Raw genomic sequence first — 144,179 nt, forward strand, 5'->3', positions numbered from 1 at the left:
AGATTTAACACAGAATCATTATTAATTTATAAACTATATAGAGCTTGTGGTTTTTTTTAGCATTCCAGTCATTGTAACTATTGTTTTTGGCAACTGGTGGCAACATCTGCATCTCTTAAGAGCAATACACGTGGTATCCACATTTGGTGGGTTTCTAATACACATATACTCCTTATTGTAATCTGTGAACTCCATTACATTGATCTGTTAAGAAAACAGGGATGTAGAATATAGTGCTTGGTATTTGAAACTACACTTCAATTCTTCAATCCCTGATTACCTAGATAAACCCCTTTGTGTAAATTGTCTGAGCTAATTCCTGGAACGTGATGTCATATGCGAGTGCTCTGCCTCAGAAGGACTTGCAGGACAATAAATGGGGGGTCTGTGGCGGACAACACACTGACCCTGAGAATATAAATGGGCTGATTAAAAGGGAGATCTGGGCAACACAGGCTCTCCCAGACCAACCACTCTAGGACAGAATAGGCTACTACCCACTCTTTTAATATTCTATTCCAGTGGTTCTTAACCTGGGTTCGATCGAACACCAGGGGTTCGGTGAGTCAGTCTTGTGGGTTCGGCGGAGGTCAAGACACACACCCGACAATGACATGAGAGTGGCACTTGCCAAGGTAAAGCCGCGCATTTCTGAACTGGTCTCTGAAAGGCAACAGCAGAAGTCGCACTGATTTGCAGTAAATATTCATTATTATGGTTTTGTTTTTGTGTGAAAATCATGTTTTAATATTTTAATGGTTTTGTTCTTTGTTCTTAATGGTTTTGTTCTTTAATGGTTTTGTTCATTTTGTGCACCTATGTATAAAAATATACCTATGTATAAATATATACCTAAATATATACCTATGTTTTGAATTTGAATAAATCATATTTTATTTTTCAAATTAAGAAGGGTTCAGTGAATGCGCATATGAAACTGGTGGGGGTCAGTACCTCCAACAAGGTTAAGAACCACTGTTCTATTCTATAGTAATTGGATCATATATTATCATATAGTTATATAATAAAATGTTCTTTGATGAACAATATATATACACAGATCATCTATAACATTATGACCACCTGCCTATTATTGTGTAGGTCACAACAGCCCTGACCTGTAGAGGCATGGACTCCACTAGACCTCTGAAGGTGTGCCGTGGTATCCGGCACCAAGACCTTAGCATCAGATTCTTTAAGTCCTGTAAGCTGCGAGGTGAGGCCATGGATGCATCCTGGTGCCATGTATTCTCCAGGTAAGCAACGCACCCAGCCATCCACGTAATTTAAAAGAACCAGGACCAGGCCACATCCTTTCATTGCTCCGTGGTCCAGTTCTTATCCTCACATGCCCATTGTAGGTGCTTTTGGCAGCAGACAGAAGTCAGCATGGGCACCCTGACTGCAATGCACTGTGTGTTCTGACACCTTTCTATCAGAACCCACATCAACTTTTTCATCAATTTGAGCTACAGTAGCTTGTCTGTTGGATTTGACCACAGGGGCCAGCCCTCGCCCCCATGTGCCTCATTGAGCCTTGGCTATCCACGACCCTGTCGACGGTTCACCACTTTTCCTTCCTTGGACCACTTTTAATAGGTACTGACCACTGCAGACCGGGAACATCCCATAAGAGCTGCAGTTTTGGAGACGCTCTGACCCAGTCGTCTAACCATCACAATTTGGCCCTTGTGAAAGTTGCTCAGATCCTTACGCTTGCCCATTTTCCCTGCTTCTAACACATCAACTTTGAGGAAAAAATGTTCACTTACTGCCTAATATATCCTTCCCACTGACAGGTGCCACGATAACAAGATTATCAGTGTTATTCACTTCACCTGTCAGTGGTCATGATGTTATGGCTGATCGGTATATATATGTGTGTGTGTGTGATATATAAAAAAAGAAGTCTCTAATAAATAAATTAAAAAAGGAGATTTGTGAAATTTCATACAAATACAACAGTCAAGGGTCGTCCTGAGGTAGATGATACGTTAAAGATTATGCAGTCTTGAGCCAGTATTAAACACACACACTGTTAAGTAGACTCCTTTGAGTAAGTTACTCTCCATGTTTTCACAGTGAAAGAGCCAATATAATTTAATGAATGGGTTATAGCTTGGCAAAAATATCTCAATATTTTAGGTTTCTGGTCAGGATTCAAGTTATGCCTAATAAACGTTTACGCTTAACTTGATGTTAACCCTTAAGTGAAGGAATTCAGCCAGCAAACCAGAGGTCTAATATTGGGTCACAGGAAGGGCACATTACACTACAAGGTAGCACTTATTTTAAATTGAGGGATAATTGTTTTCTCCAAGAAACTTGAAAAGGTTAGAGGTCTATATATTGATTGTATGATCCTTTCAAATTCTGGAGTATTCTGTAACACTAGTCTTTTCACCCATTACCCAAATGCTTTTTTTTACCCCCATCAAGCCCCCTCGCCATTGGTTTGAGGTCTATGTCACCATCAAACAGGCTCAAGGTCTTCATTGATCAGTCCATGAGCAAGATACCTGGCTTAAAACATGATATATCTACATACTTTGGGTTATCCTATATATATCCTGTGTGATATTCAGTTTTTAACTGCCAGACGTTTGCTACATGGTTGATTAATGTTTTTGGGTTTAAGGGGCAAGTAGTGGAAAGAATGGAAGAAAAATGGGGTGCTATTTATAAGATGGAACAGAACAAGAAGGATATGGAAGGCAAAAGAAGAGGGCTAGAGATATATAGCAATAATTGAACTAGTGTGGGATATAAATAAATGGTTGTTGGATGTGAGAATTCAAAGAAGAAGGAAAGGATGAGAAGGTATTAAGAGACTAGAAGGAGGAAAGTAGAGTGGAGTAAAAGAGACAGGATAAATGAAAGGAGGTGGGATTGTGATGTGAGTGAAAAAAGGAAAAAAAGGAAGAACAAAAAAGGAATAACTAATAAACACAAGAACACAATAAAAAATATAGCAAAAAGGGAGATACATGCTTAAAACCCTGTCCTAGATATGAATTGAAAAATAATAAGGTAGCATCTGTCAAAAATAGCATAGGGTGTAGTAAAGAAATAGATGATGAAAGATGATGGCTAAACCTAAGAACATACTCTGGATCTAGTGGTAACATTATGGAACACTTTATTGCACCATTAGTGACTATGTTTCTGTATGACAACGCCTCTGACAAACTAATAATTGAGCGTTGGTTAGAACGTTTCATTTGTCTGTGGTGTTCAGACTGAGATATTTCCCTTATTCGAGATTTTATTTAGTTTTAATGAGAGCTTCTTTCTAATTGACTTGATGATTTCTGTTTAATTAGCACATTTTGCAGGGTAGATCACAACATAATAAGCTAAGGTAATCAGACAAGCATTCTGCAATAAAATATTACAGCTTTTGTGGGGGATAATCAGAGTGGACAGTCTTTCTGCTAGTCTGTGGCTGTTCACAGTTGGAAACCTTCTACCCAACTCTGTCTTGTGCCCAAAAGTTTCCAGGCAGGCAGTCCCATAGACATAGCTCTTACAGTCATATCAATTAGCCTTAATGAGCTTTAAGCCAGCCTAACTAATAAATGACGACGCTGAAGCCAATTTCTCTTTCTTTTTACAAGATTCCGGCATAGTATATCTTGCCCTGCATAGTCTAGTAACAGTGGGAAAAAAGTTTTTCTTTTATGCAGAATTTTGCCAATCGTATATTGAAGTATTTCTACTAAAGAAGAGTTTATTGGTGCTACTAATATAAAAAATATAATAAATATAAAAATTAAACCGTATTTCCTTTGACTTTTACTAGATTTGGCAGTTGAATATTTTTCGTGATTTAGGATTACCTCTTTTTTTTGCTTTAGATCCTAAATTATAAATCTAGACCACAATAATATTTTGTTTTCCAAAATGGATTTATTTTCAGATTTATAAAAATATCAGGTTTATTCTCTAGTTTTCATCTCAATAAGATGTGATTTCATAAGAGTAGCCCGTGGAGTGAGTGCGAAGACAGACTACAGGAGGAAGTAAAAGTATTAGCTGTAATAGGAGACAAAATCCTGCTTTGTAAAGTTTGCTTTTGAAAGTGGTTGACAGTTTATATTTTTGCCTTGAACAGATGTTTTAATGAGATAAACACTTGAGTTGTATATACAGATAGTTTTTTTTTACACTTTATGTCACCAGGGTATTAAACACCAGAGTGTTTAGTGTGGCCACATAATTGTTTTTTTTTTTTTTTTTTAGGAAAAGTATGTATTTCATTTTAAACCATATTCATACACAATATTTATTAGCACAAGCATATATAAAACATCCCAGAAATATAAGTTAATTTTTATACTTTATATATAAATATATAAATATATATGCTTTGATTGGGGACACCAAAGTTCTTTTTAATCTTTTATTTGTGATGGCAGGGGTACAAAACATGTTTTTCATTATTCTTTTTATCTGTTTCCCCCCTTTTTTACACTACTCATGGTGTGAAATTTCTAGAGATCCTCTTTATAGATCTGTATTTTCAGTAGAGGGTATATTGGGACCAATAAATGCATTCATCTTTTTTTTTAAAATAAATATTTGATTTTAAATGGTGCATTTTTATTGTATTCATTTTTTGGATAAGGGAGTATCTTTACCCCCTCCCCCTCTCACTCTGATCTATTCATGTGATGATCACTGGAAGCAGGGGTTTGCAGTCTTGCTTTCCTGATTTCAGTAATTGTGATCAGAGACCGAGAGGGTGATCAGAGACCACAGCCGGTTTTGCAGAAAGCATGTAGGTTTTCTGTCACTGGCCGATACCTCCTACATGGTCCATGGCAGAAAGATCGACGGAGATCTCCCTGCTGATGTAAAATAGCAAGGATGTAATATTAAGTCCTTGTAGTCACTGCTTAGTATGTAATAGTATAGTATGTCCTAAGGAATACTAACCAGTTAATGATACCCTAACAGGTTTACAATTTCAATAGGAAATCATAAACCAGCCTATTCTGGTGTTTCAGTGATTAAAAGGACTGCCCCAAACAGCTTCACCAAACTGAATGTATATTAAAGTACCTAGTCAATACTTTTAGTAATAACAATAATTCATTCGTAAAAAGTAATATTTGTGAAAATATTGCAGCGGTAGAACTGCTCATGAATGAGCAGTTGAATGAATGTGATTCTCGCTAGTTATGGCTACTCGGCAGGGAAGTGCTCCCATTAATTTCAGTGGGAAATTTCCAAATGTGCATCTGCATAGTCTGATTAAAATCTAATTAAAAAAATGCAACTATAAGGTGACATTCAGCTATCATATGCATTAAAGTGCATACAAAGGGCTAGAGGAAAGTAGAATAACCTTATTTTAAGAATATTGTCACTATAGAAAATAGCAAAATTAGTATTTATGACAAATAATAATGTATCGGTTTGTCTTAGTCTATCAATTCTTGTTTTGTCAGACCCTCTTTGTTTAAGGATAAACTTAAACCTTAAATATATCCTACTGGCAGTGAATATTTTTCCATGCCCCTTATGATATGATAAATAATATCTGTACTATATTTTTTTAAATAATTTGACATCATTCCTATGTATTCGCCGAGTTAAGATATTCTGTTGTTTTACGTTAAAAGGATTAGAATATATAAAAATACATTTGAGCTGTAATTTTTAGGGAATATATTACACATTTTTTCAGAAGAAAACCAGAGATTAACAAACCTGAAATAACTAAAACAAGCAAATAAAATATTACCCAATAATGTCTGAACAAGCTAGGAAATGCTATTATAATAATTCCGGAGAGGCATAAAATATTAAAGAAAATTACAAGTCACGCAGTAGACTTTTTGTGGATTTTTCCATGCATTCCAGGAGTAATATCAATAAAATATAAAAATAGTGATTATTGTTAAATAAAATACAATATACAGAAAACACATGCAGGATAAAAGGAAATTACAAGAAATAGGGCATTTGCTCACCAAAAATTAATTTGCATAAGCCCCACTATTTACAGAATGCAGATCAGCTTATGCAAATTAAGCTGTTTTAAGATGTCTCGTTTGGTCCCAATTTGCTTAATGAGCAAAAGGACATGCAAGTATTTATATGAGCAAATTAGGGAGTACAAATACTTAGCATAAAAAACAGGTTTACAATTAAGCACCAGCGTGCCTCATCGTGGATGTAATACCGCGCCAGCCTAAAGTCTTATTTCATAAACTGGGTCAATTGGCAAACCAGCCCCAATGCAGAAAATTGCCTATTTCAATGCAGAGTTTTAATTAGTGTCCTTAACTGTTTAATCGTATGTGTCTCTGTATTCATTGTTTTCGTCAATGGATTTTCATATTTACTTGAAGTTTTTTTCTTACCGTTCTTGACACGAGTGTCCTAATTTGGTTTTATGGAGGTTAAATCAATAAGACAACTGCTTATTGTTAAAATTGGAAAAAAAACCCATAAAGAAAAGGAATCTTAAAGCTTAAAATGACGGACCCAATATCCACCCTTTAGTAGACGATGGGTAAACAGCCACTGGAAAATAAGTGAAGACTATTTTTTATTTAACTAAAAATGGATGTCAAATGTGATGACTACTTCACCAACGTAGGGTTAAGTGAAATGAAAGTACAGTTGTATCATTTTTATTATTTACAGAATAGAGAAAAAAGTAGGGTAAAATAAGGGCTAGAGTGCTAGTTTTGACACAAGGTCTTTCATATCTTTATTTCATTTGTAGCATTTCTCAAAGAAATATTATAAAGAGGTCTGGAAATAAAAGAGAGATAAAGAAAAGGTGTGTTTCCTTCTGATTTCCATTCTATAGAAATAACGGGGTTAACTGCTCCTTTAAATTTCCATACAATTGACCAAAGAAGCAGAGTAATAGAGGATCGACTCCTTGTCAGTAATTAAGCAATAAGATCATGACAGAGGTGAAGTCATTAGCACCAAACGCATATTTCCTTGTGGGGATAATTGAGGTTCGTCAAGAAGAAAATTGAATCGATCACAATAGTGACCACCGGTCCTCACTGGAGATTACTTACCGACTTGAACGAAAGCTAAGAGAAGCTGTTATAAAGGTGTTTTAACAACTGCTCATATTTACAAAGCGTCTCCATAATTCATGATCAGTAACCATCTGGTGGCTCTTCAAACGCAGCAAAAGTGTGACCCAAGCCTCATGGGAGTAGGGCAGCTAGCGTGTGCCATTAATAGGGGATATGGCTAGAAAATTAGAGCAAAAAGTGATTTTTTATGTTTATGCTCTTTAAGAGATTAATAATCTTTTAGCTGGAGAATCGACGGAAAATCTTCCCCGGGGAAAATAATGAGCAGAGAAACATTTACTGATTAGTTTAATCCCAGATAATCTTATCTGATGAGCAGATATCAAGATATCCTTTAAATGATTTATATTTTAAAGAGAACATGAACGCAATGGTTTGATATTAAGACTGAAAAATTGTTTAAAACTGACTTTGTACAGTTTTGTTGGAAACGTGTTTTGATGTTAGATATGGTAAAAAAAAATGTTTTAATTATTATGATAAAATCATTTTATATGCAATATGCTCAACATGTATATATAATGTCAATATGACATAGCATAAAAAGATACCTATGGATTTTCCCGTATAAAATGATAAAAAATTATTATTTTTTCACAATTTTTACCTAATATTTACTCCGGTTTAATAAATATAATATTTTTTTCATGAAGTTTTTTTTTACAAGAAGCAAAGTGTAGGCTGTTCCGTTGAATGGAGTTTTAGCAGGTGGCTACATAATTAAGCATGTTCAATACTAAATTGGATGATTTCTATAATAAAAGGGAGATTAAACTGATAAAGACAAAATGATTTAATATTGATTTTTACCGCACTGTTCCTTTTAATTGTTTTAATTACCATTGGAGATTGGCCATAAATCTCCTAAATACTGTATTTATTTAATAGCAAAACTTACAGAGGCTTTCTATTATCATTTGTAGGCATCCATACACTCCGATTTCTTGCCGTATATAATAGTAATTACACTTATTGGGCATGTGTCAAATATACAGACATCAAAAAAAAATGTTTATGTTATTTATTATGTAGATGAGCTTAATACTCAGCCTATTGTGTTCCAAAAGATACGTGACTTATAAACTGATTTAAAGCAGATATATGTGCCGTATGACTTGCCCATATGCACTATCCTCTGCAGCTCAGCTTTAAACGTGGTCTGCTGAAATTAAGCTGATTCTGCTGCAACGTCAAAAATTAGGGTTTTATCCACTAATATCTGGTCAGACAGGAAATTTGCTTGTGGGGGGGGGTCAGGGGCACGGATTACCACTTCTAATTACGACAGGAGATTTTCTCTTAGTTGTAGAAGTGAAAGTCTTCTGGTCGACCTCCAGTTTCAACAATATAGAAAAACTAGGAAAATTGACTCAAGAGAAGGAGAAAAGGAACGCAGGAAAGGACTCAATATGCTGAACATTGTTAAATATTAACTGATTTAACCCAGAACTGTTTTTCTTCCACCCGCTAAAATTGCTATGATTTTATAATGCATCAATAATTGAACTATGCATATCCATTTCTATCAACACAGGTTATGCGGCTACCCATTATCTGGATGCGGCTACTTTACCTTCACGCCAAATGACTTGGATGCAGGGTCTACGCAAATCTGAAATGAAATGAGCCAATTTATGTGATCTTTGGGTGCGCTTTATAATTTGTTGATTTTTTTTCTGTATTTGACCTCCGCTTGTCCTTTGACCTAATTTGATCTGAGGCTTCCCTGATCCTTTGGTCTGCTTATACATTCGCATAACCCCTCGTTTCTGGGTTAACTGGTCAAGTAAGTAACCCTGAGAGTTATGAATACGTTGCCTTTTGAGAACTTCAAAACATTATTGAGTACATTTTCACATCAAAAGGTTGAACTCACATAAAAATAACCCAGAAAACACAATACAAATAACAGAAATGGAAATAATATCTGTGCGCACTATAAAAATAGGATAGGCATAGGAAGATTCAAGAAAATATTTAATTTGCATCATCAGTGTACACATATGTATAATCTATACACAAATGTGTGCCATGTTCAGTATAACAGTATTGTGCAATATATTCCCACCTCCTTCTAGATTGTAAGCTCTCGAGCAGAGCCCTCCTCACCTTTTTCCCCCTGTAAATCCGAATTGTTATATGCGGCATCACTGAGTATGTCCTCGTTATCTGCTGAATATATTGACACAAAATACATCAATTAATAATAATCTGTACATACAAAAGCTGTGTCCCCTTTGGTGTCTGCAGACACAGAGTGCTTATTGGCTCAGCAATGGATTACAGATCTGGATCTCACTATGTGCTTCCTTGACAGGACAATTACCGTCGTTTTAAGGACATCAGCTAGGAATAATATTTATATCCACTTAAGAAAGAACAGTAACCTCTTGGTCCGACACTTGGTCGTCTTCCCAGTTACAGAAAGCCACAGCAATGTCCACTTACTACAGCTTAAATTTGGCCCTTTCCTTTTGAAAACGATACCTCCTATTGGTACCTAGGGCAGTAACGTGAATAATTAGATTTCGTTTTTCGTCCTGGGCCAAGAATAAATTGTAATCTCCAAAAGCAAACCATAAACCCAAGCAATTCAAATTACAATTATCCTAAATGAAAGTTATTATTTTGCTAATCCCAGGAACAGCTTGCAAAGAGAGATTTGGGTCTTTCTTTAATAATGTAAAGTTAATACGTAGTCCTCTTGTAATTATCTTTATCAGAAGGCCCTTGTTTAATCTGCATGTTTAGCAGAAAAGGACCAAATCAAAAAGAGATCTGCTTTAAAGCAGTTGATGTAAGCTGTTTGTAAATCGTTTGCATAAACAGATGAAACGGGGAATTGCAATCCAGGTGCAAGAACTGGAATCGCATAAATGGATGCCACTAGGACATGTGTAATGTCATATGACAAGTTATTTCTGTTTCTTTACATAGTGGGAACACATGGCAAAAGAGACGGAGCTTTCTTGCCGTGACGCTAATGATTCCATCGGGGGTGATTTCAGTGCAAGTAAAATGAGCTTAAATCTGCAACAGGTCTTGGATGTAGAGCCAAGATCTTTCATGGTACGGCCAACTCTGATACACTCACTTTTCCCCTTCTTTACATGCCGCTGGATGGACAAACCAGGTAGTCACAATCGTTAAAAACAAGTTTATGGAAGCCCAACTATCTTATAAAAAATTCTATAGACAGAATTCCCTTGGGTTGACTAATAAATTGATCTACCTGGCCACTAAATGCTATTTAAATGTCCTAACCCCTGACATACAGTACACGAAACGTATTCATTTTCTACGCATCTTGCCACAAACGGAAAATGATTATTATTCTTTTTTTGAAATGGTGAATATTTTTTTAATTATTCAGTTTGATAAAAGGTACTGATTTTTATATTATATACGGAAGGGGAAAAGAGACGAAGAAAAGGTAGAATCTGAGAAAGCTCAATGAACTGTTCCCAAATGTTCAAGGACAAAAAATAAAGTAAAAATTTATTTTTGGGGTGAGTGCTTGGAAAAAAACAACCAATTAAAATATAAAAACTACTATTTAAAAGCAATCCATTTCATAAAGTAGGATGATGTATTATTAGATAAACGCTGCGGTATAATATTCCTGTCTGGTGCTGTGAACTGACACCAAAATATGTCATTGATTATTAAATTGACTGTTTTTATATTTTAATCGCCTAGTTTCTTTTACCAGCGCTCACCCTAAATACATTTTTATTTTATATTATATATCTCCATAGGATTTTCTATGGGATATCACTTCACTTTGCAGTTTAATAAAGGGAGATGTTATAAAAATATTGAAATTTCATGTTTATATATTAATAAATATATGAATTACTGCATGGGTTAATGTCATTTTGAAACTACTTGGGCAGAATCAGAATGATAGAGAATGAATCCCCCGTGAGGGGCTGTAAAGGTAGTTAATTCACTCTTACTGGATTCCCTTTCCAAACGGAGCCAGCAAAAGTGACGCTGGGTAATCTTTTCAGAGAGATGTGTGTCTCTGCCAACTGGGATTGCCCACTTTGTGCTCAAAATGCCTGGCTCTGGTTTCACATAGAAAATATGCCTCTTGTGAGCGAACAGTGTATCAGCCTAGTGAGATGCGAATGTTTTTAACCCCTTAAGCTTGCCTAAACACCTCCAAGGCATGTCTCATGAGTAACTCAAATAACCAACTGGGAAAGTATGAGCATTCTTGCCTTGGTCCCTCAAGGTTTAAAAAGGACCATAATGCCCAGGTGTTGGTGAGGCTTTTCACTTATGGTTTCCTTTTTGCTTCACTCGGAAATATCGCTTATTCATTGTTTGTGGTCTCTGCATTGCTGAGTAAAGCAGAGCAGTACGGTTAAAGTATGATGTCATATCTCTCCACTCCTGTCAGCAATACGGAGAATGTAAGCGTGAATGTAAGGAAGGTCAAACCCTCCTTGCCTTATGAGGACAGCCCTAAAATCCTGATTTTAACATTATCATGCATTCCTATTGTGTGGCCCTTTTCTGCCTCAAAGGGAAAAAAATATGTGCTGAATAAATGAATAAATCCCTAGGACATAAGGACAAGGATCACATTTTACTTAAACCTATATCATACTTGCACCTACTAGGCACAACAATACCGAATTATTTAATGGGACAGGAATAGAAATGAAAAGTTCGATAATATAATTATTGTGACAAAAAAATATAGTTTTTCTTCTATGAAACTATTTTTGGGGAAATAGGAAAGTCCAATAAGAGACATGTAATACTTGTTAATATATAGTGCTATATAATCTATTAAAACATAAAAGTGTACATAACGGAGAGTGATGTTTCATATAAACGTCAAGGAATGGAGAGTACTGTAGTAATAATAATAATAATTAATAATATGTGAAGCATTACATTTTTCATTGACAATTAAGGCCTAAAAGAGGCAAAATATTGCTATCTATAAGACACGGATAGACCCATACGAGAAGAGGCGTTATTGTATTTCTTTTTTTTAAATTATGAAACACCAAGTTAGGGAGACAGTTTACAAAAGAGAAATCGCTGTTGGAAAACAAATCAAAGACTGATGACAAAATCCACAGTGAAATAAAATACTTATGAAATATATTTTCAAGTTTTTGTACTTGAAATGATAATTACATAAAAATACATATGTGGTCAAAAACTCTAATACGTTAGATAATAGAGGATCAGTACGAATGTGTTACATTTTGTGAATTTTTTGAGATAGTTATAAGGATGAATAAGTTAACAGTCGATCAGCTGAATAGAAGGAATTATTTGTTACAAAAACGTTTTTCCAGTGGTTAACCTTCCTCTTGCTGGATTGTCATTTATTTGAGCGGCAATGATTTTTAAGCTAACCCCTTTTCTCCTGGTGTTGGTAATATCAGTACCCCCTGTTGGGGTCTAGTAGTTAAGTGTCAGAATCAATCAGGGGGTCATCAAAGGGAGGGGTTTTTAACTCGCTTAGTTAGGTCGCTATGCACCATTCACTATCAAACAAAAGGTCTCCACAGATTTGAAGTTAGGTGAAATCTGTCATCCTAAACAAAAAGCAAGTGACCATAAGGATCAGACTGAGGGAAAGAGAAGGTGGGGTGAGGACAGAGCCAGGGAATTTATCAGATTGAGGGGAGGGGGACTGGTGCCAATTAATCCTTTGGGATTGGGAAGGAGGTGGGATCCCCTTCCTGCGCTGTAAGGGGCATGTCCAGGAGCTGATTGGAGCCAGAGAGCACCATAAAAATCCCACCAGGCACAGACCTACTTCAATCCTTTTTGTGAGTGGTTGAGAAAAGTCTGTGAGTGGTTGCGAAAAGTGAAAATAAACGTAGTTCAAAACATCACTTAGACAACATGACTGGGAGAGATGAGACCTCAGAGGGAAAGGCAAAGGTGAAGATACTGACTCCCAGTGCCGGGAACGAGAAGTCAGGACGCTTCCATGGACCTGCGATGAGATCCAAAGGTTTTGCCATCACTGACCTTCTTGGTCTGGAAGCAGAGTTGCAGCCCCCATCTGTGTCAGTGGCTAGCTGTGAAGGTCCAGGAGGTGGTCTTGGTGGGGTATCCTTGGCGAATGGCTCTCTGCCCCTTGGTTTGGGGTTTCTGTGTGGCTTTGCATCTCAACAGCCCACTGGGACTACCTGTCTCCTCCCAACGCACATCCCTTTTCTCCAGCCAAGATCAGAACACCAGTATCTCCACACCTCAGAGAAGCACAAGGAGAACATATCTGGTAATTTAAGACTTTCCTTATCTTAATATATTTACATCATATTTTATATCTTGATTCTCAAGCAATGAAATGATCTCTGGCCTCCCATTTTGGCTCGGGATGTGTATGTTTGTATTATGTATGTTCACATTAGAAACTGACCTCAAAACCATTTGTTGCATTTGGCTTTTTATTTACACTCATTGTTTAGGACATTACAATGTAATACTGCATGTTTTTCAGATCCATAACCCAGCTTCCTATATGTCCATTATTAGTTTTCTGTTGTTCAGTGCATTAAACCTTATTGCAGATTCAGCATCATAGCAGAATGTTATGTAGTGATGTCAGTAATGTCACTTCTTACATGGGAGGAAGTAAAATAAGTGAAGACAGGTGAATGGAGCAGAGAACTGTCCATTCTGTGGGAATCTGCTGTGGTGCTGAAAACAGGTTATTTCATTGCTATGAAAACCAATGAACTTGTGTCAGAGGTTAACTTGAGACATCCAAGACTCCAGAAACAGTGGCATAACATAGGGTGCCAGCTCATTACTTAGTTGATAAGCCCAAATAATAAGCCCAAAAAATAACTTTTTTTTTTAGTTATAAAGGTTTGTTAATAAACAATTATCAACACATTTTCCCTTAATTATTTGTATTATTTGTAATAATTTGACGACATGCTTAAGCAATGTTACAATAGCATACAGAAAAACACATTTGTGACGGTGTTACATTTATTTTGTGTCTAGATGATGACAGCCTGGTAGGGGATAAAAGCGACCTGAAATCATCTAACTCGCAGACTAAACGAAAGAAAAGGAGACACAGGTAAGATAATTTGGGCTTAATTGTATCCTAGGGCGGATTGTTGTATTGTCGCACCATATTCCGCATGAATAATAGTTGTTTACACCACTGCATGCAAAAAAAAACAATGTTCCATAAAAATGTCATAAAAAAGAAATTTGGGAATGACTTGTTACACTTCCTGTTCTCAGCCGTATACGAAAAATTGATAGATGGCCAATAATTATATTATTCTTTACATATTAAATAATACAACATTCTAAGGTACCTTTTAATGTTAACATGGAAAAGTTGGACAGATAGCTAAGTGGATAATTATAAAAAGGTAGATGCCAATTTTTTTACAGAATTACTGTAGCCCCAAGGATAAGATGACTATGTAGTACAATGGACAATGTATTTTTTTTGTAGTTAATCGATTAAAATAATTAAAAATGCTGGGTTTTGCAGGACTGTATTTACAGCCCATCAACTTGAGGAATTAGAGAAAGCTTTCAACGAAGCTCATTATCCGGATGTATATGCCAGAGAAATGCTTGCCCTAAAGACAGAGCTTCCTGAGGACAGAATACAGGTAAATTACTTTATATTACGAAAATAAAAACTCCAGTATATTTATTAAAACATATGTTTGATATAAACATGCTAGATTTGCAGGCATTGTCTGTTAAAAATAAAAAAAATGCACAATTAAATATTTTGTTTTAATATTAAATATTAGTTAATTATTTTTATGAGATTTTTTTTGTTTTGTTTTGAAAACAAACCAAAAGAATACATTTGTAACAGGTATGGTATAGTGTTATTTTTTAAAAGCAAAATATTTTATCAATCAACTAAGCCTTGCTGTTGGGAAACAAGACATAATATGTTGTGACTACACACACACAAAAAAAATCAGATCACCCTCTTAAATGAAAAGAAGTAAGAGGTTATTCTCAGCTTGTAGCCAAAAAAACGAAACAAATAGTCGTTAAAAAAATATTTGGCAAAACGGAGTATTCTCTGTCCGGTTCATTTGGATTAAGAATAGAAACTGTTATTTGATAACATCAAACATCTTAATTATCCTGTTAATCAGTATGAATATGACATGATCTTTGCTGTTACAATGTTATTTTTAGGCATATTTTAAAATCTTTTTCTTCTAAATATTACAGGTATGGTTCCAAAACAGAAGAGCGAAGTGGAGGAAGCGTGAGAAGTGCTGGGGACGAAGCAGCGTTATGGCAGAATATGGTCTTTATGGTGCAATGGTGAGACATTCAATCCCTCTACCAGAGTCCATCATTAATTCTGCAAAGAATGGACTCGTGGGTTCCTGTGCTCCATGGCTGCTGGGTAAGCATCTCGTATACCATCCACAGCTTAAACTATATTAGATTTATGATTGAATTTGCAGAACCTTGTACCATGTCCACTTGCCCTAGTTACTTACTGTCATCTGTGAACATATACAAACCAGCATGTAATGCACATATATGTACATGTTTGTGTATAAAAAGAGTCATTCAGATTTATTTAATCTTCTTCTCCCCTATGATTACTATTAGTTTACTAAGGAAAAGTAAAATATTTAAACAAAATGCAGCTGAGCTACCGGGCTGGTTAAGGCTCTTAATCGGGGCAGTGCAGATAAATGTGTGATAAATGACAAGGTGTCTGATATTGAAATGATAAATAATTGTATATTACTTATAATGTTTATTCATTTCTTGAATAACATGGAAATCTATAGATCATATATTTATTTTTGTTTCCTTAAATGCCATTTAAAATATAATAATACATAATATATCTATATTTTTTTATATGCAGGGATGCACAAGAAATCTGTGGAAATAACCCGGAAAACCGACATGGACGAGGTGGCAACAGATAGCTTTAGGGGGGATCATCACGGTGAAGTTTTGTTAACCAAATCAACAGAGACACAGAGAAGTACGCAAGAAAAGAGCAACGTGTTGGACACTTCTGAAGAGAGAGCCATTGACCTCTCGAGCACAGCTAAACAAGAGAACCAGTGCAGCATGAGACACATCCCCAGTCGGAATCAATGTGACCTCACTGACAATGAACACTAAACTGGTACTTAAATCAGGCATTCAGTGAACAGGACACGGGAGAGCAAAAAGGGTTGGATAAAGTGGCAGTGCCAGCTTTTGCTGATATTAACTTCTTGTGTGCCAGAAAACTGGCCGGCACTGCTCATCTGTTACTTAAAAGGTTAAATAACAATCACGGATGCACACTATTGCAAACATATTCAACATCTTCTGTTTTATTTACCTTTATTTTTTTTTTTAAAAAAGAGATTTTTATTGAGACGTTTTTAAAGTCAGTATATAAACTATTAATGTTTTATGTAAATAGCGTTTTGTTTAGTTTTTATTAAGTAGCCACAGATAATTACAAGACACTTGGATGTAAATAAATAATTATTGTAAATAAAAAGAAAATAGAAACTTCCAGTCGAGGTATTATCAAATTAAATTTTATTCCTATTAATACAATTGACACTAAAGATATACAATCTGTTAATATATGCATTTAATGGAGAAAAATCACTAAATGGTAACCCAGCGTCTATTCATTATAATGACCATGCATTATTTTATTTCAATCTTCTGTTTGCTTGTTTTTATACTTTCTTTTACTCAGTAATTAGGAGTGACCTGATTTGCCTTTTTACATGGGGTCTAATAAGAATCAGCATAAACATGATCAAAAACACTTTTCTTAAAGCCAGCGTATCCTCTAGACCATTGAAAAAAACATGTTTTCAGTATCTCTGCACATATGCACAGGAAGAACTTTCATTGGCATTGATGTTCAAGAAAATGTGAGATGCTGATCCTCATGTAATCCTCAAATCTCAAGAGGTTCCTTTGAGTGTGAACTTACTTTTTTTTTCTTCTCGTTTAAAAATTGATCCTGTAAACTGTTATTGTTGGTATTCTTGAATGCATTCATACAGTTTTACAACAAAAATATGAATTTCAATTTCTAAATGATATGATAACATTATTTTATGATAAATTAATAAGCATTCCACGTCATCTTGCCGTGTATGGTATGGAAAGGTTCAGAACGAAAGAGAAACCTAAATTGGTTAAGTGGCAGGGCAGGTAGTATTAACCAAATAATACCCATCTCCGATTTGACTACAATCCCAGTAATTCCCTGGTAACGGAGGATGGGATTTATAGTCGGACAATAGCCGGAGGGACAATGCTTGCCACAATGTCACAATCTGGTAAGGTAATAGAATGCCACAAAGCATTGAGGATGCATCATTCGTAAAATACTTATACTCTTAGTATATGTGCCTTTCCCCCTTTCATGATTACAAAATTGTTAACAGGTTTTAATGCCCTACAGGTAGCGTAACCCCTGGCATTCAGAAGGTTAAATGCTGGTGATATTTATATATTTTAATACCATGTCCCTATTTTTTAGTAGTATGATTAATGAGGCTTCATAGGGTGCAACATTGGAGTTCAATATTTTCCATACAGCATCAATAATCAGTTTAATTTCTCCTAATGCTGTCTTAATCCTAATGTTTCTACTTGAGAAATATTACCTAAAAACTCAAGAATATTAGGATAATTTTTTTTCATTTTCAGTATAAAACCATTTTATTATGGGGTCAAATATAATCTATTTTTGGATAATGGCAAAATATGATATATTTCAAGGAAGTGTACCAATGCCAGCACTCTGTAGTTTTAACATACTGAAACAATGCAACCTCCTCAGCAGAAAATGTTTATATTTTATGTGTACAGAATTTTTTACTGAGCTATCTTTACATTTTTTTTGTAGTGTGAACCCCTGCACTATTATACTTCAGGTATATAGCGCACAAGATTAACTGAACTAAAGCACAGAAATAGGACATTTTTTTTTTAAAAAAAATCTATATTTGGTGTATAAGCAGCAGTAAAATGTTTTGTAATTATTTTGATTGTTGTAACGATGTTATATCAGGCTTATTTGCAGCCATTTCATTTCTATGTATTGATGCACTTTGCTAGTCAGGGTTTTTTTCTGAATATTTGTTTGCTATATTTTATTGTATATTTATTATGTATATACTAAATAAAAAAAATCCCTATAAATTCAGGTGTGGAAATATGCCTATTTAAGTGTTGATGAAGTGTACTTCTAGACTACATCCAACGGCTCCAAAGATAATGTTGTACTTTTGTTCCCACTTTGTTTCCAGTTCTAGCACTCGATAATGCTGTCAGACATAGAGAAAACCCTTAATCCACTCAACTTTCTGAGGGTTTTAAAAACATTAAACATTAGTCTTAGTTGTAAAAGTTGTTTTTTAATTTCACCCCACAAAAGTACAGACAGTGGGGTATTAAGGCTTTTGTTGATTAGGCCAGGGGTGATTAGGCTCCCCGATGCTCTGCTAAGCAATTGCCGTATTACAAAGGAGATCTGTGATCTCCCCAACTGGTCCATTATCTCCCCAACTGGTCCACACTATGGAGGAGTGTGTCCAAATGGCATAGGATGCTGCAGTAGGCTCCGTGTCCCACTGGGTAGAAAACCAGCATACAATGTCATATCCTGGTGCTCAGCAGTAAGGACGGTGGCCATGGAGAAGCGTAAGTGTTACGACATTTATAGTGTGCCAGGAACACAAAGATTCTATGGTATTGCTAACTTTTTGTCATCTATGATATCCATGTAGAAAAGTATGACCTATATAAAATCTCTAATCTCAAATAGAATTATGGTTTTTAGATCTCGGTATTACATGTAAAGAGAATGATGCCATTCATTTTTTAAGAATTTATCAATTGTTACACCTAAGGGCATTTTCAGGGACACCATAAAATTCTTGATAATGTCTTGGTTACCTAGGTGTATGTAGCATCAGCTCTCAGTAAATTGTCCATGCATAAATCCAATGTGATAATAGCCCTTATCCACTTAATGTGGGTCATATCCTGTCTGCAGAATATAACTATTGATGTTGTAAAACCCTGAGAGTTCCCAACTATGGTTATAGTAGTCTATGGCAACAACCTATCAGTGCCTGCCTGTTCATCCCATCAAACAAGATGAGAAAGACCAAAGTTTAATTGATTAAATCATTATTTCTGGGAATGCTTCTGGGAATGATGTTTCTAGTGCTGCACTTAGTTTGGATAGCGTAGGGGGAACAGAAGCTTTAATATTCTTAATATTTACCTGTAAACTCTACCAAAGGTCACAGCATTTCTGGAATCCAGCAAGGCCAACTGGACTTAGAAGAGCAGACAAGATTCTAGACGGACAACCCTTTTTACTAAGGGGCTAAACATTGGCGTATTTTTGGAAGTACTTATTTATAGACGAAAAATACAGATTTTTTTTTTCTGTTGATGATTACAAAAGCAAGTGCATTTAAAAATGGCTACAAAAAGAAAAACATAAATATACTGACAATGCAATACATAAACCATGAAACCTTCCCAACAGAATCTTGTGGCCAACTTGTAACTGAATAAAGAACAAAAGAAGTATTAATTGAAATCTGGGTAATTCCCATTTGGAATGAATCCTAAAACAGTTAAACGCATGGCCTGCATATTAATAAGCTTTCCCATCTGCTATTGGATTTATTCTCCGATATAGTCTGGAATTTCTCACTGAAAATGCAATGAAAACTCCATAGAACCATACAGTGTTGGCAAACAATCTATATAAAAATATGGCTGGGCTGATCGCTGGATAAATATGGTTTTCCATGCAAACTGTTGCCAAAGGAACCGTTAACTTGCAAATCCACTATAGTGGTAATCAGAGGAATACTTTTAATTTGATGGCCCAATATGTTTACCGCTTTCAGCTCATGTAATAATAAGAATTTATGACATTTATTTGCTAAAACATAAATCAGCTGTAGTGCACTTGCAAATGTGAGATCCTGATAATTATTATTTGGTGTATTAATATAAGTAATTAACAAATGTAACAATGCAATTTCCTCCAAATTCAATTAAAACATATAATAAATTAATAGCAAGCATTGCTCTCATGTTGCTGTTTAACGACCAAATTGTATGTTTGTAAATGGTGCTGTTATTTTTTTCTCATCATAATTAAATAACATTTAGCTCATCCTGTTAAGAAGCTTTAGAGTGGAAGAATACTTGGACAGGGATCTACAATAGATGGGAAAGGGCTCCATCTGGTGGCAAACTCTATGCATTGCTGTTTCCCTTTTTTGTATGATATTTCAATAGGGCTTCCAGAGAGAATAGCTGAGAAATTGCAAACAAAGTGTGAGAAATCAGCCCAAAATCAACGCAAGCTGAGCAGAAATCGGTTTAATTCAGGATACGTTTTGAAAATGTATTTCAGAGTTGTGGGTAGCCTCTTGTCTTACGACACAACTTTCTTCATATTAAAACTCATTTTAAGAGAGGGGAGGGTCACCCTAGATAATAGCCTCTTAGATTTCCAATGACCTTGCTTAAAAGCGGAATGTCAAGCTTGTGGCTGTAGTTCTCTGTAGCCAGGGTCCATGCTTATGCTTATGGAGCCGGTTGTGTTCCGTTGCTGTATTTAGGAGAGCTAAAACGAGTTCACTTTGCCAATGTAGGCAATCTTTGTTTTTGTTTTCTTCAAGAAGTCGTCAACTTGGTCAAGCAGAGGTTTAGTGAATAGACTGTATGGGCACTGCAGCCTTATGTATGGTAAATCAATTTAAGCCTTGGGCCCTTCGTCTAATAGTAAAGAGAGTCCTGTTTAACATGTGTAATACATTTACATACTCTCATAACGTGATGACGCAATAAGATAGATGGAAGAAGCCACTGACTGGCCTGCTTGAGCTTCTGCACAGAAATCGCTCCCATTGATTTCCCTTTCCTTCTAGTGATTGAAATTATATCACCGCAGTTATTGTACTTCTCCTTTATTATACTGTAAATTGCAAAGCATTAAGTACATCTGTTTAGAAATGCACACATATATAAGTCATTTGCTGAAGGCACCTCTGGATGGGTCCTTAAATGTGTTCGCAGTTTTGTTCACTTATCTCTGAAGATAAAAATGGTTGCAATGTGCTACTAAATGAAGCAGACAGAGGAAGAGAAGTGTTATTTTCATGTGTTTGATTATATTGCTTAGTGAACATTAGCCAGCACTGTGTAGTCTGTTAATTTGCCACTAGGGCTATTGGGCTATATGAAAGGTCCATATGTATAGACAAGCTCACCCATCAAATATAAGGAGTCTAGGTCTGCATTACTCCTTTGCCCCATTTCTATAACTAATACAAAAATCTGTTCTAACACCCAATCACCGTGACACATACAATAACACACAATTGCTCTCACATTATATGCTAACATATACGGTACATACACAAACATATACCTATACCTTCTCTACTGCACCACTAAGCATAGGTTCATCTCTCACACTCTAACACCCACACACCAACACTCAAACACCATTTACATGGGGCATGGCTTGAATAGGATAGTCTCCGGCTCTCTCTGCAGTTGGTTACAGATGGGGCTGGAACACTGGGATATGATGTCATGTTATTGCTCATTGCATCGCAAGGTGGTCTATTGTAAATGCTCGATTAATTTCAATATGCTGGCCAGGAAAGGTCAGAGGAACTCCCTAACTGGACCATGATCTCCACTGCCTCCCAAGTGGGACAATAAAAAGGTCACATATGATGTATGTTACATTGTATAACAGTTTGGAGTGTAGAAGGTTGCCCAAGTCCCAGGTCACCATTAATTTCTGTGTGACCTATATCTTCAAATCAAATTAGAAAATCTATTCTATATCCATATATATGAGGCTTAACTCCAGAATGTGTTATCCGCAAATATCCTAATGGAATCCACAATAACATCCTAAGTGAGGGATAAGCAAAAGTAAGTTTTTGTAATCACTGGAGTGAGAAAATAAACAAATGCCTGCAGCTAATCCTGTGATCATCATGGCTTTTAGTGGTCTAAACTGTTTAACCCAGACTTGAAGAAGGGCTCACTTTAATGGATGTGATCCTTCTCCACATCCCTTGATCTTAATAATGCCTTGAACTATTTTTGTTCCAATCAGCTGCCAGTGAGCAGTGTGTCATAAGCTGCCCTACGCCATGTATTAGGATGCTGCAAAAGTATTTCAATTAAGATTGCGTGTGTTGATTTAATCAGGAAAACTTAAGCTGTCCCATTGTAGCCACCAACTTTGCCAAAATGTGTCTCAAATGAAATGGACCGGTCAGAACAAAACAAGACTCTTCCACCGGGTGCCTACAGAAACACAGTTCAGTAATGTATGTACAGGTAAGTCACAAGAACACTTTTTACACAGCAAAACAATTGTATGCTAGAAACAGGAGCCCCGGAGCCACATAGGAGTAAGGGCAACGTGACTGGCATGGTCAGGGCAAGCTCTACCATCAGATGAAGGAGAAAGGGAAAGTTAAGAGGAGGCACTTGTAGAGGAGAGGTAGGGCAGGGGTGAAGGATATTTAAGGGGAAGGGGTGGTTTGTTCACCTTGGTTTCCTGCACATACACCCTGGTATTCGTTGGATGTATGAGGCTGGGTGATGGTTATTTTATGTTTGGAGGTTAGCCTGTCAGGAGCACTCGTACACCCCTCACATTTTTGTAAATATTTTATTATCTTTTCATGTGACATCACTGAAGAAATTACACTCTGCTACCATGTAAAGTAGTGAATGTACAGCCTGTATAACAGTGTAAATCTGCTGTCCCCTCAAAATAACTCAACACACAGCCATTAATGTCCAAAGTGAGTACACCCCTAAGTGGAAATGTCCAAATTGGGCCCAATTAGCCATTTCCCCTCCCCGGTGTCATGTGCCTCGTTAGTGTTACAAGGTCTCAGGTGTGAATAGGGAGCAGGTGTGTTAAATTTGGTGTTATCGCTCTCACACTCTCTCATACTGGTCACTGGAAGTTCAACATGGCACCTCATGGCAAAGAACTCTCTGAGGATCTGAAAAAAAATGTTGCTCTACATAAAGATGGCCTAGGCTATAAGAAGATTGCCAAGACCCTGAAACTGAGTTGCAGTATGGTGGGCAAGACCATACAGCGGTTTCACAGGACAGGTTCCACTCAGAACAGGCCTTGCCCAAAGAAGTTGAGTGCACGTGCTCAGCGACATATCCAGAGGTTGTCTTTGGAAAATAGACGTATGAGTGCTGCCAGCATTGCAGCAGAGGTTGGAGTGGGTCAGCCTGTCAGTGCTCAGACCATACGCCGCACACTGCATCAAATTGGTCTGCATAGCTGTTGTCCCAGAAGGAAGCCTCTTCTAAAGATGATGCACAAGAAAGCCTGCAGTTTGTTGAAGACAAGCAGACTAAGGACATGGATCACTGGAACCATGTCCTGTGGTCCGATGAGACCAAGATAAACTTATTTGGTTCAGATGGTGTCAAGCGTGTGTGGCGGGAACCAGGTGACGAGTACAAAGACAAGTGTGTCTTGCCTACAGTCAAGCATAGTGGTGAGAGTGTCATGGTCTGGGCCCGCATGAGTGCTGCTGGCACTGGGGAGCTACAGTTCATTGCGCGAACCATGAATGCCAACATGTACTGTGACATACTGAAGCAGAGCATGATAATGACCCCAAACACACCAAGAGGACCACTGCCTTGCTAAAGAAGCTGAGGGTAAAGGTGATGGACTGGCCAAGCATGTCTCTAGACCTAAACCGTATTGAGCATCTGTGGGGCATCCTCAAACGGAAGGTAGGGGAGCGCAAGATCTCTAACATCCACCAGCTCCATGATGTTGTCATGGAGGAGTGGAAGAGGACTCCAGTGGCAACCTGTGAAGCTCTAGTGAGTGCTGGAAAATAATGGTGGCCACACAAAATATTGACACTTTGGGCCCAATTTGGACATTTCCACTTAGGGGTGTACTGACTTTTGTTGCCAAGGTTTAGACATTAATGGCTGTGTGTTGAGTTATTTTGACTACTTTACATTGTAACAGATCACAGATATACAGAATATCTCTATACAGTATATCAAAGGCCAGACGGTTTGGGCCGCTCTGCACCCTTTCATCATGTTGCATGTAACTCTATAGCACTAAAATAGACTAAATAGACTGTGTATATGGGCTGTACGGCAGCCAAGCTGTGCTTAGAAAGCCTGGAGACAGATTATTAGGATGCCTGTTAGGTGCAGTTGTATCCAAATGTATTATATACTATAACAGGTGTTGTACCTGCTTTTACCAAGCACCATTCCTGTTCTTTGTAAGGCCTTGGACTAGGAAAATATTATTTTTGGATCAGCCTTAGATGAGGGTGAAAATATATTCATGTCCTACTAACCAAAAAATAAAAATTAAAGTAATCGATTTTAGAAAGGGTAGGACTAGTAAAGGTAGGCTTCATCATACCACTGTGCAAAATGTTTTTACCGTATTTGCTCGATTCTGCCTCCTGGAATGCCTTATACCTCCCTATATGCTACTCTGCCCCATAATATGCATTTTAACCCCCTAAATGCCAGAATGGGATATAGGGGTATAAGGCATTTCTGGAGGCAGAGTGGCACATAGAGGGTCAAAAGTCATACCATGGGGCACAGTGGCATATAGAGGGTTAAAAGGCATATCATGGGCCACGGTGCCATATTGGTGTGGCAAGCCTGGGGGCAGATGTGCGTAACTGGGGGACAGGTTGGAAAATACAAGGAAAGAAAAACAAAAAAAATATTTTTCTCAATCATAGCTTTTATTAAAATTTTTTTTACATGAATTAACATTTACTGGTAAAACTTTTTTCCTTTAGGGTCGTCTTATATTCAGGCTTTTTCTTTTTTTCCTAAGTTAATATTCAGATTTTGGGGGGTCGTCTTATAATCAGGGTCTTCTTATAATCGAGCAAATACGGTAAATAACTTCAAGAAAAAACAATACCAATCAAAAGTGGTAAAGGTTACACAAAATGTGCAGGTGATTACTGCTAAACAGTAAAGGCCTTTTTTAAAGGAATGGGATTAAAACATTAGGTTTTCTGGATCGAGAAGTATTATACCTTTGGGCCATGAAGTTAATAAATTCAAATAACAAAATCATCATTAATCACCGAATTAGATACTGAGTGGGCATTTTGTGGTGCACATCTATGGATTGTTGATCACAAAACTATATTAAATTTAAAAAAGTATTTTAATGTCTTAAAGCAAAAAGCCTGGCAAGGCTTAAGGAGTCATAAGGTACTGGGAATGACAGGATGGCCACATCGGCTCTTGCTCCCTCAGTAACTCACATATGCACTGGCACACATTTTTACACACACTCTCACATCTGCACAAATTCACACACTCATGCTAACATACACACTCACTCATGTTAAAACATACCCCCTCTCACACACACTTACACATACATCTTCATGCTCACACACACTTACACATACACATTCAGGCTCACACACACATACTCACCTGCTGCTTGCTTATGATGCAGAGTCACATAACATTAAGTGACCCTGCTGCGTTCCTGCCTCCCTGGGCTCCTCCAAAGTTGTTCACAAAGGACTGGTCCAATCTGGAACAATTATAGACCAGTCCAGGGGGCAATTGCCCCCCTGTCCAGCCCACCATTGGCAGACACACTACATTTTTAAGATGGTGTAGTGTGCAGCCGAGCATATCCAGCCGATGTGCAGGACGCTCCAGCTGCAGATGGGGTGAGTGGGAGCTGATGGCCAGCAGCCCAGTTTGGGATAAAAGATGTGGAAATCTGAAATGAAATATTCTATAATTTGTACGGATAAATGACAGGAAAGTATCCCCTCTAGGCCACTACTTCTGAGTAGATCAGTGATAGTCAGAGGTAGGGGAACAGTAAAAAGAATGGCATTTAAAAAAATACCTCCACTGGACTACCAATAAGCTCCCTCCTTAATAGTTTCTGTGTAGTTTTCATCTGATTAAACCTTCAGAAGAAAGAATAAAATGGTAGATCTGCTATGGCATATTTGCTTGGCATACTATCGAGTGCAATTATTGTTTTGTCTGACGGAACAGCATTATTTACAGAAACTATAAAATGAAATCATTTGTTGCGGTCACTGTGAAAAATGGAGATGAAACCAGATGTTGTGTTTACTAATTCAGCATAATGAATGTTCAAAGAAATTTTCGGGGTTTGGAACTCTTATCACCCCACAGCAGCAGGTGTCCAAAGAGCATTGAACCTGGCATGCTTGGTACCTACTACCGGTATTTAAAATATTAATAAATGATTCAGTTATAAACTGTTTCAAAATAAAAGTGGCTGTTCACAGTTATGTTTTATTAACACACATATATTACAATCATTTAATTTGGAGAAATACTAGCTTATTCTTTACAGATTATTCATTTTATGCATATAACCCTGCTGACATGTGAGATATTATGTGAGCCGCATTAGTCATAGTATCTAAAATAGCAGCTGGGCACCCAAGCAAACGGGGACTATTTATAAACCGCAATTCTGGTGGTTGATGAGGGGGTGATCCTGGGCCCACTTTGTCAACAATGTATCTCGTATGTGGTTCACATTGAAACGATTAACTACTTTCACACAATATACAGATACACACAAGATACACAACGTGACACTCAACAAAAACCAAGGAAGTATAAGTTATGGCATTTTGGACCCTTTCTCTGCTTTATTCTGCAGACTAGCCATATTCATTCATTTCTTTTTTCCCTCATTCGATTTTCTCATCCATTGCTTTTTATCTCTAGGTTCATGTCTCTCCTCATGTTCTCCCATTCCATTCTTCCCTCTCATTAAAATCGTTCTTTCCCTTTTAATCGCATTGCATTCATACCTTTATACGTCCTTCATAATTTCTCTTTTGTGGTATTAAATTGACCCTCTTTCTTCTTTTCTTCCTCATTACCTTGACACCTTCATGTGTAGGCTGAGCTTATTGCATTGTGGTCCCTGGCAGGGCATAGACCTTTAACTTCGTGCCATTCCACTGAATGTATCTGGTGTTTTAAGTCCTGCTGTGAATGATAGTAACATTATCTCTGGAATCTGCTTCCACCGAAATCTTCAGCATTCACCCTCCCTCCCAACATTCAAGAACCATCTCAAAACTCACTTTTTCAGAGAAGCTGCACCATCTTAGCTGCTAGAACTTCCCTGTCACTGATACGACCACCACACTACCTCTCACCTTTTTCTGTGCCTTATGTTTGTCAACCCATTACCTCAAGATTGTAAGCTTGCGAGCAGGGCTCTCTCCACCTAATGTATCGGTTTGGCTTAGTCTGTCAATTCTCGTCTTGTCATACCCCTTGAATATTTGTATTGTATTAAGCTCTGTGTACATTTTTGGTGCTATATAAATAAAAGATAATAATAATAATAGCTGCAACGTGTACAATGTCTCAAATGTCAACTACAGTTATTAGCTTGCCCTGATTGTGTGAGCTCTTGTGGATACCACAGCACCTCCAACAGTCATGTCAATTTCCTGAAACTGTTCCTTTCATTTTCTTTCATTTGCCCCTTTCCCCATCGCCCAGCTAAACGCCCTGCAGGAAATGCATTCAGCCAAATGTATCTCCCTGCACATGAAGTAAAGTGTGCATGTGCAAAGTCTTCCCTGCCACTGACTGACAGTTAAAAGCTGCTGGGGCAGGAAATGTTGGTTCCTGGAGGAAGAAGATCCTTCTAATTCCGTGCCAGGTAAGTGCTTCATTTTTTATATTATTTTTCATTTTGGAAGAATGCATATTAGTCCTCACTGAGGGTTAATGTTACTCAGGGTACTTTAGCATGCATTTTTCTATAGTATAGGTGTCAGGGACAAAAGACTGTCCCTTTGGGTCAATGAGTTGCAAATCAGTAGAAACCCTAAGGATAGTGAATAAACCCTAAACTTATTTAAATATACAACTCTGAAAAATTGTGTTTGCAGAATTTTTGAAGCTTTTCATACTTGGCATGGCCCTGATATTCTCATACATTTATTTTAGAATAGAGGTGAAGGGTTAGAAGTTTAAGGTAAACCAACATTTAACAGTACAATTATAACATTTGCTTCCTCACCAAAAATAAACCCAATTTTAAAACTGTCATATGATGTGTTAAAAATCTAAAGTGACGTACATAATATATTTAAAAACTTGACTTCACTCACTCCAGTGGTAAAGGCATACACTGCAAGGGTTAACCAAAATCTTTACATATTATTATTGGGTTTGTTTTGTAATAAATGAATTTGTATACAATAACGCCATCATATTCTGCAGCACTATACAATTAAGAACGGTTTCAAAAGACCCGCTAATGATATTTGCCCTATGGGCCCATGCTATGTCCCTGAATCAGAGCACCTTGAGATTCCGCAGCACTATTACAATAGTGTGAAAATGAACAATAACATTAATATTAACATACAGAAAGTTGGCAATAACATTAACATATGTTAAATCATACTGGTACAGAAGGAGAAGAGGGTCTTCTGATTAAGATGCCATATTTTGATGTTAGTAGATGATGTCCCTGTCCAGCTGAGCCAACAACGTATTCTTGGTGTTAAATAAAATATATTATTAGATTTTTTCCCAGTGTAAAATATTGGCAGGATAGTTAGTGTCATAAGCACTATTTATTGTTAATTCGGAGGTATGGGAACTGTCCCCTATATAAAGAAACATCTGAAGAATGGTATTGCACCAATACAGCTTGGAGACTCCAGCCATGCAGCACCTGCAGGGTATGTCGGTGCTTTTATACAACATAATTATTTCATACAACATAAACGTTTTAGTTATTGTTGCAAAATCAGCAATTGTCACAGGTAAAGCCTGTATATATAAACACACATAATATTTACATTAAATATAGCAGATTACTTTTCCCTATCAGTGTATCCTACACAAAATATTTTTAAAGGGAAATAATGAATTGACTAGCCTAGCTGACAGTGAGAAATGTCCTTCTACCAAGTATAGTTCTCCATGTGTTTCATACAGATAGTCTGCAGGCACTTTCTGCTGCTGTGATGATTTAAGTGAAGCAGATAGAAAGATTAAGAAATGCATATGCAGGGGAATGGGGGTAATGCTGTGGAGTACTGAGCTATCAGGACCCAGGGGGACAGGTCTATGCACCAGATCATGGGGACCTTATCTGCCACAGAAGAATCAGAGGAGGGGACAATACAGGCCAACGTGGTGCTCAATATAAAAAGTTGCTATTACGTTTCCTGAATGTGAAATGAGGAGGAGCAGCAGTAGGGGAGTGTAATTCTAGCAGCTCCCAGCAGAAGACTTGTTGCAGTTGTGGTTATCATCTTCAGCACTTAACTCCTACTAGCCTGCACTTTAAGATACTTCTTGGGCTTCAACAGATCATAGAGGTATAGACCTGAGCACCTTGGAAACCCTGATATCTCTGAAGATGACAGCTACATTTGTAAACAGACTGATCTTGAATCAGGTGCTCAGTAAGCACCATGCTCCTGCAAGGATCTGCCAGTGGAGAAGACTTGGAGCTAGACATTGTGTGTCCTACCAACAACAGAAGGTGCAACCATCTCACCAGGCTGCTGGCTCTCAGTGGGATGTCCATTCTTACATGCCAGAAGCGGCTGCCCTGCCTGCTGTGCAAAGTTACCAAGAACTCATACAGCTGTCGGTGGACGACCCTGAGACTTTTTGGGGTGTGCTGGCCAGAGAAAGGTTGACTTGGGTTAAGCCATACCAGACGGTTAAAGACTGTGACTTCACTCAAGGCCGGGTGAGGTGGTTCCTTGGTGGCCAGTTGAATGTGTCTGGTGAGTGATGTGACGTTCGCAGGTGGATTGCTTACAGTGACATCTGCTTCCCAGGCTTCTGCGTCATCGTTTTAAGCTCAATGTGCTTGATTAGCAGTGCCCATGCATATAGCCCGTATACCGGCACTGTGCTCCCCCGTGTCTCTGCATGGACCTGCATATATATACATTTCATGCAAAATACCCCCAAATACTTCACATTTGTGTCTTGCCTTAATATGGCTCGATCCAAAGCAGTCCTCTCAACACGAGATCAGCATTACCGTTTACCATTCTCTGTAAGTTTAAATGGGAGGGGACATTATTGGATCTGTGCCGGTTATGGAGGGGGGGGATCTAATCCTTATCCGACAACAATACATTTCCAATATGACGGTACATCCGTGCAATAACAGTGCCTTTTTATTATATAGCGCTTTTTTAATATGGTGTCTTAAACCTTGCATGCGTGAACAAACCAGCTGGAGTTCTCATGCATCGTAGCCGTCTTGTTTTAGCGCGTTGGTAGTGAACGAGTTAAAAAAGGCTTCGTTTTTTTTTCTTGGCTCACTTCTGCACTGACGTTTCCAATACATTGAGAAGAATGGGATAGGCCCAAACTGCGCATATGATTGGCTAAGAACTTAGAAGAGGGGGCGTGGTTTGGTGTAAGAAAAAAACCCCTACTCTTGAGAAGCTCTGTTTGTGTCACATGCTGGGTGCTGCCCAACTGGCTTGGGGTGGCTTTTGTGTAGAGAGCTGGCACTCGGCCCTCTGTAAATGTCTACGTCTGAACAAAGTAACTGCTGCTTTAACGGCAGATCATGGAAACGCGTATCGTAATCGGTGTATTATTTCATTCACGGAGGATTTACACATACAATTCTCGCAACTAGAAATAAAGAAAACTAACAGTGCTTGATTTTTTTAAGTCTTGTTTTGCCCTAAAATTCTAATCTAATGACTCTTAAAGGGACACTCCGGTATCCCAGGGCGCCAACTGACAATGGCAGACTGTGCCGGGAGGACGGACCACCGTCGATCAGTGTGTCGGTGCACAGTAAATGCATGGAGGGACTGGCCCAAAGAGTAGAGTGCGGCCACCAGCAAAGCCCTCTCTATCAGGGGTCTCTATGTCCCAGCACGCTGTTTGAGCGCTAGGATATGATGTCATTTCCCAGCTCACAGTCGCAGGCGGTGTGCGAGGACCATGAGGGTGCATCGGAAGGGAGTGTGTAAAATATTTAGAAATAATAGAAACTGCAGCCATATGTACAGGTATATATATATATATATATATATATATATATATATATATATAACAATATAACAATAACTGTTTTTCTGGAGATATATTATCCGGAATGTATATCTGTAGAGAAGGGCTGGTGGCCTTGAGCCCAGGTGGACTAGGCCACCCAGATAGCCCTATGATATGATGACCAAAACCGACACAAAAGGTACACCCTACCTCTCATGTACAACAAACATTTCCCCCAAATGACTTAATAGACCAAATGAAGCACAAAAATGATCCAGTCAGGGGTAAACACTGCCTAAGACACTGTGATGGCTATATGCGATATTAAAAATAAAATACATAGTAGCATTATTCTGGTAGTTGCCCAAATCAGAGTAATAGAGACAAATGCCTCCCGCTGCCAGCTCGCCTTTCGCCTTTATGTAAATGTGTATGCTGAGAACTGTAGCAACTTGTCAGCATTGCCTTAGCACATGGTTTCTGAATACTACATATAGCTGACATGCGGTGATAAATGACCGAAGGAACACGTCAGACTTGAGCCTCAACAAGAACAAACCAGACGGCAACCCGTAGATGAGCCTCAGGCCTTGGCTGCCTACATTACCCAGTTGTGTGTGATTTCACTCCAAATTATATAAGACATCAGATATTCAATATAATTATTGATCTGGTAGTTGCCAAGGCTAGTCCATCCATATGGACAAATTATGTGACTACTTAGGACTTCAAGCTTCTGCAGTCACAATTTTCAAGCCCAGCCTGCTAATTATAAGGAATTCTGATTAACCCAGTTATAGAAGGGTAACCTAAAATCCTCTCTGATTAGCAATTATGTCAACGTTTTGTTTGCAAAGAGCAATTAATTGCTGTTTTGTGGAACATCATTGCATAATCATTGCAATATTTTGACACCTTATTGCATGGCCTGCTCATTATATATAAGATTGGAATACCTCAATAGAACATCAGGACTCCGGTGTAAGATGTTACATGTGATACAATGAGCTTGAAATATTTTTGCCACCGACTTCTTACTGGCAACTAGATTGTGTTTGAATGTTGGATACTTTTGCTTTAACTGGATAGCAGCAGAGATTCCAGACATGTTAGAATCTTTTCTTCTCGCTTGTGTTATGCATGTTACTAAGGGAATGATTTTCCATGCTGCAACTTCTATTATCAACCTTTGGCATAGTTTCCAACACAAAGTCACAGCCTGCGTTTAAAAATAAAGACACATCTAAGGTATACGACAAAATCATTGATAGATAAAAAAAATAATGTATGTCGCCATGAAAAGTACAATTCATAAGTGGTAACTCATGGCTGGATCTAATCTAATAGTGTTGGTGGAGATAATTTATTGGGGCCACAGAAGACATGATTTATTCACTAAAGCAAGCATCTGCAGGAGAGTTTCAACTTTATGCATCATAATGGCCCAACCTCAATGATCCTTTTCAACAAAAAGGATCAGCTGGCTGTATATAAATTATAGTTAATGTCGAGATATGAATAATGCATAGCGCATTTTTGGAAGAGATACTGCACTGTCCATAATGCTTACTGTAGTCAGAGAGGTCAAATTAGCTTCAGTATCTGTTTTAGTGAATACACTCCATTGCAAGTACTTAAGCGGTTGTAGGGGTGCAAACCAATTGGCTCTGGAATATTCCATCAATGCCCAACATATAGTCCGAGCACCCAATGTTTACACTGCCTCTCTCCAACCTATCATACTTCAAATTAAGACCATATAATTGGTTCTTCCATATACCTGTCCACCATTTGACTCTTTTAAGGGTACAATTCCTATGACGCCTTTGATGGCCAGCCAGCCAGCCATCAGGGATCTTGAGAAGAAGAGTTGTCATCTGTTGCATCTGGAGACCAGATATTCTTTAAATTAGAGTATGGGTTATATTCTCTAAATAAAATTGCCCCACTGTCTTAAGACCTCTAAAAACATTGTAACATCCTTTTCTCTCTGGATGGGGATTTTTTGGAATGTTGTTTGTGTCATGGTAAGGACTTTTTTGTGATCATTTAACCTTGTTGTATATACCCTTGCTCTAGAAATAGCATTCAGTTCATGTGAAGACCCATTTGTGTTAAAAGCTCAGGTTCACCTTGAGAGGCACATGACGAATGGTTCATAAAAACAAATGGTTCATAAAACTTTGTTTCTGTAGGATGGAGTTAAACAAAAAAGAAATACACTTAGGACATACCGTATTATGCATTCTTTATTCAACGTTTTTTTATAGCAAAGCTATGAGTGAAATACGGTATAATTTTACATTTAAATGACTTTCTCTGTTTATTGACACTGCCCGTGTTCCTAAAAAAAAAACAGTCATGAAAGTATAATTCTGGCGTACTGTCAATGGCTGTGCTTTTTATTGCGTTCTTACTAACCTGAAATATTTTCATTGTGTTTGGAATCAGTGTGAGAGTTTTGCAAGTAGCCCAATAAAGTAAGTAGTAATCTCTGTTGCCCTGTAGTTGTGAATGAATGATTTTATAGGCAAATATTATGTTGGTTCAGAAAACAAAATAGGCTCTGCTATAGTTTATTGGTGAGGAGGTGGCTGGAAGTCATTGAGGTCCTGAAGGCACCTGATAGGAGAGCATGCATTTTATGGTGAGAAAACAAACCATGAGAATTTCAGTTTTGAAAACACTTAGCCATGCATTAGGAATGACGTGAACAGGGTTTGAATGCAGAGTAGGCAGGGAGGCAGCAAGAAGGAGGCTTTGTTAAAAAGAGGTGGTATGTAGGAACCATTGTTAGGAAGTTGGCAGAATTCCATGCTCCCCCTTCGCATTCCACTGACTTGGACAGAGACTCAGAAACCCCAAATTAGCTGTGACTTCCTATGGTAAAGCTAATAAGTCACAGTGTAGGACTTTGTAAATATAAGTTTTCTTGTAGTTTCATTTTTTAGTTTTGTTTTATTTTAAGCATGTTCATGAAATCAACAAAAGGTGAAGTACACAGAAACATGGATGCAATCTCAGCTTACATGCATAGCATGAGGTACATAGCATTCAGGTGATTAATACACACCTCGTACCCTGAAAGAATGGACCATCAGAACTTAGTATCACATAGTTGATTACTTGCTGACCCAAGTAATTAGTATCAAACACAACTGAAATTGTAAAAGAAAAGAAGAAGTTGGGGTAACTAAAGTTTAAGGAATGAAGAGGACGAGAATGAAAGGGGAAGAACACTGACAGGAGTCATGCTTGCTAGAGATGAAAACAGCTAATGGAAATGTGTTATCTCTAAATGATGAGGACCAGGATTCCCAAATTTGATGAACTGTATCGAGATTGTGCTGTAATCTTCTCCATGACAAAAAAGATTCCAGATGGATGAGTGGATCTTGGCTTTAGATGGGATGTCCCCTCCAGCAGCAAACTAAAACTTGTGTGGTTGCAGGACACACTCAGTGAACTAGTTTGATTTGTGTTTTATTGAGTTTAGGAGGGGTAACATCCATTCTTGTAGTTTTCTTATTGCTCACTGTAGATTTTACCTTGATGCAAGACATAATCATGTTAACCACCATGTCTGGATAACATCTGAGTGCTCATGTCGTGTCCCTCAAAGGGGCAGCTCAAGCTTCCACTCCAGTTAAAGAAGAAGTCTAAGAGTCTTCTGTTACTGATTCTCTGAATAATTAATCTTTCCTTACCGACCAATACTGTTGTGCATCAACTATGTTAAATGGACCAGTTTTGGCCTATTTTGGTGGCAGCTCTCCAGGACTATTGAAAGACAAGGCGATATCTTGAATTGTCTATTAAGGCCAGCCAAGCAAGCAAATTTAATGTCTCATTCTACATTTGAATAACCCATTTGTTCAAGCGATGCCTAGTGCTGTTGTTGCTTTAGGACTGAATTCTTTTCCTGTCTGATCTGAGCGTTTATTCAGATTGATAACAAGGAAACTGATTTCCTCAACTGCAGCATTGTTAAATCTTTTCATAGAGTAATACATGATCAGCAGCATAGTTCATGTTAGCCTCCTTTGCAAATTTATGACACGTTTCTTGTATTTTCTCACGGTGAGAACAGCTTTCCAGTAGAACTGGTGGAGGTTAATACAGTGAGGACATTTAACAAAATAAGGGGACTAGATTGGCTGAATGGCTCATAACTGCTGTCAGATTCTGTTTCTAATCAATGATAGAGTTTCTTTGTCGTTAATCAAAATCATGCTAGCTAGGCAAAGCCACACAAAAATAACCCTTTCTTACGCTCAAGAATACTAAATACTCTAATTATCTCTACAGTGAATTGCCTAGACAAGCATGTACACCAGTGTCCAGAAAGAGTTGCATTGATTTGGGAGAGAGATGAACCTGGGACCCAAGTGAACATTACATACAGGTAGGTCGAAAACTTTTTACATGTGTTATATTACAAATAACCTGACTGACTACAATTTAAAAATTATTATAACAATCTGTTTTCCTTTGCTTATTTTCATAGAACATTTTGTATACTGTTTAAAGATATGTGGGGCATAGGGGTCAGGCGCCCCTGTGCAGCTTGCGGCAGTTATTATATGCTCGTATACAGCAAAGCATTTCTTCCAAGGCTGAATCCTTTATATGATCCATCTTTTGTGCAGATTGACGCACCCTAGCTTGTTTGTTACAAAACTAGCAAGGACCCATTGCAGTGATTGGGCATAGCTGCACATACAGTGTGCTTTTTTAGAATTTCATATCCTCTATCTCCTTTCTGATCCTCAAGCCTCTTCCTGCCCCCTCTGCCCCGCTCCTACCCGTGCCCCTCTGCTGTGATCTGCCCCTTCCTTACTTCTGAAATTGACAGAATACTGGTTGGATCACGAGGAAAATCCATTTCATGTTTACTACAATATATATTTCTGATACCAGCATAGTTGAAAAATAATGCATTAATAAAATCACCAAAAATAAAAATACCATTCCATAATGCACGTATACTCTATTGCATAATAACAAGAGAATTGTAATGATTTCATTATACATTATTTCAAGGTTTCAGCATTTTGAACACATTTGTTACCATTTAGCTGTGAGACTAAATAACAAGGCACATGCATTATCTTCATGCTGTTTGCTACATGTCCTGTGACAAAACCATTCTTAGTCAAGAGAGGTCAAAATAACCTTCAGAACTCAATTGTAATATCAAAAGACACCCAGTATCTAAATGGTTCACATGATCTGACGTGTTTGCAATCATTCACGATTGATAGGGCTGGTTTGGTCTGAAATTCACTATCCTTTATTGGGGAGAATTCTTCTTTAGAAGAATGATTCCCAAAGGGGGGAGTCATATCACGAGACTGTGAATGTGCCCCCTTGATCATGTGCATTTTTTCCTATATGGTATTACTTAGTAAATACTAAAGCATTATCCAACTGCAGGAAAATCAGGCTCCTCTTGTTAATTTGTCAATTAGTCAAAAAGCTGTACTCGACCACATGCGGGAGAGCTTAATCATGGTTCTAGTCTGGTTCTGGATTGGCCTCCATAGCATAATTTATTACACGGTACAATCGGTCTGTACCATGCTTTTCTATAACTCCTTTTATTCTGCATTGTTTGCCTATGATAAGGCATCCAGCGTGATTTTACAAAGTTGTGCACAGAAGCCTCTGACATAGATAAAAACAAGTAATAGCAGAAACCGTACTTAGTATGAAAGGTACGTTGTTCTATCTAACCAAACCTGCATGACCTAGTAATTATTTAGTTCAGAGGCTGTAAGAACACGTTTGTCTTATTGAACTTGTGAAGGACATTGAGGGTTCAACTTCAACAAGGAAGTCAAAATAATTGTTTTTACTGGCACCGCAACTGTATATAAACTGCAAGTGAAAGTTGCATAACTATCAAATAGTTCAGTTTTTATCTGGTAGTTTTGACTGGCATTGGCTTTATTTATATGTCAGTAAAGGTGTCATCTTCTCTTGCTCTTCTAGATGATACTAAGAACTCAGGTGACATCATATTTTTATAAACCATGTTAATGCCTCAGTTTCCCGGAATGATGATTTTACTAATTATATTGCGTTAGAATGAGATCTAAGTAGACAATGAATACTACAGATATTTGGAACAAAGGTCGGTTTGGAATATCACATGATAACCAAACAATAGTTGCTACCTGGTGAGCAAGGAAGTATGTTTTATAAATAACGATATACGTGTCTGTAAGCACAGCCATTAATTCCACACTGTATTCAATAATCAAAATGGTTTTTTATGGGCAGCCCTGGTAGTTTCAGACCAGAAGCCACACGATAACGGTAGTATGGCCGATGGCTGGATATGTGTGGCCGCACGCTATCCAGCTGCTGGCTGCACACTGCAGCACCAGATCTATCGCTGGAACTGTGTGGCGCTGTTGGCCAGTGGCCCACTGGGCATTTGCCTGGTTTGTAAGATGGCCAGTTTGGGCCTGACTATGTGCTTACAGTACACATAAAAAGCACTGTAATGAAATCAAATGGGTTTTGGGTTTTTAAATGTTATGGACCACAAGAAGCCATCTAATGCACCTTCTACTGTGTATTTATAAACACAGAGGTTGACAAATTTGGTTTAAATCTTGAAGCAAGAAAAAATGCACTACGATGTTAACTAACACAAATTCTAACATACTTACACACACAAACTTACATAGTGAGATACACACAAAAATACACACATGTACTAACAAACTCATTAACATACTAACACACGCATGCACACACAGGAAGATACATACATATACACACACACTTTTTTTTGTACCTTTACCTTTGTTGGCTCTGATGGGGACGTCCACTAATGATGACAGGTCTTCAGCACATGGTGCTTGCGTCTGAGTGCAGAAAAATTATATTATATTCCTGCACTCAGACTCAGTCAGCGTGCCAGGACTGAGGGACTGTGGTATAACTGGCCCAAGGGGAGGCATTGGGTCCCCATGTCCTGCAAAACCTTTAGGAGCCAGGAAGTTTTTCCTTGTTGCCATGGTGACCTGGCACTTGGCGTTTATTAAGCCCTGTATTAACAGTAAAGTAATGTTTTGAGGTTACAGGTTTTATTATCATCGTCGATGCCCTTGTTATGTGTATGTTCAAGGAGGTCAAACATGTCTTTCCAGTTCTGGGTGTTGACTAAATAAAAAATGCTAGTCTCCAAAGCAGCTGGCATGATGCAACGTATGGTTTGGCTATAGATATAGCATTCATTGCAACAATACTTCTTATTATATGATTATATTAAATTACTTTGTGACTGTAGATATGCTACTAGATTAATAAAATACCCCTGGCAGTATACTCCCTCCTGAGTACACATTGAAATAATCAATAAAAAAAATCCATTGGCTTTGTTTAAAGACACAGTTATGAAACGGTCACTTAAGCATACAATAAGAAAAAGAAAAAGGGACTGTTGGACAATGACAAAGGTCATTCAGGTGGCAATATCTCCTGAGAGTCCTAGGTTTCATATTGCGGCAAAGTATAGTATACTGTAAATTGTGATCATGTTGCTTATTTTATGCTTTGGCAATATTTTTATTGTTTGGTGAACAAACAGTCTTATTTTTAGTGAAGGTGAGTTTTTTATGCCCTCTATGCTTTTTAGGTTGTGTGCTCCTCGGTTTTTGTGCATTTTTTGTGCTAAACTCCACCATGCATTGTTCCTGGTACACAGCTCGTATTTTTCATATTATATGCGGTACATTCAACCTATTTGTAGCTTTATCAGAGCAAGTCATTTTACCCCTCGTTTCTACATATCTTGTTTAGTCCCAAATGCAGTGTCTAAACCAGTCAAGGGACTGAACATGGAAGCAAGGTTTGTGAAAGTGATTCATGTCTGTGGAGCATGTTACTCAGTTTCCTGACACAGAATCTGTTGGTTTCTAAATGTGATCTCTACATACAATACCTCCATACCTGTGAGGCAGTAGAAGTAAAATAATGACTTCCAAATAGATGATGGTCCTTATCCATTAATTTAACCTTCTTTTATAAAACCTGATACCCTTGGCTTTCCAACCCTGACCCTTAACATATTTTATATAACACAACTTGGGGATTTTTCATAGTTTCTTGTATATTCGTCTTGTCTTCCTCGGCACAAGACAAAATTCTTGGCCTTTTATCTACTACTCCCTCCACCTCTTGTATTTTGTCTTCACATACTATTTAACAATAAATAGTAAAAAAATAAAAAACCTGAAAAACATATGTCTCTGTAGAAATAAAGATATGTCTGTCTTGTAGGCCATTCTAAACCCACATATTTGTAAATTTAAAAATTTCTATAGTAAACTGTTTCAGTTTTCCCCGTAATGGAGAAGTGGCCATTTTCATCTGAATAGTGAGAACAGTGCTTAGCTTAATGTATCACAGGGTATGTGGGGGATAGTAACATGTATAGTAATGTCAGGAGGAATACGTACGTATGGAAAGAAAACATAAGCTGTCAGGGTAAATTAGTCCACACTTCTATGCCGACATTCTCTAAATCAACCACAAACTATGGGTAGTCATGCATGGATAAAATGATTTTGGTCAACCCAACTACTTTAGTGGCAATTATCATAGCAAAGTCATGCAAAATATGGCTTTTTTTAATTTATTGGTATATTATTCACAGGGCCGGCCCTATAATGGGGCAGACTGGGGCAATTTTTTTTTTGAAGCGGAGGAGAGAGAGAGGGGCACCGAGTGGTTTTCGCTTACCCGCTCGGCGCCCCTCTCTCTCTCTCCTCTGCGGCGAGTCTCCCTGTTCGGTCCCGGTGCCGGCTTGTAATGCAGAGCGCCGGAAGTGACGTCAATTTCCGGCGCTCAGCATTACAAGCCGGCACCGTGGCAGAGCAGGGAGACTCGCCGCAGGACTGTTTAAAGGTAAGTACCGGGGGGGGGAATCGTAGATTATGGCGTCGGCGAAGTTTAAAATGCCCCCCCCGACGTCAGGGGGGGGCGGCGTTTTAAACTTCGCCCCAGGCGGCGTTAAGTCTTCGGCCGGCCCTGATTATTCATACTAAATGTTGGACTATACATCTAAAAGTAAGTCCTGTCCTTAAAAAAATGATGTATAATTTGCATGGGGAAATACAGTAAAAATGAAAAAGGGGAATCATAGCTAAACAAACATATCTAGAAAAACACCATGGTTTTGGAGCTCAGTAAAGAAGGGGTTAACTGAGCAAAATAGTACATTAGTTAACGTGGTATGCTAATGACAGGGTCCAAACACAATTCAGTAGCTGGAGATTTGTTTAAATCAGCAGTGTTTCTGACTAGAATTTTTTTGTATAATTTAAAGGGCACCTATTGTGACGTATGACAAGGTATTATGGAGAAATGTCTTCTATTCATTGCATTGATAAATTGCATACATACATGAAGTCTTACGGAATTTTGACTTTTTTTTGTCTATTTTTGCACACTATTAATATACCTGGGAACACTCTGGGTTTCGCCCGGAGACATCGAGGAAAGAGCCTCTTCTCCGGGTCTCCGGGTCACTATAGGCACGCACCATTCACCGACCAATTCACCATTAAAAATAGCATGTGTCCCGCGATAGTCATTGTGTTAATTTTTCTTAGAGCTGTTTTTTGCTGTAGCTTCAGACAATAACCCAAAATCATTAGATCAGAGCAGTCTGTGGGCGAAAGCTGCCCCCCACCCCAGCCACTTGGGGAAACCGAAAGAAGGAAATTGTAGTCGCAGGAGCTGTTCCCTAAACAAAGGATTAATGTTTTCTTTCAGTCTCACGTGCAAGGTTACTGTATTACGATACAATAAGTGTGTATTTGCTTTGTAAATATATGTTGCTACCTTTCAGTGTATGCAAAAATATTGTACATTAATGGTTCTGGTAGATCTAAACATAGTACTGTAAATATGTTAATCATTGGAGATATATAACTAAAAGACAATAATAATAGTCACACCACTCATTGCACACTGCACAATGTTATGCATGGATAAACCTCCATTTTATGGTGGATACAAAGCATTGTCATATGTGGAGCCTCGCTTTAAGCTTTGTGATTCCACGGAAAGATCAAAGATTCGAACATAAGCAAATGTGAAAAACTTGAGGAAATAATGTTGGGATTCTCTAGAATTTTTTTCTAGAAATAATAATCATTATTGTCCTTGTTCATAAAATTTGGTAGACTACATATAAAATATGGAAGGCTGAAGGTCTTGCTACCCCTGATGAGTTAAACTAGCTCCTTACAGAGACTATCACAGGAAGGGGTCAGACATGTGCATGATACCCAATTGAGGATAATTGTGTGTCTATAGGTTTTCTTTATGTTGGTAGTGACTGCATAAACCATATCTTGAATCTTCCCATCTCAGGCTACATGGAGCCATTCCCCTCAGGAGAGTGGCCTAGTGAGGTTCCTAAACATTCTTTGGTGACATTGCACATACACCGCATTCGCATAGGCTGGTCTTTTTACTTGTCTTATCTACACATAGTCTAGCATTGTATTACACATTAACTAAATGAGTACTAAAACCATTGCAGGGTTGGTGAACTTGGAAAACCATTCTGTTAACGCTCATATTGTTTTTTTTTCACTAAACTGTGACTATATAGTCTAATGGCAATAAGGATTTTTTTAATACACCAGTGCGTATGTTTATTTGCTGTTCCGACCAGTAAAATGTAGTACATTGTTAAAGTGACAGATCTTGCTACAGTTGTACACAGTTAAAAAACATTTATCAGGTATGGCCGTCCTACTAGTCAAAGTGTCACTGACATTTTCAGAAATAATTCTATGTAGATAAATACTTTATCAGCCTCTGAGAATGCAGACTACTATACACTATATGGACAGTGCCAAATGCTCACATGCGTGCAACGGAATTGCTGGATTCACACATATGCATGCTACGCTCTAAATTAACCACCTAGACTTTTGGATTGTGTGTGGCCAGTGCATCAAGTAGACAGCCCCACACTAAAGTATTGGATCTGCCACATGAGTGGCACAGTCACGCAACAGGCCACCGGTCATTTGCCTGAACTGTCCAATGCCCAGTGCAGGTCACATTGTAATTCATGATTTCTGCCAGCATTTTAACCAAGATGTAGAGAGCTACTTAGCTAAGCCACTAGATAACATTTGGCCTTAGGCAGCCAAACCCCATACCAACAACCAAAAAAAATGCAATAAAATCTAACAGTCATAAATATGTCACTATTTCGTTACAGAGAGCTCTTAGATACAACGTGCCGAATTGGAAACACGCTGAAGAAATATGGGATTCAAAAAGGAGACAGGGTAGCCATTTACATGCCTGTGTCACCTTTGGCTGTGGCTGCCATGCTGGCTTGTGCCAGAATCGGTGCTGTACATACTGTGGTCTTTGCGGGATTCAGTGCAGAATCATTGGCAGGAAGAATCAATGATGGTGAGTGATCCATAAAATAAAACCTGCTTAAACACTCTGTTGGCTTGTGAAATCAATAGCTAGCTTACTAATGTTTCTATTTTGGTTCATGAATTTGTTGTGTCATCATATGAGCGATAATGCAAGACACAGAATTGCTTCCAGCTAACATCTAACTTATACCTTAATGAATTGAGTGACAGTGTAGTGTGTGTGGGTCATTATCACTGAAAGGGTTAATATGGGCTTCTCATATGGAACTTTTTCCCCTTTCATTCTGCATATCATGCAGTGTCTATTTAGCTTCAGGTCCAGATGTTCCATATACGTTGATGTGAATGAAATGACTGTTCCCCAATAAATACAACGCTATATAATATGTGTAAGATTATAGAAAACAATGAATGTATATGAAAGTACTTTGTAAGTACGATGATGATGTAGTGTCACTTTTATTTTAGTTAACAAAGCAATGTAATGCAAAACACGAAGCTAGCAATGTATTCTTGATCAAAAATAAGAATAAGATACTGCGGCTTTTTATGTATATGTTGAGTAGAGATGTCAAGAATCTCATAGTTACCTGTACTGGATCCATTTGTTGATGATAGGTCAACTCTTAGCCATGAGAACTTCTGTGACAAATGCATAATGGAAAAAAGAACCTTCAGATATACTTGTTAAAATTCCTGCGCTAAACCCCAAATATAGGCCACACCCCCATTTTCAAGACTTAAAGTGTGTGTGGGGGGGGAAGTGCGGCCTATATTCGGGCCAATCCGGCATATAGAATCAACCATTGTTTCTCACCGCTCAGTGTCTGTTGTAGTTTTGACCAGAGAAGTCAGCTCTGCATGATTAAAACTTTTCAACAAAATACTTCTGTAACATTTTTACTAACTGAAAAAAAGAAAAATAGCAATATAAGATATGGACAGATCCACTTTAAAGACAGGTTAGCTAGTTTTCTGTAAAAAAAATCCATAACAACCCTACATTGAAATGTGTGTTACTTTTTTAATTAATTGTTTCAACTTGTATCAAATCGCTTGTTTCAATAGCCAACTGCAAAGCCGTCATTACGTTCAATCAAGGAGTTAGGGGTGGACGTGTTGTAGAACTGAAGAAAACTGTTGATGAAGCCGTCAAGACCTGCCCTTCTGTCAAACATGTCTTTGTAGCTCAGAGGACTGACAACAAAGTCCACATGGGTAATCTTGACATTCCTCTTGAAGAAGTAAGTCAACTAAATGTCTACTTATGCTCTAGCCTATAGTTGCTAAATTAACCACAAACTATTGGTAGTTATGCATGGATATAATGATTTTGGTCAACCCAACTACTTTAGTGGCAATTATAATAGCAAAGTCATACAAAACATGTTTTTTTTTTTTTATTGGTATATTATTCATACTAAATGTTGGACAGCAGTGTGGATGACACAATTTAATCTAGAGAAATGTGTGGATGTATCTGTTCTAACAACAACCTACGCTCAGAAATAAATGCAATTGAAAAACAAACATGAAAAAAAGAAATATATTCAATGTTTCAAATATACCATATCCATTTATTTCCACTCTGAATTTCAAAGCACCTGTCAAAATGCTTAATTATTGTTAATATTAGCATTATTTTTAATTTACTTTTTCTGACAGCCACACTAAAGGCGAATGGATATTAAAGTACTTTGTGATGACTTTAATATTAATTCTTGAAAAACAAAGAAGCACTTACTTTAGGTAGAAACTGCAGCTTTCTTCCTGCCTCTGTGGTCCGACAATCCTTGATACTGATCAGTGGCAAGAAAGAGCTTCCATTTAAATCAATTTGAAGAGCTATCTGCACATGTGCATAGGGGTCTCATTGGAGGGGAGGACAGGACTGGTATTATTAAGTATACCCCTTGTATGTATTTTCATTGTGGTAAATGTTAAGCTTGTTATGTATGTAGCATATACATAGTTATACATTGTAATCTCTTTGTTATCTGATCTGGAATTTACTATATCAGCTGGGTGACTATTATGTGGATAAAACAATAATGACAATTTTACCAAAAAAGGTCAAACGACAATTTACCCTATCCTTCTTTTTCTTGCCTGTGTTATGGCAGGAGATGTCCAAAGCTGATACAGTTTGTGTTCCCGAAACCATGAACAGTGAAGACATGCTTTTTATGTTATACACCTCGGGTAGCACCGGCAAACCAAAGGGCATTGTACATACCCAGGCTGGATACCTACTCTATGCTGCACTGACACACAAGGTATGCACCTTTATGAACTGAAAGATATGTTTTTGTATTTTAAGAGGAACCAGTGGTTGCTGCCATATCCATCATTCCATTGTTCCATGGTGTACGACAGGAATGTTTTAAAATCACTCCTAAAGGCGATACAGAAGAGAATTTAAAACACCAATCCACGTATTTACCTACAGATTCTGTGACTCTACAACGTTAAAGGGACAATGGAAATTAACATTGACATTGAAAGTGACAATATACAGAATTGACAATAACAGGTGTTAAGAACTACTGGTACAGATGGAGAAGAGGGCTCTGCTTTTGTTAGTTTATAACCTATTAGGTGGTTTTACAAACAGGAGAATTAAGATTGTATTCATTGTTATCGCAAGCCTAAACCATGTTATAGCATCCTGTGTAATACATACATATATATATATATATATATATATATATATATATATATATATACATATATAAATATATATCATTAAAAAAATATAGTCCCACCAAGCACTTGTGCACAGTTTCCAGGCTAGACTTTGTCATACCGCTTGTAAACAGATACTTCCTGAGGAAAGAATCAATCTACTTTATGTAAAACAAAAAGAAAATTTCATCATCACATATCTTTTTTTGAGATGCCATTTCCTGTTATCAGCTAAAAATACATATATTTGCTGAAGTTTGTGTAGCTAACATGAGGCTTACAAAACTTATCAATATCCAAAACCTAGGGATTACTGGCTGTTAAATAAGGTCTTTAACCCCACTCCAGCTAGGAGGAAAGCATCGCTTGAAACATTAACAATACATAAAACCTGCAGGATATCGGATGAATAATAATGAGGTATCTGCCAGTGGTTGGTGGGAAAGGCACTGAATAATATGTACAGTTTACCAATGCAATGATACTTCCTGTTCTTCCTCCTGTTAACGGTTTTGAGAAAATATCTTACAGAAAATAGAGCGTTAAACTCCCAATGTATTTACTAACATTATATGAACTCTGCTGAACCATTGAATATCCAGTTTGTGTTATTAAACATTCTATATACCATATCTATATCACTGGCTCTAAGTGATAGTAGACCTGTTTTTATTCTGAAGCTGTAAACTGGTAGCCACAAGGTGTTTCTGTAAATGTTTACTTATGGATCTTGATAGAGGTATTTTCTAGCAAATAAATACATTAATGGCTGTTTATTTTTCCATGATACCTAAAAGGAACGGCATAACTGATGTTAGGTGCCTTATGTATGGACAGCAATTATCTGGAACATTTAGTTTTACTGGGCATTTTTGTCTTATTATTTTTTTTGATTTTCAGAACATATATGCAGTATATTTAAGATCCATAAGACCCATAAGTAAATATTTATGGAAACACTCTGTGGCCTCCAGTTTACAGCTTCAGAATAAAAACAGGTCTGCTAGCCCTTAGAGCCCGTGATACATATACGGTATATATATATATATTTGGTAATGGTGTATGAAAGTAAAGTCCGACACGAGTTAATAAAGGAGATAACAGTTGTATAATTTTTCTATTGATTTGAATCACAGTAAAGTAATGTTTTCAAGACAAGTTTAGAAAAGTCCTGGAGTAGCCAGAACTGGAAATATGGTCAAAGGAAATGTCAAGTTACGCAGTATTCAAATTCATCTAACATTCATAAAAATGCATATTTAAATGAGAGATGAAAGCTTATTTTTAAATGTGCAGTTTTTGTGTTAAAAGTGGTGAAATCGCCATAGCAACCATGAGACTTTCCTACTGATTTCCCTACCTTTAGCACTTTGCAACATAATTGCTTCTTAAAATATTTATATTATGTAGAGTTGTACATTTGCTAAATCTTTATTTAGTTTACCCTCATAGTTTTCTCCTCCCTTTCCCTCTCAGTATGTGTTTGATTATAAACAAGGAGATGTGTTTGGTTGCGTCGCTGATATTGGATGGATAACAGGACACAGCTATGTTGTCTATGGTCCTCTCTGCAATGGAGCTACCACGGTGCTGTTTGAGAGCACTCCAATATATCCGGACCCAGGTCGGTTCAATTAAGACAATCTATATTTACAAAGATATACAGTGTATGAAAAATCTAAATTCCAGGTGTCTCAACAAATGTCACTTCATCATTAAAGGCCTCAAAAATTATTCTTGTTCACTTGTACAATGTAGAAAAATAGTTCCAACTATAATTCCTTATATTCCTTGAATTCATCATGACCCTAGAATCACCGATCTGTTCCTGACCCATAGGTTATATATTATTGACAACTGAAAAACATGTAAATTCTGTACCATTGTTCAGACCCTGATCCTTTTGTTCTGGTTGGTTTGGTATGTAGTGAGATCCCCACCATTAGCTTTGGGTGCTTTGAAAAGCCATATCGTTTTTCTGAAACCTTTTTTAATTCAAAACCATCCTTTACAGTTTCGGCGAGCAAAATAACATCTAGTAATATCTTGTCATTGTCACATTCAAATGCATGAAAACATCTTCCTCAGTGGTTATAATGATTCATCTTGGCTTTTAATGACATCTGCTAGGCCATTGGCTAAATACTGTCTTCTTCTTGTATGGCCCTAAACCTGAATGAAAACCTGAGGTTCTATTCTACTAACAAAACGTCACTGAATAGTATTCGACTGTCTCTTCTAGAATTCTGTGTAGCTCTGCCCAGAACTTATCTTTTGACACATGACAATCCATGGTGATCAAACCATGACATCAAGATGCAGAACCTGGAATGTGATTCCTCAGGTCCAAAAAAATATATAAGCATTAAGATCCTGCACAGTCATCTCTGTACAGATATTACACACAACAAAAACTGGTAGCTCCAATCAAGTGAATCACATAATTACAATTATTTTCACTAATGACCAGATTAAAATGAAAATCATACCTCAGATTTGTGAATTACCAAACTATTGCTAACCCTACTGTTCACTCAACGGGTTAAACTATCACTTTGTTTTTTTTTCATTCTTCCATGATTTATGATGTACCCATGACCATTTATTGTACTGAAATGTTTTCACTCTGGGGCTGAGTGCTTGCAAGGAATGTCTTGCAAAAGTGTTCTTGGGTTTACCAAGGCCGTACCTTGTCGTGTATTGCCGTGACTGAACGTGTCATTGGTCTTTGTGCAGGTCGATATTGGGAGACGGTGGAGAGGTTGAAGATTAGTCAGTTTTATGGAGCACCAACTGCTATACGTCTGTTGCTGAAATATGGAGACGAATGGGTGAAGAAATATGATAGGTCATCTTTGAAAACGTTAGGATCAGGTGTGTGTATACAGGAAGCACTTACTGCCTTCGCGATACTTGATGCAGAAAAATCGTGTGTTTTAAGCGGCTCTATGAAATTGTACTAAGAACATTTTAGAATGGAAGTGCATTTCATCTGAATGGTATGTAGTAAAATATTAACTAGTGGTAAGTTAAACATAAACCATTTTATGATTGTACATGGTTACATACAGTGACACTGTAGCTATTTCCAATATTTTTATATGTATTATTAAGAACATGTTTAGGAATAGTTTAGATTTTTAGTCTAAAGATTTATTAATTTTACCTCTTTCTGATTTATCGCTTAAAGTATAGTTAGGGGATAGCTGGGGCATCTTTCAGCTGTTTGTAACCAGGAATTCTTACTTGTTGTAGCTACTTTGATCACAAGATAAGTAAGATCACAATTATAACAGCTTATATACAGTATATGATCACATATATGTGTGTGTTAGGAGCTTGATCAATTTAAAGGAGGCTGTAATCCTACACATGTATTAGCATAAATCTCACAAATGGATTTATCTTATATTATAAATAAAATATAATAAAAGGGAATTTCCAGTAACCACTGCAGCCCCATCAATGAAGAATGTTTATTAAGGTATTTTGTAAGAACTTTAAAATATATTAGGACTTGTTGGTACTGAGGAAGAACAGGATCGTATACACCACCCCTGGGTTTAAGATAACAGTCATAATGACTTTGTGAGTTATCCCTTATCACTTTATGTAGGTCAACACATAGTGAGAGAAAATTGACAGTTTGCCCAGAAGACTCTTTACTTAGGCTACCATTATAAAACTATTATTTTGCTTATATCTTTGGAAAAGAGAGTATTAAGATAAATGAGATAAATAGTCATCTAAGACGTTTGCTTTGCTAGTTAACAAAGTTTAGCCGTGTGTAGTCTTTATATTATGTGCACCCAATCATATATATAGCATTCCTGTTTCGTGCACATTTGCATAATACCAGGAGGGCGATGATGTGTAAATAACATAACCTGATCAGCCTTGTGACATTGTCACGTGTTTTGGAAAATGTTGCCCTTGAGCATTTTAACACACAATCGCCTCCCTTGAAGCTCGTGGATTACTTTTGTTTAAAATCATGTAATGTACTTTAATGACCTTTAGCTTTTACTTTTACTTTAGTGGGAGAACCAATCAATCATGAAGCCTGGGAGTGGTTCTACAATGTGGTGGGAGAGAAGAAGTGTACCCTTGTTGACACATGGTGGCAAACAGGTAAATAACAGCATCTAGATGAAACCAAGGTTATGTTTGGTTGTAAAAATTCTCCATCTTTAATATTTTCTGTTCTCTTAGTGGCCCCCTAGTAACCACATTCCACTTCGTTGTACTTGCTACTGGCAGCTGCTGTTGATGATGTCCTGGCCTATATTGCACAATTATCTGCCTGTGAGCATGCTTACATTACAGAATGCCTGAAGATGCAGTTGCTAAGATAAACCTGGGCAGGGGGCAATCTGCAAGTAGAATGATAATTACATAAAATTTATTTATATAGCTCCAACAGCTGAAAATGAAAATCAGGAACAATAACAAACTGGTACAAAAGGAGAAGAGGGCCCTGCTCTCACGAGTTTACAATCTAGTTCTGGATCCCTAACACTATGGATTCTGTCCTTGTGTTTACTGCTGAAAGACAAGCCTTTTCCCATTTCATTCGAGCTCCAGGTGACATCTAACCACAATCTCTACATGAGCTTTGTGCTCTTGAGCCCTGCCGGCATGGACAGACTGTGCCAAATGCCTTAGGGTGGCTCATACCACTGGCCGATGGACCACTGCCTTACTCCACTGATCAGTCCTCGGTGCACAGTGACCGAGAGAGATGAGTGTGGTCGTCAACAATGCCCTCACTATCAGGGTTTGTTGAGTCCCATCCCAGCACGCCTGAGTTTGAGTGTCAACATATGACGCCTTTTCCAGGCGCTCAGATGCAGGTCATGTGTGAGGACTGCAGGGGAGCACCAGAAGGGAGCTGTCCCCGGCTATAAGTCAGTGGAGTATCAACCATGCTCAACATGTTTACTTAGAAATTGCCAAAACCCTTTTACTATGAAGTTGTATACTAGTTGTTAACTTACTTGGAAATAAAAATAGATGGACAAAACAACCTTCTGTAAAATGTAGGAACTATCAGTTTAATCACAAAAAGTATCCAACAGGAAAGTCACTTATGCCTGTGTACACAACTTCATTTAGCAATGAGTACATTGAAAGATTCCCTGTTTTCTCAATCCTGACACACCCATAATCAAGGACTATGCAAATTCAGTTTATATTATTGTTTATTGTTTTATATATACATACCTCCCAACATTTCAAAATGTGAAAGAGGGCCGACACTTTTTTTTTTTAAATCTCGCGGAACTCACCAATACAAGCAATTGCACTTTACAATGTCGCGCTTGCATCACCACTTAAAACATGCTTCGTTTTTGTCAGCAGTCATGCATATTAAAAAAAAACAACACATTGAACTGAATTCCCATGAGGCTTAGCCAGACATACTACTTCCATGATGCTGGCTGAGCGTCATGGTAAGTGCAGCAACAGTAAAGCTGCAGATGCTAGCTGTGAACAAAAAATCCCATGATTCTCAGCCAGCCAGGTGTCCACCATAATGCTGGCTGAGCATCATTGGAAGAGTAGTCCACAGCAGCAGAGATTTTTTAAATTGAAAAAAGGCTAATGTTAGCCTCCCTCCCTCCCAGGACCCTTACACACTGCCATAAACACACATATACACATACACTGCCTTTACACACACATTTAGACTGCCCTTACACACACCTGCCCATAAACACACGTATACACATACACTGCCCTTACACACACACATATACATGTACACTGCCCTACACATACATATACACGTACACTGCCCTTACACACACACATATACACGTACACTGCCCTTACACACACCTGCCCATAAACACACGTATACCCATACATTGCCCTTACATACATATATACATGTTCACTGCCCTTACACACACACATACACATACACTGCCCTTACACACACATATACACATATACACGTACACTGCCCTTACACACACATACACGTACACTGCCCTTACACACACACATATACACGTACACTACCCTTACACACATACATGTACACTGCCCTTACACACACACATAGATTTACACTGCCCTTACACACACACACACATACACATACACTGCCCTTATACACACATAGACACATATACACGAACACTGCTCTTACGCACACATACTCGTACACTGCCCTTACACACACACATATACACGTACACTGCCCTTACACACATACATGTACACTGCCCTTACACACACACACATAGATTTACACTGCCCTTACCCACACATACATGTACACTGCCCTTACACACACCTGCCCATAAACACACGTATACACATACACTGCCCTTACACACACACACATATATACACGTTCACTGCCCTTACACACACACATATATACACATACACTGCCCTTACACACACACATACATGTACACTGCCCTTACACACACACACATACACACATACATGTACACTGCCCTTACACACACACACACATACATGTACACTGACCTTACACACACACATACATGTACACTGCCCTTACACACACATATATACACATACATTGCCTTTACACACCAGCTAACAAATACCTATACTGCTCTTACACACACAAGCTTACAAACACATACAGGTCCGTCACTTCAGACCTCGCTTTACTACTCCCTCATCACTACGTGCCGGCTATTGCTGCCAAGCGCAGGGATGACGCTCGGCATTATCTGAAGTGACAGACCTCGCGCTCCCTAATGTTGAAACGACTAGAGGGAGATTGTGATCTCCCAACTAGTCTACAGGCTGCAGCTGCTGATCGGGCATCTGTGCACCCCCCGCAGCTGCACCTGAGGTGAGTATCACTCTTTCCTCACACTTCCTCTGCCCCTGTAAATCGGGACAATTGGGGGGCGTGTATATAACACCATCATATTCCGTAGGGCTGTACAACAGGTAGACAGGACATAACAATTTGACTTACAGAAACAACAGGTGAGGAGGGCCCCGATCAAAGGATTTTATTTATATAGTTAGTATAGTGTCTGTCTTCTCTTAATAAATAAGTTGTATTTGATGTCAAAGTCAGTATTGAAAATTAATATATTATATGTTAATGTGTAAACATGATGATTTTACGTTTATTGGATGTGTCATATATATATTTGGAAGGTAATGCATCTCTAAGAAAATTTCAAATGTATTTAAACAAATGTACACAAGATTTATGGGTCATAAAAAAAAAACAACAAACATAAAATCAAAAGTGTGCTGTCAAAACCCAATGTACTTTGAAAATCAGACAGAACTAGCTCACAGTGTCAGACCCCTCCCACTTGTTTATTTGTCAGTGTGTTGAAGAAAATATAAAAATGTTATTTTATAATGCCTTTAAATAGTACTCTGCATAAATTAAATACATGGCTACTAATATATTCACAAATCATTATAAAATCTATGAACTCTCATGAAAACATATAAAATAAGACTTGCATAGGAAACTAACTCCCTCTTTTTGGGGGAAATAAGTGTAGTAAAAATAATCATCTTGCCAGCTATTTTATTTCTTCCATGAACACCAATCACTGTACCAGAATACTTGCTCTCTTAAATAAACCACTTGATCAGATATTATGGTATGTTTGGAATGGGACAATTGTGAGGCCTAATTTTGACAATTTCACTATCCACAAAACCAGAAATGGTCTAGGATTTAAAAATAATAAAAAAACTTTTTGTCCTATTAAGTCTTTGATATGTGCCATATCCTATCCAGACTCCTATCCTCTCTAGAAGAAGTAATCACCTAAACTTCACCTCCCAAACACCTAATCGCCCTGCTCTATATCTCTTACAACAATGTTCAGAAGCATTTTTGCCATTTTATACTTGAAAATGAAGTTAAAGGAAAAGGCGTATCTTGACCTCTTTATTATCATTAAAGCTGTTACTGTGAAAATCTGATAAAAATAAGAATGAAATGAAAAACAATGCAGCACCATATTTTTTTTCTAAAAGACAGTAAAAGATAATAAACCTCTGAATGTGGTTAACCTCTGTTTTACTGAACCAGTGTTAATTATTACAGCAAGGTCATGAAAGTAACACTTCAAATGCCTTCATCATTCAGAACATTTTGCTGTTGGTGATTTGTAATACAAAATAGAATGTTATTATTATCTGCTATTCTAAATTACTTAATATGAATGAAGTCGTTTCGGCAGACTGGGAATATGTATGTTGTGGTCCAGGTTGTGAAACGGTCAGTTTTAATTAAGGAAGGATAAGCAATACGTATGATCCATAGCTGCATTACAAGGGTCTCATTATACCAATTACAACTGAGGGTCCCATAAGGAGATTTTAAACGATTAAGTTACGGTAATAAGTGAGGTCTCGTTTGGATGTACTTAGTCAAATTAATTTGCAGATGTTTACTTAATATATTTTTTAATTTGTTAAGTGGTGCTTGTGGATGTTGACTGCCATTTACACAGAAGCATTAAACTGGTAGGTAGCTTTCACATTCTTGTGTACTTTATTGTGTTTATTGTGTTGCAAGATACAATAGGAGCTGAGATATATAAACAGTCCTATTAGGTTTGATAATGTGAAAGGTACAAATCTCTCAGTTTATCTCGTACTGACCTCAGCAGAATGAGAATGATTAAAGATCGTGGGTTTCGAGAGCATGATAATCTCAGAACACAGATAATGGTTAGGATATCCTAATGCTGTGTAATAAAAGTAATTTAGTCGGCTAAAGAGCTTTATCCATTCACTTTACTTCTTTAGTGATAAGGCAGAGGATAATCCTTTCTCAAGATAAATGAGTTCACATAATATTGTCATGGTTAATTGTATAAAATGGCTGCTCATAATCTAACATTTGGGGTTTCATTACAAAATGAGCCTAATTAACAGCATCACTGGAACCCCCCCAAAAAAATGAGTAATTCAGGTAAATGATATAATGTATATAACGCTATATAATCTAAGGTCATCTCTAGGCTGTGTACTCAACACCTCGAGCAGCTTGCCCTGTTTTGCCTGAGTACTAACCTTGGGTGATTGCTGTCTTTCGTCTAGTGTAGGCGTTCATTCAAAAATCATAAAACATAATTGTTGGGAGTCACCTATCTTTTGCAGGCCAGCTATAAAAGATTGTCCCTTTGTTTTCCTAAGTGCAGAAAGATACTATCTTACATAACACGGCTTCAAAGGATCACTCAACTTGCGGTGTTTACAATAGCTTGAAATCCTTGTAGAGAGCCTGGTCCCTTTAAGAAGAAATGCTGGCTTGCTTGCACATTCCATGTTTTATGTACAATGCTGCTTCATCAATTGAAGTCTTCACGTCTTTGGCATAAGTTGAACTGTTATGCAAGGGGGGATCAGGTTAAACTACCTGAGCATAAATTGACTTAGAATCTGACAAAACGGAATTTAGATAAAATGATAGGTGATAAAACCAAAATCTCATCAATTTGTCTTGTCACGTGATACTTAGATATTCCATATTATTGCTAACGTATTTGCTAAATGGACAGAACTGTCCAGTTATGATCCTGTGTTCCGTAATGTTCAGCATTTTTCATGACAACTGAACTGTCTTGCAGAAACTGGTGGTATTTGCATATCTCCCCGTCCTTCAGAACAAGATGCTGAGGTTATACCAGCCATGGCTATGAGACCATTCTTTGGAGTCAAACCTGTTCTCCTTAACGAGTCTGTGAGTAAAGTATCTGTCTGGATAAGGACACTGAACAAAGATAAATGAGAAATACACACTTCATATTGGTTTCAGATGCATTCATCTAGAATACAGACCTAGTGACTGTGAATTAGATGCTTGTATCCATATGGTGTACACCGGACTGCAGGTTTGGAGATAGGTTGTACTAACAACATAGACACAATTTGATGACAGATAAAAGCAACTTGGTCCATCCCAATCCTGTTAGGCCACTGACCTTTTTTCATAATAGCCGTATACCTGCCCATGCATGCCTAACTTGTCTCACTGGATTAACCTCTACCATTTTGTTATTACTACTGCAAGAAGACACCTAACTTATGCAGCCTTCACTCATTCACATAATAAAGTCTTATCTCAAATACAGTAGGAAGTTTTGAGATGAAACCTAGTATTTTTTTCATACAAAACCTGGTAGAGGAGTGAGGCTTGATGGGATTTTGTACATGTATTGGGTAAGTGCTAAAAGAGCTTATGCTGTGTTTTTACCTCTAGGGAAAGGTTATACAAGGTGGAGATGTTTCCGGGGCTCTTTGTATTGCGCAGCCATGGCCAGGCATGGCAAGGACGATATACGGAGATCACCAGAGATTTTTTGAGGCTTACTTCAAATCCTACCCAGGTATGGGTTACTTAACAGTTTTTTTTTCTGCAATATTCCAAATAGTTTTAGTGTAAGTAAATCAATTAAAATAATAATGTCTGTTTAGGTTACGTATATGAATATTTTTGATTTATTTAGGTTTGGTTTCAGAGCTTAGTTGTAGATATTGTTTATCAGCGTTGGCTCACCGTGGTGACTGATCTATTAATATTCCATAGTTCTATTATATATATATATATATATATATATATATATAGTCTTTTTTTAAATAGTGGCATGATTTTAAACAGTCTGATATAATGACCAAGTAATAAATATGTATGCACACTCCTCAGCATTCAATGACTTATCTAATGTAGTAATCAATGTTATGTTTACTGCTCCGTAAAATTAAACATGATTGGTGCCCCCAATAAAAATAGTTTTATAAATCTAGATGAGGAAATATGCAATAAACTACTTATAAAGAACATGAACTAGTATATCATCTACAGGAATATATCTTTAATTACACACCTGCCAACTATCCTGTATTTGCAGGGTCAATCCCTAATATGGGTGTCTGAGTCTCCACTCTCCTTTTGGTGTGTAGACTCCAGAGATAGCTGGGAGGAAAATGATTAAAGAGAGATCAGCAGACAGGTCAGAATACCCATCCTCAAATGAGGTCTGGATCACCAATGCAGGAGAAGACTCCTCTTGTGATCACCGCTGACCAGGATGTTCTGTAAGATGTCAGAACCACTCAGACAGCAGCAGAGGCACGGAGATCAGCAATCCGATATGCAGTACCAAATGGCAAAACAGAAGAATGGTCAGATGGTCTGAAGGTCAGAGCAGGCACGTAGACATGCACGGGTTGGGGCAGGTGGCAAGAACTATAGTCCAGGGGCAGTCCAAAGGTCAAAACTTGGAGCTGGCTTAAGACAAAGGGAAAGGAATGCAGTGGTCGTGATAGACTTCCACTGGGGCAATGGAATAACCAAGCACTAATCATTGTGCTTGGTGTCTTATAGCGTCATCCATTAGAACTGGTGCACAATTGAGCGTTCTAGTACGTACTTACATCCTGTATTTACTTGAAAGGACACGCGTGCCCTATACTAGACAAGCAGGCAGACCGCGTGAATGCCGTTAGGAGTCATGTAAGACACATGAAGACTGTGATATACCGTATCTGCATAGAGCAGATGTTGCAGTGTTTACAATTTTGATTGGGTACAATAGGGTATGTGTGGTCCAGTATAGTATCCTCAGTTGATGTACAAGTGGAGTACCTGAAGGATCATTTTAGCTTCAGCATATAATTTTAGAGATATGTTAAATAACAAATGTCAACAGAATTATCTGCACAATTCTTTACACCATCTAGTAACTAAATGTTTCTATATCTCTATATAAAAACATATTCCAAAATAATTACACTGATTAGAAAACAAAAGTCACATGTTATATGTGACTAATTATTTTTTTTCCTTAGTTAAGGCGAGGTGGATGCAGTGGGGTGGGATACATTGCTGATGTAGCATGTCCTGGCATCATTCCTTAGTTTAGTACACTAGATGACAAAAGTGATGTTTACCGATTTAAAAAAACCAAACACTTTATGTGTAAATTCCATTTCTCAGGATCTGATTGCTTTTTCCACACCATTAAGTTCTCTCCGATGTTAAGTTGCTGACTGCTGTTGAGTGGTTGAGACAGTCTTTGTAAAGGTGGTTGTGGAAAGGAGAGGGATTTACATTTATTATTTTGACTCTGGTATTTAAGACACTTATGTCATCTTGCATGACATGGATTGACAAGCAAAAGGTTATTTATGGTAGAGGTTGTGTAGGTGTCTGTTCCTAATAATAAAAAGAGTGATTAGATAAAAAATCTAAATACGAGAATAGATGGCTGCAAAAAGGAAGAGGAGAAGGGAATTAAAAAGGAGAAAGGAGGAAGAGGGGTTCAGAAATGCAGCTATATTACTCTTTAAATTCCTGACTCATGATACCTTGCCAGCTCATTCAAGCACTGGGACCATGCTTTAATACGTCCCCAGTCCTTTTCCTACTTGCAGCTTTGTTCATTGATTCATTCGATTGGAGGGTTCCCGAATATGATTCCTGAAGATGGCACTGGTCCCTAGTGATACATTGAATATAAAAGAAATGTTTATTGGATGTATACTTTCAAATATGATTGAAATGTATCTCTTGTCGATTCCTTTAGGCTATTATTTCACTGGGGATGGAGCTTATAGGTCAAATGAAGGCTATTACCAGATAACAGGCCGAATGGATGATGTTATTAACATTAGCGGACACCGGCTTGGTACAGCAGAGATTGAAGACGCAATGGTAATCGTGTACAGCGTACTTTTTACTGCATTGCAAATATCACATGTAGGAGAATTGCATGCAGCTTATTTGAGAATGATCCTCCTTCATGAAGATTATAGAAAATCCAGCTCTGTTGGAACAAAACAATGATAACCTGATTCTCTTCAGTTCTACAATACATTGCTGTATACAGTATCCATTTCAAGGGCAATCTTTGAATTTGTGCAATGGCCCAACATCAATTTAGAGTGTAGGACAGTCCTAGTAGAGATAGACTAGCTCAAATCACATTAGCCAGTCCTGGGAGACTGCATAGACGTACTACATACTAAATATTGTGCTGTAGAAGAATCCTCCGACCATATTCCACCTGTCACTCCTTGTAGTACACCCATCATCCCGCAGGCTGCTGGGGAATGGCTTCATATCCCGACTAACCTGCACCCGCATTAGACTTTTTTTGGGAATTCCCAGTATCATGGGAGCAGACAGCTGTGAAAATACATTTTCAAAACATTTCATCCGATGATAAAAGTATTTTGTAATATTTTCCACTGAGCTATGAATACATTATGTAATACTTATCAGTACAGAATGTCACCAGTCCAGTTAATAGTCAATAATTAATCAAAAACACAGAACAGATTGGATTCTATATAACAGGAAATATATATAAATGGGCAGACTAGATAGGCCAAGCGGTTCTTATCTCCAGTTCACTTCTATGTTTCTATTGGTTTCACAAAATGGGGTATCTCTGAATATAGATACTGACGATGAATTAATCCACGAGCAAGCAGTTAAAGTGGAACTAATGGGCCTTTTTGGCGGTTTTTAAATTAATGATTCTATTATTGTAAGCACTTCCCTGGTGTTATTTGCTGTTATAGTTGTGCAGACTAAACCCTTTTATGTGCTGTCTTTACCTGGATCATGGACAGCTGGAGGCAGAAGATGCAATACCGAAACCTCTGAAATATATGACCGTATTTGCTCAAATATAAGACAAGGTTTTATAAAAGGCATTTCATGGGGCACAGTGGCATATAGAGGGTTAACGGGGATATCATGGGGCACAGTGGTATTTAGAGGGTTAAAAGGCATATCATGGGGCACAGTGGCATATAGAGGGTTAACAGGCATATCATGGGGCACAGTGGTATTTAGAGGGTTAAAAGGCATATAGGGGGTATAAGGCATTTCTGGGGCAGAGTGGCAAGTCTGGGGGCAGATGTGCATAACTGGGGGGGCAGGTTGGAAAATAAAAGGAAATAAAAACAAAATATTTTTCTCAATCATAGCTTTTATTTTAAAAAAAAATGTTCACATAGTTTACATGAATTAACATTTACTGGTAAAACTTTTTTCCTATAGGGTCATCTTATATTCAGGCTTTTTCTTTTTTTCCTAAATTAATATTCAGATTTGGGGGGGGTCATCTTATGCACTTTAATGCATATGATAGCTGCATGGTCTGTTTACATTTTGTCTGTTTTGCAAATGATTGGGGGAATTCTGCACAATTTTCATATACATTTGCCCCTGTGTGGGTGAAGAATAACAAGAATAAAAAGTTTGTGATGCTGCAAGCAAAATATGGATTATCTTCACTAATGACACACTTGAATAACTATACCGCTTATAAAAATAGGGAATTTATATAAAAGCAAAGTACTAAAAGTATTGAAACATTGTTAAAAACATCTACAAATGTGTATAAAGGTAGATTTTGTACTATTGTTTTGTGATAGCACCACTTAAAAATAAGTGTGTAAATATGTACTGGTAGAAACATAGAATTTGGTAGCAGGGAAAATCATTTGGCCCATGAAATTTGTCAGTTTTTCATGATTCAAGATAGCTGAATGCTTATCCCAAACATGTTTAAATTCCCTCACTAAATTAGCCTCTGCCACCTCTGCATGGAGGCGGTACCATTTATCTACCACACTTAAATGATACATACCTTGTCTTTACAGGATGAGCATCCAGATGTGCCAGAAACTGCTGTCATAGGTTATCCACATGAGATCAAAGGAGAAGGTAAAGTACAATAAATCTTTGTTTCTGCCCATGTATCAGCATATATCAGAGTGTCTGTTCTGAATGAGACTGTGCATATATAACCCATTACTAAACATATTAATATATATATATTATATTTATATATATATTATATTCATATATATATATATATATATATATATATATATATATATATATATATATATATACACACAACTCTAATATGCATAAATATATATCTAAATATATATATCAATTCTTATTGATAATGGGCAAAGTGAAACAGATTCCTTCCAATAATGAATTGTGGCTGTTAATAATTTACCCATGTCAGTCATGCATTGGAACATTATGAAAACACACAGGTCAATTACTTTGACCGCATCATTGCTATTAGCACCGGGCGTATTTCTCCGCAGAGACTTTTCCTCCGGTCCCATTTTATTGGACTCCTTATTAAGAAGTTGCACAGTCACGGTCATAATATAGAGATAACAAAGCGAGTTCATGGAGTTAATCTTGATTTTTGTATTAAAGTGGTGGCACGAGAAAAAATATCATTTTTATATAATCCAAAATAATATAAAAAATGTATAGCTTATTATATTTAAGGCAATGTCGATGCATAATGTAAGTGTGGCAGAATTTTGTGATGTAGCTCGCATTCCCGGTAACGACTTCTCCTAATTTGCATCAGTACAGAAAAATATCTAAAGTAACAGCATCTTAAGGCAGAATTTACATTGTGATTGGATCCCTTATGTGTTCCTTTCATGGGATTTGGATGCATTACATGTGAGATTGTTTTGGATCGTGTGCATTGCGTGTGTTGCTTGTAAAATGTGTTTTATGCTGCTTTATTACATGGCCATATACTTTCTAGCTCTGACGTATACAAAAGTCATAATCAAGGAATTTCATGCAAAGTTTCCTCATCCTTCAAATATTGCGCTCAGTCCTACTGCCAGATAATGAGAGGTATAAGACTCTTCTCCCTACTTCGTTTTATCAGCTGCACCTCTATCAACAGAGAGGCTTTCCGATTGAGTATCTTCCCTGTAGAGTTATTCTAACAAATTGTACCAGCTCGAAATGTGACACAACAGCAAGATTGCTGCTGATTTCCATTGAGCCATAGGTCTGATATTAAAACAAGTTTATTTTTGGGAAAGTTTTGGTCATTCAACTATTCTCGTCATTAATTGATGTTAAAAGTTAAATGACCTCAGAGTCTATCTGAAGAATAGACCACTGAGATTCTCACGTAAGGTCTAAATTGCCTCAATAAAAAGAAGTCTAATTTTTCTCTTGGTTAATACGGCTAAATCCATTTTTCCTTGTTTTGTTGTGGGATTTGTTACCACCAGTTACCACCGACTCTTTTCCAGGGAATTCTTTAGTTAGTTGGTAAAATATTATCTCTTGAAGTCCAGCCATGTTGCAATCCAAATCCATGAATCATCTGTTGAACTTGGCACTCAGCAGAGAGATATCACATTCACCCTTTCCGTCTCATCTCATTCAGTAATTTAATCAGAAAATAAACTAAATGATTTTATAATGCTTTGTGTAGCTGATTCACACAAATGCGGTAAAAAAGGTGGTGTGACTTGGAGGATGAATATTTCTTATTTTGATATGTCCTATATAAACCTTTAAAACTCAGAAATTAGGCAATATTTGCCATTTACCAGGGGTAGTACAGGAATACTTATATTTTTGGTTTTAGACTTTTTTTTTTAAATATGATATATATATATATATATATATATACTTTTTTTATATACTTTTTTTTGTAATAGGAAATATAATTAGCCCGTATTTACAGCTAATGGTCTTAGATAAATCATTAATGGTCCCAACATACTTACCAGCTTTTGGGATCTTAGTACCAGGGGTTACTAAAAGCTATTTGATTTATTCTCTCACTGGTTTGGTCATATTACATTGTCAGCAGCGTGGCATCACACATAAAGTGCCATCTCCTTTCATATAAGAACAGTGCCTACTGATCCTCGTGACAGGTATCAGCGAGGATGCTCTTTATTGATCAGATATTTTTCATTTGCATTTTTAGCTGCATTTGCTTTTGTGGTAGTAAAAGACAACCTGACCATCCCTGAAGAAACAGTTAAAGAAGAGCTAAAAGGCATCGTAGCTACAAAGATTGCAAAGTACGCTGTCCCTGATCATATCCTGGTGAGTTTACATCAATTCGAAATGCTATTCGAATGCTAGCTTGATGTTTCTTTATTAAAATGCCACCCAAGGCTAATAAAAGATATGAGTCCATTAGGGCTGAAACAACGAATCGATAAAATCGATAATAATCGATAACGGAAATCGTTGTCGACGATTTCCGTTATCGATTAATCGAGTGATCGATTCGTTGTTGGAGCACTCGGCTCCTTTTACTTACCTCCGCGAGCGTTCCCCGCTTCTGCTACACGCTCTGCAGTCTCCGCCTTCTTTCAGCTACGTGACGGATGTGACGCATTCCGGAGGTAAGTATTCTTCATGTCTATGTGCGAATCGCTCTGTGCGAGTGGCTCCATTCGCACAGAGCGATTCGCTCTGTGCGAGTGGCTCTGTGCGATTCGCTCTGTGCGAGTGGCTCCATTCGCACAGAGCAATTCGCGGGGGTGGGGGTCCACGGCGGGGTGGGGGTCCACGGCAGGGTGGGGGTCCACGGCGGGGTGGGGTTTCGGGGGATGCAGGGCAGGGTGTGAGTGTGGGTGCAGGGCAGAGTGGGGGTGGGGGGCCAGGGTAGGAGACTGAGTGCAGGGCAGAGTGGGGGTGGGGATGCAGGGCAGGGTGTGAGTGTGGGTGCAGGGCAGAGTGGGGATGGGGGGTGCAGGGCAGAGTGGGGATGGGGGGTGCAGGGCAGAGTGGGGATGGGGGGGCAGGGCAGGAGACTGGGTGCAGGGCAGAGTGGGGGTGGGGATGCAGGGTGTGAGTGTGGGTGCAGGGCAGAGTGGGAGACTGGGTGCAGGGCAGAGTGGGGGTGGGGGGCCAGGGTAGGAGACTGAGTGCAGGGCAGAGTGGGGGTGGGGATGCAGGGCAGGGTGTGAGTGTGGGTGCAGGGCAGAGTGGGGATGGGGGGTGCAGGGCAGAGTGGGGATGGGGGGTGCAGGGCAGAGTGGGGGTGGGGGGGCAGGGCAGGAGACTGGGTGCAGGGCAGAGTGGGGGTGGGGATGCAGGGTGTGAGTGTGGGTGCAGGGCAGAGTGGGAGACTGGGTGCAGGGCAGAGTGGGGGTGGGGATGCAGGGCAGGAGACTGGGTGCAGGGCAGAGTGGGGGGTGGGGATGCAGGGTGTGGGTGCAGGGCAGAGTGGGAGACTGGGTGCAGGGCAGGGTGTGAGTGTGGGTGCAGGGCAGAGTGTGGGGGCAGGGTGTGAGTGTGGGGGCAGGGCAGAATGTGGGGGCAGGGCTGGGTGCATGGCAGAGTTGGAGACTGGGTGCAGGGGCACAGTGCAAAGTGCTGGGTGCAAAGTGCTAGGGCTGGGTGCAAAGTGCCAGGGCTGGGGCAAAGTGCTGGGTGCAAAGTGCTGGGTGCAAAGTGCCAGGGCTGGGGCAAAGTGCTGGGTGCAAAGTGCTGGGTGCAAAGTGCCAGGGCTGGGGCAAAGTGCCAGGGCTGGGGCAAAGTGCTGGGTGCAAAGTGCCAGGGCTGGCTGCAAAGTGCTGGGTGCAAAGTGCCAGGGCTGAACAGTAATAGTCCACCTCTTTCCAGAATGTTTGGGGTTATTTTGTTTCATAAATATTGTGCTTGGGTTCTTGTACTTTGAAAATATTGTTTTTTATTACATCATAACAAAATAAGAATGTTAATGTAAATTTTAAGTTGTTTTTTAACATCCAGTTCATTAAATTATTTTAAATAAACGAAAAATTTGCATATTTTTTTTTTTATCCGATTAATCGATTAATCGAAAAAATAATCGGCCAACTTATCGATTATTAAAATAATCGTTAGTTGCAGCCCTAGAGTCCATAGAGTTCAACCTATCCACGCTATTTACACTATTTTATCCTTATTACACTGATGAAGTCAAATATCCCTATGAAGCGTATTACGAATCTTAACATTTTCTAGCTAATTTCAATTAAAATATGGCATGAAATATGTTTTGTGTCCATATATAAATAGAATATATTACATAGCAGCCGTGCTCTTTATTCACATTATTGCTACATTTGACGTACACTTTGGTTCTTTTTTAGATGGTGAAACGACTTCCTAAAACACGCTCGGGAAAAATTATGAGGCGAGTCCTGAGAAAAATTGCAACTGATCAGACAGACGATCTGGGTGATATAACCACACTGGAGGACCCAAGCATTATAACGGAAATCCTGGAGGCGCACCAGAAGTACAAGACGAATCAACTAACCAAATAGGACGCCAATGTCTTTCATATCTACCAAGAGTTTAAATGGATTAGGTCAGCAAAGGCAATTCTGGTTCTCCAAAGCTACTGAAAGGCACGCTTTTAAAGGGAACATTAGCACCATTTTATATACTGCTATCTATTCTCAGAAATAGCTATATAAACGAGATGCCACGTTGTTTAACATTCTATATTTATGATATTTTTACATCATTTTTCAGGCGCTGTATTATCTTCTCTGCCATACCCTGTACAATTACCCAACTTTGTGTGACTTTACTATTCAATAAATCTTTTAAAGGTTGTGTTAACATCTAACCTTTGGAAAAAAAAGAGACATTGATTTTTCTGATCCAGAGAATCAGAATGTAGTAATTTCAGAGGGAAGTGCCTTACTGCATCCTGTATATAAGCTATATGACCAAAAGTATGTGGACACCTCTCCTAATTATCGAGTTTAGGTATATCACACATCTCTAAAATGAAATATTGGTGGTTATTTATAAAGATTAATCCTGTTAAAAAACAGTATGTGGTCCTTTCTCTATGGCAGCTACTAGAAAGCCTTTTTCCTACTAGAACATCTTTTCCCTTTAAGGATGTTGGACATTGGATATTGGATATTTGCCTCACCAAAAAAGATTGTATATTAAAGTACTTTGTGAGTTAACATACATTCTTTAAAATGTAAAAGAAAATACTCTTGGGGAGAAGCTGCAGCTCGGTGTCTGCTCCTTGTTCCTATGATTCGTGCCACTGATTTACGAAAGCTCTCCCACTTAAATCAAAGGGATCACTTTCCGTGCACGCATGCGGTGGTCCCAATCACTGCCCTCTCAACCCTCGTCGAGTCAGCGCTCAAACTGACTGGTGGTAAGTATATACTGCGGCAGGAGATGTGTTCTGTTGACTAATGGAGGAGTTGGGAAAGAGGCTAATGCAATTGATGGATTATGTAGAAGAGGGCACCATGTAAGGGCCACTGGGGTATCATATGCATTAAGAAGTCATTTTATATTATAAACATATATACACTACTGTTCAAACGTTTGGGGTCACTTTTAGCTGTGTCACATAATTGCACAAGTGTTTTCTAATGACTAGTTAGTCTTTTAAACTTGGATTAGCGAACATAACATGCCTTTTAAACACAGGAGTGACTCCTGCATTTAGTGATTCAGCTATTGTTTCAACTATAGACTGGTTCTGAATCATGACCTATAGGGGATTATCTATAGCATTAAGTTCTGATGCACCGCAACCAATAGAACAATCTGCTTGGTGGGTCATTCCATTGTCTGGTACGATGATAAATCCCTGAAAATGATTCAAATAATTTAATTTGTGCAGAGATTCAAGTTTTTATAAGGAAAGCGACTAATGTAGAAATCTTTTGTACAAACCTGAAATAAAGATTGCTTCCTTGACGCTTCTGTGTGTTTAACTGTTGTTCCCCATTGTTGCAAAGCCAAGAACATGTTGGAGAATACATTTTTTAAAAATAAAATAACATTTGTTTCAAAATGTGTACCAAGATAGATGTAAAAAATAGTCATCTGAAGGGTACACATTGTGACCTTGAAAGGATATGGAGATAAAATCAGGGATATGGACAATACTAATATTACCTTATGATTTGTGTATTGGTTACGTGTGGCAGGGCTTTAAATGTATTCCTTGTCATATAGTCAATGAGAGGTTTGCAGCGAGGCCTATATGAATGATCAATAAGAAAGCTGGAAGCTGTCGTTTGAATGATGGTCTGAGGTGCTCAGATACAAATGAGCTGGCATAACCAAGATAAGAAATGTTTGAATTTAGTTTTTGGGGTTGTGGTAAGTACTTGACATATTTCACTAAGGACTATCATATCGAATAATGTGAGCAGAATCAAAGGGCAGTAGCTCGGATTTAATAATTATACACGGCAGGTGTCTAATAGTGAAATCCAGTTTGCATAAACAAAAGTACACTGACGACTTTCAAAGGCAATACAATATGATAAAATCAGGGTTTTGTATGTTTGGTGTAGACATAAGACATATATACTATGTTATTAACACAAATATTTGAGACAGGGTTGATACAAATTTGAATGCCAACATCTACATAATCTACACTAAAAAAAACACACAAATCGAGGCTTTGCAAAGGTTCCACACGTCCTGGACAGCGCATTTCTCTTCCCTTTTTGCAATTAAAACCTTTTAGAAATTAAAAAACGTCAGTGTTATGACCCAAACCAGGATATAAAGAATGAGTAGGTTTTGTAGATAAATACACACATTTCCTGGATTAGTGTTTTTGTTCTAACATATTCCCAAACTCTCCAGAGACAGAAAAGTAAACTATACTATAAAATAATACTTAGTCTCCTGAGGACACATGAATTCCATGGACTGGTTATGCCTTCAGTAATCCAAACACAATATTCCTTCTTCTATTTAATCAAGCCATTTAACTAACAATACATATTTCAGCATTGTGTTTAGTTGGTGGCTTGGTTAACATGATCTGCACTTCTAATTTTAGATGGCAACAGATGGAACAGAAGCCAAATAAGCAGCAGGACGTGTGATGGAAACTATGAATCTGTAAATTAGGAATGAAGAAACTGCAGATTAGAGGCTGGTCACATTATGGCTTTGCTGCTCCATGTTTCAGTCTCATAAATATAAACATATAAACCATACACTGGAGAATGTGTGTATATTATGGGCTGTCTTTAACACGGGGCAAAAGGGGCAGCTGCCCCGGGGGCCAGGCATTCCTTGGGGCCCGTGGCAGCTGCACCTTGAGCCTGCAAGAACTATGGTCGCAGGGATCTTAACTGCAATTGCTGCTGCACGGCCCACTGTTTTCTATGTGTTACTCATAACTCTGGGTTATGTCACAGCTGCATTCCTGCTTCCCCTGGGCACTAAAAGAGAAGTTGCTGGTACAGTTTTTGAGTAACACCGTGAATAAACCTTTTCATGCACCAAACGTGCATATGCAGGTGTTTGATATAAAAGTCCACCAAAAGGTAGGATGTAGTGAAGTCCAAATGAGTCTTTCAACGCGTTTCGCCTCTTGGGCTTCTTCAGGAAATCAATTGGTGAAATAATCAGCAATATTCAGCAATCCGGATTGCTGAATATTGCTGATTATTTCACCAATTGATTTGAAAGACTCAATTGGACTTCATTACATCCTACCTTTATATCAAACCCCTGCATATGCAGGTTTGGTGCATGAAAAATTGTGAGTGCATTCTTATTGGTACATCTATATTTTACCTAGAGATACTGCACCATTTTTAGTTTGTTTTTTAGATTTATATGAAGAACATTAAAGATTTTACACAGTCCATGCTGATGGGTTCGAATCACCTTCTTTATTTGTGAGTGTAATACAACACTTCATCACTATATTGGATATACCATCTACACTATATTGTGTTGTTTTTTTCTTTTCCTTTATATGTACCTGCGCCCCATACAGTGTTTGAGTGCCACAGAAAAATCTACAGGTGAGGTATGGGGGTGCAGGAGGGAGTATGAATGAGTATGTGTAAATGAGTGTATGAATGAGTATGTGTGAATGCGTGAATGAATGAGTATTTGCAAACAAGTACATATTTATGTATGTATGGATAAGTGTGTGATAGCATGGATGTGGATGTTTAACTGGGGGCAAATATGCCACATGCAGTTTGTTCAGGGTAAATATTGTACAGGTAGGCTGTTTGGGGTCAAAGATGGCACAGACAAGCCGTTTTGGGGGCAAACATTTAATAGACAATTTCACAGTAAAGCTCTTTGGGGACAAAGATGTATCTCTTGCAATGCTGTGTTTCAATGCGTGATTGCATGCTAGGGAGCATGGGGGCAAACAAATGCTTTCCCAGGATGCTATCAATATAGCATCCTGTGTATATTGTGCCAATAGAAAATGACAAGAATATTATACAGAAAGGAGGTAATTACTAAAATGGTGTAAATGTATTAGAAAATAGACAACACCAATTACAAATGGAATCAAGTAATTTATATGGATGTCAAAGCTATTTCACTTTTATACCTTAGGGTTAATTATCCTAACTTTTTGTAAAATATATAGTGTTTATGCATGCAGTGGTGGCTGGCGGGTAATTCCAAGGGGGGTTCACAATATATAAATTTTGAAAATGAAATGTAAATTTACGACGTAATGTACAGGTTAAAATACATTTCCCTAAATTAACCCTAAAGACCTCATCAACCATAACTGCCCCTAAATGAACCCTAAACACCCCATCAACCATATCTGCCCCTAAATTAACCACAAAAATCTTATTAACCATAACTGCGCCTAAATTAACCCTAAAGACCCCATTAACTATAACTGCCCTTAAATTAACCCCACCTCCCTAAATTTCAGCAGCCCAAATATTAATTTTATACTTACTGTTGATGAGTTGCAGAGCAGTGTAGACACTATAAGGAAAGGGGCGTCACTTATTGGGGAGGGTGGGGAGACTCCGGGCTGGGCGGGGAGTGTGTTGGCTGGGAGCAAACGGCTGGGAGCTCCTCCCCCGCTCACACAGCCTTTACTGTGCGAACAGAGATCAAATGGGTGGCTCAGCCAGCGCTTTAGCAAGCGCTGCAGCAATTGAGCCAAATAGGGTCTTTCTTCCTACCGCACGTGCGATAGGCATAGGCAGGCTACATCAGGGGACAGGAGGCTTCATGGTACATAAACCCCAAAGAGCAAAAAGAAAAAAAATAGCAAAATTCATCACAAATCCATTTTAATCTAAATTAGATTAAAATGGATTCCTTATGAAATTTGCTAGTTTATTTTTCCTTTTGTGCTTGGGGGTTCACGTGCGCATGTGCTCCTATGGAGGAGCCTCCACTGCCCCTGACACTTTAAAATGTAAAGACACCCACAAAAAAAATGAATGTTGGCAAGAAAAGATTATTTCTTCCACAAATAAAAATATAAATAAATTAAGTTTAAATAAGTACCATATACTGAACAGATATGGTGGTAATGCATAACCCCATCACTATATACTAAAGCAACTCACACAGAAGACAATTATACATTTAACTATTTATTAATGACTAATTCTAAGGCATCTAAATATCCAATACAATCCACAAGAGATTGTTATTTCACTAGAATTGATGTTATTATTCCCTCTAGCCAGGGGAGCCAAGCTTTGGTTGCGGCAGTCCAAAGAAGAGAAGCCTCTCAGATTCTTCAGGTCTAGTAGTAGTAGGTGGGGTAACTGATTTACGCAAGATGTCATCAGCGAGGTTATTATACAAATGGCAACTTATGGCTCCTTCTGATGGTGGTTGGGAGATTTCCTGCAACGGCTCTGCTTCCTTTACTACGCTCACCATATCTTTCTCTGCATGTTTTACATCATTCCTGTTGATAGCCAGCTCTTTTTGGATGGTAATGAGAGTATTCCAGGTGGTATTCTGCTCTTCTCGTAACTTTTCATATTCTATTACAGCGCTCTGAGCCCTTTCATTAGAGATGTTTAATTCTGATTTTAAATGTTCAATCATCTCCTCAGAGGCCTTGTGATCCGCTTTCAAATCGTTGTAATCTTTGGTTATAGCTAGGCTGTACGAAGCTAGGTCTAAAAATGCTTCCGGTCCTGTCCCCATTTGCGTCACCACCATCTGTACCTCCACTGTCTGCGATTCCAGCAGCGTCTCTATGTTCTTTCCAGATTGAATCTCCTTTCTATATCTCTCAAGCTCCTCCATGTTTGCTTCCAATTCTCTCTGTTGTTCTTCAATGCGCTGCTGTTGTTCCTGCAGTTGGGAAGTCAGTTGGTCGACTTCCCTCTTTAAAGATTCTGGGTCAAGAGCAGGACCATCCTGCTCTCCCACATCAAAATACAACTTTTCGAGAAAACATTTGCTGCTTTTCAGCTCCTTTCTGCACCGTGGGCACGATACTTTGGGGCTAGTGCAGAACCACTGCATGATGCACTTCTGATGGAAAGTGTGCCCGCAACAAATCGCTGCCACATCACAACTGTTATCTAAGTAGTCCATGCAAATACTGCATGTTGCCCAAAGGGGCATGGCTGCAGCTTTCTGTAATCTCTCTCTAGTCACGTTATTCGCCTCTATTCACCTCTGCACTGTGAAGAAAAATGTGCACACGGAACTCTTGGATCCCTGCTATGACTCTCCTCATGTTTCTGATGTCATAGAGCAGCCATGACTGAGAAAGTTTAACCTCTAAACTGCTAGTGAGTGTTCATGTGATTGAGATGGCATTTAAGGATTTAAAAACAGCGTTGGCACCTATGTATTCTCACAACAGTAGAATTCAATTGTCTGGGTTAACCCCGTAATGACCAGGACATTTTTACAATATAGAACCAGAACATTTTGCTGTGTCTTTTGACCATTCCTTCCTTTTTATTTAATGTACACACAGTATATCTATCAAATGTTCATGGAAAACAAGTACATTTCTACCTGTGCTAACAGGATTAGCTCCTGTACCATTGGAACATGGGAGTGATCAATAGCAATTAACAGATGTGGGAAAGGCTGAACTTAATGATGAGTGTCTTTTTCCAGCCTGTGTAACTACATATATGTAACAATGTAACTCTTGGGTTTTTTCATTTTCCCTTTTGAATAATATTTCTCACTGTAGAATGAATATATAATGAATGAATAACCCTTTGCAGATTGATGGGCAGCACCAATGCTTCTCTTAGATCCTGTAAACCCGTTGAGCAGGGCCCTCCTTGCCTGTTGTCTCTGTAAATCAAATTGTTATGTTACATACTACTTGTTGTGTCCTGTCCACCCATTGTACAGCGCTATGGAATTTGATGCGCTATGTTAAACAACAAATAATAATAATAATAATTGCTGATGTCTTTCCTCCTTGGCATTGTGTAAACACCTTAATGCTCCAGACCAGCAAACTGCTAAAACTTCAGCTTTTATAGGGTTGGTCACAATTATTATTATTATTATTATTATTATTATGTCCTCATATGTAAAAGCATAGAATTCAAAGAGGGTGTGCTTTCTTTTACACACAACTGTACATAATAAACCCGGTCATCATCTTCACTATATGGTGCCGGGATATCACACTGTATCCCAATGTTCCATGTCTTAAAGTCATGCTGCGCCTTTTAAGTGCAGTCTGGTTAAATGGGCTGCTTGGCACCTGGGGGGCTGATCACCTAAGTGAGTGATCTATGTCACAGTTGGACAGCAGAAGGACCCCCGCCGGTCCTGCCCCCCTAATCCTAGGCGGTTAAGGCCAGTATACAGCCCCACATAAAAAATAATACTATTGTATACAGACGTGTGGATATTGAAATAGTTGAATCGATAAGGCAATGGTTGAGTGACAAGAAAAAAAGGTTGTAGTTAATGTGTATATTCCGCAGAAGCTTTTTAACATGTTTATCACCGAAATTACAAAAGGTGTTATAGGAAAGCCATGGCATTTTGCAGCTGATTCAAAGGTCTGCAACGGGCTAGTCATTCCTGGGGGGGGGGGGGGCAAGAGAAATAGCATTAGTAGCAGAAAAAGAGAGATGGTTCTGCCTTGTTACAGATATCTGGTCAGACCTCACCTGGAGTACTGGGAGCCTTTACTGTGCGAACAGAGATGAAATGGGTGGCTCAGCTGGCGCTTTAGCAAGAGCAGCAGCAGTTGAGCCAAATAGGGTCTTTTTTCCTATGGCACCTGCGATAGGCATAGGCAGGCTACATCAGGAGGCTTCATGGCACGTAAACCCCAAAGGGCAACTTGATAATACTATCTCTTCAATGGTTGTCAAGAGATGTTTTCTTCTTGAAATGCGGTACCCAGATAGGTAGGCACCCAACAGGTTAACTTCAATCAGCATTTTAGTAGAATGGACCCTAATTATGCAATTAATTGCAAAAAAATAAAACAATATTAATGAATAAAATACAAGGCTTACTTCTGTGAGAAACTGCAATGAGCCCGAAATGAAAATTAGTTACATGGTGAAGATGAGGCTCCTCCTCAGCGTCCTATGTCAGCACTGTCAGCACTACAAGTTTCGCCTGCCCAGAGGCTTCTTCAAGGTGCAGGCGTCAATGACGTTATCAGGGAGCAATAAGTTGCAGATCAGTCTGGGCAAGCAGCGTATAAGCCAGTGAGGTTTCCAATGGGAGCTAGGATTTTGTTTTTTGACTTTTTTTCTGGTATTTGTAAATAAAAATTAGAGTTTGCCAAAAATAGGATGTTCTTGCACCTTATTGCTCTAGAAGAAGTGACTTTATTTACCCTCTGCTAGGGGCTTTTGTCTCACTTGCCTTTGTACTCCTTTCAATTCAAATTTATGTGTTGCTGATTTTTTTAATCCATGACCATAATGTGTTTGCCTCAAACCCTTTGTGATGAATAGTGTACCAGGAATGTCATGAAAGATTAACAAATATATTTTTGGTATTTTTTCACATTTACGCAAACTCTGGATAATTTATATACATGCAAAATCACATTGTTAAAAAAAAATGATATATATATATATATATATATATATTTTAAAAAACCTACTTGTAGCAAAAAATATATATACTCTGTGTGGGTACACTAAATGAGAGCGAAATAACTTGAAGAAAGACATTGCAAAAACACTAAAATCGCTCTTGTCTTATAGTCTTGGTCAACAACTGCAACATGGATTACTGGGCTTGGATTCATACTTTATATAGTGAGAAACCCCCTTTTTCGCCTGTCTAATAAGTCACCTCTTAAAGCGTATTTACCTACAGAAATAAAGCTGAAAAACAACAATATCCTGGAAAACTGTGACTTAAACAAGTGATTAAAACACCCCCCCTAAAAAAACATCTAAAATAAAGACCTAGCTCCCACTTGGAGCCATCTCTAGCTGTACTTTGTTGACCCAGGCTGAGCAGCCTAACTAGCTAAAACCTCCCTGTCAGACCCAACTAAGCCAGGTTCTGGAAAACCTCTCCCAAACAACATGCGCAGGTGTAGTCAGGTAATTCCTCACTGGGCTCAGGGGTCATCTTTCGCTAGCATGGACTTACGACCTGACAAAATAAAGGCAATGCAACATTGACGTGCCCCAGTCTCTAATTGCTAAACCCCAGAGACTCGTGTACAGGATCTCCAGTATGTTGGCCAAATGAGATTCAATGAATTTTCAGGTGGTAAAAAGGAATTATATACAGAGTACCAGTGATGTTACGCCTGGGAAGGAAGTAGAAAACCAGTTAGTATAGTATCTCCATAATCATCATGCGCTCTAATGAAATAGACACCAATGACAGACCACAAATGAGTCATTTGCACATGTGCTCAGTAGGACAGCACTCAGTTACCATCTAGTGGTTAATACTGTACTTGCCCGAATATAGGCCGCACCCCCCCCCACGGCACCAGAAGTTGAATACGCATACTGCGTAGATGTCCCCCGCCGGCCCCCGCAAGACCCCAGGGAGTCTGCACCGGTAAGTCTAGGGGGGGGAACATCTTGGGGGCAGAGTGGCAGCATATCTCGGGGGGGACAGAGTGGCAGCATATCTCGGGGGGGGGGCTGAGTGGCATCTTATCTGGGGTGGGCAGAGTGGCAGCATATCTGGGGGGCAGAATGGCAGCATACCTGGTGTTGGCAGAGTTGCAGTACTAAGATTGTTTTTTTTTTTACTTTTAGGGTGCGGCCTATAATCGAGCCAATATGGTATTTCTAAAGATAGCTTTAAATGTATCTAAAATTATATAGTGATACAAGTATTCTCAGAACAAAAAGACTGCACAGGTGATTATATACAATAAAATGCTTGCTCTGATTCATTGTTCAATTTTACATAGTTTCAAAAGAGTGAGCGCTTAGTAAATTGGAAGCTCATACTTCATTTCCTATAGATATATTGACACAGAAGTGCAGGCACATACGATAGGAATAGGCAGACTACATCAGGGGACAGGAGGCTTCATGGCACGAAAAACCCAAAGTGCAAAAGGAAAAAAAATTAGCAAAATTCATCAAAAATCCATTTATTCTAGATTACATTAAAATGGGTTCCTTATGCATTTTGCTAGTTTTTTTTCCCTTTTGCGCTTGGGGGTTCACGTGCGCATGTGCTCATATGGAGGAGCCTCCACTGCCCCTGAAACTTTAGAATGTAAAGACACCCACAAAAAAAAATAATGTTGGCAAGAATAGATTATTTCTTCCACAAATTTGTAAACTGTATGTGAACTGGAAAAAATAGAAATCTGAAAAAATAAACTATTATATATAAATAAATTACGTTTAAATAAATACCATTTACTGAACAGATATGGTGGTAATGCATAACCCCATCACTATATACTAAAGCAACTCACACAGAAGACAATTATACATTTAACTATTTATTAATTACTAATTCTAAGTCATCTAAATATCCAATACAATCCACAAGAGATTGTTATTTCACTAGAATTGATGTTGTTATTCCCTCTAGCCAGGGGATACAAGCTTTGGTTGCCGCAGTCCAAAGAAGAGAAGCCTCTCAGATTCTTCAGGTCTAGTAGCGGCGTTGGTTGTTGTTGGTGGGGTAACTGTTTTACGCAAGATGTCATCAGGGAGGCAGAGGATGGATCTCTGAAGTCCAGGTGGTGCGAGGTTATTATACAAGCGGCAATTTATGGGTCCTTCTGATGGTGGTGGGGAGATGAATGGTTCCTCCAACGGCTCTGCTTCCTTTACTACGCTCACAATATCTTCCTCTGCATTTTTTACATCATTCCTGTTGACAGCCAGCTCTTTTTGGATAGTAATGAGAGTATTCCAGGTGGTATTCTGCTCTTCTCGTAACTTTTCATATTCTATTACAACGCTCTGAGCCCTTTCATTAGAGATGTTTAATTCTGATGTTAAATGTTCAATCATCTCCTCAGAGGCCTTGTGATCCGCTTTCAAATCGTTGTAATCTTTAGTGATAGCTAGGCTGTAGGAAGCTAGGTCTAAAAATGCTTCCGGTCCTGTCCCCATTTGCGTCACCACCATCTGTACCTCCACTGTCTGCGATTCCAGCAGCGTCTCTATGTTCTTTCCAGATTGAATCTCCTTTCTATATCTCTCAAGCTCCTCCATGTTTGCTTTCAATTCCATCTGCTGTTCTTCAATGCGCTGCTGTTGTTCCTGCAGTTGGGAAGTCAGTTGGTCGACTTCCCTCTTTAAAGATTCTGGATCAAGAGCAGGACCATCCTGCTCTCCCACATCAAAATACAACTTTTCGAGAAAACATTTGCTGCTTCTCAGCTCCTTTCTGCACCGTGGGCACGATACTTTGGGGCTAGTGCAAAACCACTGCATGATGCACTTCTGATGGAAAGTGTGCCCGCAACAAATCGCTGCCACGTCACAACTATTATCTAAGTAGTCCATGCAAATACTGCATGTTGCCCAAAGGGGCATGGCTGCAGCTTTCTGTAATCTCTCTCTAGTCACGTTATTCACCTCTATTCACCTCTACACTGCGAAGAAAAATGTGCACACAGAACTCTTGGATCCCTGCTATGACTCTTCTCATGTTTCTGATGTCATAGAGCAGCCATGACTGAGAAAGTTTAACCTCGAAACTGCTAATCAGTGAGTGTTCATGTGATTGAGATGGCATTTAAGGATTCTGTTTAAAAACATCGTGCAATGATGGATATTATTTTGTATTAAAGTGTGTCTGTTGTTGCAAAAATGACAAAGTGACATTGTTTTGTAGAGCTTCAATTCCCACTTACACATTGTGCTAGCCAATCAGTAAATTAAATATTTACATTAAATATGAAATATTTTTAAAAACAGAGTTGGCATCTATTTATTCTCACATTAGAAGAAGGAATAAATTGGCTGGGTTAACCCCTTAATGACCAGGGCATTTTTACAATATAGAACCAGAGCATTTTGCTGTGTCTTTTGACCATTTCCTTCCTTTGTATTTAGTGTACACACAGTATATCTATCTATCTATCTATCTATCTATCTATCTATCTATCTATCTATCTATCTATCTATCTATCTATCTATCTATCTATCTATCTATCTATCAAATGTTCATGGAAAACAAGTACATTTCTACCTGTGCTAACAGGATTAGCTCCTGTACCATTGGAACACAGGAGTGATCAACAGCAATTAACAGATGTGGGAAAGGCTGAACTTTATGGATGAGTGTCTTTTTTCAGCCTGTGTAACTACATATATGTAACAATGTAACTCTTGGGTTTTTTCATTTTCCCTATTGAATAATATTTCTCACTGTAGAATGAATATATAATGAATGAATAACCCTTTGCAGATTGATGGGCAGCAACAATTGCTTCTCTTAGATCATGTAAACCCGTTGAGCAGGGCCCTCGTTGCCTGTTGTCTCTGTAAGTCAAATTGCCATGTGACATACTACTTGTTGTGTCCTGCCCACCCATTGTACAGCGCTACGGAATTTGATGGCGCTATATAAAACAATAAATAATAATTATAATAATCATTGCTGATGTCTTTCCTGCTTGGCATTGTGTTAACACACACCTGAATGCTCCAGACCAGCAAACTGCTAAGATTTCAGCTTTTATAGGGTTGGTCACAATTATTATTATTATTATTATTATATCCTCATATGTAAAAGCATAGAATTCAAAGAGGGTGTACTTTCTTTTACACACAACTGTACATAATAAACCCAATCATCATCTTCATTATATGGTGCCAGGATATCACATTGAATCCCAATGTTCCATGTCTCAAAGTCATGCAGCGCCTTTTAAGCGCAGTCTCGTTAAATGGGCTGCTTGGCACCTGGGGGGCTGATCACCTAAGTGAGTGATCTATGTTGCAGTTGGACAGCAGAGAGACTACCCGCCGGTCCTTCATGGCACGTAAACCCCAAAGCGCAACTTGATAATACCATCTCTTCAATGGTTGTCAAGAGAGGTTTTCTTCTTGAAATGCGGTACATATATGGGGAAAAATAAACCAATAAAGAATCCAATATGGGAAAGCCAAAAGCTCACTTGGGTGTTTGCCTTAAACCCTTTGTGATGAATAGTGTACCAGGAATGTCATGAAAGATTAACAAATATATTTTTGGTATTTTTTCACATTTACGCAAACTCTGGATAATTTATATACATGCAAAATCACAGTGTTTTAAAAAAACCTCTTAAGGCATGGTTACGTATAGAAATAAAGCTGAAAAACAACAATATCCTGGTAAATGGTGACTTAAACAAGTGATTAAAACACCCCCCCCTAAAAAACATCTAAAATAAAGACCTAGCTCCCACTTGGAGCCATCTCTTTCTGTACTTTGTTGACCCAGGCTGAGCAGCCTAACTAGCTAAAACCTCCCTGTCAGACCCAACTAAGCCAGGTTCTGGAAAACTTCTCCCAAAGAACACGCACAGGTCTAGTCAGGTAATTCCTCATTGAGTTCAGGGGTCATCTTTCGCTAGCATGGACTTACGACCTGACAAAATAAAGGCAATGAAACATTGACGTGCCCCAGTCTCTAATTGCTAAACCCTAGAGACTCGTGTACAGGATCTCCAGTATGTTGGCCAAATGAGATTCAATGAATTTTCAGGAGGTAAAAAAGAACTATATACAGAGTACCAGTGATGTTACGCCTGGGAAGGAAGTAGAAAACCAGTTAGTATAGTATCTCCATAATCATCATGCGCTCTAATGAAATAGACACCAATGACAGACCACAAATGAGTCATTTGCACATGTGCTCAGTAGGACAGCACTCAGGTACCATCTAGTGGTTAATATTTATAAAGATAGCTTTAAATGTATCTAAAATTATATAGTGATACAAGTATTCTCAGAACAAATTTCCTATAGATATATTGACACAGAAGTGCAGGCACACACTCACAAACACAAAACTCTTAAGAAAGGCTTTTCTTTAAAGAGGGTTTATTAAGAGAGAGGAAATTAGATAGCAAGATATATACAGAAGAAGTTACAATTTAATTCAGAAAAAAAAATTAAGACATGGTTGCATTTTAAATTAAAAAAATAGTCCTGGAAATAATCAAACACCAGACCTCCAATGTATTGTGCTGTGAATGTCCCCATTATTGTAGGGCACATATTTTTTTATGTATATGGCTTCTTGTTCTGTACCAGTATGTTAATGCTATTATCAATTTTGTATAACCAATTTTGAAGTTATGGTTATATACCTGGGAACTCTCAAGTTTTGTCCCTGAGCCTATGGGTTTTTTTCCCCCAATCTCAGAGTGAAGGGACACAATCAAGGTCATAAGGTCTGGCTCTGATAATACATGGGGAAGGCTGGCACCTTGCGGTCTGGAGGGCAGGTAAAGCCTGGTAACTAACATACACACGGAGACACTGTCACGCACACTCTTACACATACACAAACGTACAAGTTTATGCTAACACACAAATGTAAACACACTAGCATACACATACTAACACTAACACACACTCGCTCTAATAAAAACACTAAACACTCACTCTGACATACATATACACGCATACTTACATATAGGACTGGTGCAAGGATTTTGGCCACCCTAGGCAAAACATAATTTTGCCGCCCCCTGGCTCCTCCCCCACAAGCCCCTCCCCGTGCCGCGACGCTCCCATAAGGTCCTCCTAACTGGATGACTGGCTTCTAATGAATGACCGCCGCTGTACGTTTGTGTATGTGTGAGAGTGTGTGTAACAGTGTCTCAGTGTGTATGTTAGTTACCAGGCTTTACCTGCCCTCCAGACCGCAAGGTGCCAGCCTTCCCCATGTATTATCAGAGCCAGACCTTATGACCTCGATTGTGTCCCTTCACTCTGAGATTGGGGAAAAATCCTTACACTCAGGGAAAAAATTTAAGTTCCCAGGTATAGGGGAGCCCTAGGCAGGCACCTACTTTGCCTATAGGTGGCACCTGCCCTGCTTACATATTAGCTAACCTTACTCTCCCATTAATTTACTCTATTACTCACTCTCTCCCTCCTTTAGGCCCTTCAGGAGTCCTATTACAGTAAACAGAAATGGATGGCTATAGTGTGCCACCACATATGTGTTTTGGCATATTGGGTCCACATTGGCAACAATGTGTCTTATATATGGTTGGCACTAAAAGATTATGGTGTAAAATTATGTATAGAAGGTGAAATGTTAAGCCATGTTTAACTATGAAAATGAGTAATGTGCAAATTCTTAAATTCGATTTCCATTTAACTACAAAAAAAAAATAGTGGAATTTTCATGCATCGGTCTGGTGCAGGAAAGAGAAATATTCCCCACTCATCGCTAAATTATTCTGATAAATTACCTTTTTACTAGCTACCAAAATATTTTTTCTTAAAAAGAATTGTCACTTTTTTTTCCCCAGTCAATAAATGTACTAATGTTGGCACTCTAATGTTAACCCCTTAAGGACCAGGCTGTTTTTCAATTTTTGTACCCTTTGGGACCGAGGCTGTTTTTACACTTTTGTGTTGCTCGTGTTTAGATGTAATTTTCTCCTCACCCATTTAGTGTACCCACACAAGTTATATATTGTTTTTTTTCATCAGATTATTTTTTTTATTATATTATCTAATTTCCTATATAAAAAAAAATACGCGTGATTAAGGGAATGAATGAGTATTTAAATGTTTGTAAATCAGTGTGTGTGTATGTATGTGATAGCATGGATGTGTAAGGGGGGGAGTAGCATGGCATAGGGCGGCTGTAATCACACTCCTATCATGCCCAGGTTCCAGTGTGTACTGGCTGCCTGGGCATGATAGGAGTGTGAATGCTGTTAGCTATCATATATGTATATATGCCTCCAGAAATGCCTTTTAACCCCTATATGCCAAAGTAGCATATAAGGGTATAAGGCATATACTGGAGCAGAGTGGCATATAGGGGGTTAAAAGGCATTTCATGGAGCACAGCGGCATATAGGAGGGTACAAGGCATTTCTGGAGGCAGAGTGGCATATAGAGGGTTAAAAGGCATATACTGGGGCAGAGTGGCATATAGGGGGTATAAGGCATTACTGTGGGGGCAGGTTGTCAAATAAAAGGAAATAAAACATATTTTTCTCAATCTTTTATTAAATATGAAAATTTTTTTTACATGAATTAATATTTAATAGTAAAACTTTTTTTCCTATAGGGTCGTCTTCAGGCTTTTTCTTTTTTCCCTAAATTAATATTCAGATTTTGGGGGGTCGTTTTATAATCCGGGTTGTCTTATAATCGAGCAAATACGGTATATATACATACAGTCCATACAGTATCTCACAAAAGTGAGTACAACCCTCACAAATATTTTATATCTTTTCATGTGACAACACTGAAGAAATGACACTCTGCTACAATCTAAAGTAGTGAACGTACATCCTGTATAACAGTGTAAATTTGCTGTCCCCTCAAAATAACTCAACACACAGCAATTAACATATTGGCAACAAAAGTGAGTACACCCCTAAGTGGAAATGTCCACATTGGGCCCAAAGTGTCAATATTTTGTGTGGCCACCATTATTTTTCAGCACTGCCTTAACCCTCTTGGGCATGGAGTTCACCAGAGCTTCACAGGTTGCCACTGGATTCCTCTTACACTCCTCCATGACGACATCACGGAGTGGGTGGATGTTAAAGACCTTGCGCTCCCCCACCTCCCGTTTGAGGATGCCCCACAGATGCTCAATACAGTTTAGGCCTGGAGACATGCTTGGCCAGGCCATCACCTTTACCCTCAGCTTTTTTAGCAAGGCAGTGGTCGTCTTGGAGGTGTGTTTGGGGTCATTATGTTGGAATACTGCCCTGCGGCCCAGTCTCCGAAGGGAGGGAATCATGCTCTGCTTCAGTCACAGTACATGTTGGCATTCATGACCATGACACTCACACCACAATGCTTGACCGTAGGCAAGACACACTTGTCTTAGGACTCCTCACCTGGTTGCCGCCACACACGCTTGACACCATCTGAACCAAATTAGTTTATCTTGGTCTCATCGGACCACAGGACATGGTTCCGGTAATCCATGTCCTTAGTCTGCTTGTCTTCAGCAAACTGTTTGCGGGCTTTCTTCTGCATCATCTTTAGAAGAGGCTTCCAGTGATGCAGTGTGCGGCGTATGGTCTGAGCACTGACAGGCTGACCCCCCACCCCATTCAACCTTTGCAGCAATGCTGGCAGCACTCATATGTCTATTTCCTAAAGACAACCTCTGTATATGATGTTGAGAACGTGCACTCAACTTCTTTGGTCGACCATGGCGAGGCCTGTTCTGAGTGGAACCTCTCCTGTGAAACCGCTGTATGGTCTTGCCCACCGTGCTGCAGCTCAGTTTGGTAATCTTCTTACAGCCTAGGCAATCTTTATATAGAGCAACAATTGTTTTTTTCAGATCCTCAGAGAGTTCTTAGCCATGAGGTGCCATGTTGAACTTCCAGTGACCAGTATGAGAGAGTGTGAGAGTGATATCACCAAATTTAACACACCTGCTCCCCATTCACACCTGAGACCTTGTAACACGAATGAGTTGGGCCCAATTTGGACATTTCCTCTTAGGGCCCAGAGCTTGGTTATACTCTAGCTCAGGATAGCCTACATGATACTGAGGTTGGAAGTACGGTAGATAGCATGACAGCTGCCCTTGGTAAGGACTCTTGTGCTTCGATAACATACCTCCTTTCTAAATATAGGAAAGGTCTCTGGGTTAAACTAGGGACCATCCTGACATTGAGTTCTAAGGTGACGGTGATGGTGTTGGGTGGACCCCTAGGCCATAGGGCCCAATGGGCTCTGTCGAATTTAATTTTCAACTTGGCAGTGTGTTGCAGGATCTTTTTGACCCTTAAATAATTTTGACTACCCTGGTTCTCGAAAAGGAGAACAAGAATATTCAGAGAGCATGAGCGAGTAAAACTAATAGGTCAAATACATAATCCAAATCGTGTTTAATGTCATTATTAGCATCCCCTCAACATTTGTTATCTGAATCCATATACTTGCATGGGGGGTGTGTGTGACAATAGGTGGAGAGGAGCAGAGCCACAGGCATGGCCACCAACCCATCTGACCAAAAGTGCAGTCTCGTGGCGTCAGCTGCAGAGTTTCTCGAGGTGGCCACTTGCGAGGTATGTGCTACAACAGAGCACACCTCTATTGATTTTACAGCTACCCTCCATGATTGGGCCGGTCAATTATGCGGGAGGGGGCTAAGGGGGTACTTGGCTTTACTTGACTCCCAAGCCTGAAAGTGCCAGCCACCCCCTAAATGGGGACCTGGCAATCATCCTCTGATGTACCCCCAACCCAGTTCAATTCAACAGGAGTGTCTTGTGTGCCAGAGAAGGTCTCCCTAGTCTCTCTGGTACCTCACAATTACCAACCCCAGAATTGGTGGGCGGTGAGAATAGTGTATTTGAATGCAGGAGATGTGTTTAAAATTGTTTTCCCTCTTATTTTCTTTTTGCAGTGCCAGCAGATTTTCTATTAGCGCGCTTAACGTTGCATGGAATGTTTCAACTCATTTACGTGCACAAAACAAAGGTTCGTGACTTGAAAACCTATTTCACCCAGGGGCCAAAAGTCCAATATTTTTACCACGAAGGGCAACCGTAACCTACGGCAAGCGCTTCTGCCAGCTGCGATGCTTCTATACTTCTATTGGCTGGCCTCACAAGCATCTGCCACCCTATTGGCTACAACTAATGACAGCCAATTCAGTATTAGCCGAATTCATTGACATCTGATTCTTTATTGGCTAATGGAAGATGACGTTGCATTCCGCCCATTGGCTCCGGCTGGCGCTTGTCCTTGGCGTGAGCTACTGTGGCTGAGTAGGAATTAGGTAGCCGATGACCATGGAAGAGGGTGACGGGTTGCGGCAGCGGAGGCCTATACGGCCGCAGATAATCACCGACGAGACTGTGGTTCAGGATACCGGGAGGAGTGGGTGAGGCATTGGCGGCGGCGGGAATGGAGGCACTAACGGGGAGTGCGAGCGTGTGTGTGTAATGAAGCGGGCTGCTGAGCAGTTAGTGAATGGGTTTTCTGTAATGTCAGCTGACCTGGAGGAGCACCTGCCATTCGTCCTGAGAAGTATAACTGTGTAATGTATGGGATGGATCATGACTGCTGATGAAGGTCTATCTTATGGGTGTTGACCCTGATACTGTATTACACGTAGGGGGCTTGTATATATCGCAGGACGTTTGTGTCAGTATAGAAAGGGTTAAGCAGGTTAAACACCCCCCCCAATTTCTCCAGATCCTGTCTACATAAAGCAGGCCTCTGGAGTCAGGTAAAGGATATCCTCTCAAATGATCTGGTTTCACCCAAATATCTGTCAGAATGATTAAAATAATAAAAACACGAGGATAGGTGCGGGATCGCTGACTGCGAAGCATGTATTTATTTTGCAGTGTGATGGACGGTAAAGCATCCTATACAAACCCATTTACAAGCTCTAGTACATGCATGTGCTTCAGCTCCCAACTTCTAGGATGGATCTAGAATTCCTAAATGTGAGCTTCCATTAAAATGTGACGCGCTTTAAAACAGAACAAAAATGCTTTAACCCACGGTTGCGCTTGGCATGTGGAAAGGCAGAGGTTTAACATGTTTCTGTTTATAGAGATGAGTCTTTCCCTCGATGGATGAAGCCGTGCTTTGGTTTATTAACCAAATACATAAATTAAATACAGCAATGAAAGGATTATGCTTAGACCCTTTCCTCCGCTGAGAGACCCTCAGAGTCGTGTAGCGGTGTACATTGCGAGACGTTGCTCACCATACACTGATCCATGACTCACACTGCTAAAAGGGGGTTAACTTTTAAAATTTGGAAGGCTGTTTAATTGCAAGATCTATGTAATTATTATTTTGAAATTAAATGGGTTAAAAAAAAACAGGATTGAGATTCTTGTCGGTCGGGATTGCCAAATCTCACTCCCAACGTACTAGGTTCAAGGACATGTTCAGATCTACCAGAACGCTATTCCTGTTATACTCGTTTACAAGAATAATTTAAAAAAAAAATAGCATATTACACTATTAACCCTTTTGCATCATAATTCTTGGTTGGAATAAAAAAGCATTGCTGCTTAACGCTAATTTAAAATTCAGTTCAGGGGTCTCGCTGTAGATGTGGGAAAACAAAAAGATTAAGAGTTTGTCTTAATTTGTAGCACGATAGACTCGCGTCAGTTTTCACTCTGTGCGTGCCAGACAATAATTTAGGAATCGACTGGAGGCAAATAAGGGAGGAGCTCAAACGTTTTAAACCGATCTGTCAAACTAGTAATTGTTTCACTAGTCATTGGCTTGCTATTGGAACCTGTTCAAATGGACCCTTTTTTGTGCGGGGAGAAGAGCACTGCATCTTCACTGCTGCTGCAGCCAAATTAGAGACGCGGCCCTGTGGATGCCAGGAATAGATGCATCAATGGAGATCAACATAAGACGGCACAAAAGATTACGGTGTATATCTGAGTCACGATTTCATGCATAGTCCCGGAGGAAATTGGCAACTAACAGGAAATGATGAGCAATAGAAAAAGTTTTGCAAGAAAAGGGAGGTTTCTAAAGAGCCCATGTAATTGTATAAGGAATCAAGTATACATACTGTGTGTGTATTTTGAAGTCTCCAGATATTGGACGTTAACCCCTTCACTACAAACCCCGTACATGTACCGGCTCGCGATGCATTGTCATTAATGGGTTTAAGGACAACCGGTTGTCCTTAAGGGGGGTTAATTCAACACGGGAGCACAAAAGGTTATATTTGATAGGCTGAATACTGTGTAGTGTTACGGCCTGCTGATTTCTTCTATTGGCTACAACTAATGACAGCCAATTCAGTATTAGCCGAATTCATTGACATCTGATTCCTTTTTGGCTAATGCAAGGTGACGTTGCATCCAGATGGCCCTTACTCATAATTAGCAACAGCGCAAATTTATATTATGCATAGGCCCATGGTTCTACTATGGAAAAAAAAAAAAAAAGTGATATAATTGTGGAATGATCCAATCAGCCGGAACATTCCACTGGTTACTATGGTGATATTATGTGTTATTTTTATCCGGGTTAATACGTTTTCTCATTGACCCCCATCAGACCAGGTCAATTTTTGACCAACCGCAGAAATTTGGAAGCCTGTGGATTAGTGATGGTCAGTTTTAGGAGTCATGGCTGTCCCCGTCGCAGGGCTTACTAGGCCCTTGGCGTCCATAGCATTGGTGACATGCAGGTTGCTGTGTAGCAAAGTATACTGATTTACCTGTACTTATGTGTTTGCAGCTCATACAGTGGGAAAATCTTCCGTGCCACCTTCACTTGCCTGGCATTGGCTCTGCTAATCCCTTCGCTTGCTGCTGTGTGCTTACTGGAGTCTCCCATAGAGCCACAATATTTAAGGTATGTTGGATTGCTACTCAATGTAATCGTATGTTCTTTGTCGTCTTCTAGCTTCCATTCTATAGGCAGGCAATATACGCATAATTAATACCCAAATATTTGATATAAATGTACTAGTTTCTTGCATGTGTAAAACATTAATAGTATTGTTAAAGGACAGTATAAGACCAGCATAAAAGCAACCTTAATACTGTATGAGGGGTAATAAATAGTGACTGTTTCTCTAAAAGGTTAATATGGTTGAAGAAGAGACTCTCATAGTATCTAAAATGTGCACTTTAATGTGATTCTGTTAGTCAGTTAAGGTGTTATTGTTACCAAGTTTGCTTCTTCTAAAAAGTAACCCATGAAATGACATCTCACATTAAAGAATATGGCATTATTACCATGTTATTTATAGATGAGTGTATAGATTTTACGTCTGTTTCCTGCAGTTTCCAGATACCTCCTCGCATGACAGGTGCTCTTGAGGCAAATCTTAAGTTAAGGCAAGCAGAACGTTTGTTGGAAGGCCAGCTAGTTGGGCCGGAATCCATTGCAAACATTGGAGGTATGTCTACTGTGTTGAGTAATAAATATGCTGTGTTTATGGTTGCATTGCTGTAGAAGGTCACTTGTCTAAACGCAGTTTTTATTTTTGTCAAAGCTCTTTAACAAGCTGTGTGCATGAATATTGGATCTGAAAATGTTTTACAAGATTTTTTAATATTATGGTCATATGACCGCTTCTAGATTTGGCAAAAAAACCCCTCTCAGGCCAGCAGTTCTCTTGACCAATTAATATCCTTGTTAAAATTCCGTCTTTGTGTAAGCCACTGAAACATCATTGTTTAAGTCATACACTATGTATGATATATTCTTACTGTGCGGATATGTCTCTAGGTTAGCATTAAAACTTTTTTTTTCCAAGCAGATCAGGGGGTTATGTTCCTTGAGTGCCCTAAGTAAACCTGGCTTAGCCCATCTAGTGGACATTCTTTACAGCCCATACAATTAAACTGAGGCAAGCCTCATAAATGGCACTTGATCCGAGAGAGTTTGTGTTGTTCAAGTCCAGGTCCACCTGGTGTGAAGCCCAGGGTGTTGATACTTACCTGCCCAAGGTTACACTATATGACCAAAAGTATGTTTAAGAGTACCCAACAGATGTATAGAATCAAGCACATAGCCAGCCATCTCCATAGTCAAACATTAGCGGAAGAATGGCTCGTATTCAAGAGCTCAGTGACGTTAAAAGTGGCACTGTCATAGGATGCCGTTGCCACAAGCGAGGTTGGGAAACTTCTCCTCTACGAGATCTGTTCCGGTCCAATGTAAGTGTTATTGCGAAAGCTTCTAGGAGTAATGACCGCTCAGTCGCGAAGCTGTTTTTGACATACTTGACAGCATGGTGAAATCCTTAATAAACTAACAACTTGAAATGCATTTTGTTTAGATGTCCTTTTCACTGGCACAGCAGATGGGCAGATTCTGAAAATTGAAGATGGAAAAATCCACACAATAGCTAAACTTGGCAGACCTCCTTGTGGTGAGCATATTATGAACAGCCTCCCAGGGCAAAAATGTTATTTTCTAGCAAAATAAAGGCTTGCTCCTCTCCTGGTACCCCCAGACCAGAATATAGTTTTTTTTTTTGAGATTGATTTATGTTAAACCTTGTACACTTCTTTTAAAAAACATGTCCTTGCACAATCACTTGTGTGGACAAGATATTACTCCAGGGGGTACTTTTCCAAAGTATCATCTTACAATGTAATCTGCAGGTAAAGCACTTACTCTGTTAGATAATTGAGCATGGCTGTCTTACAGAGAAATAGCCGATTGTGGTAAAATAAATTACAACAATAAGTTGGCTTGACTTGTCAAGCATCTTTTCCCACCTTGAATTATTTCTTTGCAAATAGAGGCTTAAGGTATATGTGTGGGTCTGGATTTAGGCTGCAACAGCTGACAAGTTCTGACAGTGTGGGAGTCATGTTTCTGATCTTGTAATGAGTTACAAATCACACTGAATCTGTTGTAGGTTTCATTGAAAATCCCGCTCTGTTCATATCAAATGTAGTTTTATTTCTAATCAATTTACTTACATTTTCCATGTATCAGGAACTCGGGAGAATGAGCCTAACTGCGGAAGACCTCTGGGTCTCAGAGTTGGCCCTAATGGGACCCTCTTCATTGCAGATGCTTACCAAGGAATATTTGAAGTCAATCCTGTTACAGGTATGCTATTGAGACAGGCTGGAACTGACAATGTAAAGCAGAGGTGCGCAACATGCAATCCTTTAGCTGTTAGAGGCTGATTGAGCATGGATGGTATAGTTCAGAGAGAGCTGTAGGGCTGCATGATGCTCAGTCCTGCGATAACCAGTACAACAAGGTGGACTATCATGGACTAAAACCAAGCTTTGCTTGTTCAGGTGCCGTAGAACAACTCCTGTCTTCCCAGATACCAGTCCAAGGGAAGAAGATGTCATTTGTAAATGATCTTACTATAACCAGTGATGGTAGAAAGATCTACTTCACAGACTCCAGCAGCAAGTGGCAGAGGCGAGATTACCCATACTTGGTTATGGAAGGCACAGATGATGGACGGCAAGTTGTTGTTTTTTTTATATCTCGTAAACATTCCTTTATTGTGAAGCTAATTCTAACCACACCATTGCTAAAAGGCAAAGGCTTGTGTATACCTTAACTGAAATGTTAATTTAAACATAATCCGCCTTGAGTTATGATTTAACCCCTTCAGGACCGGGATTTTCATACTAACGTGTCGCTAAAGGACCGGAGCCGTTTTTCTGTTTTTGCCATGTCTTTCTTCAACTGTAATTTCTCTCTTATCAATTGGTGCACCCACACAAATCATATATTGTTTTTTTTAGGACAAGTAGGGCTTTCATTTGAAACCATATTAAGCTGGGTAGTACATTGTTTTGTTTGAAATAAACTGGAAAAAGTGGGGTAAAAATGAAAAAAAACGCATTTTTTTACAGTTTTGTATACATACAAATTGTACACACATTGAACCAATGGGAAAAAATTATCCCAAATATATTCATTAAGTTGTCCTGATTTGGAAACCACCCAACATGGCCAGGATTTTCATCTATTTTGACCAGTATAGGGCAAATATTGCAAGGCATGCATCACGTTTTTGAAATGTAATTTTTTTCAAATTTGGCATGGTAGGCTAATAACTGCAATAGTTGTCACAGATACTGATTATCCCCCCAAAATTATATGTTTATGAAAAGTAGATAAGTCAAGGTGTACAACTAGGGTCAATTTGACACTTTTCAAACAGGGATTTTATCGCCAATTGCTGCCAAATTTTGAGGTATTTTTATATTTTTTTGGTTTTTTTGCATATGTTGCAATGTTGCTTTAGATTTTATATTATATTTTGTATAGAATATGTGCAACTGCAGAAAAAAACACCAAATTGTGTTCACCAACATCCCCCGGTTCCAACAAGGCCTCACATGCATGGTTCATGCATTTTTTGAGGAAGCTATGAGGGCAAAACTGGAACATGCGCATTTTCGTTTCACATTTGGAATTTTCAGAAATTGGTTTCCTGGGCCCATATCCCATTTGGGACATTTTGGAAGCCCCCCCGCTGTAAATTACCCCATAAAAGTATATATTTATGAACAGTAGACAAGTCAAGGTGTTCAACTAGGGTAGTTTTGACAGTTTTCAGATAGCCATTTCTTCACTGATGTCTGCCAAACTTCACAGGGAAATGAGTTTACTGCTTTTTTTAATGCATACATTTCAATGTTGCACTGAATTTCTTGCACACCATAAGTGCAACAGTGGAAGAAAACACCACATTTTGTTCACCAAGATCCCCTGATTCCAACAAGACCTCACATGCATGGTTCATGCATTTTTTGAGGAAGCTATGAGGGCAAAACTGGAACATGTGCATTTACATTTTTTTAAATATTTTTTTTTATCAGATTACTTGTAAGTGACAGGTTTAGGCCGCTCAATAATCAGCCACTTAAAATGTCACCGACAAGTGATCAGGTAATAATTTTGATTATTTCATTTATTAATAATTTCATAATTACCCTAGATGACCCCCTCTCTCTTTGTAGAGCAGGGTCATCCGTGGGCTGCCATAATGATCCGATCACTCCTATTGGCCAGGAGCGATCTGATCAGCCCAGCATTTGACCTGGAAGCACACTGGACTTTCAGGTCAGTGCTGTTATTTTTTTTTATTATTATTATTATTATTTTATTAATTTTTTTTAATTTATTTTTTAATTTTTTTTTTTTATTATTATTTTTTTACATTTTTTTAAACTCTTTCAATGCTGATGCTCCATTGAAGCACAGCATTGACTGATATTTAGTCCCCACAAGCTTGTGGGGACTAATATTAACCCCTGCAATGCTGCGATGGGGGTCATACACAATCGCAGCATTGAAGGGGTTAATTGAGGAAGAGGGGGGGTAGGGGTTAACTGAAGAAGGGTGGGGGGGGTCTGGTCTCCACACTCATGTGGAGACCAAAGAACCCTGTCTCCCTGTCCCTGAAGCTGCCTCTGGGACACAATCTCCAATAGACTGGAGATTGTAGGGGAGGAGTCTCTTTGATCAGTCCTACAGGACTGATCAGAGGACTTCTGGGGGGTCGTTTTTGCTGTTGCTGGTCTGCCTGGGCTTCCAGGCAGACCACCAGCAGCAGAGCCCCCTACAAAACGGGAATTAACCCCTTCAATGCCGCGATCGCGGTAATGAAGGGGTTAACGCTGCACTGACGCTCTCATGGAGCGATCAGGCAGCAGGGGGGTGTTGGATCAGGCCCCCACACTTGTGTGGGGACCCATTCAACACCCCCCCCTTCCCTGAAGCTGCCTGTGGCAGCTGAAACCGCGATTGCAGATCTTTCTGCAATCGCTGTTTCTGCCTACAAAATCACTCCGTGGGAGTGATCGTAGGCTTGGGGGCGGGCTTAGACAGGCTGTGCTGTCTGCCCAGGAGTCCTGGGCAGACAGCAGCAGCAGCAGCGCCCCCACGATCACCGCGATTGTGGTGATGTGGGGGCGTTTTTTGGAGGAGTCGTACCTGGTGCGTCCCGGTCTACCGGTGACTGTTAACCAGGAAGTACCAGGTACGTCCCGGTGCTGAAGGGGTTAGGATCTCCGCTTTCCCATTTTTCAGATAAGTTTTGCGTTGGCCAACTGAAAAGTATAGCTAACAAATACAAACTGTCTTCTGTGGTACTAAAGCCAGACACGGGTGCCACTGTGCTGTTTATTTGCATGTGGTGCCGCGTGACGTTAAAGTCATTTTGTTTTCTCTTGATCTACAATTTTGCCTGCAGCTCTGTTTCACCCGTCACATAAGCAATTTAGGTGTCCGATTCAATTTAAGCACTTTACTGGTCTATTGTCAGACATTCTTGTAAGCGCACAATGTGGCTTGTTCGCGTTTATATAACAATAAAGTAAAACATGAAAACACTCAAAATTGATATTTTCATTTTTGGTGACATCTGTAAAGCTTTGTCTATTCATGTTTAAAACGCTGATGGAATTGCCTTAATCCTATAATTATATGTTACATGCAGATTGCTAGAGTATGACACCGTCACAAAAGAAGTGAAAGTTTTGATGGGAGGATTGAGGTTTCCCAATGGAGTTCAGCTTTCGCCAGCAGAAGATTTCTTGCTTGTTGCAGAGACCACAATGGCCAGAATAAGAAGGTATGCCATTATGCTAATGATTCTTCCTGTCACATTCTTTTATGCATGTGAGAATCTGATCAACATAAGACTTTATATTTTATTATGTGCACAGATTTTCTAAATTTAATAAACTTGAAACAGCATAGGTGAACAAGTGTGCTTCATACACTTTTTGTTTTATTTGTATTGCATTTTAATTGTGTGTTTTTTATGATGTCATAAAAAGGCTAAACTTGGCCTGGCTACATTTGAGTCCTACAGTATATATGTAACCCTTACCTACATATCTTACCCTTAGATGTAATACTTACTTTTTGCAATTGCACAACCCTTACACTTAATTTTTTACATAAATCTGGATTGTGATTCACCGTAAACTTAGTTTAGCAAAATTCACCAACTCATCATAGGCTTAAAATTAAACCCAGGCAGGCTATTCAAGTTTCTCCAAACCAATATTGTCAAACCATGTCTTTATGATGGGTAGCATTCTCCTGGCACCCACCAAAGCCAGTTTCACCCATCAAACTACCAGATAGTGAAGCATGAGAGAACACCAGAGAACACATTTCCACTGCTCAGGAGTCCAGTGTCATTTTCTTTTTTTTTTTAGCCAGTGTTTGCATCGCAGAGCTGCTTGGCCATGGAAACTCCGTTTCATTACACTCCCAACGCACAGTGCTTGTGTTGATGTTGTTTTCAGAGACACTTTAGACTGATGCTACAGAGGGCTTTGCGTCACTTCACACCAATGGACTAGGCAGATCTAGCAGAGCAGAAATTCGACAGACTTGTTTAAATTCGCTGATCTCTTCAGTACGACCCATTCTACTGCCAACGTTTGTCTATGGAGATGGCTGCCTATCTATGTACCATATTATTAAGAATATTTGGTGGTTTTTAATATGGTAATGTGTGTTGTATTTCTCATAGTCTTTCTGTGTTTTAAACAGGTATTATGTATCTGGGCTTACAAAAGGTGGAGTAGACATGTTTGTGGAAAACCTGCCTGGCTTTCCAGATAACATACGCCTTAGCAGCTCAGGAGGATACTGGGTTGCCATGTCTGCTGTAAGGCTTAATCCGGGATTCTCCATGATGGATTTCTTAGCGGACAAACCATGGATAAAAAAAATTATATTCAAGGTAGGTGGCTGATAAACATTAGCAGTGGTTCAAATTTAAATGGTGGAAAATCTATTTGGAAGTATGGGTGCAGGTAGCACAAGCAGACTATGTCAAGCTACTGTATGGAAGTAATATAAATTGAATACTATGATGGAATTTGAGCTTTACAGTAAGTAGCACACAATGCCTTGTTTGCTGGTTATGCTGTTAATGTATGTAACATTTACATTTTAATCACTGTCTTTTACTTGCAGCTCTTCAGCCATGATACAGTAATGAAGTTCGTTCCCAGGTACAGTCTGGTTGTAGAGCTCGGTGAGAAAGGTTCCTACAAAAGAAGCTTTCATGATCCCAATGGAGAGGTTGTGACTTACATCAGCGAGGCCCATGAACATGATGGGTATTTATACATGGGATCCTTCCGATCTCCTTTTATTTGTAAACTGAATCTTCAAGAAGTATGAGCTTTCAAAGTTTAGCCAGTAAGCAAATGATGGAAGCAACTGTTGTGCCCCAGTGACCAGTTCTTTCCTGATTAATGGGTGCGTATAGTACACACTTGTTCTGGAATCCCAGTGATTATTAGATTTGTGGATCGTATGTGATATTCTTATGCTAATCCTATAGATGGTTAAAGGTCAAGCAGGACTTTGTCTTGTCAAATGTTGCTTACAACTCTGTCTTCAAAAGGGGATTTAACTATATGTACTCATTTAATTGGAAAAAAAAAATTAATGGACAGGATTTATACAGCAGTGACAAGGGCTGGAATGTCACATACTTATTATTTAACATACCTGGGTCTTCAAGTAGGTCTTCTGTTTGGTCAGGAAGAAAGTGTGCTGGAGGTCAGTCAACTAACACATCTCCTCCCCTTCTATCTCTTGGTCCTGGCTAGTGGCCAGAAGGACAGCTGTAAGGACTTGTCAGTCTGGTTTGGAAAGCAGAGCAGGGATCTGACCAAGCTTATAGTATCTATTCCAAGAAAACTCAAACTATTTTGTAATAACCTAACCTCTTGTCATATACAAGAGATGTTGTGATCTCCCTTTAACTAGCCCATGAAATAACAGCACACTAGGGGGGAGCAGCCTGCTGGACTTGTTGCCCTAGGCCTAGTCAGCCTAGGCCAGAATGCCTCACTGCCTACCTCATGCATATAAGCATGGTCTGTCAGGGACCAGTTCAGTGCTGAAAGATGCAACACCAAGTAGCTTTCCAAGTTTTGTAAGAAGAGGATGCTTTAGCCAAGAACATCTAAGCCTCACAGATGAAATTTAGTATATCGTGCGTCCTCAAGAAACCAAAGTTTCTTCGTAACATTACTGGACTCAAATTACCAATAGCCGGTATATATTTGCCCCAATTTGAAAGATGACATAGTAAATTGACAATTTTTTGCCAAATGTGCGTATTTCTGCTTAAAAAAAAAAGTTGTGCTGTTTTTCCCTTCCTTCCTTGTATATTGTAACAAGTAATGTGTGCTGTGGCTGCCACAGATGTAATGATTTGATAGCATCATATTACTACACAAAGTAGCCATGCATTAATATAAGACTGTTAATTTACTATTATTGCATGATTATTGGCATTATTGAACTCACAATTCAGTGCACTACTTGTGTATGGAATAAACTTTTTTTAAATAAATGTTTGCTATTTATTTATTTTGGATAACCAGAACATTTTTATCCTACATGTTAGGACATACCGTGTTTGTTTTACATTTTCCATTCCGAGAGCCAAGACAGGAAAACCTATGCAGGTTACTACACTTGGAACATTTTAGGATCGTTGTGACAGCTTGGCAATGCCTTAGAGTGTTATGGCTTTTTGGCACACAAACCTAAGTAAAGATTAAATGAAGACAGTTCGCTAGCGCAGAGATCATGCCTTCACCTTAGAAAAAATCCCCACTTTCTGCATGCTTACTTTGTTTATATGACAGAAAGGGAACCCATCCCTGGTGCATCATGTTTGTGCCAACTTATGGTACAGATATCTAGCACCCTTCCAAACCTCTTCCTGGTTATTTGCAACGTTATCTATGCGACAGCTGGTAGCATAGTCAAGTTCTTGAAGGATATCAGCCAAAGGTTGTACTGTATCTTAGGGGGATTCATAGCCTTTGGACACAAGTCATTGTGGGAAGCCATGTAATGTGAATGAATGCTGCCTTTAATTGCACATTTGTTACACCGTAAACAAGACTATGTGAGTGGGTTGAAACATTTAAACACATTGTTTAACCACGCTGGGCTACTTACATTTTCAACTTGTTTTGCAGGAGAAATATGACAAGTTGTCACTTCATAATGTGTACAGTTTGGTAGATGCAGCCCACTGCAATCATGCAATTCAGTGAATAGAACCATAGGCTCTCTAGCACCATTGTGCTGGTTAACTTAACTCTCCCCTAGCATCCATGCAAGGATGATGGGAATTCTAGTTCAACATAGCTATCTTAAAATTGATTACATACAAGACAAATAGCTCTAATGGAGCATGAGTAGGATCTGTAATTATATATAATTAACCCCTTAAGGACAATGGGCGGTCCCTAAACCCCTTGAAAACAATGCATTTTGAGCCCGTACATGTACGGGCTTTGTCTTTAGGGGTTAAGCCGTATTAGCCCAGTAGACACATTTAAAAAAAAAATGATGTTAGTCCAATAAAAAAGGTATCACTGCAATACTGTTTTTTTGACAAAGTATATCTTCTATGAGTAATACAGTTCTGATGGGTGCTGTTTATTAAAAAATAGTTGGGGGTTATAGGAAAGTGGACCCATATTCAAGGGGGGTGTTCCTTGGGACAAAAAATACATACAAAAAGGGGGTGGCTGGGTTATGGCATTACAAAATCAATAGGGGGATGGCTGGGGGGGGTAATATACATGGCAGTGGGGCCATCAGTAGACAAGAGGGTGGTTGGGCATTACATTAGCCAATACAAAAAGGTTGAGGGCATCAATACACAAGGGAGGGGATTGGCTGGGGCATCGCATAAATCAATATACAAGGGTGTGGGGGCATAAATGCACAAAGGGGGGCAATACACAAGGTTGTGGGGGGGCACAATCAATACTAAAGGGGGCAAACATACAAAAAGGGCGGTTAATGACAAAGCAGTGTAGAAAATACATTTTTTATACTTCAGAGCCTGTCCTGGTGTGTGTGTTTGGGTGTCGGTGTGACAGAGCCTGTCCTGGTGTGTGTGTGTGTTTGGGTGTTGATGTGAAAGAGCCTGTCCTGGTGTGTGTGTGTGTGTTTGGGTGTCGGTGTGGCAGAGCCTGTTCTGGTGTGCGTGTGTTTGGGTGTCGGTGTGGCAGAGCCTGTCCTGGTGTGTGTTTGGGTGTCGGTGTGGAAGAGCCTGTCCTGGTGTGTGTGTTTGGGTGTTGGTGTGGCAGAGCCTGTCCTGGTGTGTGTTTGGGTGTCACTGTGGCAGAGCCTGTCCTGGTGTGTGTGTGTTTGGGTGTCACTGTGGCAGAGCTTGTCTTGGTGTGTGTGTGTTAGGGTGTCGGTGTGACAGAGCCTGTCCTGGTGTGTGGGTGTGGCAGAGCCTGTCCTGGTGTGTGTGTTTTTGGTGTGTCAGTATGACAGAGCCTGACCTGATGTGTGTGTTTGGGTGTTGGTGGAGCAGAGCCTGTCCTGGTGTGTGTGTTTGGGTGGCAGAGCCTGTCCTGGTGTGTGTGTGTGTTTGGGTGTGTTTTTTTTTTTAACTTTCAAAGCCTTTATTGAAGTATTTCTTATAAGCGTAATAACAGTAACTGTCTGTAGCCCATCAGGGGTAGCAAGACCTCCATTCTTTCATATATATATATATATATATCTAAACTGCTGAACTGTAGGACCACATATTCGAATTTTCACATATTACATATATTTTATTTATATATTGCCAACAGTTCCACATTCACAGTACTTTATTTAGATCAGAACCATTCATACACAACATAACTGCATAAACTGAAAGATAGCAATATATATTTATAAAGCAAATACACAACCTGGTTGCTTCATAATATAGTAACAATGTACGTGAGACTGAAAAAAGACATCTATCATTTGTTTAGTAAACAGCTCCTGTGACTACAATTTCCTTCTTTCTGTATCTCCAATGATTCTTTATTGCCTCCTCTTTATATTGTTAGAGACACACTGTAAGTAGTCAATTGCTCCAAAGCTTCTAGCCTTAATACCATCTCTCATCATATCTGCCATTTGTGTCTGAGGCTACAGGAACATCTCTTTACTAAATAATTTCGTCTACAATATAATATTTAATTTACTCATTGGCTAGATCAACGTGTAGGTAAAAACTGGTGCTCTAAAAAACATCACCTTGCCATTTCTGAAATAAGAGATGCAATTTAAAGTAAAATTCATTATTATATTTTTTAACCTCCTGGACTCCAGCGATCCAACATCCGCCGCCCCGGTAACACCTTGTACGACACTATTTGCCCCCATAACAACATCCAAGGCAGCTACCAGTTCTGGAGTAGATTAGAGGCTAGCCTGCTTTGGAGTCCAGCGGACCAAGCTTTCTTCTGTTTACAGGCGACAATAACCTTTCAAAACTACATCTCTAATTGAAACACCTGAACCACTCCTATGTTTTAGATAATCAGAATCATACAATTAGTAAGTAAATAAGTATATAAATGTCTTGTAGTCATTAGAACAGTATACTTGTTTGGTTCCAATATGATGGTTGCAGTACAGATACAGGCTGATGTGCGCACAACCACCGTGTAAAAATATTAATTTGGTTGCAGCACACAATAAAAGCAAAATTTTTAAACTTGAATAAGACTTCATGTATGAGTGCAACTTACAGAGGTATATGGTGTACTGTAATTGTTATTATATCATATGAAATTAAATGTTTATTTGTACTTTTTTTTAGAAAATGATCAATTAGCCTTTTAAACCTAAACTTGGATTAGCAAAAACAATGTGCTTTTGGGACACGGGAGTGATGGGAGTGATAAAGAGCCTGTGTGCTCTTATTTAGATATTCCTTTAAAAATATGCTGTTTGCAGCTACAATAACCATTTACAACGTCTACACTGTATTTCTGATCCATTTCATGTTATTTGTTTTTTTTTTCAAAAACAAGAACATTTCTAGGTGACCCCAAACTTTGAAACTGTACTGTATATATGTGTTTACACTAGACACGTGCACGAGGACCAAAACCATTTTTCTTTTAGTTTTTGGGTCACTTGTTTTCTGAAGAATTTCTTTCCCTGGCCTTTTAGTTTGGAAACAAAATTCGTTCTCTCTCTCTCTGAACCCTCTGATGTCTCTTTTTCTCCTTCCTTGCCCCCCCCCCAGTTGTCTCTGTATCCACTCCTCACAGCCTTCTCTGTCTCCCTTGTCCTGTTTGTGGGCTTGCTCTCTCCCCCCAGCCCTATATATGCCCCCACTTGTAGTTAAAAGGCCAATCATTTTGTCTTGTGCCTGAGGAAGAAGAGCAGAGAACCAAACAAGTATAAGGTGAAGTGTATACAACAAACTATGACAAATCTTCAAGTTTATTTGTGTAAAATATGTTAAGGGTCAGGGTCGGAAAGCCAAATTGCCCCGCAGACATAAATCACTTTAAAAAAAACCTTGCTTCCATGTTCAGCCCCTTTGACTGGTTTAGACACTGCATGTGGGACTAAATGAAATATATAATGAAATATATAGAAACAAAGGGTAAAAGGGCAACGCTCTGGTAAAGCAACACACTGTATATAAAGTGACAAATATGAGAGATGTACCAAGAACAATGGATTCGCAGAATGGCGGAGTTTAAATGGAAGTTATTTTTTAAAAGAGGTTTTAACATTAAAAAGTTAAAAATAAGACTGTTTGTTCAAATACAAAACAATAAAAAATATTGCCCAAGCATTAAAACATGGGATTATATTGAGTAAATCACAATATACAGCAGACCTTTGTCATTGTCCAATAGTCCCTCTTTTATTGTATCCTTAGTGACCGTTTCATAGCTGTGTCTTTAAACAAAATGTATGTTTTTGATTATTTTGATGTGTATTTAAGTAAGGAGAATACTACCTGATAAAATAAATAAGTAAATTAATACTTTTTTTGCGTATTTATGTGTATATGTATTTTTAGGCATTTTTAATATCTGTCTACCTATATCCCAGCTTATGATTAAGAAAGTGAAGTATCAGGATGTTACCAAGAAGGCAGTCTACCTTAGAAAATCTTCTGTACAAAATTACCGTATTGGCTTGGATATAGGCCGCCCCCGTATATAGGCCGCACCCTAAAAGTTTGGTGCTTTTTTAAAGAAAAAGTTTTTTTTCTTAAAAAAAAGCACCAAAAAAAACATGCTGCCACTCTGTCCCCCCCACCCCGAGATATGCTGCCACTGTCCTCCCTCCCCGAGATACGCTGCCGCTGTCCTCCCTCCCCGAGATACGCTGCCGCTGTCCTCCCTCCCCGCGATACGCTGCCGCTGTCCTCCCTCCCCGCGATACACTGCCGCTGTCCTCCCTCCCCGAGATACGCTGCCGCTGTCCTCCCTCCCCGAGATACGCTGCCGCTGTCCTCCTCTGCCCCCCCCTCCTCGACTTACCGGAGCAGACTCCCGGGTGTCTTGCGGGGCCGGCGAGGGACATCTACGCAATACGCGTATGCAACTTCCGGTACCGGTACCGGAAGTTGCATGCGCGTATTGCATAGATGTCTCCCGCCGGCCCCGCAAGACACCCGGGAGTCTGCTCCGGTAAGTCGGGGGTGGGCAGAGGTAAAACGCTTAGATAACCTCCCGTGCCGGCACCCCCCCCGTGGGAAGTGCTGGCAGGGGAGGCTGTCTGAGCGTATCGGGGAGAAGGATGCAGGTCCCCTGCACCGCTGCGGGGGATCTGTATCTTAACCCCGCTGCCTGCCCGGCGCCCGGGACTGCATGTCCCGGGCGTCGGGCGCTAGACCCCGAATATAGGCCGCACCCCCACTTTAAAAACTTAAAGTGGGGGAAAAAAGTGCGGCCTATATTCGAGCCAATACGGTATTTTAAGTTATTTTTATCTAGTAGCATATCGACAGTCACAAAGTCATTTCATACAATTAAAGAAGTATTGTTGCAATGAATGCTAGATCTATAGCGAAAGCATACTGTACATTGCATCATGCCAACTGCTTTGGAGAACAGCATTTTTTTTATTCAGTCCAGAACTGGAAAGAGATGTTTGACCTCCTTGAACATACACATAACAAGGGCATCGATGAAATTTGTAAAGTTCAAACATTAGTAATAATAAATACACAGCAGATGGCACGTAATTGGACGTACCCAGAGTATTTGACACCCCAGGTGGAACCTGTATGTGGCAGCCCCCCCTTTAAAATGTGAAGACTCACAAAAATATTAATGTTAGAAAGAATACGTTTAAAAAAAATACAATTATCAACATAAATAAATGAAATAAGTTTAAATAAATAAAATTTAGTGAACAGATTTGGAAAAGCATAACTCCCATCTCTATGCACCGAACCAGACATTGATGGTAGTGCAGCAAAACCCCATCACTAAATGCCAGACACTAAGACTTTGACGTGGTAGGCCTCTGCCCCTAAAACAGCCTGCCTTTGCCTCCTCTGTCCCTTTAACAACCTGCATCTGCCCCCCCCAAACAGCCTGCCTCTGCCACCTCTGTCCCCCTTAACCTGCCTGTGTTGCCTCTGCCCCCACACATAGCCTCACCTGCAGATTTCACTGGACGGGGGACCGACCGAGCACACTGGGCCTGCATCCGCGTACTGTATGAGGAGACCCTCTTTTCCCGCCCAGGGGAAGCAGAAAGCAGTGTGCGAAGTCCACAGCGATAAGCCGTTGGGCCGCAAAGACATCTGCTCGGCGGCCCCCAGCCGACCTTGTACCCTCCTTGATGACTGGCACTTAAGGTGGACCGCCCTCCTCCCCCCTAGGTACACTACTGTCAAGACCCAATTGTTCTCATTATAGTCTTTTTAATTTTTACTGTAAGTACATAGTACATTAGAAAACTCAGGAAGGGAGAACTCTCAAACATTTTGGAATACAATGTGGGATTCATGGTTGTGCTTACAGACACGTATATCTTTATTTATAAAACATACTTTCTTGCTGACCTTGGTTATCATGTGATATTCCGAACCAACCTTAGTTCCAATATCTGTAGTATCGATTGTCTACTTAGATCTCGTTCTAACCCACTATCATTAGTAATATCATCATTCTGGGAAACTGAAGCATTAACATGTTATGGTTGTCATGTCAACTGAGTGCCATGAAGAACATGTTAAAAATGTAAAACTACGGTATTTGATAGTTATGCAATTTTCACTGGTGCTGGAAAAAGCAATTATTTTGACTGTTGTTGAAGCTGAATCCCAAATGTCTTTAAAAAGTTCAAAAAGGTAGATATGTTCTTAAAGCTTCAAAACTAAATAATTACTTTACATGCTAAGCACAGGTCCCGTTATGACATTTTATCTGGGTCAGAGGCTGCTGTGTATATTTTGGTAAAATCTTGCTGAACAACACAGATTAAAAAGAGTTATAGAAAATCACGGCACAGAACTCCTGCACTGTGTAATAAATTCTGCTACACAGCCCTCAATTCTGTTAATGTGCACTTGCCAGGGGCTAATCTAGAACCGAGTAGAACCAAGAGTGAGTTCAAATCCACCTGATCAAGTACAGCTTTTTCATTATGTGAATTAATATGTAATTAGTTTACACTAGAGGATCCTGACTTTTAAGCAGTTGGATAATGCTTTAATATATACTAAGTCTACTATTGTAGAAAAAATGTGGCTATTCAAAGTAGACCAACTACATGTTTAGGGCATATTTACTGTCTTCCCCAGATAAATTTAAGAATTCTCTACAGTAAAGGATAGTGAATGTCAGACCCTACCAGCACCATTGAGTAAGTGCTTGTGAAGTAAATGATAGTATTTCCCACATTTCCAGTCATTTGCACCATTTACATTATTAGTATTATGGTTACATTATTTTACACACTCATACATACACACTCGTTTATTGTCATTTTTATATAGCTCCAGAACTTTCTGCACTGCTTCTTACAGTACAGACATAAAAAACGTATGACAAAACTAAAACTGAGAGACTAAGAAGAACCAATACTTTAGCTTGTAAGCATTTATACACATACAATTATGTCATACATACAGTCATTTTAAAAATAAAGTACACCATCTTTGAATTCTATGGTTTTACATATCAGGACATAATCATATGTTCCTTAGCAGGTCTAAAATGAAATAATACAACTTCATATGAATACCACCACACGGCACGATACAGTGTGACTTGATTTATTTAACAAAAATAAAGCCAAAATGAAGAAGCAATGTGTGAAAAACTAAGTACACCTCATGATTCAAAAGCTTGTAGAACCACCTTAACCAATGAGGTAATCATTCTCTGTATTAGTTTACCAGTCTCTCACGTAGCTGTGGTGGGATTTTGGCCCACTCTATAGTGAATATTTTTACTTTCTATTCTGGAATAAAATTTAAGTGGACGTACACTGCAGATCAGGTGCTGCCGTGTGGGCACCAGCTAGATTTGCCTGGCTGCACAATGTGTGACTATTAAAAAATAAAGTGTGATCATATCTAGCTGTTGGCTAGGATTATATAATTTTCTGGTTTTGGTCAGTACCAAAAGGAAGTACACAACAGGGAACGTTTTCTCTTGTGTTTATTTTAACTTATATTGTCAGGTATTAAAAAATACAATTGTCAAATTACAAATTGGGTAGTAGATTACCAAACACAGAAGGACCATTGCAGTTGATAACTATATACAATGCACATTGGTCCTCTGTAACAAACTGTCTACCAAATTGTAACCAGTCATGTAAAAATATATTATGCTTTTAATTTTTCTTTTTTTAGCAAAACAAATAATGCATAATGCATAGCTCAATCAGTCAGGTGACTTTAAAGAAATCTCACCGATTTAAATATTCTTTAAACAGGGTCACCCAATGCTATTCTTTGAGCAGAACTCTCCTATGATGGTCCTCTCTCAATGAATATATGTAAATATGAATACATGTAATTGAATCTGTTTTGGATTAACTGCTCTCTGTGTACCAAATATGACTAGGGTGCAGCAGGTCCAGGGGCACTGGAGTCCCCTTCTACGAGATCATTGACCTCTTCAACTGGCCTATTTACGATATGAAAGCTCTGCCAGCTTAGTACAGTTTAATACATCACTGGTGTATAGCCACTAACCACTAGGGCAAACTCACCAGACTTTTTCACATGTTGCTTACTATTTGTTTAGTACACAAATAAGCAAAACATTAAATGTACTGGTCAACAACAAGGAAAATGTACATGTATCCTAAAAAAACATGGCCAATGTGGTCACCCTATTAACCACAAAGATCATCCCAGCCATTCCAAATCTTTGGTAATTGAGCTTGCCATGAGATAGATGAGAATCAGCTTCTTGAAATTGTGCATTGATCAAAGGTTTCAATGACACCCCAAGATTGTCTTTGTTGCTGAAGATATTAAATGTAATATAAAGAAGAAATATATTATATATTACATTTTTAAAAAAAATATTTCAATTAATGCAATACATTGTCTTGTTCCATAGTTTTAACGTAATTATGTTCAAGACATATAGTTTATTGACTATTGATAAAATCATCATCATCACAGACCTGACTGTTTATAATATCTCGGTTTGTAATCCTTTCTTACAATCATATTGCTTCTGGTGAGTAGAAGAGATATTCTTTGGTTTCATTTTTGAGCGGCACAACCGGAATGTCTTTGCATTTCAGAACAAGGACAGTGACTTCATGTATCCAAGTGATATTCCAGACTTCAGAATAACAGTCCAACACCTAGAGGCACAAACATAGTTCAATTTTCACTATAGAAAGTAAAAATAGAATTATTCAAATGTATATCTGGGCAAGCTTTAGGGAACGGCTTTCTGTCTAGAGGACACATGCACAAATCGTGAAAGATACTGTATATATAGCATAGGAAAGAAGGTTATGTACAAGCATATCATACACTTAGGCAGCATCAGAGACATACAAATCACTGGCTGATCAACAGAATTCTGGTGGTCAGTGACTGTTTTAATTTCTCAACATGCAGGTCTGACATTGTCGCCTTGCCACATCACAATAATTTTAGTTCTCCAAAATATCATAAAACCCACCAGAATTGATATATAGTAAATTGTTCTACAACACTGACATTTTTAATATTCGGTGGAGCAAACTCTTGAAAAGTTACATCGTCCATCTCACTCGCTTCACTATAATATACTGTATATTTTTTGTCTGCAACTATTAGTGTATCTAAATGGATATTGACTAAACACACCTGCCTTGCCTAACATGGGTAAAGAGAAATACTTGAAGCATGCCATACAGAACCTTTTTGAGAAGATTTTCCTTCTGGAAGTCACATTTATCTGGATTTGTGGTTTGTCTCTTTGTGCAGATCGTTCTTCCTATCTTAGTTTGTAACATGTACTTTATGCCTTTAACAATCTGTGATAAGAGAAGATTAAATACTAAGCATTAGTTGCTATATTCTCATTGATTTATCAATAAACACGATGGGTTGAGGAGATATCCTACCTGTATCATTGCTTTCTTTATCTCAAGTACCTTGAACAAGAACAAGTCATTAGACATGTTATTATAAGCATAAACCGTCACCCGTGCTGCTGCCTTTACGTTTGGATCATTGGTACTGATGTTCTTGGGATATCCAGGGTTATCTGTTGATCTCTTGTAGCCTAGAACTTGAACAGAATATTTATCAAATTTTAGGAGAAAAGTTTAATTTTAAACTAGCACAGAGCCTTACTAGACTCATTTTATCACTTAGGGTATAGGGAGTTGGCAGAGCCCCCTAGAGTAATTTTACTATAATATGTACATACATATACACACACATATTATAGTATATATATATATATATATATATATATATATATATATATATATATATAGTATATGTATGTATATATATACATACACACAGTTATAAACATATAGAGTGCATGCTCAGTAGGATAACTCCATTCCCCTCCCTCGCTAAGATATGGAGTCTTCTGTCTTCTTGATACACTATTTGCATTAAATTTAAAAATGCAATGTAAAAGAAGTCAATGTTTTTAGCTCATTTTGACATGACATATATAGAAAAAAATAAATATTCCAAGTCTGAGAGGAATCTTAAAAGAGATCTTTTCACAGATACTGGAACCATTGGCACAATTATGTAAGAAGTGGCTGTTTGCCAGGATGTCACAATGCTATGAAGTTAACTGAACTGGTGATTACGTACATATCTGACAGCACACATTTCAAAACGCACCAGAGAGATAACACAAGCTTCGCTGCCGTTCAGAAACGTAGCTGACAAAAGTGAAAGATTTGCAGGAGCGGAATGTTTGTAAGTTAAGTTAACAAAATGAATCCAGGATAAGGCCTGGACTGCCCATCTGGCACATTGGGTATATGCATACATCACCCCATACTCACCCTATCTGCTGCTCCGTTGGCTGATTAAGCCCAGCTGCACGCTACTTACATCACCAGGTGGCCACTAACTTTAAGAGTGCCAGGGCCACCTCGCCATCCCCAGTGCCATAATGTTAATGCGCCGACCTTACCCATTGGGTCACGTTGTGAGACCCATTTAAAGTGTGCCACGTGGTAGATATGCAAGAACAAAGATCTCAATCAATGCCACAGTTTGCTAGGCCAGTCAGGGGAGATCAGAGAATGTGCCCAACCGGCCCATGATATCCACTTTGCTCAACATAAGGGCAATGGGGGTGTACGGCAGGATAGTTTCTGAAAACAGGGACTGTCCCACCAAAAATGGCATGAAGAGGAGGTATGGTAAAAATACTCACCCCACCGTGACCCACTTTCATGGACTTTTCATAAGTAGCGATGTAAGTGATGATAAAGACAGAACAAACCAAAGCGATGTTGGTTAGATTGGTTAGGTTTTTACTGAATACGGAAATAAGCTTACTTTAAGTGTATAACCTCACTGCTTCTTAAAATAATTTGGACACAAGCCTTACACAAGCTATTACACTTAAAATAATAGCGAGGAAAGGCAGGCTAAGCCACAAGACAATAAAGTGCAAATTTGTGGTGTGAAGAAGCGGCTGACTCATTTCAGAACAGAAAAATAAAAGCCCTGGTGGTCTCTCTGCCAAATCCCATCTACTACACAGCATAGCCAGTTTCTAAATAGGTTTCTGATGCTGCCTAGCAGCTAAATAACTATTTCAATGACAAGAGAGGGGCTTCTTTGATCCATATTCAATCTGTAACTAGCAGCACTGTAAACAAAGAATGCACATTAAAGTACTTGAAAAGAATATGACTTATCTTTCAGTACAACCTGCTGCTCCCCAACTCATCTGTTGTTTGAGAGACTACCATGCATATGGGGGTCTTGTTGTTACACACTCGCCGAGCCAGCGCTGGAGGGACACTGTGTAAATTAAAGTGCAAATGCTGGCTGGAGTGTCCCTTTAAATACTACCAGTATATCATCTGCAAATATTGTTTGGTACAGCATTCCTTCGATCAGCTGATAACCTAAGTAAAACACAAACTGACAAACTGTCCTTTTTTCAATACAGGAACCTTTTCTTTTCATATTTTCATATTTATTTATTTTTCAATCTATTAAGAAGTTAATGGATTTTGAACACATTCGTGCTACTAGAGAGTAGAGATCTTCAAAATCACCAGCCTGAAAACTTCAGAAATTGCCAAAAAATAAAAAGATTAAGCCATATTTATTAACACATAGGACTAACTTTAATTCACCCCCTCCATTTTCCACATTTATTGGTTGAGGGTTGCTGCTGCTTTTACATTTATATTAAATAAGTAACCATTAGTAAACGCTGTTACAATTTATGTGTTTTACTTGCAATGCCACCTATAGCCACCAGGGGATACAGATTTACTTTAAGGCAGCATTTTTGTGAGGAGTATCCATTTTGGGTTTTCTATGCATTTTGGTTCCTGTGTATGTGTTTTTGGACAATACTGGACAGAGTAGATAGGGAATGTTTTCTACTAAATATGTGTTGTGCTGGTGTATGACTTGGCCATTTAGCTAAATCTGTGCCCTGCGATGAATGCTGCCAACCCATCCCTATGTATGTACAATTGTGTTGCATACCACTGCTCAGGTATATATTCAGTATTTGTGCCTACGTTAATACATTAAGCCAAACATTTATGTGTGACAACACTTGTGCATATGCACAGTAACACGCTGACACTTTAATTACTGCTAGTTGGCATCTTGACATTTAATGGAAGATTTGGGTTGCTCTTTTTTTGACTACAACTCCAGTAGTTGAGATCAAAGTTGAAGCCTAACCATGAACCACAGATTTATATATTTTATATTTCCCTTTTCTTAAAAGTGAATGTTAACACAGAAAAACAGTTTCTCTCTGAACATTTATGTTTCATCAATTTATTATTAATGGCACAGATTGATAAGCATAACATGCTTTGTAAATGAAAATTTAAGTGTCTGATTTGTAAATGAAAATTCAAGTGTCTGCTTTGTCTGCCTGTCCTCAATTTCACTTTTTTACATTTATGCTATTTTTGTGGCAATATAATTTGAAAAGACAATTTCACACGTTCGATGCACTTTATGGGAAATAGCATTTTAAATGGTTTACACTGCACACATACAATACCATAGAACACAAACTGATGAGTTAATTCTGTTTTTCCAGTACAGCAAGATTTTTCTTTCGTATTTTAGAACCATCAACACCTCCTTTCAAATTGTTAAACTGTTACCAGCAATGTGTGAAACCTTTTTTTTCTCTCTTGAAAGAAGACCCCTTACCTCAAAGGAAACCACACGCACTACAAGACCTTTATCTGTAAATAGGACACTGTCACAGAACTTTTTCTTAATAAGTACTTGCCTTTTTACATGTGTACGTTAAGACTGTTTAAGATATATGTAAGAATTTCTGAGGTCCTTTATATATAGGAAATAGATTAAAAAATTTAGTCACATGTCTGAGGTTTTATTCATCTGTGAAGAAAGTGAGAAAGTGGAGGTGACCATTTTTCTTCATAAAGGTCACAGTGGACTACCATGTCCCCAGTCTTTTGAGGCAGCATTCTCCCACGAGGATATACAAACCATTCCTTCATACCCCAGTCTAAAGGAAAGCAGGAATGCTAGATCTTGTTGACCTCCTTGAAGAGGGAACCACTGAAGTCTTCAAGGGCAGGTGGCAGCCAAAAGACCAGTCCACCTTCCCCACCCAGAGAGCTGCACTGTGGCAGTTTCACATGTGCATAAAAACATGGTTTGAGTAAATGACTTGAATGGCGCTTATTTGCTACAAATTCTATGTTTCAAAGGATGTGCAGCACATTCCTTGTAGGAAAGGGGGACATTAAGGGCTTCATGTCGTTTCATAGGGAGTGCAATTGAAGCCATGAAGGAAAGGTGGACATGAGTTGGTGCTCATGGTGGACAATTACTGGGGTCTGTGGTGGACACATACCTTGTGTCTCTCCTTGGCTGGATCGTCTATGATCCGCTAAAAGGGGGGGTCCACTGACATCTTCAAGAACGGGTAGTGGCACTTTGTAGACCTGGATCCGCTGTTTTCAGTGAAGAAAACGAGTGAAAATCCATATCAAGTCATGCTCAAGTGCAGTGAGCATGCAGAGAAAAAAATGATACTGGCCTGGCCACAGCCAATGTTTGATATTATAAAATGTCAACCCTCCACCCACTAAGCAGAGGCTAGGATAGTAAATGGTAAAAATAAAGCATGCATAATGGGTCCTAAAGCGCTGCTTGTTGAGCTTACTGAACTTGAACAGTGGACAGCTTTCCGAACCAGGACAGTGAAGGTGAATTTATGCTATAAAAACCAGGATTCTCTGTTACTCCTGGATGGAGATTTGCACCCCCTTTCCTCCCCCAAAGCTGAAATACAGTCTTCAACAAGGGGTGGCAGTATAAAAAAACAATGCTGCTTGGTAATCTTACCACTAGTCAATCATTACAATTTTACTTGACTGGTTTAAGAACAGTTGGACCACTTCTATGTCAGGAAAGCGCTTTATTTTTTTATTTTTCTTTGTTGGATCACTAGGGGATCTTAAAAGGACAGTATAGTGCCCATTGAACCCCCATCATGCATTTTTCCATGATGGTGGTTCAAGGGCCACTATACTGTCCTTTTAAGACTCCCTAGAGATAGTTTTCCTCCTGAAAAACATTGAACACCAGTATAGCTCCTCCAAACAATTGTTTTAACTAGCATAACCACCTCCAATTCTGTTAAAATAAGTATTTATACTATATATATCATTTCTATACACATATATACGCACATAATACACAAATCTGCATACAACCTCACCTTTTCTGCTACTCAAGCCTGTATAAACAAGCAAAAAGATTACCTGGGGTTCGTTTACTGGATGAACTATGCATACTGCAGGGCCAGCTCAGCTATTTTGCTGGTGAAACATGCCTGCAGTCACCCCTTACAATGCAGAATAAAGTCAGCGAGTTGAAAACTAGCTAGCTCCCTCTTTGGTGAATAAATCCTATAAAAGCCCATCCTCACCTTTTGTTTCTGTAAGTCTAAATTGCCATTGGGATGCACTATGTGTTATGTCCTGTTTACCCATTGTACAGTTCTGTGGACTATGATGAAGCTATATAAATGAATAATAATAATAATAATAATAATAATAATACTTAAAATGTTGTGTGTAAAAGGTAACTAAAAAGCTAGCTCAACCTACCAAATACTAGCATTGTTGTGATTAAATCCTATTAATTGGGCAGCAGGCCCTACCTGTCAGCAAATTAAGCAAATATTTTATTGGACTTACCGCTGGTTGTTTCTGCGATATCATTTTTAACGGAAAAAGTCAAAAACAAAATGATCCCCATCAGATGCATGGCTGCTTGTGATAACAGAGGAAGTGATGAGTGTGATGTCAGATATCACACAGGAAGATTAGCTTTTGGTGAAATCTGGTAATTGGCTAATAAGAGAGAAACTCCCCAGTGCTCTTCCTGCTGGTATTTGTGAAAAAAATGTGAGTGTGAGTTGTTAAGTGCTCTTGCACACTTTTATCTGTTGAAGCTAAAATGTTTTTTTTAAGCTTACTTGCGTTACTCAGTCAGAATCACATTTTATGCTAGTCTGCATTTGTGTTAAGGGACAGGCTATTACCCATTTCTTAATGAGTCCATTTAGATGGACTCCAATAGATTTTACTGCATACAAATCGGTGCATGCATTTTTTAGTAATCACAGTTACAAAATATGTCTGTCTTGTCCTCCTCCTCCTCCTCTGGCTGCCTCCTTGAGAATGGGAAGTGAAAGCATGAAGCATACTTACGTACACTTTCTGTTCTCTAGCACTCCCAATGCAATGAATGGGTGTACACAGTGTACTAAAATGCTGTGTTTGAGCTATATTTTGAACGTGGTAACATCTCTTCATGTTATTATCAATTTTTTATATTGCCAATTTAAATGTGATTGGTAGTTTTGTATTCTGCTCATTTGTACGGTGCTACCCAATCTATTAAAATGTATATTCCCCCAACAGATAACATCCAAGGAAAACGTGCATACTGCATTTTCAAATCATGTTAACGTCTTCAAATTTTACTTTGCCCATTTGTTATCAAAGTGTGCCATATATTTTCTTCACTGTCTTCCTATATCAGACTTGGAAGGAAAGCCTTTGAGCCGCTCTAATACCTAGTCTATTAGCCTGTGCAGCTTCTCTATCCTCTACTGAAATGAATACTGTCACAAACCATAATTTCCAATTTAGTGAAGTAATACAGTCACATCATAGGTCAGATCAACCCATTGCTGAAGCTAATGACCTGCATATTGAACTGTTAATGAAATGCCTGCTGGGCCTCAAGTCTGAAGGCAGTAATTGAGTTACCATATAAATACTTAACTAATAACAGCAGTCAGCTTGTAAAGGTCCCTGGTTGCTAAATGATTGAAATACATATTTCAAACCAAATCTGAGCAACATTGATCTGTTTTAAGAAACTGTATAATTCAACAGTGCTAAAGGCATAAACACCTTGACATGACATCTATCTGACTTACTGAGTTATGAGTTGTCAGGTTTGTTTGCGTGAAGGTGACCACATTCAGCCATTTTTCAAGGACACATGTCCATTTCATATATTCTCCTGCCCTGCATTGTGTGTAATGTATAACTGTAACAAGATGTTCTGTGAGTTTACACATACTGCAGGGCAGCACGTTACATATATTGCATATATAGCCAAATGCTGTCACCCTACTTTGTTTGTATGTGGAATAGAAATACAAGAATGTCACACAGCCATCATCATCCAATTGAGCAACATGAAATCATTTTGTAGCCATCTTATGGCCACAAGTAGTACTGCAGCAACTTGGGTCTCATCAATTTGTGTAATCAAGGGAATATTTTAGTTGCCTAGGGATCTATTTCTTAACATGAAGAATTATGATTAAAACACAGATGATTAATGTTGTTATCTAGACTGTTCACATATAAAATGGCAATGCTGCTTTGCATAATATATTTGAATATTTAGGTAAGTCAATTTACCATTACAAATAACTCCTGGTGGTATCCGTTCTTTATGTCCGACAATTTAGGGTATGAGTTTATTATATCAGCACTAGAGTATTCTTTCAATGCAGGAATTCATTTACACTCAACAGTAATATTACTGCATAATGTAGCAGCATGTTTAAATTATGTCCATGAATTAGCCTAAGCTAGAAGACCCACTCATTTCAGAAAAAAAGGAGGGATTGTTAGTAATTTTTGAGAGGCTGAGCCCAGAGTAAAGCCTGAGGCCAAGTAATACAGCACTGCAAAACACTTGGGTATTTGGTCCAGCCACTGACCTCTGCCATTTACTCCTATCATCTCACAGTCAATCTTGTTCTAGACACTTTTTGTCTGCTTATATCTGTTCCAGACACCTCTTGTCTGCATACCCTTATCTACCAACCTGTTTTGAGCCTTGTAGGCAGATAGCATCCAAATGCAGTGCCATGGGCATATGTAGGGGGGAGGGGCATGTGTCCCCCCTGGAAATGTTCTGACTTAAATTCCACCCATTAATAGAAAAAAAAAGAAAAAACTTCTGAACATGTGTGGTTCTGGATAACATGCACAATGGAGATAAATCTCTTTTAAACTCTCTTGCCTCCAATTTTGAAATTCGGCTGAACACCGGTGAGTAGCAACTGTGCGTGCAAGACATGATGTTGTTGCGCAGATGCACTGCATCACCATGCATGTCCCTCTCCTGGAGACCACCGCGGAGCAGTGCTGGATTCCCGCACAAGGCTAGTCTGGGCAGGAAAAACAAATAAAACCTATCTGTGTAATGCAAAGACAAGGCTCTTACAGCATCAACTGTGAGGATCAATGATTGTGATGATTCCATTCGCTATTGGAATGGGTGGGGCATATACGCCCCATCAATGCTCCACCCTATCTTGCCTATGTCCCATCCCTTGATAGGGTTAGTAGTTTGTCCCCCTAGGAAAAATTTCTGTGGACACCCATATGCAGACCTAAGACTGTAGCAGACAACTGCCTAGAGGCAAGGAGTCCATCTGTCCCACACAGAGTTTAGGAGACTTTAAACGAAGCCTACACAAATACTGAATGTTTCTGTTATTTAATGTGATTAACATACCTGGGAACTTTTGGGCTCCGGCTACCCAGATCCTACCCTTGCAGGACGTGGCCAGGACTACCTGCTGTCGTCACAGGACACCCCCCATCTAAGGGGAAATGGTTGGGGAATGGAACATGTCAGGACCCCGCTCCCGCAACCTGGAAAACCAGAGAAGCTGCACTTCTCCTGGAGGTATGGTGATTAACCCTCCGGGGGAAACCATAAAATGACAGATTGATTTTCTAAATAGGTTAATCAACGATGAACATCATCTTTTAAGTACTGTTCGTCAATAAACCAGCGTCCATACTCAATTTAATACTCATTTTTTCATGATTGTTAGTAAATTATACATCAGAATACATCAAAATAAGAAAACAGGCAATTTTATTATTGCTATGTGGAACAGGATTAAAAAATAAAATCTGTGAAAATCAAATTAGAATATCTATCCATAATGTCCCTTAGTGACAGTGTTGCAGCCAGAACCTTTCACCCTCATTTTTCAGAATAAGATAAATCATTTTCACTTGCCAAAATATCTTCCCCCCACAGAATACCATCTGACTGCTAGAATTAATTTAACTATCCGACATTTAATGGTATGAATAATGCAGAGCTGTAAAATGACACAGTCACAAAAGGAACACCATCCCAGGATACCTTCCAACATGCTACAATGTGAATGTCTCAGCCGCATTATAACCTAATTAAATGAACTAGCTGAGAGAGTATCATAGACCAACAAAATGAAAAACGAGATGATTTTATTCAGCCAAATCAAATAATTACCTATTACGTCCCTTCAACCTGCATCTAGATCATTGATTAAAGAGTTTTTTTTCTGAACCAAGAGTATTATGTTTAAAAAAAGATACCAGCTCATTTAATAGACAATAGGTAGATGATTGAATGGGGGATTTAAAAAAAAAAAAGAAAATGTCTAATCTCATTTCTCTATTCTAGAGCACTAGAGTACAAGGCAGAGGAGAAGCTGGAGGAGACAGCCAGCAGACAATATGGAGGGAGAATGGGACAATAGTTAAAATAAAGTGTAGAGTGGGCAAGGTGCACATCTTTTATTAATCTCAATGTTTTGAGGTGTATTATTGCCGAGTCATTGGAAATCATAAATAAGAATGATAATAGTTGTTGTATGGAGCTGGGTTTTATACTTTTCTGTATATACAGAAAAATATTTTTTTCTGTAGGGTAGTCTTATATTCAGGCTTTTTCTTTTTTTCCTAAATTAATATTAAAATTTTGGGGGGTTGTCTTATAATCTATATTAATTCACATATATATATATGATTATTTTTCGCTATTCAATTACTTAAGTGTATTGAAAATACATAATATCTACCAATCAGATCAATTTTCCTCTAGTTGACAGCTGTTTGCCTTTTTATACAGTGTTCATCTAATCTAATCTACTTCCCTTTGAACAATAAAGTGCAGGTTTCTTATTTAACCTACAGTAGGAGTTTGGCTTGGTTTATTATAGCATCTGGATTTTAATAAACTGCAAGTAGTTCGAGAAGCTGTGCTTGTTTTAGTAGTTTTTACTAAGATACATGAAGCCTAATGAAGGTATTTCTAAAAATATCCTCATCTTTATGTCTTTATGTCAAAATTAAATGTAAATCACTAGCACAAAAAGAGAAGAATAGGGAATATGAAATTTGCATTATATTTCATTTTTACAAAAGCTGGAAGACATCAGCGAAATCGCTGAGATTTTGGAGGACGTTCACCTTGGGGCATAATCGCAGCAAGTCCTGATGGGCGAAAAAAACTGAACACTTCTCATGGCTTTTCTTCCCTATCACACTCACTATAATAGAGAATATCCAACTCCCAAAGGTCTTTGGTATCCTTCCTGTACCTATATTTTTCCCCTCTCCTTTTCTTCCTCCTTATCTGATGCTTCCTTAGGTGAAGGAGAAGTCTGTCGTCTGAGTCGCTTCCCGATCCAACAACTGGCCCACCCTCGTGCCTTCTCCTGCCGAGCTGTGTTTGTGCTTCCATGCTGTCCTCTTCGGCAGGCAGCACACCTGCTTCCTGCCTCTTCACACACCTTAGTGCGACCTTCCGCTGAGGCCTGATCAGCGTGAGTGGGCTGCAAAGCTCAGCCGTCTTTGAAGGGCCACGTGATATCTCCCTGTTTCTCCGGCACCATCAAGGCTTCAATCCTAAGAAGGTGCCTCCCAGGTAGGTTGACCACATGTCCCGGATTGCCCGGGACAGTACTGCAATGGGACTTTAAGTCCCGGGTCCCAGGTAGCCTCAATCCGGGACAATGCATTGTCAGGGGGGCAGATTGAAACGCTGTATTTTTTTCTTGTGGAGTTGAAGGAGCACTGATTGGCATGGAGAAGAGAAAGGGGCACCAAGTATTGGCTCGACGCCCCCTCACTCTCCTCCATGAGGCATTTAGCTCGGTCGTGGTGCTGGCATTTCATGCTGAGCACCGGAATATGACTTCTGCAAGGTAAGTGAAATACAAAGGGGGGAGAGGGTAGATAGTGAGCAGGAGAGGAGAGGGGGTAGATGGTAAGAAAGGGGGTAGTAAGAATATTCAAATAAATAAAGAGTGAAAATGAGTGAGAATTAATTAATGTGTGGATGAATTGTCTAAATGAGTGAGAGTACGAATTAATGTGTGGATGAGTGAGAGAATTAATGAATTTGTGAGAATGCATTAATGAATATGTGTAAATGATTTGTGTAAAATATTCCCTCTATACCCTCAATGCTGAGTTTACATGTGATTTCCAGTTGATCTATACCTGCAATGCTATATGTCCATACATTATTATTGTATACCTGCAAATACAGGATTTGTATGTCTGATTCTGTTTATTTGATCTGTACCTTCAGTGCTGAGTTCACACGTGAATTTAAATTGATCTATACGTGCAAAGCTGGGTTTGTGTGGTAATGTGTCTATGTGTGTGTGTGTGTTAGTGAGTGTAAGTGCCAGTGTCTGGGTGTGTTAAATGTCTAGTTGTGTTTGGTATTGTGAGTGTTGTACATGAGTGTGTATTACTGTTGAGGATCAGTGTTTGTGTGTTTTAGTGTAAGTGTTTGGACATTTGTGGATCTGGGTGTGCCTGCAAGTGTGAGTGCCCCTCCCGAGGCCAGGATCTGGATTCGCTCCTGGTGGGACCTCATTTTATAGTTTTATTAAATTCCTGTCTTGAGTGCTCATGTTCACTGTCATAAAACTACCTTACTTTTAACCATGTGATAAAGTCTCATATCATGTTATTACATTTCAGCTGCATACAAATCTGAAAAGGTCAACTTCCAAATGAATGGGTATTCTGGTCAGTGAAATTGTCAAAACCAATGACCAAGTGCCATTTATTTTAGATCATTATGCGTACTATTCTAAGGACGAAGGCTATTCTAAGAAATATAGAAGATTATATTGTTTAAAGCTCAAATGGCTCTCCACAGCTCATTATGTGAAATACAAAATAAATAAAGTATTAAGCTGTTATTGTACATGCTGTGTTCATTATGGTTAATTGAAGTGTAGAATTTGTAACAGATGATTTTAGACATTAAGATCAAACTGAGGGGAAAAACACCAATCTAATTTGATTTCAGAATAGCAAAATGTCACAGAATGTAACCTTCTAAAAGAGAAACGACACTGAACCAAATATTAAAAAATGTAAACATTTGTCTGTGAGTCCAGTGATTAAGTCTGAGCCATTCTATTGTTTACCATAGGCAGCATGATAACCAGCCAGGGTGTTAATTGTCTCAGAAATTTGGATTTTATAGTTTAATTTCAACTGCATGGACATTTGATTAAAAACTATATTCTTTAGTTCAACTTATTTTATAATACTGTGGGCTTCAATGAATGTCAATATCCCAACCAGAGGCAACTAAGGTGGATGCTGAAAGTATAACAGAAAAGCAAGTAATGTGACCCTGTGGTAGTAGGGCAGTGGCAGCAGCACTACTCACTCACAGGAGAAAAGCTGCAGTGAAGACAGGGCTCTATATGAGGTAAGGTGGGGGGCAGGATAAAACAGCTTTGTGATCTGCAAACTGCAAACCGACAGTGCTTTTGGTAATGTCCTTTCACCCGATTGAAGGATCGGGTTGAGAAATGTAACTGGAAGCTCTGCCATATTGCCCTCAGTACAAGTTAGGTCAAAATGACAGTGCTTTTGGTGATATCCTCTCCCCTGAATGGAGGATTTAGAGAGCGTGAGAGATAGAGTAAACAAGAACAAAAGTTTAAGAGAGTGTGAGAGAATGTTTGAGTGAATGAGAACCAACGACTTTCGGACAAAAATGCTAAGCTTTTTGCTTCGGTATTGTCCGATTTGTGTGGGTCTAGCTTTGTTTTTGGGGCTTCATTCAAATTGCTGAATTTACCAAAATTTGGTAAATTTGTAGAATCCAAATGCACAAGTCTACTTCCAACAATTAATTAGCGACGGTCAGATTATCAGGCAGAACCACTTGAAACCTTGCACAGATTTTCTGAGAACTTTGCCAAATCGCTGGATACATCCTCCTAAACTTTGAAATGTAACTCTGCTAAGTAGGAGCTTTGCCAGCATTTCTCAATACATTTCAAATAATTATTTTCACCTTTTATTGAATTAAACTATTCCGTTACTTTATTGAGTGTGTGGTAGATAAGTAGAACAACCTTCTAGCATAAGTGGTAGAGGCTAAAACAGTGAGAGAATTTAAAAATCCAGGCAGTAGTCATAAAGCTATCCCGAATCTAAGATTTAAGACCAAGAACTGATTAAGGTCCAAGTCTTTACATCAGGAAAAGTGGACAGACAAGATGAGCTGAATGGATCTTATCTGCTGTAATTCTGTTTCTAGTCACTCAGCAGCAGGCCTCTAGATGGAGCTGTGTTGCTGTCATCTAACTACCTACTTAGTTATTCTCTCTCTGTTAAATAATGAAATTTATATTGCTGGTGCATTATTAAACTGAATGAAACAGCTCTACCCCCATATAGCTTAGGGCAAGAAATAGCAGTATATGGGGCACGGGTTGCTTCCTTCTTAGTTCTTCCTCTTCTAATATTAATGCCAAATACTGACCCATTCTGCTGTCAAATTTTATGCTAGCAAATAGCAATTCCCTTGAGCTAAACCGACGGGCTGTCCTGTTTGTCTATAAAAAGCTAGTGTATAGACCCATGAAATTGAAGTTTTTCTTTTACTTGGTAAAGCTAGTTAAACTGATGGCTTAAAGGTTAGATCAGATATCAACATGTTTTTTATGGCCCCTAATTTGAAAATGCAACCTTTTTTTATATAACGGGTGTGTGAAAAAATTCAATGGTGTCAGATACCCTGGCTTTTTATCCTATTGATAAATGGCCCAGAGCTACATTTGGGGGGGGGGGGTATGCTTGGTACTAGTGGACTGGACTGAGGTGGGCAGCCAGTAAATGAATCTCTCAGCGGGGTCACAGGCTCCTGTAACATGAATTACATGTACTTTGTGATAGCACAGACACTGGTGTAAAGGAGGCCCCTGTGGGGCCAGCCCCAACAGCAGCTCTGCCCACTGCCAGGCATTCTGGTTGGCCAGTGCTGTGGGCAGCCTTTTCTTCAAAACCATGAGTCTGTGGATCATCTCATGCAACACAGACATAGCATGTGAAGACCTTGATGGAGCAGAAATGCTGGCACCAGACTACCCCCTCCTGAGACAACAAAGGCAGCTTGTCTGTGTATAAGTGTAACTAAGTGTGTTAGTGTGTATGTTTGTATATGTATGTAAGTATGTTTATGTGTGTAAGTATGATTTTTTATTATGCCACTGAGAGGCAGTAGCATGGCAGCTCTCACAGAATATGTAAACTGCATGGAAGACAGGACTCAGCAAGGAATGTCTGTAAAGTGTTAGAGTAAGTGTTTAATATATATATATATATATAATATATATATAATATATATATATATATATAATATATATATGTATTATATATATATATATATAGCACATAAAATAGCCAAAGCAGGCCATATATATATATAACATCCATCCACTACTATACTATATATATATATATATATATATATATATATATGTATATATATATATATATATATATACATTATATATATATATATATATATATATATATATATATATATATATATATATATATATATATATATATTAGTATAGTAGTGGATGGACGATATATATATATATGGCCTGCTTTGTCTATTTTATGTGCTATTACAAAAAAACTTGAAGCCCCAGAGAAAGATAAGCAATAACACATGATTATGAGTCTTGCAAATTGTGTTATGGTTCCCTGGGGTGGAGTATACAGACGTGCAGGATGGGCTCTCCAAGATAAAATGCAAACCAGGATTTACAGGTGAACCCAACTATAGCTCACCTGGCCTAATTAGGAGGATTTAAAAGAACTAGCCTGGTGTAATTTAGAAGACCTTCTTATCCCAGCTAGGAAAGCTGCTGGTCAAAAACAGTGTTTTGGGGAAGACATAGTTTATTTTTTAGCATTCAACCAAATGCAAAGTTAGTGAACAGCAGTAAAGTCTAAATCAAATCAATATTTGGTGTGATTGCCCTTTGCCTTCAAAACCGCATCAGTTCTCCAAGGTACATTTGCGTAGTTTTTTAAGAAACTTGGAAGTTCTGCATTTTTCGCCAGCTGAATTGTTTGTCTCTCTCTTCATGTAATCCCACTCACTCACTTCCAGGACTCCTTCTTCTTTAGACTGAAGATATCTTTTAATGACTTGGCTGTATGTTTGGGGATGTTGTCATGCTGCAGAATTATTTTGAGGCCAGTCAGATGCCTCCCTGATAGTATTGCATGATGGATATCTGCCAGCACATGAATGTAGTAGCGTCCAGTTTCGGTACCTCTCTTATAAATAAAAACAAGAAACACTTCTTTATTTCAAAATTTTATTAAACGTCAGATATGGAATTATTTGTCCGCGGTGCGGACTAAAATAACTTCAGCACCGCGACACTAAACTTTTATTATATGTTACACAGTGTCAAATATTATTCAACCAACAAATTTGACACAATCAAATCAATAATTTATTGTAAAATGAAAGCAAACATAACCAATTGTAACCATTTAATAACCACTTAATAACCGAATAAACAAATAAGTAACCTGCTGGTATGGGCGTGACCACCTGTATCCCTGCTGGAACTGCCGGCGTCCCCAGCGCGGCAGTCACATGACCATACGATTCACAGGGGCGCATGCCCCTGGAGTGTCCTGCACTTACACCTCTGTGCACCACAAATAACCATACCTAGATGGTTAACTCCTGCACCGTACCAGCTTAAAACCAGAATACCCGGCAAAATGTCAAAAAACAGGGGAGGGATGGGTGGGAAAATTTTTCTGAAAATGGTTGCCACTATAGGCCACGACCCTTCCTTATATACCCCCCTAGGGAGGGTAATTAACTAATTACCCCCTCCCCCTCTGGCCCTGCACCTGCCACCAGATAGCTCAGTTTTCAGCGGCAAATTTTAGCTTAGTCATGCCTTAACCCTTTAAACAGGCTTGACCAAGGGTACCTCGTCCGCACACATTCATGTGGCCCCTTTGTCCAATTCTTTCCCTCCGGGGCTGTTCTGATCATTAATTTGCAATAATGCAGCCCCAAACTTGCAAGAGACCTCTATTCATGCATTCATACAGTTTCCTGCAAACTCTCATTCTTGTACCTCCTCTCCAGCCCCAAACTGCATTCTGCTACAGCCAAATGTTTCAAATTTTGACTCACCAGTTGAGAGCACCTGCTGCTAAAAAAGAGGTTAGTTATGTGCATCGCGCAGACGTCCACCGGCTGCCCCCGCAAGACACCAAGGAGTCTGGGGATGCATTGATAAGTCGGGGGAGGGTGCAGAGTGGCATATCTGGGGGGGGGCAGAATGGCATATCAGGGGGAAGTATGGCATATCTGGGGAGCAGAGTGGCATATCTGGGGTAGCAGAGGGGCATATGTATAAGTAAGGTGCGTTATGAATTAAGGGGGGCTTAAAATGACTATTGGTTTTCCAAATTTATGCTTGTATATAACCTATGCTGACTAACTGTATAATAGGTACCACAAATGTATACAAAAGATACATGTATTCCTGTTCATTAGATAAAATACTGTTTTACTATTCCACTATTGTATATGTTTTCCTCGAAAAATAAATTTTTCTTTTCCACCAAACTTTAAGGGTGCGGCCTATAATCGTGTGCGGCCTATAATCGAGCCAATATGGTATATACTGTATTTTCATGATGATGGGAAAAAACTGTTTAGTAATCAATTGTACCACAGTTAGCTTAGTTCTATAGTTACTACATTCTGCCACTATATTAACAGATTGTAAATGAGATAATCGACCAAACATTTGTTTATATAATTTATCTACATGTTTAAACAATAAAAACTGCATACATTTTAAAGTAACAAAATGTATTACTTATACAGTTAAAACTTGGCCAAAAATAATAAAATGATAACATGTCTGTGGTAGACAGTACTAAAAAAAAGGACTAATTCGATTTATGGTTTCTTGAAATCAAAAAGAAATGGTTTAATGGCCCTGGCAAACATGAATTTATACTTAGTAAAATATGCATTTAATATGCATTTTTTATTTTGTTCACAGGATAATAGTAAAACCAGCTTTTTGCATTTCTCGTCTGTTTCCTCTTGTTTTTTTTAGCCAATAACCATCAAGGAAACTGCTCCCATTGTAATCAATGGGAGTGACAAATGAAGCAAATGGTAGTCAATGTGGCAAGGTGAACAGTGAATTGGTGGAACCTGGGTAAGGAGAGTGGCATCTAGCCCTGCCATCTCCCTGCCCAGGCTCTACCTACTCCCCACCATATGAAGTCTATTTTTGGGCAACAAATGTATTTTCTGAATAAAAGCCCCTGAGTTATCAGACTATATTGTGTCCCCACCCATACCTGCTAGATTGGTAGACCATTGGGAATTTAGGGGATTAACTGGAATCTTCTGATGAAACATGCTTCCCTGGGACTCTGGGTTATTGTTCTCAGTCTCCAGGCAAGGAAGCAATATTTGGTCATACTCACTCCTTGCCCAAGTTCTGCCTTTTCTCACCCAGGTTCCACCCACTCCTGCCTACTCCCCACCTCCTGCCCTTCAAAGTCTGACTAGGACTAACCCTTTTCCTATGTATAGTTAGTCGTGCCCCTTGCAAAAGGCAATCAGATTTCTTCTTGGATCAAAAAGCTCTTAAATATTAATGTTTCTTTTATTATGTATAGCCCTATATGTGCCATCTATTGTATTTATTTATAAATAAATAGTAGAACACTTCTCAAACTTTACTGTAACAAAATGAATTATAAACTTAGAATTTCACCAAAAATAACAAAATGAGAACCCTGTCAGAGAACATGATATTAAGTCCCTGCAAAACCGGCACTTAAAGTCAAGGGAGGACTATTACATCCTCCTACTGTCATTGATAGTGGCTAAATGCAGCCATGATCGGCATCAGGATCACTGCTGCTGGCTGCCTGTAGACCCAAATGCGCCCCACCTGCATCAGTGAGCCTTGGCCGCCCATTACGCTGTCAACCATTCAACATTTTTATTTCCTTTGGACCACTTTTGATATTGACTACTTCAGAGCGGGAACACTCCACAAGAGCTGGATCTTTGTAGATGCTCTGACCTTGTCGTCTAGCCATCACAATTTGGCCCTTATCAAAGTCGTTCAGATCCTTAGGATGAAACGTTCACTTACTGCCAGGTATGAAAGCTATGTGAGTAAAAAAAAAAAAGTGTTCTTCATAGAGAGGCGAATCCTTGTTATAGGGGAAGATAGATAGCCTTCAGAATTGTATTACATAATAGAATTTAAAAATACATAAAACTTTTTAATGCCCAGGGAGGTAGCTTATTTATACCCTCAACTATCTTTAACATCCGATATTGCAATGTTCATGTTTCTTATATACTTTTATTTCTTCTTCCAGTTTGAGTTTTGCCTTGAACTTGAATAAAATATTTTAAACATAAACATTTCTCGTTTGGACATGATTTCTACGGCCCCAGAGATGTGTTGTCAAAATGAGAAATCTACATGATTCACCGAGCCACACAATGCTCAGACTCATAAAGCATTAGGCAATCCCAAGCAAATTCAAACCCAAATGCCTGTAAAATATATACTTAAACTATAAGATCGGGAATGGAAACATCATTAGTATTTTATTAGCAGGGGATTGTATGATGTAGTTTCAACCACAACAAGAAAAGGCAACTGCTAACCAGCAGAGGAACAAGAAGTCTCTGGCAATGCATTTGTTCAGCAGATTAGACGATAAAGTCAATTTATGGATCAATGAGTAAGATGACTACACATGACACCTAGAAATTAAATTTGACAAATATAAAATAATACCCAGTGAGTTCGGCTTTTCACTAGCAAGTACAGTATAAAAGAAAACAGATGATCTAAGCAATACCCGTTCCATATTTTTGTCCCCAGTTCCTATTTATCCTTGGAATTGTCTCCTGAAACGCTATAAAGCTTAAGGATAATTTATTATTCAAAAGCAATTTTGTTCCTGTAAATTCCCTCAAATATATTTACTATAGCTAATTATTTTATAAAAAAGTGATATTGAATGTGATAATTAAGTTTCATTATGTATTCCATAAATACATAATGCATAATGCCTGCTCCTTTGCTTATATCTTGCTCAAAAAACACATAAATCATATAAACAAAGCTTTAAAAAAGGCATTAAAATGCTCTTGGATTACATTTAAAAAATCTGCTCAGTTTAGACTAAAGAATACTTGGGCAGCACTTTTCGATCGGTGGAGGATGTCGGTATCAATCACACTTCCCAAATGAGAGAGGGAGTAATACTTTACTTCAGTGGCACAGATCCCTTGCAATGCTGAACAATAGAGACACCAGTGATGTCAAAATTCAGGGATCCCCCTGCTATATTGCCGGAAATATAAATAAATATAAAAGGCACAGGTTCCGCCATCATTCTGTGGGGAGAGACAATGTAACAAGGCTTGTGCTGAGCTGTTACATTTAAAAGAAAAGCTCCCCTCTTGCAGCACAGCTAACTGTCTGTTTCTGTCTGTAGCTATCCTATGACTTTTAAGTTCTAAATCTCTGTGTAGTTAAAAAGGTACTCCAACCATCACATACACTTTAATGCATATGACAACTGCATGGTCTCTGTAAATGTTCAAATAGTTCATTTTTTAATACATGTGGAATTTCTGAAGAATGCCCCCAAGTGAATTTGCCCCTTTCCCCACCCCCCAGCTAAATGTCCTGCTGGAGATGTGTATGGCTAAACTACTGTCTCTCCATGTGTTGCACAACCCTCCAGCCAGCCCCATCGTTGGCTCCGGTGAATGTTGTGTGCATGAATGTATTCTGACCCTAGGGTGTATGTGTGGAAAGTTATTCTATTGCTTATAATGGAAGCAACTTCCTGACACTGATTCATAGCTTCAAGCAGCTTATCATAGGCAAGATATGACAGAGCATGGAGAAAGAGGGCAGCCTTGCATCAGGTACGTTTTTTATTTTTTGTTTTGTTTTGAAAAAATGCATATTAAAGTACTACGTTTTAATATGCATTTCTCCACAGGCATGTCAGGGACATTTGACTGTCCCTGTTCTCAGGTGGTAGTTGACCTCTTCAGTGCTGAAGGGCAACTTTCATATGTATGTGGTTAATCTCTTCAGAGCTGGAGTGCAAATATCTATATGTATAGTTAACCTCTTTACTGCTTGAGTCCAACACATCTGTGTTTTAGAGCCAATATTGTCAGGGGTGGTAAGTTGATATTTAGGCTTTCAGATTTATTTACACTGATTTTGAAATTCTAAAATTAAAGATCTCTCCATATAACTCAAATTTGTGAACTATGTGGGCAATAAGTGTGCATGATCTGTTACAGTAAATAGGAGGTCTTCTGTATAAGATGTTAATTTATAGGTCCTATCCTCTACAGGCCATGTATATAATTTATTTCTCCTAATAGTGTTGGGAAAAGGGACACCATTGTCTTGTGCCATACGACAGGTTGACCCTGCCTGACAGACCACCAGTAACTTTAACTCGTGCCTATGGGGAGCGGTATAATGATTTATGTTCGTCTTCATGGGGGAAAATATCTTCGTATTCCACGAATATTCGCCTGTTTCTGTGTTCGGTTCGGGCAAATATTTGTGTACATTCTTCGTGTTCGTTTAATTTCTTTGTTTTTTGCAGTTTTTAATACAGGCTTAACGCGGTAATGGTACGCAGCAGCTTTGGCACCAGGATTTTAAACGTCCGTATAAGTAGCTCTATTGGTCGCTGGCAGGGGCCTCCTCTGCCGTCAACCAATAAAGGGCAGCTGCTCTTCATTGGTTGATATCAGATGAGCCCCCCTGCCGGCAACCAATAGAGTCGCTCGTACAGACCTTTTACTCCTGACGGCGAAACTCCGCCTGGGCCTGCTCCAGGAGTTTAAGGTCCGTACAAGCGACCAATCGAGAATGTGAGCCACTCTGTCGGTCGCCTGCAGAGGCTTCCTTTGTCCTGCTTAAGCTGTAATTCAGCAAGAGGTGGGCTAAACGTCAAGAGAGCTGACCTAAATAAATCACAATTCCTCAGTAGAGGAAAAATGAGAAGCCCTGTGGAAGGTGGCATGACTTGATCAGTTACAATAACTGCTCCCCAAACCGCAGCATACAATCAACATAGAAGAGAACAATGTAATAATGGTCAATGTGATAATGGGCAGTAGTAAGAGAGAAAATTAAATAAAACAGACCTGAAATGGCAAGTGAGGAACAATGGATGGGAGTTATAGTGGTGTGTGTGCAGACAAAAAGTGATGAAACATTTGTCATTCCATAGAGAGGGTTAGAATCATGAAAGAGGGTGCCCCCTTCAGTTAAGTAATATACAAGTGCCCTGACTGGAGCCTGTCTCAACCTAAAGTAAAAATGGAAATGAGGACCAACAGGTAAGGGTACAGGGGTAACCCTGTGCACAGAGACACTCCCGCCGGGTTATGTCCGTGGAGGTGTGGATGAAGAAAGAAGATACCAGATTGAAGACTAAAGACAGAATGGAGAGAGAAGAGAATGGAGAAGATAGAAGAAGTGGTCGGTAGAAGTGATGGGCAAAGAAGGTAGGGAAACATTTAGAGAGTGTGAGGGAGAGTATACGAGAATGCGAGTGTGAGAGAGTGTGAGTGAATTTTAGATAAAAATCAGAGTTTTGCTTTGTTTTTGTCCGATATGGCCTCGTTTTTAGGGCTTTCTACGAATTGCAGAAGTTACCAATATTTGCCAAATATGCTATTTGAATGGGTCCGAGTCTAGTTTTTATACACTCTATAAGCAAGATATGAAGTGGGAAACTAGAATTTTAGATGAAAAAAACCAAACCCATTATTCATCAAGTTATTCTTATCAGTTAACCAACTGTGGGCTTTTATTACTATCTAGAAGAAAGTTGTGCAAAATCAAGTGTCCAAAATTAATAATCTGTTTTTCACAGTGATACATAGCACAATACTAAAGTCAATCATATGTTAATTTGAAAAATATTAAAGGTCTCCGATAATGGCCCTTGTAGACTAATTGGGAAATCTTTATTTTTGGTCTCTTTTTACTTTTAGATACTTTTAGAGCAGATGAGCTATTGAACACTGGAGGGGTTAAATTTTATAATTTGTTATATAGGTGTGTAGAACAGAGATGTATGCGTGCTTGTTCGGGGGAAAAAATGTTTTACTACTGCGCGTCCGGATAAATTATTACACACTGCACACTTCAATACACAATACAGGAATATCCATAAAATTCACTGAAATAAGGAATGATCGGAAAGACCATGAGATCACTGCTGTTTAAATATATCAGCGTTATTTAAGAGTGCATGGAGTGTACACTAGAATGCAAAATATGAGGTATGAATTCAAAAGCTGTATTTTATAAAAGGAACGTGCAGAATCATACCCATTTGAAACACATTTAAATGTATTCATAGAATATGTCCTTGGTACTTTAAAGGTTAATGCTCTGGGTAGTTGTTTTCTAAAGTAAGTATGATATTAACATATAAAGTTCTCCCCACAAATGCACCTTTATATATTTTTCACACTATAGTATGATTCTCCTTATAGCTTATTCCCCCCCTCTCACCCCTGAAAGGCTTATCCAGATCTCTTCTGTCTTTGGAACATACATCAAAGAATCGCTCAAAACTCAAGTCATCAAAGTCTCCCAATAATTACTACGGAATTCAAAGTTTCACTCCCTCCTCCTCATGCTCTGTGTAAGAGCTACATGGGCATACCTGAGAACTCGGTTCCCCTGGTCGAAACTCGATTCCTCTGGGTTGCGACTGGACACACCACACTTCCCACCCATTTCTCCTTTAAATGGGGAAGAAGTGGTCCTAATCTAAATGTATTTGTATAGGAGGATATCTATTTAAGGGGTGCAGAGTTGTTAAATACTCTGTAGGTCAGTAGGTTACATTTGATTTTGAAGGGTATGAGGAGCATAAGCAGTGATTGGCATAATGGAGCAGCAGATGATGACTGATGACAGAGAAAGATTAATCTAGCTGCAGTGTTGAAGATGAATTGGACTGGTTAAAGGAAAAGAGGAGACCAGTTAGTATGGAGTTGCAATAGTCCAGACGGGATATCACAAGGGAACGGATTAATATTTTTGTTGTTTCTTGTGTTAGGAATGAAGGGTTTGTAGGAGGAGGGGTGGTCAACTGTGTCAAAGGCTGCAGAGAGGTCTAATAGAATAAGTAGTGAGAAGTGGCCTTTTGCTTTAGCTCTGCAATGAGATCATTAGTAATTTTATTGAGTCCAGTCTTTGTTGAATGGTGTAGACAGAACCGGATTGTAATGGGTCAAGCATAGCGGGAGAAGGGAAACTGGCCTGTAGTTTGGAATGTGGGATCTAGGGAGGTTTCTTTAGGATGGGAGAGGCAATGGAATATTTGAGGATGGGAATAAACTAGAGGGAAAAAGAGGTATTAAAGACATTGGTTTGGGTTGGAGTAAGGACACTAGTGAGGGATGATAGGAGATGTGAAGCTGCGGGTTTGAGGGGACAAGTGGTGAGTTGGGTGACCACATCAGCCAAATTTTCCAGGACACGTATAATTTTTTACATATTGCTGACCCGCCCAGATAAAACGCTGCCCTGATATACCCAACTAGCCCATTTACAGGCTGTGCAGAAGAATTGTGGAGTGTGAAAGATACTGATTTTACTGACTCTACATCCAGGGTCTATCCTGTACCAATCCTAACTTTTAATTTGTACACCCTATCTAAACATTCAGCTTCCTGAAAGAGACATGCTCAGGAACATTCTGGAACAGAAAGGATTTAGAGATTTAAAAAGATAACATTCTTGATGGCTGCATGTATCATTCAACAGCCTACAAGTAGTTATTTAAAGTGCAATGATTCATAGAGAACCCACAAAGACCAAATATCCTAGAGTTACTTTTCATCGCTATCTTTGTCATTATCAAATGAGCTGTTACTGAATACAATGACGTCTCCTAGCTTTTGTAATGGAAAGACAAATTTATATAGATTCTCTTTGCTTTGGGCAGAAGGAGCAATCTATCAAGGTATCCGGGGGACAATAACAAGTCATTACAAGATGGTTATTTCAGTTCATCAAATTTACATGTTTTGAAAAACGAATATCCTTATTTGATAAAGAGATAGAGTCGGGCTGTTACTTTATGTGTACATGTATCTGCCGCCTTGAATAACAAAGCTTTGTTCGCGAGAAACAGCGGAACATTCTATCCATCAGTATCTTAATAGACCATTGTCAAGCTAAGATTAGTTTTGTCAAATAAACGCGACTTAAAATTCTTCTTTCAGCACATCAGGATAAATCATCTAGACTAGAAACAGAAAAGTACATATGAAACATTTAATTTTGAATAAACTCCTGCTTTATATGCTCTTTATGAATGCAGTACATTGAAGTGACATTTTAGCAAGTATTTGAATATAATCTTTGTTCCATATCCATTTTCCTAATATGCTGCATTTTTTGTTCTCTTTTGCTATCGTTCCAGTAATCCTCAATTTTAAAAAAAACCCTTGGAGAGGGACCTTTTCAAAAGCGTTTTTGCAAAAACTAATTACAAGTTGTCTGCTAAATCTCTGTTAGTTGCAAAATATCTCAATGAATTAAGCTGCAATAATAAGCAAGGATTGCCAGCCAAAGCTGAACCATCTCTCGTATTCATTGTTTTATATCGTATAGTGGATTTTTTGTTATGGAGTGAGTGTACAGCCTGTATAACAGTGTAAATTTGCTGTCCCCTCAAAATAACTCAACACACAGCCATTGATGTCTAAACCTTGGCAACATATCTCAGTTTTCCTACTCAGCTTTTTAAATTTGGTAGACCACCTGCAGATACAGTCTAGAACTGGTTTAATGAGCGGTCTAATTCAAATTAATTGGCAATGAGCAAAATGGTTTGCTAATCAACTACATTGTGGTTGTTAAATATAGATCGCAACAGCTAAAATGGTTCCATATATAAATGGGAAACAACTTCTCTTAAGTGATTCATTTGGGAGCAAAGAGGAGTAGGCCTTAAGTTTTTGGAATTTAAGGTTTTGGAATTAAAAACAAAAACCCAGCACAAGTCCAGTATAGTTTAAAGAAAATGTTACACAGATGATTTAACCTTTTCAGTGCTAGAATAAATTAATTACATATGTACCAGCATTGAAAGGGTTAACTTTTACATCAACTTTGTATTTGAATATTTTCTTTTTCCCTTCATAGGGTTAGCTACTAATGTACTTAGATTACTGAGTAAATGCTTACTCTGGTGCATGTTTAAATTCATTCACTGTATTAGCCTCTCAGTAAATCTAATCTTCCTGGCATTAAATACAACTTCCTTACATTAAATTAAAGTAAAAATATCAGTGGTTCTGGGGGCCGCGAGCTAGTAATTTGAAAATTTAGTCTGTCCCACTGCTGTCGGGGCAGCACATATTTTCCCAAAAATAGCAAACGGTAGCTTCTTTGTTTAATCTCTACAGACAAGCAAGGATTTTATTATATTTTAAGGTAACTGAACTTCATCTGAAACGAAAGGGCAGGAAACTAAATTTGTTGTCCAAAAAGGAAACAAAATATGTATCCAAAATTATTTCGGACCTTGGGTACAGGTCTAATTTCTATGTGTCATATATCATTAGCATGCTTGTACTTGATACCATTAAATGAGCATATATAACGGCTTAACGCATATATTCTTTTGTGATAATGTACTCACTCTGCACAGATACAAAGGATGGTCACATCATAAACTGTGTTGGGCAGATATAAAATCTGTTCAATTTTATTTCTCTAACACTCTCTTATTCATGCTAATAAATCCTTTCTCTCTCCCTTTTAACTTGCTCCTCTCACATATCTTTTTAGCCACGTTCTTGTTTCCAACACACTCTTTCTCAGCATTTCTTTTGTCTAAGTATTTTGTTATTCTTAATTTGGCTTTTTTATTTACTTGTCTTGAATGGATCCTATCGCATTTTAATCACTTTATCCCATGAGCATGAGGTTGAACCCTTTGACAATGTATAACGCCACCACGCCCTCATTCTCTCTGCTACCACATAATATTCAGAGTAGGGAAATATTTCATATCTAATACATAGCCCCAGTAGGTGATGCACAGGTAAAAACAAAGATCTTTTATGGCGGGCCTTATCACTAGCTGCCTCTGTTACGTTATAGACGGTTCAGTCCACCTCTAGGAGCTTCACCCCTGCTACCCATTGCAGCACTAGCGCTGAGCTTCATCTAAAAAGTTTTTACAAATAAAGTAATAAAGTTATAAACAGAATAATGGAACGGATAAGAATTCCAAATGGTAGATTTTCTCTGCAGAGAAGCAGGAAACGGTTCTGTGGTGCCCTAGGAACAGAACTGTGTAGAGACTGTTGTGTGTGTAAAAACTCATTTATATGCCTGCAGGGAAGAGGAAATTGATAGACTCAAAGAAAATATTCTAAATTATTAATATTCATCCAGTTGATAAGCAGATAAGGAACCTGTGGTTTGGTGCAAATTGCCTAGAATAAAAGCAGTAGTCCACCCATATCTGCGAAAACTATTAAATATCGCAAGTGAGTCATTTGTAAAGTAAACGAGTGTTTGTTCGTCTATATGTTTGTTATAACTGGGATGAACACAACTGAATACAGGGAGATTGCAGCAAAAAAGAGAAATATCTAATGGGTTTCTAAAGGTAACCATTTAGTGTACATGACTAACCATCTCACTAGCCGGACCCTCATAAGCCCACAATTCCTTCTATGAACTCTTCTATTCTCTCTAGAATATGTATATAACTCTGGAGCTGTAGTCTTTAAAACTGTGCATACAGTACTCTAGGTGACGTCTGACCAGAGATTTATAACATAGCATAACCACCTTCCTCTTTTTGCTAATGATACTTCTGGCTAAACAACCCAGCACCCTGCTCATTTTTTCCTCCACTTTCTTACATTGTCCGTTTGCCCTGAATTTGTTATAATTAAGGAAATAATAAATTAGTTCATACCCGCAGCAGAACCATTAGGTAATATGAGTATAGAAGTATGCGCTCCAACATTACTATGGTAACAAAAAAGTTCAAATTCATCACAAAATATATGAAAAAAACATTTGTACACATTTTAGACACAAAATATCAATAGTTTTATATTCCCTTATGATAAATAAAAATGTCAGGCCCCATTTAATAGTAATCTGTTTGGGGTTGCACTTTATGTAAGCCTTCATGTATCTTATTGAAGTGAAAAGTCAGTTTTAAGATTGAGCTGTCACCTGCACAGCTTTCTGCATCATTACATGCATTGATATAAAGAGTTTATATGTTTTGCTTGTTTATTTATTGGCGATAAAAATAATTTTACAGACTAGGGTCTATTTTAACTATTATTAGTTATTCAAGTAGTGGTTGGTGGCATACCCTGCATAACTAATATTTTTTCTTACCATGAGCTGACCTTCCTGAACAGTTCTCAATTAACATAGTAAACGTCACCTACCTTCATCAGCTGCCGCCGCCACAGAGGAGAGGGAGACCCGCCTCCGTCAGCCGGCAACCGCAGCTGCCGCCACGGAGGAGAGGGAGGCCCCCCTTTTGTCAGCCAGTAACCGCAGCCGCCACAGAGGAGAGGGTGACCCCCCCTCCGTGAGCCAGCAGCCACAGTCGCCGCCACGTAGGCAGCAGGTGGCAAGACCAAGAACTGCAGGCACCTATACTTATAGATTAAGGTGTTGCCACACTCAAGATGACCGCCGGATTCCACCAGATGGGAAGTGACGTCAGACTTTTCATATTTTGGCGCCCAAACCTCCAATTGGTGCTTAGTCATTTCCCATCCCTTTATAAACCTTCAGTGGACACTTAGACCTTGCCCTCTGATGGTCATGCCTATGTTTCATGGTACTACTCGTCAGTACACGTTTTGGTTCTTGTCTTCGGTGTTTGACCTTGGCGTGTTCCTGTTATTCTGACTTCTGGATTCCTGACCCCGGCTTGCTTATCGTTTATTCTGACCTCTGGTACCCTGACCTCAGCTTGACCTTGAACCGGTCTGCTCTCTGTGTTCTACCTGCATCAGTGTCTCCAACCTCACTGTGCGTGACAGTAATTTAGGATGAAAAAAGTTCAAGGTTCAAGTTCGACCTTGCTGCTGATGCAGAAGGCAAAAGGCTCTCATTGAAGTGATTTGCAATTGAGCCTCATAAAGGGGAAAAAGCCTTATTGACGCCAAACGGTATCTAATTGGATCAACAAGATATAGCCAATCCTCTCCTTATAATTAATTATATCCCTTAACCTTTTCATATTAGGTCATAATTTATACATTTCTAGTCTTTACAGGGTTTAATATTCTTCCCAATGCCCTATGGTCGTATTACTAACAAACAGAATCATTTTTACGCGCTGGTCTAATGTTTTTTCTTTTTCTTAATCCAACACTATTTATTTGCATTAAACCAAAAATAAGACCATATGGTTTTATATACACGCAATTCCAGAAAGAACTGTTCATTCTACATAGCTGCCTTTAACCTTTCTCCCTTGGACCATCAATTTATGTGACAGATTCCTAGGACAATCAATCCATGACTTTTACATTCTAAAGCTCATCTGATAGACTCATTAATCAACATTTTTAAATCCCCTAATTTGACTCATTCTGATATGCGGCTTTGTAAATGTATCTAGAATTGCAATAATGGAACCTTTGCAAATTTTGCTAGCCACTTTATTCCTCTGTCCATAATGGTTTGTCAGAATGAGGTGACATCCTACACTGAATCCAATGCAATGCAACCTTTTGAAAATAAACCCATAATGATGATGTAAATAAGATGGACATAGGTATCTCCATATATATGATTATAGTTAGTTAATAATGTGTTCATTGGTTCCAGCAGTATTTCAGTTTTGAAATAACTAAGAAGACACAGAGTATTGAATGAGTATATTATGAAATATTTAAAGAAAGACATCAGAAAACTTTGTATAAAAAATAATAAGTAATTGAAGTAATGTATCACAACCTACTCTATCTTTACTTTATACGGTCAAATATGCATTGCTTAATAAATACATTTTAATTAAAGTTCTGATATAACGCGTTTGCGTGTTGACATCATTGGGGGAGGAGCCTAATGAGCAGGAAGACCCGTTTGCAATGCCGACTGGACTGGATGGCGATTCTTTTGTGAGCACTACTCTGTTATTACTTTTGTTATTAGCCCTATATGGGTATCGTGTATTTGCTTTTTACTATTTATGAAATTATTTTTTAAAATACATGTTTTTTTAACTTTCAACTTTTATTCATCAACAAAGTGAATACAGCACACAGATATGGTAATATCGTAACATGGTAGGACCATGAAAGGCAATATGTACAGAGGTTCTCAAGCAATAGCAATCAAAACCATACCACAAGTCAGAGATTAATAGTGATTGCGGTTGCATAAGTCAAGTAAAAAGAACAATGCACGATGCAGCAACATAATATGCACTATAGACACAAAATAAAAGCAACAAAAACAAACAAACTTTGTCCGTCCAATCGTCACATAAGATGTCAGCATGACAAGTCTGTACAACTGGGTCAAGCGTAACAAAGTCATTGAAAACATTGTATAAAGAAAAACAGGAATGTAGGCCCCAAAATTCTCACAGTCCCCAGCCAGAATCCAAGCAGAGCCACGATGTAAATGTATTTTCTACTTAAAAGTACCAAGTGGGTACCTGATTCCTGTAAGGATAATCCCGAAGCCCCACCAGGAGAACGATGTTCTGATTTTGCCTTGAGGACACCCTTGATGAGCCTGCTTTTTCTTTACACAGAGTAAGAGTCTCTCATATCTTTGTATACATATTTGGATATACTACACTATATGGACTTTTATGTTTTTGTCTTTGGGGTTTTAGGTGCAGTTTGAAGCTTTATGTGCGCAATCCCTTGTATTTGAGAAATTGTATTGCTTACCAAAGGTGGCATCATAAGGTGTCTAGTTGATGGTCTAATAGATTGGGCTAAGAACACATACAAATGGCAAATATCCAGCTGCTTGCACAAAGAAAACTGAACCATTATTTGAAAACTTATCAAAACTTTTTAATAAAATACTATTGATAAAACAAAATTGGTGGAGTAAGCCTTTAACTCAGGGCAATAATATATGACCTGATAAGTGTTTTCTTCATAAACTAAGATAAAATGCCTTTTGTCTAAGGCACTCAACATAATTTGAACTGTCACTTTCTAAAGCCACGCAGCTAATGTTGCATATCACCCTCTACCTACTTATTTAATAGTTGGCTCTTGGGGGATAATACATTTGGTAAACAGTTTGAATGTTTTATGTTGAATTTTAGACCTGTAAACCATAAAATGTAGCCATTAGAGGGGAAATGGGATGTGAATCAATTTGATCATTATAGTCTATCCTCCAGTGTTACCAAGTGTGACATATTCCCATGGAAAACGGGACCTGCCAGCAAGAAATAATTTTCTTATTATATAATCTGTAACATTGCTTGTCCACCAGAGATTGATAAATATCATACTGAGCAACAGATGCAAACCAGAGCTTCAGATTCACCAATATACCTTGTGGTCTTTGGCACAAATGGCAAATATACCCATCTATGTTGGATGGTTCCTGATAAACCACTGTTTTTGTTATGGTCTGGAATCCAATATTCAATCTGGACACATAAACAAACCATAAAAAACAAGCAGATTTGCGTTAAACAAAATTGACTTTTTCTGTTACTCTTTTCACATTAACACGCTTGTAGTTAAATGTAGTGGTTCAAACATCATACTATTGAATGCTTAATCCTTTTCCAGATATATATTTTCAGTCATGCAAACTTCTGCGACAGGACAAATTAAACACTTTGACGTCCAGATAAGATTATTTTATGGTGCTTTATTGTATACTGGGCACTGTAACTTTCAATAAGTTTCTACACAAATGAACAAAAGAAAAATCCCTACTCCATTGTTGGAGGCTAACTAAAACACAGTTCTTTCTCTCTAGCACACTGGGCGGCTACTCTTGTTCCCAGTTACAAAAATACAATAAATATTAGGATTTCATACAATACCTTTTGTAGGGTCTTTGGGCATAAGGCTCACCACATCTTCCTCACCATCCCATAGTCAGACCCACAAACACCTCAGGAGTTGTGTTTTATTCCTTGTAGAAGGGAGAAGACAATTATCTTCACATGTGGGGCTGCAAGTAAAGTATAAAGCCTTTGGCCTACATCAACATCCTCCCTTACCTTGCCTCCACATACCTTGCTGACCCCCAACAAAATTGCAATTTACTGCCTTGTTTAGTAGGTTTGTGCACTAGGTCCAAAATTATTTCGGACAAATTTTTCATTTTGTTTTTAACGAATTCATTTTTGGTTATTTCCTGTCCTTTCATTTTGAATGAAATTTGTGGCCTAATTTTTAATTTGGAAACTTAATTTGGGGGACAAGAACATACCTCTCTGTCACCCAGTCCTGTCTGTGACCCTGCACCCCCTCCCTGCCTTGTATATGCCCCCCACCTGCTCACTTACCTTATCATCTTCATTAGCCAGGCCTACCAGAGTGTAAAAGGCCGTCCCTGTGGGGCTCGCTGTGGCTCCGCCCTTTTGCAGAAGTGCTCCAATAAGCAAGAATAAACAAGCAGAAGAAGATCGAAATGAAAAAGAAATGAAATGCAAATGAATTGTTTTCATTTGTTTTGTCAGGTGTCCCCTCTCATCTTTGACATTCGTACGAATTCATGAAATTGGCAAATTAAAATTTGTACTAATCCAAATGCACAGGTATATATACCATATACCGTATTTGCTCGATTATAAGACGAGGTTTTTTTTCAGAGCAAATGCTCTGAAAAATACCCCTCGTCTTATAATCGAGGTCGTCTTCTAATTAGACCTCAAAAAAATGTCTGCTGGGGCCAGGCTGCTTACCGGTGCTTTGGTCCCGAGCAGCGTCTCTTCTATTAGCAGCAGGAAGCTAGCAGAGTGTCACATAATTCTGCCTCCCCCTCCTTCCTCTGGGGGCGGGGCCAGAGAAGTTGCTCGCACAGCCGGGCCCCTGCAGAAGTCTGCGAGTGGGAGATCTGCAGTTCAGGTAAGGGGGTGGGGGGTTTGAGTGTGTGTGTATGTGTGATTAATGGAATTAATGAGTATTTAAATGTTTGTGAATGAGTGTGTGTGTGATAGCATGGATGTGTAAGGGGGGGGTGGTAGCATGGCATAGGGAAGCTGTACTCAAACTCCTATCATCCCCAGGTTCCAGCATGTACTGGCTGCCTTGGCTTGATAAGAGTTTGATTGCTGCTAGCAGTTATATATATATATATATATATATATATATATATATACACCTCCAGAAATGCATTTTAACCCCCTATATGCCACTCTGGCATATAGGGGGTTAAAAGGCATATCATGGGGCAGAGTGGCATATAGGAGTGCATAAGACATTTCTGGAGGCAGAGTGGCATATAGAGGGTTAAAAGGCACATCATGGGGCAGACTGGCAAATAAAGGGGGATTAAGGCATTTCTGAGGGCAGAGTGGCAACCTTGGGGGCAGATGTGCATAACTGGGGGGGGCAGGTTGGCAAATAAAAGGAAATAAAAAAATATATATTTTTCTCAATCATAGCTTTTATTAAATATGAAAAAATTGTTTACATGAATTAATATTTACTAGTAAAACTTTTTTCCTATAGGGTAGTCTTATATTCAGGCTTTTTGTTTTTTTCCTAAATTAATATTTAGATTTTGGGGGGTTGTCTTATAATCAGGGTCGTCTTATAATCGAGCAAATACGGTATATATATATATATATGTGTATATATACCTGTGCATTTGGATTAGTACAAATTTTAATTTGCCAATTTCATTAATTCGTATGAATGTCAAAAATGAGACGGGATGCCTGACGAAACAAATGAAAACTAATTCATTTGCATTTCATTTCATAAATATATACACCGTATTTGCTCAATTATAAGACAAGGTTTTTTCCAGAGCAAATGCTCTGAAAAATACCCCTTGTCTTATAATCGGGGATCGTCTTATAATCAGACCTCAACTAGGTCTGACTATGAGACTAAGATCCAGATCCCCCGAAACGATGCAGGGGACCAGGATCCTTCTGTCTCCCCCCCCCACACACACTTACCGGTACTTCTGAGTCTCCGGTGCTTAGTCCGGGCAGCGTGTAGAGCTCTACGCAATTCGCGTACACAACTTCCGCTGCAGCTGGGAGGAGGTGCGGTTAGCAGCAAGGGTTATAATCAGACCTTCTGCTTGTTCCCCGTGATCTCTGACAGCCGGAGAAGGTCTGCGGGATGGACGCAGACAACCCCCCGCTGCTAACCGCACCTCCTCCTGGCTGCAGCGGAAGTTGTCTATGCGAATCGCGTAGAGCTCTACATGCAGGGCCGGCCGAAGACTTAACGCCGCCTGGGGCGAAGTTTGAAATGCCGCCCTCCCCCGGCGTCGGCGGCATTTCAAACTTCACCGACCCCATTATCTACCCCCCCCGTACTTACCTTTAAACAGTCCTGCGGCGAGTCTCCCTGCTCTGTCACGGTACCGGCTTGTAATGCTGAGCGCCGGAAATTCACGTCACTTCCGGCGCTCTGCATTACAAGCCGGCACCGAGACCGAACAGGGAGACTCGCCGCAGAGGAGAGAGAGAGGGGCGCCGAGCGGGCAAGTGAAAACCACTCGGCGCCCCTCTCCTCCGCTTCAAAAACAAAACAAAAAAAAACCGCTTGGGGCGGCAAAGTGCCGCCCCTTCTAAAGTGCCGCCTGGGGCAATTGCCCCAGTCGGCTCCATTGTAGGGCCGGCCCTGTCTACATGCTGCCCGGACTACGCACAGGGGACTCAGAAGCTCCGGTAAGTTTGGAGCAGGGAGGGGGAGAGAGTGTTAAATGGGGGGCATAAGACATTTCTGGAGGCAGAGTGCTCTGTGAAATGCCTTTTAACCCCCTTAATGCCACTCTGCCTCCAGAAATGCCTTTTAACCCTGTATACGCCATTCTGCCTCCTGAAATGCCTTATACCTCCCTATATGCCACTCTGCCCCATAATATGCCTTTTAACCCCCCTAAATGCCAGAGTGGCATATAGGGGTATAAGGCAATTCTGGAGGCAGAGTGGCACATAGGGGGTCAAAGGCATATCATGGGACACAGGGGCATATAGGGGGTATAAGGCATATCATGGGGCACAGTGGTAAGCCAGGGGGCAGATGTGCATAACTGGGGGCAGGTGGAAAAAAAAAGGAAATAAAACCAAAATATTTTTCGCAATCATAGCTTTCATTAAAAAAAAAATGTTCACGTAGTTTACATGAATTAACATTTACTGGTAACACTTTTTTTACTATAGGGTCGTCTTATATTCATGCTTTTTCTTTTTTCATAAATTAATATTCAGATTTTGGGAGGTCGTCTTATAATCGAGCAAATACGGTATATAGTAATAATGAAGAAGTACATGTTTCAAATGTGTTTACAGCCTCACCACTGCAGTGTTAGAATTTATTGTGAACAACTATATTCTGGTGTCTACATAAATTATTCTGTTTATGTGGTGCTTTTTTAAAAAAATACTCTATTTTAATTTAATTTGCAATTCCTCAAGCAAGCCACAAGGCTTTTACTGTAGGGCATTTTGTAAGATTCTATAACTATAATGTAAACCTATATATCATTTTACTTGCAAATTCATATTCATTGCGATGCTCAGGATACACGATTTTATGTTATTTGAATTCAAGAACCTAAAATTATGAAGAAATTGTGTTATGTTCACCATATATATTTTTTATGGGTCTATAACTTGAAAAAAAAGATCTCCTCCCTCCAGGGTTATGCTAATTTGGTTTATAATGATGAATTGAACAGTTATATTGTAATTTTGTTGTTCCTTATTTCTAAAGTATAATGTGTGTATTATATTTTCAATACTCACAAATACCTGATGAATTTAACGTAAAGTTTAAAACTTGCAATAATAATAGTCATAGTGATAAATGCTATTATGTCTGAAGATACCAGCATTGTTTCAGACAGAATTTTTCTTTAGTTATTAAATATATTAATATATTAATGTTATATTATGAAGGTTAAAAACGGCAGCTTTAATTTTGGAATTACATTTGTTAGTATTATTCAGTATGGATCGATACTGCCCTGTACAATACAGGATGGCAACAGTTCAAAAAGAAATAACACATACAAAAAATACCAAGCCGACTCCATGATCTGAACTTTGCCATGTTCTCAGTTGGGGCATTTGTTAAAAAGGCAAATCGTAAGAACTTTTGCAGCCATAGAAGGAGGAAGAGGTAAATACTGCTGCTGTAGTAGATAGTTTCAGTAGGGTGTTGACTTGATTGATCATTTTCCGTAGCCACTAAACACACAATGTACCGCTATCAAACTGTTAGTATTGATGTTGTCTATGTCATTTTAATTAATGTCTGATCTTTTTTTTTTATAGCAAGCATATACAACAGAACTAAGACAGCTGTTATAATCTGATAAAGTACAATGGAGAAAATTATAGAAATTATCTCTAGATTGATGTTCTAGAAAATCATGTGCACGGTATAGACGAGTCAAGGAGCAAGAAAGAGAATTCGAAATAATAATATATAATAAATGTTTTATATCACCTTGCATCCCCAGAAGTAAGAATATAGAGATGCAGGTTATGTGGGCAGTTATAAATAGCGTACTGCTTGTCTGTATCTAGGTGTATTCACTATGAAGTCAAGAGGTTAGTTGACTTCAGAGTTCTGGTTAGATTGAGGTTGCATGACCTTGCTCACACTCAATGAGCAAATGGTTTATTCACTGAAATGTGACTTCTTTGTGAGTGCCTTTGATGTTGTGAGCTTCAAACAAGAGTGTGCATTTTTTTGCCTATAAAGAATAGATAAAAAATAAACAATTATTATTATCCCCTACCCCCTGCCTATGGGGATGAGAGGGTCATGACAAAAAAGCACAGACCTCATTTCCATTTATTTTTCATTTCCCTCTTGAAAGGAGTAAAAAATTGTCAAAAATAAAAATCCGTACCTGCTTTTACTACTCCAGATGGGGGTGGGTGACGTCAATCCAAGGATTATCTGGGTACCACAAAATGGACCTTAAAAACTTGTGGGGGGAAAAATATTTACTTATTTCAACTCACATCAGCTTACATACACTGGACTCTACTGCACGTGAGTGTATGTGAACTGAGAATTATTTTTTCTGGCGTTCAGACATAGGCAGCATGTGAGGCCTGAGAAGGAGCAGAGGAACTCTCATCCATTGGTGTATTACAAAGATAGGAGGGCAGGAGGGTTGGAAGTGTTTGTAAGTATGTTAGTGTGTGTGTATTTTAGTGTGGGTCTGTTAATGTATGCTACTGTGTGTGTGTATAAATATGTCACTGTGCAGGTCTGCGTAAGTGTATTACTGTGTGTTTATGTATGTTAGTTTATCACTGTGTGTGTTAAAGCATGTTAGCAAGGGTGTAGGAATGTTACTGTGTGTGTGTGTGTGTGTGTGTGTGTATAAATATGTTATTGTTTGGAAGTATGCTAGTTAGTGGCATCTCCAGCTTTTATATTTAGGGGGCACATGGGGAACAGGGACCAAAGTAGGGGGGTCAATTATAAAATGCTACAATGCTACATATACACTATATATGTATATTTTTTTATTATTTTTTTTTTTTTAACTACATAAACGTGATTGAAATATGATTTAAAAAAACAGCTGAACTGGCAGTTATTTTTCATTCTTTAATATTTTACCTTGACACCAATATATATTACAGGGGTGTCCAAGTTTTTTCTGCAGTGGGCCACTTCATCAGAATTGTATACGTGCGCGGGCCGCACTCATTTTTCACTGTGACAAAAAATATGGCCTTTACTCTTCCTCTCACTGATTTCTGGGCCTAGAAAGTTTTGCGACTACAAATTCAGGATTCCCTAGATTTATTCTAGGGATGAACTAAAATGAAAATTCTGGACCAAAACATTCAGGGTTCACTTAGCCAAAACCGAAAATGACCCCCACCTTTAAAAATTATAATAAAAACTCACATTTTTAATAAAAGTAGGTAACACACAACTGGACAAAATTAGCAATATGACTTGGCAACCAGTAAATGCTGGCAACCCAGGCAACCAGTAAATGCTGGTACCTAGGCATGATGGGACTGTGCTCGCTGTGATTGCTGTTAGCAATCACACTCCTATCATGCCAAGTCAGCCAGTACATGCTGGTACAGGGTGGCTGTAAGTGATGTGCAGACCCCATACTGCTGGCAGCATCACTACACAAGGGGGGCAGCTAGCTAGGTTTCAGCATGTACTGGCTGACTTGGCATGATAGGAGTGTGATTGCTAACAGTAGTCACAGTCCCATCATGCCTAGGTTCCAGCACTTACACATCCATCCAGTAAATGCTGGAACCTAGGCATGATGGGACTGTGATTGCTGTAAGCAATCACACTCCTATCATGCCAAGTCAGCCAATACACGCTGGTACAGGGTGGCTGTAAGTGATGTGCAGACCCCATACTGCTGGCAGCATCAATACACAAGGGGGGCAGCTAGCCAGGTTTCAGCATGTACTGGCTGACTTGGCATGACAGGAGTGTGATTGCTAACAGCAATCACAGTCCCATCATGCCTAGGTTCCAGCACTTACACATCCATCCAGTAAATACTGGAACCTAGGCATTATGGGACTGTGATTGCTGTTAGCAATCACACTCCTATCATGCAAGTCAGCCAGTACATGCTGGTACAGGGCGGCTGTAAGTGCAGACCCCATACTGCTGGCAGCATCAATACACAAGGGGGACAGCTGGCCAGGTTTCAGCATGACTTGGCTAACTTGGCATGATAGGAGTGTGATTGCTAACAGCAATCACAGTCCCATCATGCCTAGGTTCCAGCACTTACACATCCATGCTATCACACACACACACTCATTTATTCATATAATCATTCATTCACAGATTCATTCCCTCAATCACACACACTAATTCAAACACCCTCCCCACCCCCTTACCTGCACTGCAGCTCCTCGATGCCGCTTACAGACTTCAGCAGGGGGCACGGCCTCCCTCTGCCTTCTCTGCTAAAGCACAGAGGAAGTAGGATGTCACGTGAACTCCGCTTCCTCTGTGCAGTTCAGAAGACCCTCCCACAAGTAAGTAGCAGGGCTTGAGGTGCGGCTTGCCCTGGCTGCCGATCTTACGCCGGCCGCACCTCGAGGTCTCGCGGGCCGCATTTGGCCCGCGGGTCGCATGTTGGACGCCCTTGATATATTAATATTGGGTCCTACTGCGAATATATATTAATATTAGACCCTGCGGACAATATATACTAATATTATCCCCTGCTGCCAATTTATATCAATATTAGACCCTAGTGACAATATATATAAATATTGGACCCTGTTGCCAAAATATTTAATATTGAAAAAATTGGACCCCAGGAAAACTTTTTCTTGAGCCCTGCTCCACGCTCCCTAGCATGCGATCACTCCCTCCGCTACCACACCAAAAATATATATATTTGCCACACTGACTGCATATTATGGAAAGACTGTGAGAGTCAGTGCAGTCTTCCCTCTTTCTGACCCTAGCGTGACATTGAGAGTTCCTCTCCCCCGTAATCATCTCCAGAGTCCCCTTGTCCCCTCATGCACTAAGCCACACTTCTTTTACTTACTCCTTGTTCATTTATAGATCAAATAAACAACACATGTAAACAGCACGTGCATATATATCAACTGAAAATAAAACATAAATAATGTATGGAAATATAGCATAGCAGGTATAGATCAACACATTAACACATAAACCCAGCTTTGCATGTATAGATCACATAAACAACACACGGAAACAGCACTGCAGGTATGGATCAAATCAATTAGACATACGAACCATGTATTTGCAGGTATAGATAAATAATTTATGGAAACATAGCATAGCAGATATAGATAAACAGAATAACACAAAAACTCAGCTTTGCAGGTATAGATCAATTGGAATTCACAAAAAAACTCAGCATTAAAAGTATAGAAAAAAAACCTAAAGTAGAGGCATAGATCACAGGTTGCACACCCCAAAGGCCAGCCCTGGTGTCCACACTGCCCACATAGAACCTGACCAGCACCCAAATTGCATACATAGGATGTGCAATCTTTGTCCTCAAACTGCCCAGCGTACGACATCTTTGTCCCATAAACACGCTACCTGGGCTATCTTGGTCACCAAGGCTTAAACACCCCGCTTGTGCCATCTTTGCCTTTCCACAAATCAATTATACATCTACGATACACACAAACACCTTTACACTCACTAATTCACACTTTCATTCGAATAATTCATTCACACAATCATTTACACATATTCATCAATGCATTCTCACAAATTCATTGATTCTCTCACTCATTCACACAATTCATCCACACATTAATTCATACACTCACTCATTCACACAATTAATCCACACATTAATTCATACACTCACTCAGTCACACAGTTCATCCACACATTAATTCATACTATCACTCATTCACACAATTCATCCACACATTAATTCATACTCTCACTCATTCGCACAATTTATACACACATTAATTCATACTCTCTCTCATTCACACAATTCATATACACATTATACACTTCATACATGTTATGCATGGAACCCTTGCACGCTGTACAAGACAGCCTTTAGACAAAACTCGTGTAAGAGGTGCAGTAGCCAGCCACTCATGGACAGCTGTTTCGTCCTTAATGGGACTCGTCAGCATGAGGTTGTGATACTGGCTTAATACTTGAGGCTTGGTGAAGCACATGAAATACCAATAACAAAAGTTATGGTGGGTAAAGGTGATAGAAAACCCATGTATAAGGTGGATATAGAGGCAAAAGGTGATCATTGTTGATTTTATTTGCATGCACCTACCCAGAATCCCTTGTGGTTATGGCAGCACCATGAGATTTCTGAGGGAAAAAACAAGCGTTCTGGCTTGTCTG

The 144,179-nt window shown here is 38.9% G+C and overlaps 4 protein-coding genes and 1 long non-coding RNA gene across 5 annotated transcripts; 3 read left to right on the plus strand and 2 right to left on the minus strand.

The window, feature by feature from the left end:
• Window positions 1–781: 781 nt before the first annotated feature.
• Window positions 782–984, minus strand: LOC128483907 (uncharacterized). The gene is made up of 2 exons (XR_008351122.1): window positions 865–984; window positions 782–834 (listed from the first exon to the last, which is right to left on the minus strand). It is a non-coding gene; the product is annotated as an uncharacterized LOC128483907 (long non-coding RNA).
• An 11,840-nt stretch (window positions 985–12,824) lies between these two features.
• On the plus strand, window positions 12,825–16,428 carry VSX1 (visual system homeobox 1). Its single transcript, XM_053460003.1, has 5 exons — window positions 12,825–13,335; window positions 14,070–14,148; window positions 14,578–14,701; window positions 15,288–15,468; window positions 15,946–16,428. The coding sequence occupies exons 1-5, from the start codon at window positions 12,954–12,956 to the stop codon at window positions 16,209–16,211; spliced, it is 1,032 nt and encodes a 343-aa protein (XP_053315978.1). The 5' UTR covers window positions 12,825–12,953; the 3' UTR covers window positions 16,212–16,428.
• Window positions 16,429–29,381: 12,953 nt separating this feature from the next.
• On the plus strand, window positions 29,382–64,710 carry ACSS1 (acyl-CoA synthetase short chain family member 1). Its single transcript, XM_053459194.1, has 14 exons — window positions 29,382–29,947; window positions 35,496–35,592; window positions 42,448–42,647; window positions 43,688–43,863; window positions 44,743–44,895; window positions 46,781–46,928; window positions 48,041–48,178; window positions 49,343–49,435; window positions 54,913–55,025; window positions 55,545–55,671; window positions 57,871–57,998; window positions 59,960–60,023; window positions 62,083–62,204; window positions 64,226–64,710. Exons 1-14 carry the CDS (start codon window positions 29,572–29,574, stop codon window positions 64,400–64,402), a joined length of 2,112 nt encoding a protein of 703 aa, XP_053315169.1. The 5' UTR covers window positions 29,382–29,571; the 3' UTR covers window positions 64,403–64,710.
• Window positions 64,711–83,183: 18,473 nt separating this feature from the next.
• Window positions 83,184–93,350, plus strand: APMAP (adipocyte plasma membrane associated protein). The gene is made up of 9 exons (XM_053460195.1): window positions 83,184–83,339; window positions 85,688–85,804; window positions 86,239–86,354; window positions 87,240–87,332; window positions 87,908–88,024; window positions 88,222–88,396; window positions 91,389–91,523; window positions 92,459–92,651; window positions 92,888–93,350. The coding sequence occupies exons 1-9, from the start codon at window positions 83,242–83,244 to the stop codon at window positions 93,095–93,097; spliced, it is 1,254 nt and encodes a 417-aa protein (XP_053316170.1). The 5' UTR covers window positions 83,184–83,241; the 3' UTR covers window positions 93,098–93,350.
• Window positions 93,351–103,295: 9,945 nt separating this feature from the next.
• Window positions 103,296–109,706, minus strand: CST7 (cystatin F). Its single transcript, XM_053460701.1, has 4 exons — window positions 109,601–109,706; window positions 104,297–104,463; window positions 104,090–104,206; window positions 103,296–103,543 (listed from the first exon to the last, which is right to left on the minus strand). Exons 1-4 carry the CDS (start codon window positions 109,668–109,670, stop codon window positions 103,400–103,402), a joined length of 498 nt encoding a protein of 165 aa, XP_053316676.1. The 5' UTR covers window positions 109,671–109,706; the 3' UTR covers window positions 103,296–103,399.
• Window positions 109,707–144,179: the final 34,473 nt, after the last annotated feature.

Source organism: Spea bombifrons, chromosome 3 (assembly GCF_027358695.1).
Source record: "Spea bombifrons isolate aSpeBom1 chromosome 3, aSpeBom1.2.pri, whole genome shotgun sequence".
NCBI classification, from domain to species: domain Eukaryota; kingdom Metazoa; phylum Chordata; class Amphibia; order Anura; family Pelobatidae; genus Spea; species Spea bombifrons.

Excerpts from the sequence above, each read along its gene's own strand:
- VSX1 (XM_053460003.1), top strand. The coding sequence starts at position 12,954 with ATGACTGGGAGAGATGAGACCTCAGAGGGAAAGGCAAAGGTGAAGATA. Across the intron at positions 14,149-14,577 it reads CGAAAGAAAAGGAGACACAG|GACTGTATTTACAGCCCATC; the intron begins GTAAGATAATTT and ends TGGGTTTTGCAG. Across the intron at positions 15,469-15,945 it reads CTGTGCTCCATGGCTGCTGG|GGATGCACAAGAAATCTGTG; the intron begins GTAAGCATCTCG and ends TTTTATATGCAG.
- ACSS1 (XM_053459194.1), top strand. The coding sequence starts at position 29,572 with ATGACAGCTACATTTGTAAACAGACTGATCTTGAATCAGGTGCTCAGT. Across the intron at positions 55,026-55,544 it reads CTGTTCTCCTTAACGAGTCT|GGAAAGGTTATACAAGGTGG; the intron begins GTGAGTAAAGTA and ends TTTTACCTCTAG. Across the intron at positions 55,672-57,870 it reads TTACTTCAAATCCTACCCAG|GCTATTATTTCACTGGGGAT; the intron begins GTATGGGTTACT and ends CGATTCCTTTAG.
- APMAP (XM_053460195.1), top strand. The coding sequence starts at position 83,242 with ATGACCATGGAAGAGGGTGACGGGTTGCGGCAGCGGAGGCCTATACGG. Across the intron at positions 83,340-85,687 it reads CAGGATACCGGGAGGAGTGG|CTCATACAGTGGGAAAATCT; the intron begins GTGAGGCATTGG and ends ATGTGTTTGCAG. Across the intron at positions 85,805-86,238 it reads ATAGAGCCACAATATTTAAG|TTTCCAGATACCTCCTCGCA; the intron begins GTATGTTGGATT and ends TGTTTCCTGCAG.
- CST7 (XM_053460701.1), bottom strand. The coding sequence starts at position 109,670 with ATGCATCTGATGGGGATCATTTTGTTTTTGACTTTTTCCGTTAAAAAT. Across the intron at positions 104,464-109,600 it reads TATCGCAGAAACAACCAGCG|TTCTAGGCTACAAGAGATCA; the intron begins GTAAGTCCAATA and ends ATTCTGTTCAAG. Across the intron at positions 103,544-104,089 it reads AGGAAAATCTTCTCAAAAAG|GTGTTGGACTGTTATTCTGA; the intron begins GTTCTGTATGGC and ends TTGTGCCTCTAG.